Here is a 144179-nt window from a genome sequence, read left to right on the forward strand (position 1 = left end):
GGATTTTTAAATAAAGTGGGGCGGCGGGGCGGGGGGGGGGGGGCAGACTTACAATTCAGTCGACGGGAAATTAGAATACTATTCTAAGTCCTAACATTGTCTGTTTCAAAGCAGGATCTTCCCACCCCTAAAAAAAAAAAAAAAAAAAAAAAAAAAAGCACCAGGTAAGTACTTGGCATTGGAGTTGGCACTAGGGTGGTAGATAGCTAGCAGGCCAGAAAGCCTGTTTGTTGTAACCAAATGATTCATAAAAGGGCTGGCTTCAGGAATCTCGAAGGCAGTCCAGGTGTCTAGTGCAACTAGCTCTAGGGGAAATAGTTGAAAAGAGAAATACTAGTGTCTGTTGGCTGCTAGACACTGCTGAGGGGGAGTAATTGTGAAGAAGATTGTAGATCAGACAGGAACAAACAAGTCTTTTCAGGAGAACTCCGGGATTAAAGTAAGCTCAAAATTTGAGGTTTCACAGTTTGAAAATGCCGATAGCTTCCAAAAATCACTCCCTAAAACTTGAAATAAATAAAATCACAAAGGCTTTGGAGGGAAAAGTTCCACAAAAAGGTCGTTTAATTCTTTGCAATCAAATGAATCAGGATACTGTCCTCGAATTAACATTGCAATCAAATGAATGGAAATGTGGAGTCTTCATGGAGTTGGGAGAATTCACCCAGATAAGGAACCAAGGGACCACAGCATGTGTCAAATTGAGAATCATACCAGAGAGTGAAAATCATTGTTAGTTCCTCAAACTAGCTAGGCAGCCTACAACATGAAGTTCTGTGAGGTTTCTAAGAAACTATATTTTCAGATTTAAAAAAAAAAAGAAAAAGTCTATGAACTGGTTTAAAAAAAAAAAAAAAAACCACCTGCCCCTCCTCCTACCACCACCACCACCAAAAGAGAAAAGGGGGCAAAAATCACTGCTAACTATAAAGAAGCCCTAGTTCTGAAATTTAATAGACAGGAAACAGGTTGTCAGTGTGGGTCATACCCAAAGAATGCCTGTTTCACCTGAACTGAGAAAATAAAGATGTCAAGCCAAGGAAGAACACCTCAGGGGCAGATCAGGTGCTGTGGGAAAGGTTGAACAAGGCAGTCCCCCTCCCTGACCCACAAGATCAGATTAAGAACATCCTGGTCCTCACAAAGGATCATTAAGTACCTGTTCTGCTATTGCTTCACATCTATGAAGAACATTGTCTTGCAACTGGACTGCTTTTCAGTCAGGGATGTGTGCCTACCAGTGGGGGAGGGGAGCTTTGTTGTTTGTTTTTCCCTCATTAGTTAAACAGAACTGGAAATATGAGGCCCCATAGGTACCTAATGATGGTAAATATTACTTACTGGAGTGATTGAAGACAACCAATGTTGTTGTTAGTTTTTACAGTGGAGGAAAAGCTGAGTATGGTATCTAGATAAAAATAAATAATAACTACTAGCTGATGATCATTAACTTTTTTATTCCCCCATTAGGGTCTTATCTTAGATTGATTTAAAAGAAAAAGAACTAAGATCAATATTCAAGAGAAGACATTGTGAGTAGTTATGGGAACCAGCAAACCCACTTAGAGTAGGTAAATGTTTGTTTCTTTTTTTTTCCCTTAGTGTTTCGACTTTTTCTGTGTTAATAGATAGTCTACCTTGTGGCATTCACCCCAGAGAGAGTGAACAAAGGTGGCTGATATCCATCACTTCCACCCGTGAGTCTCGATAACCCCACTCACTTTCATCTAGGCTCATAGTCAACCCATAGAAACTGCTTGTGGGAAGTGTGCCTATATCTCTGGCTTGCACAGAGCCCCAGCCCTCACGCTCATACATGTCTATGGTTTGACACTGTATCCTTGGGGTTGAAACCAGCCAGTACTAGTATTTCCTTAGTGTGAGCATAGGGTCTAGCGTTACTCCAACTTCAAGTAAGTATTCTATTAGTTATCATGCCTTTGATAGATAAAAGCTTCCACTCCATGTAATGCCTATCAGGTAATAGCTGGGCAGCCTGCTTGTAAACTCAGAGGAGAACAATGAACATGAAGAAAACGTAGAAGAGAACACCACCCTTCACATATTCTCAGTTCGAACACCCATCATGGGCCTTTTCTTCAAGACTTCCTTTTTCTTTTCTTAGCTATGGGGACTTTCTTTGTGCATTTTATGTTTTATTACAGAACTGGGCAAATGATTTCCAATGGCAATCTGAAGACTGTGTGTATGTCACTGTTACCATTTCCTCAATGCTGAAGGAAGAACAGAAGCAAGAAAAGCTACCCCAGAGGAACTACAGGAGCACATATGAGAGGATGAGAGATTGGAGAGTCCTTGGAGCAATTAGAAAGGATCATTGCTATTCAAACCCTGAATAGAGGCCCCAAATCAAATGGCTTCAATTCCAACCAGATACAAGCAGAAGCAAAGCATGGTGGAGGAATTATCCCTGATGCAGTACAGAAATGTACAGTGATTGAGGATTCAGCTGCTGAAATAGCAAATATCCCAAGTATGGGGGCTGTTTGCGTCCCAAGTTTTTGACATTTAGCCCATCAGGCACAGGTAGACTTGGTGACAGTGAAGAGCCGTGCCTAGGTGGCTGCTGGCTGTAGGCACTAACTACAAATGGATTCACAAAGGCTTATCCCATTGCCACCTTAATGACCATGGACACAGAGTGGAAAAATAAATAAATAATCTCCAAAGTAGACAGAACTTGAAACAATGGTCAGATTAAGTCTCTCTATTGTCTACCATCCTGTAGTTCAAAAGCGTGGTGTATTTATGGAGAAGTACAGATTGTTATTATCCAAACACCATTTGTAGTTTCTTTTCTAAAAATAAATATGGCCAATTATGTGTTAGGGACATTTATTTTATTTTAATTTTGAACAAAAACATTTTGTTTTAGAGGTTTTGGAGATTCTAGGATCACATAAAACAAAATCTAACACTGAATATTTTTGATTTTTGAAAATATCTTCGATGGCCCACTAAAATAGTGCAACTTTCAAGTTCAGTTGTTTTCAGTCACTAGATATATGTCAAAAAATATGTGACCATCACCATTCCAGGTAAGGGAAACTAAAGACAACGAAAAGCTGGCAAGAAAGGAGCGAGACTGACCAGAGCTTATGACATGGACTAGAATGGAATACCCTGGCCCAAGCAGTTGGTACGCTTCAGTTCCACTTGACAAGCAACAAGCTAGCTGTCTTCATACCTCAACAAGGCAGCAATAACACCAACAATAATAGTGCTGAATACCTACTGAGCTACAGTCATCTGCCAGACAGACTCATAGAGGTATTATACAGATTATGTCATTTATTTTCAAACTTTCTGAGGGCAAGTGATATAAGGTTCATCTTAAATGAATATATAAGGTTGCCAGGGCTGTAAGAATTACCTGGAGAGAGAGAACTTCAACTGAAGAGTCATTTATATCAGATTAGCCTGTGACCCTTTCTACAAGAATTTGCCTTGATTGATGATTGATGTGGGAGGACTCAGGACACAGGGAGCACCATACCTAGGTAGGTGGGCATGGACTGTCTATGAAAGCTAGCTAGGAATGGGGACAGTGGTTAGGGAAGATAAGGGAAGGCGAGAAATGGTACAATTCTTTTTTAAGCTAGCTGGACTAGCCAGTGGGTGAGCCCATGAGCAATGATCCTCCGTGGTTTCTTCTTGACTGACTGTCTATCCTGGCATCTCTAAATAAAGAGCTGTGCCCTGGAATCCTAACCTAAATCAACTATTTTCTTTACTAACTTACTTTTGGTCAGTGTTTTATCACAGCAGCAGAAAAGTGACTAAAACAACCAAACCCAGTACTGTTAGGACGTAGACCTGGCTTTAAATCACACGGAAACAAGACAAACTGGAACATCTTCTCGAAGGCCATTTGAGTAAATGCTTCACGTTTTTGACATCTTACTGAACTGAGGCTTAATTATAACATTGACTTTAGAATCTCTCTTTTTGTAAGAACTGAACTATCCCAATAGCTTAGTCACTGTCTTCCCCACAGAAGCACCACTCCACAGATGCAGAGTTTTAAAGACTTGCTCCTATTGCATCTGGTGATTTTATTGTGGCAGGAACCAGCAAGAACTGAATCCAGAATCAGACCCCACAATTGCTTGAAAACAGACACAAAACTCCTATTTTCTACGGATGTATTTAATGTATAGAAAACAAAAAGCCAAGAAACATTTTACAGAGAACAGTGATTACCCTCCTGTCTTTAAGGAAGTCACAATGAGAACAGGAATTACCAACAACTACAACAGACACACCGTAAGTATATACAGAGTGGATGTTGGTACCAGGGGTGCCAAGGTACTGAGTACTACAAGAAATGGTGGGGTTATCTATCTGCAAATGCATTGCCCTAAGGTTCCACTGCGGGCTGCCATGAGTCACGCCAAAGGCACACTCTAAAGTGTCCCCTGACAAAGTCACCTTGTCCTCCTCTAATCAGCTGTGGACATTGATCATATAGATTCAGATTCAAGGCTGAAGAGGGCACAATGGTGAAAAGTCCCCACTCTGGACTTACAAAGGCAGAATTAAGCAATTAAAAAGAAGAATACATTAGATCAACATAAAAATGTGCCAAATTCAGAGGTTCTTTGTGTAGTTAATTAAGAGAGAGAAGCAGGAAACTCTCAAGGCTCTTTAGCCGCCATTTTAAACTCTTTTTAAATGAAACCCAAAGCAGACCCTTTAAAGGTCTGCTTTATTCCCTTTTCATAGCTGAGGAAACCACAACTTAGAAGGAAGAGACCTAGTCTCATATGGCTGTATATAGGAAACACTAAGAATCAAACCCACAACTGCCAAACACCACCCAACCCCAGTAATGCTGCATTCGGGTTGTTGCAAACAGTACACACTCACACAGGGTGGACATGGTGACTGACTCTAGTATGTTTTCTCAAATGCGACTGTCTTCCTATCTTCCAGGGGGTGTACAGGGTTTGGCATATTTTAATGAATAAATAGATACAAAGTTTGCGCTTTCTATTTTTTTCTCTATAAATTGTCTCTTCTAATTAATGAATAGCTGCACTTGTGCTTTGGTATTGGTAATTTCATAAAGACTCCCAGGGTGTTAGGCAGTTGAGTTGGGCTTAAGGAAACAATATTAGCTCCAGGCATGGAAATGAATGGATTTAGAGGCACTAAATCAGGAAACCAAATGGGCTCTCACAGCTCCATGCTGTAGAATTAGTTTCAAATATTCAACAGACAAATCAAGTATGAGCTTTATAAGCCCAGAGCTGAACACTACCTTTTTGCTGGTTTTAAAATCCACGCTGTGAATTTTAAACTCCTGATAGCATTTCTAATAATGGCATCTTTTAGAAGCTGAAGTTGTGAGAGATCATGGAGGGTCAAACCACAACCTCCTTATATAATATTCATATAGCATATAGACCTACAAATGATTTTAAATTAAGAATTTCAATCCCCCCCCCTTTGAATCCCCTGTGCTTTGGCCTGTGTCTACATCTCCTAATTGAATTTACATACTAGAATTTCCTGGGACTTCATAGATACCATGTCCCTGCAGATCAGTACTCAGCTATGTCTTTAGTGCTTTCAGGTGACTCCCTTCTTAAATCTCAATCAAGAGTGGAATTTTATTATTTCAATTGCAAATGACAAATCAGCTTTATCTTCCAGTAAGTGGGGACTGCTAGGATAACTGCATTATTATTTTAAAAATAAGACATAAAATATTTTTGTACGAATGAAGGCCATTACAGCATGCTGCCTACCGAGTGCATTCATCACTTCAGTAAACAAAGCAGAGTGTGTCTCTCTCCTTGTTTCCCTGGAACTGTTCGCTGCAATCAGGAGCACATAGAAAACTCTGTCGATCCCTCATCTCCAGTGAGATCAGTGAGGGGGATCACTTTCCCCAAGATTGAAAGCATAGGCATGTCTTTCAGATGCTCACCAAGGTGAAAGGGAAAACAGTGCTTTGATAGCCTGAAGGAATTGTTCCCCTTTCTTTTCCTTCTGATACCTGAGCTATCGCCAGTTGGTATCTGAGATGCTTTTTGCAAGGAGGAGGCCTGCTTTAGCAGGGATGCGGGAGGGCGCGGGGGTGGGGGAGCCCTCTCAGAAGAGAATGCAGAGCCCTCTGGGCCTCTTCTCTGCAGCTGCCAACCAGGATACAGCAGAAAAAGTCCAGGGTTACCAGTCCCCAGAGAGCACTGGATGGACAACAGTTTTCTCCCTTTCTAAGCTGCAATATCGCTGGAGCGTATCCACTTCCCACTCCATCACGTCTGAAGCTCAGTAACTTGGTTTCTTAAACAAAATTAAAGGAAGTGTCAATGTGAAATTGAAAGTGAAACTGGCAGCAAAGGGCAAATCTCCCGGGCCCTTAATGGATTGGAAAACCAAATGGCAATTTCCAACTAGGTCCCTTGCCTCAGGCTGCCTTAAAGCAAGGCAATCACATTGCAGTCTACTCTTTCGATAATTTTATCAATACATTAGGCCACCGCAAAGTTTGTGTGCAAACCCTCTTGCGCTTAGTTAGAACAAGTGGTCATGTGTGGGATGTTCAAAATGCTTCCAATCCTAAATAGATCATTCTTCATGGTCTCGGTGCTTCAAGCTCCAACCATTTCTCCAAAAACAAAGGTATGAAGATCACTATTAGAGATGAAACACAACCCCTTCTATACTTGATCTTAGCCAAAAGGCTGAGAAGCCTTAACACAGCCCCTTCTAAACAGTCACCTCAGATAAACACGGAGAGCAGACATTTCGCTATCTGCGATGTAAGTTTCCTGTGATTTTAGGTGAAAATGAAACAATAAGAAATATTGAAAAAAAGAAAAGAAAAAAAGCCAAACCCAAAGGGCTTCTTGATAAGTGTATACTCACTGACATAAGTGTTAGATGTTCTGTTTCCTTGCATCCAAGAAGACAGGCAAGAATGGTCACCCCCATGTCAGAGGTACCTTGCTAGAATGTGGGCAGGATCATAAAGTGAACTGAGGACCTCTGAGAACTGCATGCCCCCTCCCCTTACTTTATGCAAACAAAGAAATAGTGATAAGAAGCAAAGCTCAAGTTGTGACTCTTTCATTTCTGAATGGACGCACAATGTTAGAAAATAATAAAATAATAGTATGGTGTGACTGCCTACCAGTCTGTCTTTTTTTCCTGCAGAGACACCAGGCAGCCACTGGGCATCATGGGACTGTTTCTGCTTCACAGCCATATTCACTGCACTTGAAGAAATCTAATCCATTCTCCAAAACGGCCATGCTGCCTCCTCCTGCTTGCACAGACGAAGGAGCTCAAGGAAGATGATCCTAGAACTCAGGTTTCAGCAAGCTATGCATATTGAGAGTGAATTCCCCCCTCCCATCCTCTTTTTTGCAAAATACTCTGGACTTAAATTGCAAACCTTGGAGCCAATGCGTCTGGCTCTGGCTGCTTCATCATTCATAACCTTGTTATGCAAATAAAACAAATATAAATTAAAATTATAATTGAACTCTAATCCTGAAAAGTGGTTCCGCCAAAGCATTCTTAAATGACACCAAATTCCTGAGCGTCCCTGATTTTTGTTTGCTGTCAGTTTTTTAAAGGATCTGGGCAAAAATAGCTGAATAAACATTCTGCTTGGTGTTCTGATTTTCATGCACTTTCTGCTGTATGTTCTTTGTTAAAACATCAAGGAACAAGGGTTGGCCCTTCCATGATAAAAGAAGAATCAAAGGAGAGACAAGTGGAGATTACATGGCTCTGTCACACCCTTTGGAAACTTTGTTTATGTTATCTCCAGAGACTTGAGCAGTATCACCTGGCTATTTCAGAGAATAAGCTGTCACCTCCTCACATAAAGTCATACTATTCAACTGTCTTAATTCACACGAAGCCTCTATGAAAGGTAAATATTTATAACAGCAGCACATCTCTAATCCTGTACAATATTATTCGCCCTCAAAACACCAGGAATTTGTAAGGTGCACACCAGCTCCTCTCTGAAGAAAACTTCTGCTATTGGCTTCCAGCGGGCAAATGACTACCCTGAGTTTCCCTCAGGCAAAGAGCTTGTTATTGTAAAAAGTCTGTGAGAGACTTTGATTGCATTGACTTCTCCGACTGTTTTTTTAAATAAATAGAAAGTGGAAATGGGGAAGATAGAAAATTAAAAGGTACAATTTGAGTGACATGGAAATGTTTCTGTGGCCACATCATCTCTTCTGATGGCCTTCCCATGGTGAAGGAAGATGCAGGTTCCTTGCTGAGTTCCTGTGCCCATCAGAAACTGTCTAGGGAGAAGGCCAGAAAAGGCAGTGTTAAGTCACACTTCTACTTGGTTTTGGGCAATTTCATTTTATACAGGTAACGACGTTGTCTTAGTCAGGGTTTCTATTCCTGCACAAACATCATGACCAAGAAGCAAGTCGGGGAGGAAAGGGTTACACAGTCCACATTCCTGTTCATTACCAAAGGAAGTCAGGACTGGAACTCAAGCAGGTCAGAAAGCAGGAACTGATGCAGAGGCCATGGAGGGATGTTTCTTACTGGCTTGCTTCCCCTGGCTTGCTCAGCCTGCTCTCTTATAAAACCCAAGACCACCAGCCCAGGGATGGCACCACCCACAAGGGGTCCTCCCCTCTTTTCCACTAACTGAGAAAATGCCTCACAGTTGGATCTCATGGAGGTATTTACCCAACTGAAGCTGCTTGCTTGGTGATAACTCCAGCCTGTGTCAAATTGACATACAAAACCAGCCAGTACAAACATCTATGGCCTCAAGTCTAAGATGAATGGACACAGGTTTGTTCTATTTCCTGGCAAGGTATTTGTGGGGGATTCAGAGAAGTAACTAGTGTAAAATAATTTGAAAAATATTCCAGATATTAACAACTATAATCTAAGAAGTATTCTGCTAAGGATTCTACAAGACTCTTTGACAAGACAAGATCTCCATTTTGAGGAGATCTTCAAGTTAAACAATTCTGCTGCCTTCTGCTTTTGTATCGAGTTATAACATGTAATATACACCCCAGAGAGAAGGCTATGTGCTTGAACCTTTGTTCTTATTTCCTTTGTCCTTCCACATATCATTTAAAATAGCTTCTTGGACTATCAAGGTTTCAGAAGCCTGAATATATAACCGTAACACTACTCCTAAAGCAAAGAAACCTCAACCTACGTTTATTGTCACTGAACTCACAACAGCTGAAAAGTGGGACCAGCTTAGATGTCCATCAGAGAGGATTGAACTAAGAAAATGTTATGCATATACATTATGAAATTTTATTCAGCCATATAGGAAAATGAACTCATGACATTTGCAGGAAAGAATGAAGTGGAAATTTCTGATTTCATTAGAGAGTGTTGCATAATGTGATTTTTTTCTGGAAATTGTCTTATGAGAAGATGTTTTTGCTGAAGCAGACATATGGGAGGATATTTTGCTAAGGACAGACACAGGGGTTTTTGTTGTTGTTGTTGTTGTTGTTTGTTTCTGGAAGCCACCTAGAAAAAGGGCTAGATGTTTTGTTAGAATAGATCCTTGAGCGAACACATGATGTTTAGAAAGGATATAAATAGAACCCAACACACAATGGACACTGCTGTGTGGTATTTGTACGCCTTACCATTTTTTGTATCGGTCATTGTTAGTCTTTGCTAACACTAGTCTTTGATGAAGACACTGTGTGGAATTGGTTCGCCTTGCCATTCTTTGCTGGTCATCATTTGTCATGACTGCATAGAAAGAAATGTATCAAAGAACTTCTGGTGGTGTTCCCAGAGGCTTCTTGCTGCTTCCTCTGGCTCAGGCCAATTGGCAGAGCATCTCCATTTCTTCTGGATCAAACTACCATTGGCTGATTCATGAATGGTGTGCTGGAATGGATTCGGCTACCACTACTGATTCATGTGAGCTGAACTGCTGATATCCTCACAATGCAGACTGGATTCACTTAAAAAAACTATTTCTAGACAGGTCCACATCCTTCTTTGTCCTATTATCCTTTCCTTTCCACTACCCATGGTGTGTGGTAGGCTAGAGGGAGGTTACAGTATTTAAGTATCTTTATTAAAAGTAGATTTTGAAAAATCTAAGCCTTCATTTTCTCTCACATCTGGATTCTAATTCCTCTCTCTCTCTCTCTCTCTCTCTCTCTCTCTCTCTCTCTCTCTCTCTCCCCATGTGTGGGTGTCTTTGTATGTCTGTTTGTGTATTTATTTAGAGGGAGGATGTGTGTCCTAAAACTAGAAAGAAGATCATCAGAAGAGAAAACAAAATCTTAAAAGAGAATGTAAGCAGCACAGAACACTGGAGGTGTAGATGTTAAAGTGTTCTCACTAATCTTCACTATTGTCATATGATACCAATCAAAGTACCAGTCAATCAAATAATTATTGGTTCATGCCAAATTATGAAGAATACATCCTGTATTTCTACAGGATCATCAGGAAACTTTAAGCAGTCTATCCAAACCAAAATAGAAAAATATACTAGTCACGTACATCTGTGTCAATTTCAAAACCATAAATGTGTTGTGGTATCATATTATATTCAGAAATTTCTTTTAGCAGAATATATTAGTTAAAGAAATAAAATACATATTTAAAACAATAGAATTGAATATATGAATATATATTATTTAAAGTTTCCCCAAACCAGAAATGAAATATGAAACATCCTAGACTTTGACTGACAGTAAGAATCAACATACTAGACCTGACCTTTTGCATGTGTCATTGATGAGAACAGAAGAATTGTTCAGTAGATAAAGGAGGACTCTGCTTCTTATTTCTTACAACCATTTAAGTTATTGGACAAAGCCAAGTTCCCGATTCTATCATCAGTTGTGACCTGGCCAGAGACTAGAAATACCAAAACTACATAGGGTTTTTTTTATCTGTTTTCTTTTTTGTTTGTTTGTTTGTTTGTTTATTCATTTGTTTATTGTTGTTGTTGTTTAATCTTTCTTCTCCTTTTACATAGCACTGACAGCTCATAGAAAGTTATGCAGTATCAGACATAACATTGGCTCTTGAAGGTATGTCTGACACACTGGTCTGGAAAAGCATTGGACACCTTGTGTCAAGGTTAACTGTGCTCACTAGCTTACTCTTCATTTTTCAACCCAGTAAAGCCTTATTAGTCCTCAGTGATCACCGTTTCTTGGGACCCATTCATCTGTGCAGGGCTTCTACTCGTTTCCTTTCTGATAAGCCCTCACCTAAAATAAAACTCCTTTCTAAAACTCCTTGGTTTATGAACTATCATTCTTTAAGCTCATAAGACAAAAGACCTAGAACCCATTAACCTGGGTGGGGATTACTGCCTACTAATGATGTGGTACCCCATCCCCTTAAGTTATACTTAGGCCTCTGTTATCCTTAAGGACATTCCGAACCCCCAAACCCACTTTTCCCATTTCACTGTGGCAGATACCTGACTCTTCTCAGATTCATCTTCATGCCAGGCTTACTTTTCAAGTTCATTGGGAAAAAACACAATGCAAGATCCTTACCTTCATCCAACCATATGAAGCACCTCCTTTCAGATTGAGTGTCCTAAAAGGAATCATCATGCAATCAGAACAAAAGGTCTGAGTAAACAGTCAAAGCTTTCAGAACTTGAGGGACTGAGTTTCAAGAGGGAAATCAAAACATGTCACCACCAGGAGCCTCCTCATGCACATGAGAATTTGCAGTGTGGGGAATAACAAACAGAAGGATACCCAGGTAGAGAGTTGTTTCCCTGGAGTTTGCTAAAATGCCAAAGGGCAGGGAATAGTGCTAGCGTTCAGGACTCTCAGGCATCTGAGATTAAGGGCCAAGATCCAAAGCAAGTGAGCCCCAAAGTTAGTGTGCAGTTTATTTTAAAATAATTAACGAGTCCTAAACGACTGATGTTTGATTAAGACAACAAGAAACCAAGCAGAAAGGAATGGCTGAGCCATCAGAGTTCTGAGAAGAGGTTTCAGACATCCCATGCAGACAGATATCAGTAGGATTGCTGGTAAACACTACAGGAGTCCCACTGTGACTCCAGAAAGGTTCTCTTGCAATGGCAAGCAGGTTAGACCTGAGGAAGCCAGAAATTCAGCACCGAAAGAAGCTATGTTTCCACTTTCGACCCAATAAAAAAAGATTCTTACCAGAAGTAAACACTGTTATCTAGAATTTCTGTAATTTACACAGCATTTACTATTTGGTGGAAAATAACTAAATGTCACAAAGTGCATCAAAACAATAAAAAATGACAAAGATAACCAAGATCCTGACTCATTATACAGCCCAATGTTGCAATTATGAAACAGAGACTCTACATTATAACTCAAGTACAGTTGTTTCCTTATATCTTGTCATGGGGCATCCTAGCCATCTGCTAGCAAAAAAAATGACATCATCATAATATGATTCCTCAACCATGGACCAGAAGTCTGAATCAAAAGTAAAGATGACTGCTGGTTACTATGGTAACCAGTTCTTTACTTGTTTTCTCATACTGCGCAATTAACTGCATATCTAAGTCAGCCCCCAACACAAGAACCCATACAAGGTGCTTTTGCTAAGAGAGACAGCAATGTGGACCACTATGGCTGTCTATTTAAAAAAAAAAAAAGAAAGTGAGTACAGAGAATGCGGCTACCATTGAGCCTATTAAAAGATAGCTCCACCACCCAATCTGGAAGTTGGTAAATACTAGTACAAAACAATGGTGCTTACCTGCTCATTCCATACTGAGCGTGGACCTGTCTGTTATAGCAATTATGCTGTCATGGTTCAGCTGACCCAGATAAGTGTATCGACAGAGACAACAACAAGATGATCTGTTTCAAATGTGTTACAATTTCTCTCAGAACCCAGTTGGAAAGTGAAGAAACTATAATATTTTATACAGATTCTACAGAAATGCCCAATGATTTTGGAAACTGGAGGCTGCACCAAACTTTGTATATCAGACCACTGCTGCAGTAAACCATTTGGTCAAGAATATCAAATAGAATTTACCTGATTATAAAGAATCATTCATCAGTGAAGAAATATGATGACTATATATCATGTCCAATAGAGATCAGTGGAAACCATGTGAATTTTTTGCAGAGCTTAGTTATGAGCTTAGCTTTCGGCTACTGGACACCATCCCCTTTGATCAGAGTAAAGAGTGATTTTTCATGTCCCAGCAGGACACCTTTCTGTGCTGAAATAGGATGCTCAGCGCTTGGTGGAGAGGACCATCCTTCCCTGAACAAACCACTCTGTGGGGCTTAGAGCTAAGGATGGCTCAAATGTGTTTCTGGACAAAAACTTCAAAAGTGACCGAGGATAGTATGGGATAATCAGAGCCTGACCCCAGAAGGAGTTTCTTGCTGGTTAGTAGTGATCAACTATCTCTTCTTTTCATGATCTTTGGACATCCATCCTGTGCACTCCCCAGGAATGGTTTATCTTTAAAAATATTCAAATGAAAGAATAGAATTTCATTTTCTTGGTGAAAATTAAATTACAATAAAGCTATACTGGGGACTAGGTCAGTGTCTGTGATCCAAGCTGCCCCCAGAAACCATAGTGATATTCATGATCATGCTACTGCTAGCTGCTTTGGGCAAAGAAGATACTTTTGCAGTGGTGTTGATGAGTGCAGACTCACAACTGAGACGGAGAGACACTTAAAGCTTCCATAACAACCTCTCCCTAGCCTCCCCCCACACATACTAAAAGAAAGCAAAAGAGAAAAGAAAACAACAATCCAGACATGAAGATATTGAAGAGAGCTCTTAAAAATTGTGATAAAGTGAAAACATAGCTTTTCACAGTTGATGGCTTCTGGTGGAGGTGGGGTATGGAGAGAATGAGAAGTCAGTTGTTTAACAGGCTGGCCTCTGGGATATTCCCATGGTGCAATAAGTATATGGGCAACACAAATTGGTCTTGGGGAGTTTGGTTTAGTTTTGTGGGGGGAATGGAGGGAGATTAGAAGTGAGTTTGATTGAGGTGCATTGTATGACTTTCCCAAATAATTAATAAAATATTATGTTGGGAGGAATATAACGTAGGAGTAACTAATAAAATCAAGAAAATAATCAAGATACAGGAAATTTCATCAAAAAAGCATTTTTTGTCAAATGAAAATTCTGGAATGAAAAACAGAATAACTGAAATTGATTGAATTAATTTGGTGAATATTTAGTAGCCTGCTTCAATAGAACATTTGTCAGAAAGGGGGATAATTGATTATGCTTTATAAACAGGTTATTATCAAGTGGCTAGCAAAGTAAAGTGTTACACATCTGTAATCCAGGCACTTTAAAGGTGACAGCAGGCGAACCAAGAGTTCAGAGTCATCCCTGGCTACATAGCAAATTCAAGACCAGTTTAGACTACAGGAGACATAATCTCAACAAAATCTTAAAGGAGTAAAATATCCAGATGATAGCTTGCAGAGATCATAAAAAGTAAAAATTAAATAAATGAACATCAGTCATATAGAAAATATATGACTCCCAGGAGAATACAATTGAAAGCAATACAAAGCCATAGTTACTAAGAAACAGCCAAACATTTCCCAAATTAACCAAATCCAGAAAGCCACAGCTTCAAGTAGTTTAGACCAAGGGCCCCCGTAAAGCCACATCTAGGTTGTTATCATCCAAACACTGGGTAAGCAAAGCCAAGAGAAAGTATCCAAAGCACCTGGAACTGGGGGAATTGGAAATGTCGCTTTCAGAGGAACAGCAATCACATGACCGCCGCCGAAGCAACAAAACAGCCTCATCAATAAATAAATAACAAAACAGCCTCATCAATAAATAAATAAACAAACAAACAAACAAAAACATTAAAAGCTGAAATGAGTTTTTAAATAAACCTATGCCAACCTTGAACTCTATGCCAAAAGTAAAAGCAAACCGAGTTCAGGATGTAAAAGCACTTACTGAATGGCAGAGCCGAGTAAGAATATACCAGGGAAGGAGAGCAACTGGACGCTGACTTTTTTAAAACCTTCATTTAGAAAGAAAATGCGAGTGTAGATGGTTTCCATAAACTCCATGAGTTTTCGGGGAGCTTTGGTCTTATAAATAACCACAGACGAGAACACTGTTCTGTAGAACCAGCTTTCTACACTTACACAGAGGAGAACCAGGGACTAGGTGACAAAGAGGATGGCAATGAATTATAAAATCTAACATGCTTTTTACTCGGCTGATTTCTTACTTCGTGCTCCTCTCCCACTCATATTCTTTCCTCCACAGGTAGGAACTATAACTAATTCTCCAAACCAAACAGCCTACAATCATAACAAGAACTTCAGAGTACTCCGCTAGTGCTGATCAATGTTTTCAGAAGCGTTAACAACATTGCCTGGTACCTGACTCTCTCAGCACTTTTTCTTTTGATCCTCTGGGTTTTCTCAAGAGCTATAATGTAAATATCTAGATGACAATTACTAAGCATTTCTGTATATTATGGGAAGAGGAGACTGTAACTTAAATATCCTTGTAAATGCCTTATAAATATCTAGATTGTGTTCTAAAGAATTCAGCTAAGTTTACATTTTATTTTGGAGTCCATCCTATCCAGTAACATAGATATAAATTGAATTGAAAGTAATAAATTTCCTGAGATTTGAAATCTTAGAAATCTTAACATCAAAAGTAACTTAGTAAACAGAATAGGAAATAGACACACGTGCGCGCATGCACACACACACAAACTAATGTCACTCATGTTACTAATCACAGTCATATACTTGATACATTTACTAGATTGGTATATAGCAGGAATTTTGAGAATAAGGATTCTGAGAGGCCATTCATGTTTCCAGAGTAAAATAGACCATATAAACCTTTTGTAATAAAAGAGATTATCCTACATGTATAGTGTCTAATATGGTAGCTAATAACATATGTAGCTATTAATTACTCAAAATGTGTCTCATGTAAATGAGAAAATTATCTTTGTTGTTTTATGTGCTTGTTTCAAAAGGAGTATCACCACCTAGCACTGGCTAGCCTAAAACTCACTATGAAACTAAGCTGCCTTAAAAGTTGTAGGAATCCTCTCAGCTCTACATTCTAGTACAAGTACTAGAATGACAGATTTCTCAGAGCCTACTACAACTCATTTCTTTTAACTTAAGTAGCTAGTGACTGGTGTATTAGATAATGCATTTCTAAAACAGCTAGCTATGAATAAGAAAAGTATTATAATCTTTTAAAACTGTAAAGTTTAATGGCTTACCAAGAGGCATGTCAGCTTGAAGCTAGGCCTCAAACCTAACTTGTATCTGCAGGCAATTACCAAGACCATGTGTGTAATGGATTTTAGAAGAAACATACGAAAAGATCTTTAGGAATAGATCAAATATATTTATCCATAAGATACTATAAATTCTATGTTAAGCCAATCCCTTTGAAATAAAATATCTCTGGGTTCAAATAATTATCATAAAAGTTATTATTACTAATATAAAAATAATAAAGGAAGTTTTGAAAGATGTCCTCTTGTGACAGGCATTATAAAGAAACAAAGTGAGACTACTGATGTGGAAAGCAAATACATGGACTTCACTGAAGATAATTTTTCTCAAATTACTGAGCCCAAGGCTCAACAGGGAACTAAGCAGGGATGACTACAGAGAGGTGACCCTTGGCCATGACACTCAGAAGGCAGAAGCACTCTAGAAAGATGTCCTAGGTACAGGAAGATGGATCTATATTTTCCTGATGAAGTCAACCCTGTTGATTTTTTTATTGTCTAGTAAAACATCAAGTTAGGAGGCCTGTGTTCTAGACACAGCACGGATGAGACCAAGAAATATCATTTCTCTGCATCTCAGTTTGTTTACATACAAAAAGTTCAGTTCAGTGGTTTCTAAAGGCACTCCCAGCATATGCCTCCTTGGTCCGTCACATACTAATACATAAAATGTCTGCACACAGCAAATTACCAAGGAAATAACCAATTATATAATATATAAGCCTAAATTGTCTTGAGTTTGTATAGAAACACTGATTCACATCCATTCTGTGTAAACTGCGGAAAAAGCCTCAAAACCTGTTTTGAAGGCAATTCATTATGGAGTATATGCTGTCAAATGTCTGGGTTGGGCTTCAAATCCCTGTGTGGCATGGAGTGGTAGTAGAGGCAATGTGTGTGCACATGCAGTTAGCTTATAGTCATGTGACCAAACATGAAAGGAAGTGGTCCCCAGAGTCACTTCTTTCCACATTAAGGCAGTTTTATCTGTTAAGAACCTAGAGTTGAAACAACAAAGTCACAATGTTTTACATTAGTGATACTCAATTTTCCTAACACTGTGACCTTTTAATACAGTTCCCCATGTTGTAGTGATACCCCAATCATAAAGTTGTTTTATTTCTACTGCATAACATAATTTTGCTGCCGTTATAAATTGTAATGTAAATATCTGATATATAGGATATGTGATATGTGACCCATGTGAAAGGGTCATTTGATCCCCCAAGGGGTTGTGACCCACAGGCTGAGAACCACTGGCTTACATGGTTTCTTATTTCCCCCAAATTCAGTAAGTTGTTCAGCAAGTTTTGAAGTTCACTTTGCTCATAAATGGTAAGATCTGCAGAATCTGGACTTCTCCCTCCTCATCCCATACACAGATAAAAACTGAACCATTTGTGGCGGTTGGGACAGACATGAAACAACCATTTCACTTGTATGATAGCCATTCTTTGAAAGCCTTCACCTGCTAACAGCTCTCTTACAGTGGAACAGGGATTAGAGAACTATTTTCATTTAGAATACTAAATCTCAGAATACCATACTGAAAGTGCAGCAATAATGCTAACTGATAAATATTTTTTTAAAAAAAATGTTTCTGAATTGATTCAAATATGTATGTTCATTTGTATCCACTCACAGCATTACAGCAGACCTGTCCTCAAGTGGCTTTGTTTGGGAATAGAAAAAACTTGGAATAATTAGTGACAAAGTCAGCTTCCATGGACCTGATTCTTTGGCATTGCTAGGAAACTTGAGACTGTCTAAAATGCTGCCAAGAACTGTTGGCTACAGAGTTATATATGTAAAAAAAAAAAATCCACTGTAGTCATGTAAATTCCTACTGCCTCAAACTCCACAATGACTAACAATTCTTTTATAATTGACAAGATTTTCAGAACAGCGTGTTGGAATGGACCTTTATTTGTTGAGGTCTTGATCTCTTTATAAGTAATTGGGAATTCTGCCAGATAACAGACTACAGTCATTATTGCTAGACTCCAGATAGAAGTATAGAGGTATATTTGTCTAATACTTGGTACCATGAAGTAACTATTACACAGAAGTGGATGGTACAACTGAGCATTTTCTTTCACACTATTCATTATAAATTGGAAAAAAAAAAAACTGAGGAGAGATCAACTAAAGCCAAATTAGCCCAGATAAAGTACATGACAATTTCCTCAAGAAAGTTGTGGCTAAAAAGGTTCTGCAACAAAAGAGTGTCATGGTAATTTGGGACCAGGGAATACTTCAAAATTCACTCCATGCAACAGACCAAGAGATGCATTGGGGAGGGTGGGGGGTGGGAGGAGCATTCACAAAATGGCTGCCCTTGAGCAGGGGTGAAGACAACAACAGACCAGGCTGGGTTGGTGGGCTTTATAGGAAGAACGGAGCTTATACACAGAGAAAATAGAGTAGTGGAAACCTGCTCTACTGGCCTTTAATGATGACTGCACGTTGATGCTGAATCATGGAAGGCAGGAAGGAACCAAATTCTGGAATGTGGGCAAAGAAATTTTGGCAGTTCTCAGTATGCACAACAGTGGCAATTTGAAAAATGTCAATAATCCCAAAGGGGAAGAAATTAAATAATGAAAGATTTTTTAATTACTCAATGTCAGGACTAATTTTTAAATAACATGAATTTCTTATTCCTACTCTTCCTTTTGATTTCGTTTTTGTTTTGTTTTTTGCTGTTGTTGTTTGTTTGTTTATTTATTTCTTCAACACAGAATCTCACTGTGTAGCTCTGGCTATCTTAGAACCCACTATGTAGATCAGGTTGGCCTGGAACTCACGGAGACCTTCTGCCTCTCTCCTGAGTACTGGGATTAAAAGTGCATACCACTCTTTCTGCCTTATCCTCCCCAGTCTTATATCAACAGTTTTCTTCTGTTAAAACAGGAAGGTGCCAAATGCTTTCTTATTGTGGTTTTGTTAACACCTTATATTCTCTAGCAAGATTTCTAATTGGTTTACAATACAACTCTTTGTTGTGTTTCTTCCACATTTATATTTCTTTTTGCTTTATATTTCTCCAGATTCCATAACCAACCATCTATCACATACTTAGGGAATAATACACCTTTGTGTTGTGAGTTCAGTTCCTATATAATTCTCACAGACCACAATTAAGGTTTTTTCCCCCCTCATCTTAAATAAGAAGACAATAGTCAGAAATGGAGATTCTGGACAGATCAGCAAGTGCCTCAAGAGGCTGCTGACTAGAGCATTATTCATAATTTATGATACTTCAAATGTTTAATAATGTCTACTAACTAAAAATTAAGCCATACTAAATGATTTCTGCATGATAATGAGTTATGTTTGATTCTAAATTAAACATAGGTATTAACGTGGGTAGCTTCTAAAGATATCATTTGCATCTGTCTAACAATTTCAAAAATGGAAAATTACACACACACCAGAGGCCAAAAATTATCTCCCAATCATATAATATCTGATTTTCAAAACAAAATGTAGTAACTAACTACACTCATATCTACCTCTTTACTTATTCAAAGCATCTTTCACCTCTACCATCTATCATGATGCAGATAACTTTAATACGCACAACACATTGCCATATATCCCTTTAATTTAGAAAATCCCTGCTCTTTTCTCAGAATCCCTTTGTCTACTACTTTGTGGTAGGGGAGGGGGAATCTTATGTCTTTAGAAACTTGTGAATCATACCACAGTAAAAATCCTATTGAGCAAGTAGATAAGTAAATTTAATAAATAGATCAGTTTAGAGGAAAAAAATGTGATAAAGATGTGCTGAGCCTTTCATTGCCATATAGAAGACACAGTGGGATATGACTTCCTGCACCTGGAACAGAACAAGCAGGGTGTGAGCCTCCCTGGACATTGATGGTGGCTGTGGGCACAGGGCTTGTTTGCATGGTAGTGTGCATGATTAACTTCATGTTCCTCCTTTAGAGATGCTCTCCCTGCTAGGAGATGCCCTCTCTCCATGATAATTAGAAACAGTATGAGTCCAGGAATTGAGGGTGTGTCTATGTCCATATCAAGAATGTTAAATGCTGTGGTCTTCAGGATAGTCCTTAAGGCTATGGAAAAGAACTCTGAAAACATGAGTTTAAAAATATGATTTATCAACTATGAAAATATAAATATTCAATATAAATTATATGAAGGACTTCAAGGACCTGAAAGAATAGAGACAGATACACTATCAGCTAACCTGTCAGAAAGATACAAAGGCAAGCAGATACAAAGACCAGCAGATTCCAATGTTAGCCTGGAACTGAGCAGGTGTGATTGGAATGGTAATCTCAGGATGGGATCCCACCCAGCTAAGTATATTGTTTGTGCTTACAAAGACAGGCAGATCTCTGAATTCATTTGCAATGTTAAAAAATGTACTTGCTGTCTTTTCCTAGGAATCATTGGGCTGGGGTCATGGAATGCTGATTTGCAGGATAATCAAAAGAAAACTTGATATTTAAATGAAAGATTGAGCCTTGGCCTGGTAAGAGTTATCTGGATGAGCCATCTGGAGACCTCCAGAGAGAGCTGAACACAGGCTGTCAACTTGTACCCCATAATTGACTTTGAGCCATTTTTTTTTGCTGCAGTCAAATATCCTTTCTCTCATGAACCCCTCTCAAAGCTGAAGAAGATCCTGGGCAAATATGTATGCCAGTCTAAAATAAAAATAAAAATAAGAATAAAAATAAAAATAAAAATAAAAATAAACCTTATTTCTCTTTCTCATAAACTTAACTCTATTCTTGCCCCCACGTGAAGAAAATTTAATTGTGTCAAGTAAAATAATACTGAAAAACGTAGTGAGCATTGGGATCCATTTCTGAAGATGAATTTTCTAGAAATCTTGAACCTAATGCGGAAAAAAAGTAATTTAGATTTCTGTTAATCCCAAAGTAGAGAATAAGATTGTGTGTGTGTGTCTGTGTGTGTGTGTGTGTGTGTGTGCGCGTGCGTGTGTGTGTGATTGCATGTATATTGGAAAAGCTACTCCAAAACTCATCATTTGCTCAGCAGCTAAAACACAGTGTAATGTTTTATTTTACTATGACTCTATGGAGTGAAGCACATGATGACAGAAGCTCCCCACTGGAGGTTGCAACAACCTAAGGAAGGTTGAGTAAAAATATGTAGTGTTGATTGATACCAGTGTGTACTGTTTATGCTTCTCATCCTATAAGACTTTACTTGAAATTTTTATTCATAACAAAATTCAAAGAATAATGTCATTTAAATTTGTAAGAGTCCTCATGAGATTACAATAATTGCCAAAATACAATGGAAGCAGTTCACAAATGAAGTGGATTAATTCGACACATGCATTTCAAAGTGAGAATTCTAAATAAATGCGAGCAGACAGACTTCAGTGTACATTAAAACCATGTCATTAAACATATTATAATGCTAATAAATTTGTTGTGGTGGTAATATTTAAATAATATACTAAGAATGCAAGGATGGTTTAATATTTATGTACTTTTGCTTACAGTTGGTATGTATATGCATAGAAAGTTCCATACTCCCTCAAATATTTATATCAGACTTTGCTGCAATAAATCAAAGTAAGTGCTAAAAAATAACAAAAATTAATTGGGGGATAGGGGAAGCAAGTTAAGTTCCTTAAAAGATAGTAAGAATGAATCATACATTAAATGGGTTTTTTTTTTTGAGAATTTCGTATACTCATTTATGGAATTTTTACCTCTCTCTCCAATCTTTGATTCTTTGTATGCTCCAATGCTCAAGATCATGACTTCTTTTGTAATCATTATTATTGCAAAGATACCCTACTGAATCCATTTGGTATTGTTTGTATATACATGTGCCCAGGGCTAATAACTAGGGATTATATCCCTAGGAGTTTATCCCTGGAGGAAAATGGTTCTCCCTCTCTGAGCAGCCTTTGACTGCCTTAGCTTTACATCTAGGGTTGGGTCCTCTTCAGATTTCCGCTCTTTGTGTTTGCTTCTGAACTAGTGTCATTATGTAGGTTTTGCTTGGGTAACCACATTGCTGAGATTTCATGGGTAAGATACATCTTCCCTGTCGTGTTTAGAAGGCTCAGTGTCACTACAGGTGTTTTGATCCTCTGGTTCTTACAGCCGTTCTGCTCCACCCCTATTCTGCAATTGTCTCTTAGCTTAGATGTAGGGATTGCATTTTAGATGGACCATTTGAGAAAGGGTACTCCACGGTTAACTTATCCTTCGCATTTTGACAAGTTATGGATCTCTGTAATAGTCTCCATCAACTGCGGGGGGGGGGGGGGGAAAGCTTCTTGGATTAGATGAAACTTCGGCCTTTTGTACCAGGTAGAGAAGAAATAAGGTGCTGGGAATTGTGGTGGATAGCCTGGTGCTGTTTATATTTTGATGCTAATTTTGCTCCTCCCCACCCCCCAGAGTAGCTACCTGGGACTAGGAGTGAATCACATGCTCAGGACTTCATGTGACCCTTCTAATGAATAAAGATTTTAAGGAAATCTGAGCAAATAGGCAGGACTTCCAGGTTGGTCAGAGGGACAGCGGAGGCAGAAGAATACAGGTTTTTGGACCAGAAGGACAATGGAGCCAAAATGTACCAGAGACCTCTGGTTCAGATAGCTACCGGAAGATTTAACTTAGAACAGCTTACTATTAGGATGCTAGCTGCTGCACCCAGAAATTGTGCTGCCTTTTGATTCTAAACTGAGATTCTGTGACGTTTTCCTTCACATGGCGACTCAACTGAGTTCCAGAGAAAAGGTACGATGGTGGGGAACCCCAGCCAGCCACAGGAATTTGGAAGTGTAGGGCTGGCATGGCAACTACCCACTAGGGGAACTTAGAGAGCTGGGTGGAGAGATTTTGGAACTTTGGGTCAGAGAGTCTCCATGAGATGAGAACAAGGCTTGCCAGTACCTGGCCAGCGATAGCGTGGATTGCATTTTTAATATTTCATGCTACAAGGGATTAAATAAGGGCTATCTACATGCTAGGCAAGCACCTTAGCAACTGAGTTACAACACGAGCATGGGAGAGGGCTTTGATATGCATGCAATAAGACATAGATGACAGCTAAGTATACATTGCTAAATTTTATATATATATATATATATATATATATATATATATATATTTCTTCATATCAATTAATATAATAAAGTCAAGGCACACAAAAACTTAGAAAGGCATTTAAAACACCCAACAATGGGCAATTTCCTTTAATGCAGAATTGTTTCTTAAAAACTAATGCAAAGACCAGCAAACCCACAAAAATGTTTATAGAAGACATGAACAAATAGTTAATGGGGAAAAAACTGGCGAACTTAGTTAAAGATGTTCAGTAAAAATTAAATTCACAAGTCCAATCAAAGTGAAATCTGTGGCAAATTTGACACCTGTAGAATTTATTTCTCAACTGACCAATTTTCACCATCTCTTCATTTTCTGGGTGGATCTCATCACATCTTGGACTTCAGCTAACACTTACGTGCTAGCTGAACATTCATCCAAGAGTCTCCCCGCTTTCAGACCCTAACTCTCCCTCACCGGATAACCTAACAGTCTACTCCAGATCTCTTCACATCAGTGCAAAGAGAGAAAACAGCATACTTTATTGGTTATGGAGTCAATTATCAATGTGTGAATTGTATTTTTAATATGAAATATTGGTAAGGAAAAGAAGCCAATCTGTAAAGACGATGGTTCTCTATGGCTGTATGATCTAGAAAAGCTGAAATTATGTATATAGTTAAAAAAAAAAAAAAAGGCAAGTGCTTGCCAGAGGTTTGGATATAGAAAGGAACAACTAACTATAACATAAGAATTGTGGGCCAATGCAACTTTTCTACCTGATGCTATGAACGTAGACACATATATTTATATATTTTTTTAAATCTACAGAATATACACTGTAATGTTTTTGATAGAGGACAGTATGCTATGGGTTGTTATTTGTCCTCAATAAATGTAGGCATTGGAAAGCAAAATCCCCAGGGCCTCTAGATGTGATTTCATTCAAAGGCAGCCCTTTCAGAGAAAGTGAAGTCATGGATATTGGAGAAGAATCTACAACCACCCGTTTACTAAACAACCATCTATAAACATGTGTCCTTATACCCATATATGTGAAGCCTTCACTCCTCACTGAGGACACATCTCTTTGTAACAAAGACCACTACAGCAAAACTAAAACCAATCAAAATGTAGAATTGTGGAACCCAGACTCAATGGGATCCTACACCTAAGGCCCAGGAAACACTGAAGAAGAGGGCATGGAAATACTGTAAGGGCCAGAGGGTCAAGCTGTGAGGTTGCACCTCTCACTATGTCAGAAGCTACACACAGAAAGTCTCACTAACATGACCGTCCAAACATGAGCTAAGCAATGACACCATGCCAAACAGGACAGAGAAAAGTCCACAAGGCCTCACGCAAGCAAAGAAGTATAGTCAACTGTGGAAAACTGCCAGTAGAATGAGAAAGGTGCTCTTGTCCCAGGAAGAACATGCCAACTTATTGTTCAGTGTTGAATGTTCTGTCAAGAAAAATACAAACAAATATAACAGTATATGGACTGGGTGGTCTATAGTTAGGAATCTTTATGAATTCCTAACTATAGATGTGTATACATTAACAATTATTTTTAAAAAAGAGGAACTTGAAGGAGAGCTTAGAGCAGTAGTTCTCCATCTTCTTAATGCTTAATGCTTTAATACAGGTGCTCATATTGTGGTGACCCCAAACTATAACATTGTTTTGTTGCTACTTCATAACTGTAAGTTTGCTACTGTTATGAATCATAATGTACATACCAGAAATGCAGTCTATCTGATATGCAGCCCCAGTATAGTTTAAAACTGCTAGTTTAGAGGGAAGAAGGGAGAGGAATAAATGTTGTAATTAAATTACAATCTCAAGAAATAATTCAATAAGGCACTTAGGGTAAAGTGCACTCATATGGGTGATAATCTGGTATGACTTACAAATATGACTAGGCATATGGACACACGCAGGGTAAGAACATGAGAAGAACTAGGAAAAGGACAACCACTAGCCCAGGGGAAGATGCTCTAATAACAGACATAATACTTTACACATAATAAAAATACATCATTTTATTCTCTATAAATAATGTTTTCATTCAGACCTTTGTTGTCTCTTATGGAATTATCTCAAATAATCCATATACCATCTCATTTACTTCTTTATTCAACAGATGTCTACTGAGGAACTCCCATCTGGAGATACTTTTCATGGCATCTCTATGACTTTGAATATACAGCTAAACTCCCGGCTGTCATTCACTCATTATCTAATTCCTTCAGTGCCGTTTGTGGACTCTCTGTTCATTGACTACAATCCTGGAAAGAATCCAGCTAAAGCACATTTGAGTACTCCGGTCTGTTCAGGGGGTACCTGCCACATCCTCGCACAGATCCAAGGGTTGAACCTCACTGAGGCAGCAAGAGAATGAAGAAAAGAGGGACACACAGACACACAGACACACAGACAGACAGAGATAGACAGACAGACAGACAGAGACAGACAGTCAGATATACTGGGATCAGGTGAACTGTGGTCTGATGGAGAAGCCACACAACTCCTTGACATTTATAATGTTTGTTTTATACATTTGAATAGGAAGGGAGAGTTATTATATCCAGTTGAAGCAAGGAGGCAGAATTTATGATATACAGTTAAACAAGGAGACAGGTTTAACTAATCCTAGTAAAAGTGGTCTCTGTAAGGGAGTCATCTTCAAATGTAATATCCACAGGAGAAAACTATGATGGACATTTTCTGTGTATTCTTTTACATGCATACAGAGAGGGGGAGGGAAGGCTTTGCTACACTCATGGAACTGAAACTCTGGGGTCCTTGACCTGGTCATGGATATGTCAATAGCACACAGTTACCCAGGCTTTCTCTGCTCCACACAAGTGCACATCAGTGACTTGCCAATGAAATGTATAATGGTGTGAACTCTTCCAAATCACAAAAGGGTATAGGACTTTCCTGCATTTCTGAACTTACCTATACCTTACTTTGTGTGTGTGTGTGTACATCTTCTTATATAATGTAAACTGTCACACTTTTGTTCCTTTCTATGATATTGGCTATCTTCTTTTGCCTTTTCCAATTAATAACTGTTACTTATATTTTAAAGTCCAATCCAGCTGCAGTTTTCCATCCCTTGTGAGAAAAACAAAAAACAAAAAACAAAAAACAAAAAAAAAAAAAAAACAAAACAAAAGGCGGTGGTGGCAGTGGGTCCTGCATAGGAGAATTCTAGCAGGCGGAGCTCACCTAGTGGGGTAGCGGAACACTGGCAGGACCGCACACTGCACACCGCACACCGCACACCGCACACCGCACACCGCACACCGCACATCGCACCGCAATAGGGACAGCAGGTGCCCAAGTACCTGTAGAGCACGAGACTGCCTGGTGGTGCCCTGGCATGGACCTCCCGTGTACCTGTGGAAGAAGCTTGGCTAAGAGGAGGCTGGATCTTTCCTGGTGGCTGGAAACTCTGAGACCTGCTCCATGTTCTTACACGGTGGGTTTAGGTAAGAAGAGGCAGTTTATAGTTTCAATGCCTTATTATAAAAGAGTAGAAAGAGGAAAGGAGATCGAGAAGTAAAGAGAGAAAGAGAGGATACAGAGATGAGGGATAGCCGTGACCATGTGGAAAAGAGGGAAAGACAGAGAGGGGGAACAGAGAGGGGCGGAGAGGGCAGAGAGGGGCGAGAGAGGCAAGAAGAATTCTTTTATAGTAGGCTGGGTTACCTGGCAATAGCCAGGTAACCAAGGGGCAGGGAAAGCCTGGCTGTAGCCAGGTAACTGTAGGGGTGGAGTCCAGCACTAGGGGCCTGGAACATAGCCACCAGCCACAAGATTATGGAGTTGAGGAGTCAGCAGTCTGGGAGCACAGCTCACAGGTTCCGTCCCTTGTAGGATGTTCTATTGATCTCCAGAGTGAGCCTTGCTCAACCAGGCTACAGACTGCCCTATAAGGTCCCACAATCCCCCTCAACTCCTGTTTCCTACCTTCAACCTCTTCTTTATCTTCAAAATGCTTTTCCACTCACCTGGTCTAAGTTAGCAGTCTGACCACATTACATTGATGGTTTACCCACCAGTTTTATTAGATTCGCAACATTACAGAAGATGATTATTTAATTGGTTTTCTACCTTGTTCTATGTTAGCATCATTCTTGGTAAATAACTCACTGGATGAATAGATGCTGGATGATTACACATCTATTTATGTGAGAATCCTTGAAATCATTAAAATTATTTGATAAACTTTTTGAGAACTTTTTGAAAGATGAACAAAAATGTAGTAAAACTCTGCTTGATTGATGAAATGAAGGAAGAGATGAAAATCAGGTTATAGCAAAGAGATGCAATTATAAGAATTAGACTTAATATGTCTGTGGCATAGGGCATAGGTGACAACTGTGCAAGGTGAGCCCAGAAATACTGGCAGGTATCATACCATAAAGCCCTTTGTTAAGTGATGAGTCTTGGCATTTTTCATAAAACTCTCTGGTGTACCCTGACTAAACATATAAGTGTGTTCAAAACTTGTATAATAATAATACCTGAAATAACTTATGTAAAAAGTTTAATGAGGCTTACTCTGCAAAATCGTGAAATGTTTTTCTAAAAATCCTATTAATAATAATTGAAATTGATTTAAATATTCTAATGATTTGTGGGAGTGACTCAGATTACTCTCCATATCACACAAAACATTGATATATGGTTTTCCTTAGGATGGTTTGCCCAATTGCCTTAACATCCTGTGATTGTTTAAATATAGCAAATTAATGAGTAATGTGAATAATGAAGAAAAATAAATTCTGACTTGGAAAAGAGCACATGTGCATCCCTTATTGTACTATGGTATTAACAATAAAGTATAATATACCTATGCAAGGCATACTTAAATTTATTCCCTTCATATTTTATGTGTATGCTGTTTTGAATGTACTATACATATTGCCCACAAAGGTCTAAAGTGAGTTCAGATCCCCAAGACCTGGAATTATGGACAGCTGTGAGCTGCCATGTGGGTATTGGCAATTGAATCCAGGTCGTCTCAGAGGACAGTGCTGTTAACCACTGAGGCATCTTTTTAGGCCCTGAGAAAAGCAGGTTTTATACAGCACACACAAACCTCTATATAAGTATTTTCAGTACTGGTGAGATTAGAGTCCAGCTCATTAACGTTTTTTTATAATTTGAATATGAGTCTATATTTTTTAACCTGAGTAGTTATCCAACATTACACTAAGTATAATTTCTAGAAAGAGGCATAGACAAAAGTTGAGTGATTCAAATATTTGAAAACAGTAGTCTTCTACCACCAGTATTCTCTTCAACTGAAATACCACCTCTACTCTCGTAATACAGTGCCTAGATTAGTTCATTTGTTCTGGACATCTTCATCTGGACTTAAACCTATCTTCTGAATCACTCCCAAACTGATGGTTATTCTGGACACAGTCATATCTATGTGATATTCAAGGATACTAAGTCCTTGCATGTTCAAGGTATGACAGAAGCTAAAGATTGTGTTAAATGTCTCATCAACCTTGAGTCATTATAAGGTCATATTGAACATGCTATAAAGTGAAGCCTCTAAGATTGTTTTCTACATGACTATCAATAATCCCACACTCATATATTAGTGGGGTTCATACTTTTAAAACTCTAATTATATGCATTCTTTTGAACTTTCTAGAAACTTTCAAGTCTTTATCAAAATTTCATCAATAAAATATACTTCTATGTGTACATTTCATAATCAGTTACAGATATGAAAAAAGATCCTTCTATAACTCTTTGAGCAACTGGTGATAAACTAGCCAAGAGCTCAGTCATTGAACTGACTTCTAATAAGGTAATTTCAAGATAATATTGATCCGCTAATCAATACACCATAGGTATAGTTGTTTAACAAGCTACAAAAAGTTTAATGGCAGGATTATTTAGTTATGATATTTTCATGTTTTTCATTAAGATACACCAAGTACTTATAAAATTCTTTACTGAAATTCAGTTGGCATAAATTTCATATTGCCTAGTAAAGTAATATTCCATGACCAGTAGGGAAAATAATCAGGTTAGTTTGTCACAATTGATTGCATCACAATATGGCTTATTTAGTGTCTCTAAAATGGCTGATAAATAGTTATCTGGATTCATGATGAGTGAAATCAGAACTCTCAGAGGTTTCTGAAACCATACTTCTTCATAAAATACATATGTTTCTATATTTGTATTATTTTAGCATGTCATTAATTTTATAAACCAATGTAGCTTAAGAATGTCCAGTTAGTTGGTAAAATATTATCTCTGAAGGGGTTTCTGGGAAAGAATAATATTAAATCAGTAGGTTATATAATGAAAAACTCATTTAAATTCTCTTCTGACTGCTCAGACTATAATTCCTCTTTGCAAACTCCCAGAAATTTCTCCACGATTTTTCATAACTATGTTTTTAAAATGGATTGTTCAACTATGCCCTTCACACCAGGTTGTTTGAAGAAGGTTCATACTTCTCACTGCAGTGTTGCATTCCTAAATGTCTGTTCATTAAATCTCAGTGATACCTGGTAGTTTATGCTTACCGCTAAAATTAAATGTTCAAGTGTATTTTGTCACTGGCTAACCGAGATCAGAATTTCCAGCTCTGATTATCTTCCTTATTATTGGCACACCCTCTGTCATTGTTCCTCTACCTACAGACATCTGTTGTATCCCATAATAGTCTGAACATACAGCTCCTAATTATTCCAGGAATTTATTCTGACTCCCTACAGGTTTTACTTTAATTGAGTACATCATTGCCATTTCTGATAACCAGCCTTCCTGATTTTTGTAGTATGCACTTCATCTTTCCTCAGTTAGGGTCCCTGAAAAATTCATTCTTTGGGAAAGATATGTTTGAGATAGAATGAAAATCAATCAAAGTCATAAAAATCATAATACAAACTGGCTGAAATGTTTAAAATAACACCCAAGTTTTATGTGACTGTAGCTTCCTATTTGCAGACTTCAGGAACAGGATGTGGAAACAGCTTGTGTCTTTGGTTATATAATTTGCCCCCACAGAATTTAAAAGTTATTAGCAATTAGTAGGCTTTTCTATGCCAACTTTTTACAATCATATCTTAGATAATTTCTTAGAAATTGTCTACCAACTAAGTATATTACAGCTTCCTACCAGGAAAACATTTTCAAACTGTGTCATTCCCTTCTAAACTTTGAGACAGAATTTCATGTCTCTGCTGGTACCTGGGAGCATCACTTGTTGTTTCAGAGATGTTAAGATCTAATCCACAAAATCTGGTTTCATACTCAAACACTATAAATTACTTAGCTTAAGAGGTTGGCAGATTGTTTTCTTTTATTTTATTTCAAACATGTCCCTCCAACACACACACACAAACACACACACACACACACACAGAGAGAGAGAGAGAGAGAGAGAGAGAGAGAGAGATTTGGTGAATTTAAACTTCCAATACCTACCCTTGACTCCCATTGTTCTTGAAATACCTTATTGATTGTTTTATAAAATTTTATTTACCTTAATAAGAAAACATAGGCAGGCATTCTCCACGTCCCTACCTACAGCTTTGAAAACCATATGCATTTGAGCTCCTGAAATCAGTTTGTTTCACGAAGAAAAACTAAGCTTTTTGCTCTCAGCAATTATTTCCTTTATCAGTTCCCTATGGCTAGCTAAGTATTCCAAAACTCTGGAGTAGCCTCAAATTATTTCTGATGTTTCTCTGAGTTGACTTTGCCTGTCTGCTTGCTCTACCAACATCATTTCCAGAGTCACAGGCAATGGGACACTGAGTGACAACAAACAGAAACCTATCTGGGTAAGGCCAAAGGAAATAGGCAACACATTTATATTGAATTAAACTTCCAATAGCTACACTTTTCTCTCCTTCATTGTGACCCATTTATTTTTATATGATTGTATTATTTGTAAATATATTTTGTATCATTCTTGACTCATTTATTTTCTATACAATCTCATCTACTTTAAAAAGTAACAGACTTATTAAGGCCTTATAAAACTATCTAGGGGGTGGATTACTGACAGCATGAACTGTAGAACTGGAAAGCAATAATTAAAATAAGTTTTCCCTTTTGACTACCATCATGAGCCAATAAATTTCCTGTCAATAACAAACAGTTCTTCCATAAATAAATTAATGAAGAACATTTTATTGAATTGGTTCCTGTTTTGTACTGTGTTTTGTCTTGTCTTGTTTTGTCTTAAAAATGGAGTCTCACAATTCATCCCTAGTTAGCCTAGAACAGAGATCTTTCTGCATCTGCTACCCAGGAGCTGGAGTTAAAGTTATGTATAATCATGCCTAGCTTATTGGTCTGGTTTCTAAATAACTACTAGAGTTCTTGAATTTCAATAATATCTTAATAGGCTCTACATTTGCAAATTGTATTGCTTATCTTTTAATAAAAGTTGTAGTTAACAGGGAAAGTAATTTTTAAAAGCCACTTATAACCACTCCCCACCCCAGTGCATACAGGGTAGCTTAAGAGTGTTTTGAGAATATGATTCATAATGATTGAGAAAAGTTTGAGCTTTGCCTGTGCTGTGTTTAAGTAGCAGATTTGATGTTAACCATGACAGATTGACAGTTAAAAATCATCCATGGCTCAAGATCCAGGGCTTCCTATGTCTTCTGTTCTTCTCAAGCACCAGGCACATACACGGTAGACAGATGAACATACAGACTAAATACTCATACATATAAAATTAGCTTAAAGTAAATAAATAAATCAAATATTGTATTCAACTTGATTATTTTAAAGCACATTTCCTCATTATTTTGCTTGTTATTTATTTTTTTATAAAGAATCTCAAATCTGCTATATAGTTGAAGATGACCAGGCCCTTTGGACTTTGTCTTCAAATGTTGGGATTATAAACATGAACCAACACATCTATTTTTATGTTGTTCTGAGATTGAACCCATGCTAGACATTACAAACTAAGCTAAGCTATACCCCCAGTTATTGCCAATTATTTTTATAAAATAATGTGTACTTCCAATTATTTTTAAATAAAATAATATATCAATGTATTACAAAATTATTATTCATTATCATAGAGTTTAATTTTAACCAATAGGAAATATTGGAATGATTCAAAACTGAGTTCAAAACCTAAGATGCACAGACTCAAATATCTGGAATACTGTGAACCTCAACAGAAAATTTTCGAAAGAATAAAGAAAACTAACTAAGAAATGTCATTAAAAGTGAGAAGCATCCTTAACAAATATGTAAATGTAGTTGAAATAAACCTTGTATTTTCCACATAGTATATTGAGTAGATCAGTAGAAATGAATTGTAATAAATACCTACTGATCAACTAAATGGATGGACAGAAAGTTTCTAGTGTTCTGATGTTCATGATATACCAAGAATTTCAAAATGGATACAACCTTCACCAACTGTTCCAGAGAGGTTGATATCATCATGGAAGATCAACCAACCACGGATGATTGTAATTATATTTGTGGACTTGGATTCTATATTGGGCTGGTTTTTCATAGACTTCATTTTATCATCCTGTGCCAAAGAAAACTATTAATCCAAGTTTCTTGAGGCATAAAGGAGAAAATACATTCATTTCCTGAAATCTATGATGGAAACATCAGCACAGCAGCTCAAATACTGCTTCCCCATAATTACTGCTAGACCACAGCATACATTTTTTTTCTCTAAGTCTCTTCATTTCCTCAAGTCCCTTATCTGCTCCCTAGAGAATAAGTATTATCTTAAACAATAAAGGATCATCAGGAGGAAAAGAGGTTCAATCAAAAAAAAATTTTTTTTGATGAATCTATGTAATCATTATATGTAAAAGAGGTTTAAATGCTGGAATGCTTGGCATGTTTGAGAACATAAAAAAAAAAAAAACCCAAGCATCCAAACCTGCATCAATCTGTACAAAATTTGAGTTCAGTTGATATTGACCTCACTTGATCATTAGTAGCTTCCCTTGTTACTGTTCTTTAAAGGTGATGTTTTCATGGTAAAACTAACATCAGCATCACATCAAGGACTTGTTCAAATTCAGATTACTGGTACCCACTTCCAGAATTTATATTCAGGCTTGTGGTAGGGTCAAAAAGGTTGTGGTTTTGATGATTAGAAGTTAGTCATCAGGGAAATGCAAATCAAAACAACCCTGAGATTTCACCTTACACCAGTCAGAATGGCTAAGATTAAAAACTCAGGAGACAGCAGGTGTTGGCGAGGAGGTGGAGAAAGAGGAACACTCCTCCACTGCTGGTGGGATTGCAAATTGGTACAACCACTCTGGAAATCAGTCTGGCGGTTACTCAGAAAACTGGGCACATCACTTCCGAAAGATCCTGCTATACCACTCCTGGGCATATACCCAGAGGATTCCCCAGCATGTAATAAGGATATATGCTCCACTATGTTCATAGCAGCCCTATTTATAATAGCCAGAAGATGGAAAGAACCCAGGTATCCCTCAACAGAAGAATGGATGTAAAAAATGTGGTATATATACACAATGGAGTACTATTCAGCCATTAGAAACAATGAATTCATGAAATTCTTAGGCAAATGGATGGAGCTAGAGAACATCATACTAAGTGAGGTAACCCAGTCTCAAAAGATCAATCATGGTATGCACTCACTAATAAGTAGATATTAGCCTGGAAAACTGGAATACCCAAAACATAATCCACACATCAAATGAGGTACAAGAAGAACGGAGGAGTGGCCCCTGGTTCTGGAAAGACTCAGTTAAGCAGTATAAGGCAAAACCAGAACAAGGAAGTGGGAAGGGGTGGGTGGGAGAATAGGGGGAGGGAAAAGGGCTTATGTGACTTTCGGGGAGCGGGGAACCAGAAAAGGGGAAATCATTTGAAATGTAAATAAAAAATATATAGAATGAAATAAAAAAATAAAAAATAAAAATAAATAAAATAAAAGAAGTTTATGCTTATGTTTCAGATACAAAGGCTTAACTGTGAGACTGTCTTAAACTAACTATCCCTATACACATGACCCCACCCACCAGCCTATAGTCCTAACTCTAACCTCTTCTAGGATTATCTCATATAATTCTGCATAATTCATCACCAGGAAAACCCTTAATATTATAATTGCTTTTAGCTGATCTGCATCTATCATTAATAAGTACACAATTACAGATGTTAAGAACAATCTAATTGGTAATGCCGCATGAAATAAATTGTAAACTTTTCTCAAGGCCATAAGCCATTTTACTAAATTGTGTCTAAGTGTTGTTAAATATAAAATTAATACAAATTCAATTTATGTCAATAAATAGAAATAATTACGCCCCTTTAGCTCAATGAAATGATTTATAATAGGATATATCTGCAGTGGATTCACTTTGCGGGTAGGGACAGAAAAGTCGCCAGGATCTCTGGAAGTAGAATACTTAGGCCAGAGGTTTTTTTTTTTATTTGATATATTCTTTATTTACATTTCAAATGATTTCCCCTTTCCTTGCTCCCCACTGCCTGAAAGTCCCATAAGCCCTCTTCTCTCCCCCTGTTCCCCCATCTACCCCTTCCCACTTCCCTGTCCTGGTATTCCCCTACACTGCTGCAGAACCAGAGGCCTCTCCTTCCTTCTTCTTGGGCATATTTGATATTTGAATTGTGTCTTGGGTATTCCAAGTTTCTAGGCTAATATCCGCTTATCAGTGAGTGCATATCATGATTGATCTTTTGAGACTGGGTTACCTCACTTAGAATGATGTTCTCCAGCTCCATCCATTTGTCTAAGAATTTCATGAACTCATTGTTTCTAATGGCTGAATAGTACTCCATTGTGTATATATACCACATTTTTTGTATCCATTCCTCCGTTGAGGGAAATCTGGGTTCTTTCCATCTTCTGGCTATTATAAATAGGGCTGCTATGAACATAGTGTTGCATGTATCCTTATTACATGCTGGGGAATCCTCTGGGTATATGCCCAGGAGTGGTATAGCAGGGTCCTCCGGAAGTGTCGTGATAAACAAGGACAACAGACAAAAAATGAGGGAGAATAAAAAAAATAACCGTAAATTGCCTGAGTGTCTTAGCTTCTTTTATATTGTTGTAACAAAACACCATGACCAAGGCAACTTATAAAAGAAAACATTTAGTTTTGCACTCATGGTTGCAGAAGGTTAGAATCCATGACTATCATGGCAGCGGGTATGGCAGCAGGTAAGCAGGCATGGCGTTGGAGCAGGAGAGGGGAGGCTTTATCTCATTCTACAAGCATGAAAGAGAAAGCTAACTGGAAAGGGCATGATTTTGTGAAACTCAAAATCTACCCCAGTGATAAATCTCTAACAAGGCAACACTGCCTAATCCTTCCCAAGCAGTTCTACCAGCTGGGTTCTAAGTATTAAAATATATGAGCCTATGGGGTTCATTTTCATTCAACTACCACATGGAGTAAGGCTTTGTCATTTTAAAGAGAGGTTTCTCAAAAGGATGCCAAGGACCAAGGAACAAGAGGGGAGGCGAAATTGTACTATAAGTTAGAAAGTAATACCTTTCCACATCAATGTCCTCAAAGCTTCATTTGCACTTTCTGCTTCTGTAGTTCCCAAATTAGAAACATACCTGATTTTCCCCTAGTCTTCATGCATCACTATTGGTTGTATTACAGATAATTGTCATAGAACATACAGTCCCTGAACTAAGGCTTATTGGATGAATAAATAATAAAAAATAAAGATTGGAAACCCAGAAAATGGAGGACAGCTCTTTCTTATTCTTGAGTAGAACTAATGATCTTTGGACTGAGGATATTATTCTCATGTGTGTAGCATTTGAAAAAGGTAAACCCCAGATAGAGCTGCTGTATATAGAGGAACACGGGTACACACCACATGGTTTCAAGACTCTATTCATGCAGACCACATTGGAAATGTCATCTCCAAACGTGTGACGTGTCCATCTGCCTGGCTGTACACAGAGGGTCTCTGAATTATCTAAGAACAGGAAATTAAAGGGAGACTCTAAAAGTTAAGTCTAGGCTGCAAAGGAGCCATCCAGTCTAGGGAGTAGGAGTTAGAATATTGGAAGGCAAATTTAGGCTAAGTCTTACCTGTGTAGTATATATAACTAAGGTAATGTCTTAAATGCCAGTTTTTCTCTTTTATGAGAGCCTCTACTCTATACAATGTCTCAAATATACCTTTCTGTTGGGAACAGAGGCCAGTTTACATTTAGACAACATGGCACTGATATGAATTTCCAGATTATGCCAAGATGGCTAATATAGAACATAGGTGAGGGATACTATGAGTCAGCGCCAAAATGGCTGACCCCAGATGTCCAAAGGACCCTAAAGTAATCTGTTATATAGTTATTTTTCACAAATTGCCACTTTTATATGATTCTATATAAATTTGACCTTGGGATCAAAGGTGAACCTCCTTCATCTTTGCCAGACCACTCACCGAAGCATTTGTATATAGGCCTATGTGCCTACATCTGTGTGGTCTAATTGCTTGTGCCAGGCTATGTGCAGTACATGCCTAGGTGCCTGCCAGCACCTACCTCTTACCTAGCAGTCTGTGTGCTGACCTTTGCACAGAGTACATAAACTGTATCTTACCTGCCTGAAGCTCCTCAAAATCTCTCTAACCTCCTGGCTTTGTAAGATCTTCCTCCTCTCCTGGCACTGGAGATTGAACCTCATACTTTCTCAACTAGATTAACCTCTCTGAGACCTTGGCCTACTTCTGATTTCAGTAACCCATGGGACTATGGATTCCAGTTTGTTATCTGGAATTAGCCCTTACCCAACTAACCTAGCCTCTTTCAAATTCTCTCCTGCAGGGATACCCTTAACAGGTAAGGTCTTATGTATCACGAAGAAACATGTAAAGACACAGTCCACAAGTAAACATCTAACAGACATCTTTCTAGAAGACAAAAACCAAAACAGCACCAGCATGTAGTGTCTGACCCTAACCCTAACCCTAACCCTAACCCTAACCCTAACCCCTAACCCTAACCCTAACCCTAACCCTAACCCTAACCCCTAACCCTAACCCTAACCCTAACCCTAACCCTAACCCCTAACCCTAACCCTAACCCTAACCCTAACCCTAACCCTAACCCTAACCCTAACCTAACCCTAACCCTAACCCTAACCCTAACCCTAACCCTAACCCTAACCCTAACCCTAACCCTTCTGTGGTATGAAGACTCCTGCCAGACTAGTTTCAAACTAGGGGTATGAAATCTCTGAGTAGGACTGCAGAGAACACGGGGATCCGCTTTGACACATCTGTCAATGTGGCACTCGGTAAAGAACCCCCACGTGATGGGCAACCCTCACTCCTACCATCTCCACCCGACCTACCTCACTGCCTTCTGTTTTTTCTTCCTTTTATGACCACATCTCACACCTTTCTCCCTTTCTTTTTATTGGCTAATTCTCGAGAGTAATCAATTATCATTCAAAACAAACAACAACAACAAAAAACCTAAAAATTGTACCAGCTCTACTTAGCCCTGATGCACACCTCAAATTCTAAGAGTCTGTTCTCTATTCAAATGACACACACAACCAAGAGAGTACACAACTACTGTCACTGAGTAAGTGTCAAGAGCTCATGTAGGCCTCAGAAGAAACTTGCTAGAAGTTAAAACGTAACAAAGCAGGATATTAGATTTCTACTTAGAACGAGTGAATAGTTGTCATTTTTGTGTCTTCTGCTTTTTACCAAAGAGACCACAAAACTTTCAGGAAGTCACTAAAGCCTAAGTAAACAGAGATAAGGCGCCACTGCAGATTCATATCTGCAAGCTCAAGGCTGCCGTGGAATTTTCCTTGTAAAGTTTCCATGGACATTTTTTCCCTTCCACTACAGATGAAGTTCATATGTTCCCATGGACAGGATTATTTCCAGAACAAGTATGAGGCAAAGTTATACCTGCAAAGTTTCCTCTCCTACCTGTTCTAGAGTTTCTTCCTCATTCTTTCCAATACCATTAACTCAGAATCTCCCATCCCCAAAGCATCCTCAGCCCAAGGCCCTGCTATTAAGGACATAACACAGAAATATCTCAGGTTAAAGGGTAGGCATGACCACTGGGAGCCACACCACACAGAGCATATTGTGGGCTGAGGTCTAATTCAAAGCCTCCTTTCAACTGCTTGAGAATTAACAGTTAGCTACATCCAGGAGGGAACAGAGTGCTCAGATCTGTAGACCAGTAATAACGTTCTTTTAGGAAGGTGCATTTATAAGTTTTCTGCCTAGTTTCAGAGACAGAGAAACTCGCTTATTATGGAACTCATCTTATTCTTAGGCATGAATTGTATAATTCAACTCTCAAAATCTACAGCAGAACAATGGTTTCACATTTGCGCGGCTCTGTTTTGTGCTCCGTGCTTTAAATGTACGCCTCACTGTTTGGGTGCTCTCAGCTCCTGATGAGAACACTTTGAAGAGATGGCATCATTGTGAAACAACCTTGGGTTTAAACTTCTGGGTGGAGGGTAAGTCAAGATGCAGTGCAATCTCTTTAAAAAGCCCTGGACTCTAAGGGAGGCCACAGAAAACGTTCTGCTTCAAATCAGTTTTTCTTTGAGTGATCCATACATCCCATTTTCTTAATCTAGCTTCTGTTGTTGAGTCCTTAACTCATGTACTTCATTCAAATCAGCCTATAGACATGCTGCCCTGTTTCAAAAATAATTAAAGATGATCATTTTGCAGGTGCTGCAGGATTTAAAAAATGTATGCAACAAAAAATACAAAGATAACTAAAAAGGAATTGTTTGCATAGAAATAGGCTAGTTCTATTATACAAGGGCTTCATATATTTAAAAAAAAGTACTGTGTTTTGATAGTGCAGGTCACATGTTATTTATTCCTAAAAACTGAAGACAAGGAAAAAGAGCCAGAGGAAGAAACAAAACTAAAGACATATGAAAGCTAAAAGGAAGTGCTGTCATGGAGACAATAATTGCAGCAGTTGACCCAAATACCAATAACAGCATCACTGATAAAATCTCTAGCAGCATTATTGCTGTGGGCACCTCTTTAGAGGATTTTAGCTCAGACTGCAAATGCAGTCAAACTTCTCCCAAGGGTCCTATAAGGGTAACTGAGCTAATCCAACTCCATCTTGCTTACAGAGAATATACTAGATAGAAATTGAAGTGCAAATTATATGTTCCTGGCTGGCACGCCAAAATCCCACCCTGCTAACATGAAAGTACATCCAGCCTTGAGCTGGGAGTCAAGAAAGGTAGGAGAAAGGCATCCCTGTGCCACATGGATTGGGAGCCAGACTTGCAAGTGGTCTGTAGAGTGGTTACATTCAGCCTCTGTTCAGGACCCTGTGAAAGTATGTGTGGGGAGCCCTAGGTACAGCCTGTTCTTTGGTTGGTACTTCAGTCTCTCTTGAGCCCCCAAGGGTCCAGATTAGTTGACTCTGTTGGACTTCCTATCCCCTTCAGGGCCTGCAATTCTTCCCCCTCCTCTTACATAAGAATCCTTATGCTCCATCCACTGTATGACTGTGGGTGTCTACATCTGTCTGAGTCAGCTTCTGGGTGGAGCCTCTCAGAGGGCAGCCATGCTAGACTCCTGCCTGCAATTATAACAGAATATCATTAATAGTGTCAGGGACTAGTGCTGGCCCATGGGATGGGAGCAAGAGCTATCCTAAAAGCTATTGTCTCTCTGTGGAATATGCTCTTCTAGCTGGGCTGCCTTGTCTGGCCTCAGTGGGAGAAGATGTGCCTAGCCCTGAGAGATTTGATATGCCAGGAGGAGGATTCCAAGAGGGCTCCCCTATGCTTAAAGGAGAAGGGGATGGGAAAAGGGGAAAGTATTGTGGGAGGGGCAATTGGAAGGAGGCAGTGAGTGGGATGTAAAGTGAATAAATAAAATAAAAATATAGAAAGAAAGAAAGAGCGAGAGAGAGAGAGAGAGAGAGAGAGAGAGAGTACAGCCACTGCCTCCCAACTATTTAAATTTAACTTCACCTCTCAATATCTGTGAACTTGTAGGAATTATTTAACTTATCTGAGCCTATTCCACTCTCTGAGGGGTGGGCATTTGTCACCTGCCTCTACAACATTGCATATTAAATTATACATGTGCTAGAACAAAATCTCTAAAGAGTGGGCTTTCAAATGTTAACTATTATAACTGAGCTATAGACTTGAGGCACAGTGGTGATAATAAAATTGATTCCCAGACAGGATGCATTCACTATGGCTAAATGTCTTCTGTTGACCCAAACAAAATTAAGATCTGATGCCTTCAGGGAAACACATGTGTGGGTGACTGGCTAAGAAGTGACCTGTGGCTTCTGAGCCACTATCAGTTCTAGTCAGAATGATCTGAAACTCTTAGGATCCCTTCTTTGAGTATTACAAGGTGTCTCAAGGGGGGTCAAAAAAGGCGTACTAAGATGAGCGCAACTTGAAACCATCTCTCGGATGTCTCTAAAAAGGTGAGGTAGCTATTTTGAATGAATGCCCTGAAGAGAAGTGGTTTCTTCCTCATGTTAGATCCAGACCTACATTATGCCAGAGCAGCAAAGATACTGCCAAGTTCATAACTATTCTACTGATATGCAAAAACATAGTCTACAGTATGATAACGTCAATTTAGATACTACTGTGGAACATATCTATTCCATATGGATTCCATATTCTATATATGAGATTCCATATTCCATATATAGAATTCATATGGAATATACATATATATGAGTAATATATAGTTATAGATATACATATATATATAAATACATACATACACATATACAAACATGCATACATATTCTGTATTCATATGCTGAAGCCCTAACCTTGGATGGTTATTTCCAAGCCTTGGAGTAGGAAATTAAGGCTTTATGGAATGGCTTTTACTGGGCATCCAGACTGGGATTTTTACATTCTGTCAAGATCTGAGTGTATGAACTCTCAGCATTGGCCATATCCTGACCTTGAAATCCCTAATTGGACCCAACAGTGTCTTGTTCGTGTTGCTGATTTTTGAACTTCTTTTCCCACATCCCATCTGGCAGAAGAGATTTCTTCAAGAATGAACAGAGTGGAATCAGAAGTAGCCTTGCTATTCCCACAGTGGGTGTCACCTGAACACATGAGTACCCCGCCCTGCTTTGTGCATATTACATATTACCTATGTGGCTTAGCATTCCCACAGATCCTGACGTTAGAAAACCACCCCTCAGAACTGTCCATGAGCCAGTTCTCTGACTTTCTTAATAACCTTCAGGAATGCAAGAAGTTCACACCCAAATAGGCAGTAGGTGATGGCCTTTGAGGACAAATTACAGCCCTGCAAGACACAGAATACTAAACATCAAATATTAACTAGAAAACTTACTATTAAGCTATGAGAAATATGCCTCTGTCTCTAGGACTCAAAAAGTAGGGGTGACCTAATATGCAAAATAAACAGGAACTCTGTTTAGAGAAAATAAAGATCTAATGACAGACGATGATTTTACAGGTTTAATCTCAGCATTCTTTCAGTACAAACTACCTCTCTGATTCTGCTCTAGTTCTTATATAAACCACGCTGTCCTAGCATGCCCGGGTTGAAAATCAATTACTCATGCTAATTCGGAGAAAGGAAATGGTGTATATAAGAAAAATATACAAACCCAGAAGATCAGTTCCCTCACATGTAGAGAACCATTGGATATACTGAAAGAAGCAGGTTCTATAGAGACCAGAACTGCAGGCAGTAAGTGCTTCTACATCAAGTAGCTAGGTGCCTGAAACAAGAAAAACGGTTTTCTTGTTTTGCTTTATATGGGGACAAAGTGTATTAGACAGGTACCATGACATAAACCCTGCTTAATACCATCTGTTATAATGTATTATGTGGCCCCACTAGAAGCTTTCTGTTTCAGCTAACTCTGTTATTTAGTGCTACCACATTCTGCATCCTGAAGAGGTTTCCAAAGCATGAGGAGAAGCACTAGGCCTATCAGCAAAGCCATAATGTCTCCAAGGAAATGACATGTTGAGCCTGAGGTAAGGCTAACACCATCCTAAAAATGGATCCGAGATGAGATAATAAATGCAAAAGAGCTCTGGAAGAATAAAGCAGGATACAACCTGTGTGTTGCTACTGTTAATGAGAAGGGGTGCCTTCAGACCACAGTGTCTCCTGGCTGGATCCAAGGTCACCCAATCAGATCTCAGACACAGCATAGACACTTCCTGCCCTGACTGATAAGCCAAAGCCTTCGTCATCCTTTCTTCCAATAGATCCTGAATGCTACTCAGAAAGCTGTGTCATTCTTCTTTCAAAGTCTCTGCTAGTTTTTAAATGAGATCTTTTATTTACATCCCCTTTAGAAGAACCTTCCTCCCAGTGGAGGAGTATCTCCAGTATCCTTGTCCCGGGTTTTTATTTTTTGTTTCTATCATATCTTTAAACCATCTAGGTTAATTGGACTAAGCATAAGAATAACTTTTCAATTAGGAATCAATTCAAGACACCAAGCAAGTGGGAGCTAGTGACTCTTCTGAACTTCAGTGAGATGATTTAAACTAAAACCACAGCAATGCCCACAGACACAAAAGGCTTTGCCAGTCTAACCTCATCTTTTCCCTGGAAGTCTTATCCTAGAAATCCTAGGACATGGAAACCTGTTCTCTAATCTACCAGTCTTTCACCCTTCCATGTGCCAAGCCAACACCCTTAAACCACAGCACTTAACTGAGAGCCCTACTCTAAAGACTCAAGACTATGTAAAAATCAAAATAATGTGCTTTAGGTAAATAAAGCACCAAGAATAATCTTAATGAGTTTTCCCCATATTTGTTTATATGAAAAGTACAGCAGCCAGATGATAGAAACATTTGATTAAAGAGAAGACTATAGCAGAGGTCTGTATGAATCTCTATTAAGTCTACTGATTAGCCATGACTACCAGAGCCAAATCATAAAGGTCTGTATTAAAAGTGCTATGGAATCCATAGGGTCTTTAAAGGTTATATTGCTCAACAACCACATCACAGATGAAGTATGCGAGAAGCAGGAGAAAGGATCTTTCACCTGTGACCACGCTACTGATATAAAACATGACTTTTCTAATATACTGTGCCTTTCATGATACCAAGAAGAACATTTTCATATCCACCATCCCAACCCTCCAAAGTAAACATTTGCCCTGACTCTGAGACATGATGTGTTTGCTCTTCAGATAGTCTCAAAAGAAAACTAGTGACAGTCATCAGTGTAATTTTTTTTAAATGTCATAAGAATTTTAAGGTTTCTCTTCAGAGAAGATATACCAGGGTTGCATGAATTAAAATATCTATTTAATTATGAAAATTATTCATAATTAATATTAGATCACAGAATGTAGCAAAGTAGCAAGGATTTGTAGAAAGGCTTGTTATCACCACCTTCTCCCACCCTCCCACCCCCCACCACTCAGTCACAGCATGGCAAATAGCTATTCGGAAACGAAAACTCTCATAAATATATATATATGCCACCCTGAGTACCCCTCCATTTCAATAACACTAATTGCCCTTTTTTTTCCCTTGCTGCTCCTAGCCATATTTCTTGGAAAACAACAGCTGTGTTTATTCAAATAGCAGCATACTGATGACTTGATGACAGGGTAATCTGCTGGAATTCCAAGTGTGACGGTCCCAGAGACAACTTCTCGGCACACCAGAAAAGTATCCTTTGCACAGTACAAAGCTTCGGAAAGGAATCCCCACTTCGTTAGCACGTGGGATTGGGTGTTCCTTATTTCAGTTGCTTCCAGTGCGAAGTATCATATTTTCTAGTCCTAGCAGAATTCTCTTCCCATGCACCATTGTCAAAAAGGAAATCTGCAACATGAACATTTTCACTCCAAGAGCTTCAAAGCAAAGGATTAAATGGTGTCTTGAATCACAATGAAAACAGCCGCAAGATTTAGTTCAAAATCAAAGCAGTAAACTCCACTTGTTATTTTCTCTAAATCAATGGGCACTGGAGGGGATAATAATAGAGTAGGAAGTCATTTACTGGAAAAACAAAATGAAGCAAAACAAATGAACAAACAAAAAAAAGCTAAATACCCATGGGAATGTAATTAATTAGCAAAGATTACATTCTCAGGGCAGCAAGGGTTAAATTATCACAAGACCTTAGTCATCTTCCCTGATGACTTGCAACATGTTATTGCCAAGTGTAACAACTATAAAGCATGCTTAGAAATAAACTAAGTTCCAAATATTCTGGTAAACATTTAAAAATAATGAAGCAGTTGGCCTCGTTTTGGTAAAGATAACCTGTAGAACTTGGGACATTCTAGATTTTTCCTCAGATGATATTTATTAAGAGCTGAATTCTTGGCTGCAGGAGGAATTATATCAACTTAAATGACAGACTTCTCAGCCAAGCGGTGGTGGTGCACGCCTTTAGTCCCAGCACTTGGGAGGCAGAGGCAGGTGAATTTCTGAGTTCAAGGCAAGTCTGGTCTACAGAGTGAGTTCCAGGACAGCCAGGGCTACACAGAGAATCCCTGTCTCAATAAAACAAACAACCAAACAATAGGACAGACTTCTTATATTGATGATTTTATTTAAAGTGGCAATAACAGAAGTGCATCTGGCACAAAGTGTTTTTGGTATCCTCTTGGGTGCTTTAATGTACATAAACTCCTTCAATGAAAAGATCCTTTATTTCTTTCAGATAGAAAATTTGAAGCATGCACATTACCTTTTGCCCAAGGCCACCCAGATAATGAGGGGAAGAAATAGGCTTCCTCTAAACCTCTGACTCTGTGGCTCATGTTCTTCAGCAAGATGCCAAGCCGATCCTAAACAAATAATGTACACGGGCAGGAAAAAGAGCCCATCAAGTATCAAGAACACAAGCAATCACAGGAAGTAATAACCACTTATGCTTAAAGAGGATTTACATAAGAGCGTCGTGTAAGAAGGGGACGACAAATAGGTTTGAGGGGTCTAAGTGCAAACGTTTTGATGGACAGATATACCTGAATCATAAGAGATTCAAAATTAACTGAGGAAGCTGATCTTCAGCAAGGAACTTGGAACTTTTTCAAAAACACTATTCTCTGTGTTTCCTGGAGAGAAAAAAAAAAAACAGGAAATGGGCTTCTAAAAAAGTCTGTTCAGGTTGAGTTGGACTTTCAAAAGACTTCCTTGCCAAATGAGTTTCTAAAAGGATTTATGGAAATTGTTCTTTTAGATACATTTGCATTTTGCTTGGTTTCATTTGATTTTTAATACCAGACTAGACTAGTTTAGCGAATTCCGGTAAGAGACGAAACCCAGCTCCAGGAGGGGATTTTGGTCGTTGGAACAAAGAAGAGGAGTACCTAATTCTGCAGACAATGAAGTCACACTTCATATCTTCTCTCCTTCGAGAATATTCTTAACCTCACTAAACAGATTCTGAAACTCTTCTGCGTAGATTTTATCTGCTGCAGATTCAAAGTAGAAGCCTCTATCCAGCCAGGAACTGACTCAGGCAGATGCAGACACCCACATCCAAACACTGGATGGAATTTGTGAACTCTTATGGAAAGAACAGGAGGAAGAATTAGGGCCCTGAAGGGCATAGGAACTCCACAGGAAAACCAACAGTCAACTAACCTGGATCCTTGGGGTTCTCAGAAATTGATCCACCAACCAAAGAACATACATGGGCTGCACCTAGGCCTCCCTGCACATATGTAGCAGATGTGCAGCTTGATCTTCATGTAGGTCCTAAACAACTCGAGGGGGCCGTGCTGTCCCAAAAGCTGTTACCTGTACATGGGATACTTTTGTCTAGCTGGGCTGCCTTGTCTGGTCTTAGTAGGAGGGGCTGTGCCTAACCTCACAAAGACTTGATGAACCAAGGTTGGAGTATACCCGGGGAGCCCCACCCTCTCAGAGAAGGGGAGAGGGTAGGGGGCAAGGATTTGAGGAGGGCATTACCAGGAGGGAGACAGTGAGTGGGATATAAAAAAATAGTAATATAAATAAGAAAATTATAACCAAAAAGTAGAAGCCTCTAAGAAGAATAGCAGTTTCAGTGCAAAATGGCAATTAGCTGTCATACATGAGACTATCTCTTAAATTTTTATGACAATTCCTAGAAGTTAGGAAAATAATATTAGTTTCTTCTCCTTCCTTACACATAGGTACACAAACTACATAAACCACTGTGTCTTTGCACATTATATGTATTTCTACATAAATCTGTGCCTATTACATTTATATGTTTGTAGAAATACATGTCCACGAATACTACTTTTCTTCTCTCTCTCCGTGTGTATGTGTGTATGTGTGTGTGTGTGTATGTGTGTTAATCAGCTTTCCATAAAACCTCTACAAAAAGAAAATCTCTGATAAATCACTTTGTAAAGAAAACAAGTGTATAGTAGCTCAGAATCTTGGAAGTTTTTGTCTATTAGGAATTGGCCCAACTGCTCTTGGCAACCTGGCATGCCTCAGTCGGAAACATCTTGAGGATCAAGGCTCTTTACCTTATGGTGACTAGGAAGAGAAAAGAGAAAAAGACAAATGTCCCTCAACCATAGCAAAAGAACACCTCCAATTATGAAAACCCTTCTAATTGGCCACACTTCTTAAGGGTTTCTGCCACATTGCAATGGCACCAAAGTGGTCACCAAGTCTTTAACACATTGGCCTTTAGGACCTAGTCCATAAAGTTTCCTATTTATTATTAATAATCTTTAACAACCCTGTACATTATATATCAGACATATATTAAAAAAAAAACTCGACAATTTAGAAAGCAGAAGACAGTCTGTACCATGCTTAGCATGACAGTGCTTTATGCTTCATGCATCGCAGACTTACACCTAAAGAAACTGACAAATGCAAAGATATAATTAAAAAAAAAAAAAAAAAAAAAAAAAAAAGTTCTCGACAGATCGGCGGCGGCGGCGGCGGCGGCAGCAGCGGCAGCAGTGGCTGCTCCAGCTGAAGGGCCATCAGCAGTGGAACCAAGGCGTCACAGGGACCAGTTAGGCCCTGCGTCCACGACCACTGACCTTCGCTGACCAGCCGGACAGCAAGCAGCTGCAGTTGTGCGGCGCCTTTCCTGCACGGAGGCCACTTCAGAACTCGGCCTCCCACCAGTCAGGAGAGGAGGATCCATCTTGGTTCCGTACTCCAGGAATCGGACAGACTGAGGTACACAAACATAATCCGAGGCCAACACCGCGGTGGTCTGAGCCCGACGGGCGTTGGCCTGCACCCAGGCCCTGGGCGGGTCGGGGGGCCATCGGGGTGCCAACCCAACCAGGAGGTTTTTTGCCCAGGCCTGCGAGCGCGCCGCCGCCATTTTGCCTGCAGGACGACAGAGAGCTCAGGCGGGCAGACCTGTAACAGGCATAGCCTAAGGCTAACAAAGCGGGGGTCCAGGCCCCAAAAGGCACAGGACTGACCCCAAGAACTGGGCGGCTTGGTGGGCCATCTGTGAGTCAACCCGCCCAGGTGATTGTTAGCAAAGCAGACTCTCCCAGCGCTTTCAGGGAGCGCGGGCGCACACGCCCGCCATCCTAGTCACCTGGCAAACCCAATTAACAGTCAAAGCCGTAGGGGAACTTTGCTCGGACCTTGGCCTCCCAGGCTTTTGCCTGGACTCAGGGACTGGGCGGCCAGGCTAACCTTGTGTGCGATAGCCCGGTTGGCAGATCGGCTGCCCAGCGGAGTGAGCGGAACTCAGGGGAGGTCACAGTAGCATACACCGTCGGCACTCCCTGGGAGTGCACACGGGCTCCATCTGCTCCACAGACACAATCTGGGGCAAGGCCTCAGGCAGAAGCCCTTAGCTCTACTCTCTCCGCTTCCGGATCCAGATCAGTCTGGGCGGCAGCATTATATCTCCAAGTCCTGCAAGTGGCTAGCTGGGCTTCCGGGCGGCCAGCTGGGAGAAGTCAGTGTGCTCCAGTGAATCCAGCGGGCCCCAGCGGGAGCCTTCGGGTGCCTGCTTTGGGATCTGAACAGCCTGGGCAGCAGCACACTATCTACAAGCAGGGCAGGAGGTAAGCTGTGCACCAGAGGCCAACTGGGAAGGGGCAGCTTGCACTGGTGAGTCCAGCACTGACAAGATAAACTAACACCAGTGAGATCTAGATGGCAAAAGGAAAACGCAGGAACGTCACTAACAGAAATCAAGGCAATATGGCAACATCTGAACCCAATTCTCCTCTACCAACATGTCCTGGATACCCCATCACACCAGTAAAACAAGATTTGGATTTAAAATCACTGGTCATGATGCTGGTACAGGAACACATGAAGGTCATACATAAAGAAATTCAGGAGACAATGGATCAAAAGGTAGAAGCCCTTGCAAGGGAAACACAAAAATCATTGAAAGAAATCCAGGAGAATACAAAAGCCAACAAGGAAGAAATGCAAAAAACACTTAAAGAAATACAGGAGAACTTTGCTCAACAGGCTGAGGTCATGAAAGATGAAACACAAAAATCTCTTAAAGAAATACAGGAGAACTTTGGTCAACAGGCTGAGCTCATGAAAGAGAAAACACAAAAATCTCTTAAAGAATTACAGGAAAACACAAACATGCAAGTGAAGGAGCTAAGCAAAACCATCCAGGATCTAAAATCAGAAGTAGAAACAACTAAGAAAACTCAAAGGGAGACAACTTTGGAGATAGAAAGCCTTGGGAAGAAATCAGGGGACAGAGATACAAATATCAACAACAGAATACAAGAGATAGAAGAAAGAATCTCAGATGCTGAAGATTCCATAGAAACCATGGACTCAACAGTTAAAGAAAATGCAAAATGCAAAAAGCTTGTAACCCAAAATATCCAGGAAATCCAGGACACAATGAGAAGACCAAACCTAAGGATTATAGGCATAGAGGAGAGTGAAGATTTACAACTTAAAGGGCCAGCAAATATCTTCAATAAAATTATGGAAGAAAACTTCCCTAACCTAAAGAGAGAGATGCCCATGAATATACAAGAAGCCTACAGAACTCCAAACAGACTGGACCAGAACAGAAATACTTCCCGTCACATAATAATCAAAACACCAAATGTTCTAAACAAAGAAAGAATACTAAAGGCAGTAAGAGAAAAAGGCCAAGTAACATATAAAGGAAGACCTATCAGAATCACAGCAGACTTTTCACCTGAGACTATGAAGGCTAGAAGGTCCTGGGCAGATCTCATGCAGACTCTAAGAGAACACAAATGCCAACCAAAACTACTATATCCAGCAAAACTCTCAATCACCATAGATGGAGAAACTAAGATATTTCATGACAAAACCAAGTTTACCCAATATCTATCCACAAACCCGGCCCTAAAAAGGATAATAGGAGGACAACACCAATACAAGGAGGGAAACTTCACCCTGGAAAAAGCAAGATAGTAACCTTTCATCAAACCCAAAAGAAGTTAAGCATTCAAATTTAAAAAATAACGTCAAAAATGATAGGAAGTAACAATCACTATTCCTTAATATCTCTTAACATCAATGGACTTAATGCCCCAATAAAAAGACACAGACTAACTGAATGGATACGTAAACAGGACCCTACATTTTGCTGCTTACAGGAAACACACCTCAGGGTCAAAGACAAACACTACCTTAGAGTAAAAGGCTGGAAGACAATTTTACAAGCAAATGGTCTCAGGAAACAAGCTGGAGTAGCCATTTTAATATCAGATAAAATTGACTTTCAACCCAAAGTCATCAAAAGAGACCCTGAGGGACACTTCTTGCTGGTCAAAGGAAAAATACAAAAAGAAGAACTGACAATCCTGAACATCTATGCCCCAAATGTAAGGGCACCCTCTTTTGTAAAAGAAACTTTATTAAAACTAAAAGCACACATTGCACCTAACACAATAATTGTGGGTGACTTCAACACTGCACTTTCCTCAATGGACCGATCAGGAAAACAGAAACTAAACAGGGACACAATGAAACTAATTGAAGCTTTGGACCAATTAGATTTAACAGATATATATAGAACATTCTATCCTAAAACAAAAGAATATACCTTTTTCTCAGCACCTCATGGTACCTTCTCCAAAATCGACCATATAATTGGTCACAAGACAGACCTCAACAAATATAAGAAGATCGAACTAATCCCATGCCTCCTATCTGATCACTATGGAGTAAAAGTGGTATTCAATAGCAACAGAAACAACAGAAAGCCCACATACACGTGGAAACTGAACAATACTCTACTCAATGATACCTTGGTCAAGGAAGAAATAAAGAAAGAAATTAAAGACTTTTTAGAACACAATGAAAATGAAAACACAACATACCCAAATCTATGGGACACAATGAAAGCAGTGCTAAGAGGAAAACTCATAGCCCTGAGTGCCTCCAAAAAGAAAATGGAGAGAGCATACATTACCAGCTTAATGACACACCTGAAAGCCCTGGAACAAAAAGAAGCTATTTCGCCCAGGAGGAGTAGAAGGCAGGAAATCATCAAACTCAGGGCCGAAATCAATCAAGTAGAAACAAAGAGAACCATACAAAAAATCAACAAAACCAGAAGCTGGTTCTTTGAGAAAATCAACAAGATAGATAAACCCTTAGCCAGAATGACCAAAGGGCACAGAGAAAGTATCCAAATTAACAAACTTAGAAATGAAAAGGGAGATATAACAACGGAAACTGAGGAAATCCAAAAAATCATCAGATCCTACTACAAGAGCCTATACTCAACACAACTGGAGAATCTGGAGGAAATGGACAATTTCCTTGACAGATACCAAATACCAAAATTAAATCAGGACCAACTAGACCATCTAAACAGTCCCATAATGCCTAAAGAAATAGAAGGAGTCATAGAAAGTCTTCCAACCAAAAAAAGCACAGGACCAGATGGCTTCAGTGCAGAATTCTACCAGACCTTCAAAGAAGAGTTAACACCAATACTCTTCAAACTATTCCACAAAATAGAAACAGAAGGAACACTACCCAATTCCTTCTACGAAGCCACAATTACGCTGATACCAAAGCCACACAAAGATCCAACAAAGAAAGAGAACTTCAGACCAATTTCCCTTATGAACATCGATGCAAAAATACTCAATAAAATTCTTGCCAACCGAATCCAAGAACACATCAAAACGATCATCCACCATGATCAAGTAGGCTTTATCCCAGGAATGCAGGGTTGGTTCAATATACGGAAATCCATCAATACAATCCACTACATAAACAAACTCAAAGAACAAAACCACATGGTCATTTCATTGGATGCTGAAAAAGCATTTGACAAAATTCAGCATCCCTTCATGCTTAAAGTCTTGGAGAGAACAGGAATTCAAGGCCCATACCTAAACATAGTAAAAGCAATATACAGCAAACCGGTAGCCAGCATCAAACTAAATGGAGAGAAACTTGAAGCAATCCCACTGAAATCAGGGACCAGACAAGGCTGCCCCCTTTCTCCTTATCTTTTCAATATTGTACTTGAGGTACTAGCTCGGGCAATTCGACAACATAAGGAGGTCAAAGGGATACAAATTGGAAAGGAAGAAGTCAAACTATCATTATTTGCAGACGACATGATCGTCTACCTAAGTGACCCAAAGAACTCCACTAGAGAGCTCCTACAGCTGATAAACAACTTCAGCAAAGTGGCAGGTTATAAAGTCAACTCAAGCAAATCAGTGGCCTTCCTATACTCAAAGGATAAGCAGGCTGAGAAAGAAATTAGGGAAATGACCCCCTTCACAATAGCCACAAACAGTATAAAGTATCTTGGGGTGACTCTTACCAAACATGTGAAAGATCTGTATGACAAGAACTTCAAGACTCTGAAGAAGGAAATGGAAGAAGACCTCAAAAAATGGGAAAACCTCCCATGCTCATGGATCGGCAGAATCAATATAGTTAAAATGGCCATTTTGCCTAAAGCACTATACAGATTCAATGCAATACCCATCAAAATCCCAACTCAATTCTTCACAGAGCTAGAAAGAGCAATTATCAAATTCATCTGGAACAACAAAAAACCCAGGATAGCTAAAACTATTCTCAGCAACAAAAGGAAATCTGGGGGAATCAGTATCCCTGACCTCAAGCAATACTACAGAGCAATAGTGTTAAAAACTGCATGGTATTGGTACAGTGACAGACAGGAGGATCAATGGAACAGGATTGAAGATCCAGAAATGAACCCACACACCTATGGCCACTTGATCCTCGACAAAGAGGCTGAAAACATCCAATGGAAAAAAGATAGCCTTTTCAACAAATGGTGCTGGTTCAACTGGAGGTCAGCATGCAGAAGAATGCGAATTGATCCATCCTTGTCTCCTTGTACTAAGCTCAAATCCAAATGGATCAAGGACCTCCACATAAAGCCAGACACTCTGAAGCTAATAGAAAAAAAACTGGGGAAGACCCTTGAGGACATCGGTACAGGGAGAAAGTTTCTGAACAGAACACCAATAGCGTATGCTCTAAGAGCAAGAATTGACAAATGGGACCTCATAAAATTACAAAGTTTCTGTAAGGCAAAGGACACCATCAAGAGGACAAATCGGCAACCAACAAATTGGGAAAAGATCTTCACCAATCCTACATCAGATAGAGGGCTAATATCCAATATATATAAAGAACTCAAGAAGTTAGACTCCAGAAAACCAAACAACCCTATTAAAAAATGGGGTACAGAGTTAAACAAAGAATTCTCACCTGAAGAACTTCGGATGGCGGAGAAGCATCTTAAAAAATGCTCAACTTCATTAGTCATTAGGGAAATGCAAATCAAAACAACCCTAAGATTTCATCTTACACCAGTCAGAATGGCTAAGATTAAAAATTCAGGAGACAGCAGGTGTTGGAGAGGGTGTGGAGAAAGAGGAACACTCCTCCACTGCTGGTGGGGGTGCAAATTGGTACAACCACTCTGGAAATCAGTCTGGCGGTTCCTCCGAAAACTGGGCACCTTACTTCCAGAAGATCCTGCTATACCACTCCTGGGCATATACCCAGAAGACTCCCCACCATGTAATAAGGATACATGTTCTACTATGTTCATAGCAGCCCTACTTGTAATTGCCAGATGCTGGAAAGAACCCAGGTATCCCTCAACAGAAGAGTGGATGCAAAAAATGTGGTATATCTACACAATGGAGTACTATTCAGCCATTAGAAACAATGAATTCATGAAATTCTTAGGCAAATGGATGGAGCTAGAGAATATCATACTAAGTGAGGTAACCCAGACTCAAAAGGTGAATCATGGTATGCACTCACTAATAAGTGGATATTAACCTAGAAAACTGGAATACCCAAAACATAATCCACACATCAAATGAGGTACAAGAAGAAAGGAGGAGTGGCCCCTGGTTCTGGAAAGACTCAGTGAAACAGTATTCAGCAAAACCAGAACGGGGAAGTGGGAAGGGGTGGGTGGGAGGACAGGGGAAGAGAAGGGGGCTTGCGGGACTTTCGGGGAGTGGGGGGGCTAGAAAAGGGGAAATCATTTGAAATGTAAATAAATTATATCGAATAAAAAAAAAAAACAAAAAAACAAAAAAACAAAAAAACAAAAAAAAAAAAAAAAAAAAAAAAAAGTTCTCGAAGTTTGCAGTAGACAGAAGCCTACAGATCTAATAATCCAGCAAAGGCCAAACTCAATAAGCAGTGAGTAATTACAATAAGCACACTATAGTCAAATCTATGAAATCAAAGACAAAGAATGGACTTGTAGAACTAGTGAAATAGATACCTTCCTGGGCAGGAAAATCTATCTGAATGACAATGAATTCCTTATCAAAGTCCTTGGGCAAAAAAAAAAAAAAAAAGTGTCACATTTTTCAAACTGTGAAAATCAAAAAGTGGAACTGTCAACTAAAAATGCTCTATCCAGAAGACATATTCTTCAGAAATACAGAGGAGTACAAGGCACTCTTCAATAAAGTATAATCAAGAGAATGGTTATCTCAATGACCTATTCTGAAGTAATAGATAAGGAAGTTCTCTAATAGAAAGAAAGTGTGATCCTTGAAATGACATGAAGAACATATATGCAAAAGTATAGGTAAGCGTCACATTCCTGCCTTCTGTGGGTTTTCAAACAGTGCTTGGTGGCTATAGAAACATAATACTGGGCCGGGCAGTGGTGGCACAATCCCAGCACTTGGGCGGCAGAGGCAGGTGGATTTCTGAGTTCGAGGCCAGCCTGGTCTACAGAGTGAGTTCCAGGACAGCCACAGCCCTCAGGGCTATGCAGAGAAACCCTGTCTCGGGGGAAAAACAAAACAAACCCAAAAACATAATACTGTCTGACATGGCTGTAAACATTTGCAAGGAAACATTAAATATTATAAAGTATAGATAGTAAAATGGCATAGAAATAAGATCTCTATATTTAACTTAAATGATACCAATTAACAGTTATATAACAGAGTACTGTAGCAGTTACTAAAAATTATTCTATATGGCAAATGCTGTGGGTGCAGCTTAGTAGTAAAATGCTTGCCTAGCATTCAATACGCCAAGAAGCCCCTAGTTTAATTCCTAGCATACACACACACACACACACACACATACACACACATGCATGCATGCTCACATATATACACACACAAAAAATACAAATAAATTAAAATACATCTTAAAAATATGTTGATGTAATCCACAAGCAAACAGGGAAAAGAATTCAGAGAAAGGAAAACAAATGAAAAAGGGATAAATTTAAGCCCCCACACAGAAATAATTACATTAATTATATAAATAAAATGCACATTACCAGAAAAAATAAATAAACAAAAGAGGAAAACAATCGGCAGCAACGTTAAAAATACAATGCAGCTTTATTCATATATGTGTATATTCAATAAGACACTTCAAATACAAAATAGAGAGACTGAGTTGAAAATAAAAGGATAGAAAAGTTGTGCTGATCAAACAAAAAGAGAGGGGATTGTATTGGTATCAGATAAAGAAGACTGACTGACATCATATAAAAGAGACTACAGAACACAGAAGTCCACCAGGCCACTGAAGGACATTATATATTGAGGAAAGAATCTTGGCCCTGAAAGATATAGCAAAACTTTCTTACATGCATTGTGAGATAATCTTTTTTATATAATTTTATTTTAATTGAAAATAGATTTTTTATACAATATATTCTAATCAGGGTTTCTCCCCACAAGATCCTCCCCACCCACTCAAATCCACACTTTTTTTTAATCTCTTTAGAAAACAAATGGGTAAGATATTCTTGAACTGACAAAATTAAGGAAGCACCGAACAGATGCCTTTGGCAGTTGTTAGCGAGGTGGTAGAAAGAAGAGTCTTGGGGCTGTAAAAGTACACAGCAGATGTTGGTGGTGATGGAAATGTTCTTACCTTGAATGAGCCAAGGCTGGTTTTTGTAATTCTGCTTAGATTTAGGAAAGTCAACATTATAAAAAGCTGAACGTGGACAAAATAGTCCTTCTCTTCAAAGAGCACACAGCAATTGGTTATCCAACCTCAAATGGTAAGCCCGGAAAACATACATACAAGTAACAAAGCAGAGACCGAGAAGGTTGTATAAAAACTACTAAGAGCCTAAGGTCCATGCCACTCGTAGCCACTAATATAAATATAAAACCCTAGGTTCCAATGCTAATGAATCTAATCAAAGAACTTTGAAAGTAACTAGTTCTCATCTCAGCAGGGGTGTCTGCTAACTACAAAGAGTTTTGGGATACTTTTTAAATAAGATCATTCCATTAAAGCAATAAAATTTTACCATCATAATAGCTTTCTAAACAGGCATGCAATAAAATTGAAAATCCATTTTTTAAAAAAATAGAGAGCAAACTCTTGTTATCAATCATCAAATATGTGTAAGTATTTTTTTAATATTCTCAGACTCAGGAGTATAAGTAGCACTCATTAACTGAACATAGAAATAAATATTAAGGGTCATTAGGTTATCATAACATTCAACCCCATCCGGATGGCTACATACAGGAATGAAGGAGTGAATTTATAGCTAGTGAGGTTCAATTTTGGAAGCAGTCTCTTCTCTCAGTATTGGAAAAGAACCAGCAAGAGTATCACCTACACATACTTCAACATGAGTAAAAGATACAGAGACTTCAAGATGCACTTGCTATTGTAACAGATTTTTGTGTTACCCTCAGTAAAGTAACTCGAACATAACACCCCTGAATTGCCAATGATAAAGAATGTCTATTGTGTATGAAAGAACTTGAATCACATGCATGCTTTCCAAATTGAACACACACAAAATGATAGCTCCATGACCCTATAGACAGAGTAACTGATTTTCTCATTGGTGGCTTACATCACACATTCAGACAGTAAAGTCTTTGAGAAGTCCTTTGGGTAAAAACTTTTGTTCACCTCTGTTTTTTAAAAACTTACTTAAATAGATGGTTTTAGCTCCTTTGTCAAAGATCAAGTGACTATAGGTGTTTAGGCTCATTTCTGGGTCTTCGATTCTATTCCATTGATCTACCTGCTTGTCACTGTACCAATACCATGCAGGGTTTTTTAACATTATTGTTCTATAGTACTGTTTGAAGTCTGGGATACGCATTCCCCCAGAAGTTCTTTTCCTGTTGAGAATAGTTTTTAGCTATCCTGGATTTTTTGTTATTCCAGATGAGTTTGAGAGTTGCTTTTTCTAACTTTATGAAGAATTGAGTTGGAATTTTGATGGGGGATTGCATTGAATCTGTAGATTGCGTTTGGCAAGATGGCCATTTTTACTATATTAATATTGCCAGTCCACGAGCATGGGAGATATTTTCATCTTCTAAGGTCTTCTTCGATTTCTTTCTTCAGAGACTTGAAGTTCTTGTCATACAGATCTTTGACTTGCTCACAAACAAGATACTTTATCTTGTTTGTGACTATTGTGAAAGGAGGAACAACAATATGAGCCACCCAGTAATCCCAGAGTTCCCAGAGACAAAACCATCAACCAAAGAGTACGCAGGGAGTTACCCATGACTCCAGACGCATAGGCAGCAGAGGATGGCCTTGTTAGACATCAAAGGGAAGAGAGGCCCCTGGTCTGGGGAAGGCTCAACTTGATGCTGCAGTGTAGGGGAATATCAGGAGAGGGAAAGGGGAAACGGGGGAGGGTTGATTGGGGAACAAGGGGAGGGGAGATGGGTTATGAGACTGTGGGGGAGAGACCAGGAAAGGGGACAACATTTGAAATGTAAATAAAGAATATATCTAATAAAAATAAATACATTCTAGGATACAATTAAAAAAAAAACTTACTTAAAGGCAGCAAATTCCTTAGTTGGCAGAACATTCATTCACCCACTTGAGCATTCTGTAGAAAACTGGAAGAAACAAGGCATGAAATATATTCCATAAGATTCAGAATGTAGATCAAATAAAGTGGTTTTGCTGTATTAAGACTAAATTCTAGCCAGGCAGTGGTGGGTGGTACACACCTTTAATCCCAGCACTTAGGAGGCAGAGGCAGGCAGATTTCTGAGTTCAAGGACAGTCTGGTCTACAGAGTGAGTTCCAGGACAGCCAGGGCTACACAGAGAAACCCTGTCTCAGAAAAAATAAATAAATAAAATAAAATAACTAAATTCTACAGGTTTACAAGGAAATTAAAGTTTATATTTTTTAAATTTTTTTAAATTTTTTTTAACATTTTTATTTTCTATATTCTTTGTTTACATTCCAAATGATTTCCCCTTTCCCGGATCCCCCCTCCCCATATGTCCCATAAACCTTCTTCTCTCCATCCCTTCTCCAATCACCTCCCTCCTTTTTCTCTGTCCTTATATTCCCTTCCCATGCTAGATCAATCCTTTCCAGGATCAGGACCCTCTCCATATTTCTTCATGGGAGTCATTTGTTATGCAATTTGTGCCTTGGGTATTCAGAGCTTCTGGGCTAATTAATATCCACTTATCAGAGATTGCATTCCATGTGTATTCTTTTGTGACTGGGTTACCTCAATTAGGATGATATTTTCCAGATCAAACCATTTGCCTAAAAATTTTGTGAATTCATTGTTTCTAATTGCTGAGTAGTATTCCATTGTGTAAATATACCACATTTTCTGTATCCATTCCTCCTTTGAGGGGCATCCGGGTTCTTTCCAGCTTCTGGCTATTATAAATAAGGCTGCTATGAACATAATGGAGCATGTGTCTTTATTGCATGCCGGGGAATCCTTTGGGTATATGCCCAGGAGAGGTATAGCAGGGTCCTCCGGAAGTGCCAGACTGATTTCCAAAGTGGTTGTACCATCTTACAGCCCCACCAGCAGTGGAGGAGTGTTCTGGATACACTTACTTAACATTTTAAGAAGCAAAATCATTTGCCATAACACTGAAGATAAGATTTAGTTATAAATGTTCCTATATGACCTAAGTGTATGTAAAAGTTTTATATTAGAAACAACAAAATACTGATAAATCAAATAAAACTTAACTAGATAAGTAAAATATGCAAACAGATAGAGGGAGCTGGCAAAATGGCTTATCCTACAAACCTGAGTTTAATCCACAGAATCCACATAGAGGTGGAAGGAGAGAACTGACGCCTCAACATAGTCCTCTGACAGCCACACATGCACACACATCATACACGTATGTACAAATGCACACTAGTAGAATTTAAAAACTTTTAAAGGAACTAAAATGCAAAGGTTTTATCACAACATTATTTACTGTATAAAATAAGCAACAGGTAAGGACACACATGTGGTTTCCTGTCCCAGCCACCATCGGAGAACAGCAGCCATGGCCCTGAGCTACACCATGACCTCGGGCCAGAACAAGGGCCACAAGGTGATGAAGGATGTCAGTAAGCCAAGACACAGCCGGCACAGCAGGGCGCCTCAACAAGCACACCAAGTTCATGACAGGCATGATCCAGGAGGTGTGAGCACCAGACCACAGTGTCCAAGGGCAAGTGCACACTCAAGTTCATCAAGAAGAGGGTGGGCATGCCCATCCACGCCAAGAGAAAGCGGGAGGAGCTGAGCCAAGTGCTGACAGCCATGAGGAGGACGGCGGCCAAGAAGGATTGATGAGCCCTCCCCCAATAAAAGCTCATTCCTACAAAAAAAAAGCACACATATGAGTGGAGAATTATTTGATTAATAATTGTATATGCAATAAATATAAAAATTAATATTTTCACATAGTATGGAATACCTAGAAAACTCATACATTGCTAAATATAAAGTGAGTATAAAACTATATATATATGCATACATATATATATATATATATATATGACACAGTTATTAAGTAAACATAAGAAAACATGACAAATATTAACGGCACTTACCTCCAGAAGCTGTGATCAGACAATCTGTCAATCTTTGTACTTTGTAATATTTTAATCAAAATAATAAGCATCATTTTCAGAAGATCCATGCAATGGAAGAGCAGAACAGTTTCTTCCTTCTAAGAATTCTACTCTGTCCTTCAGGTAGCACATCATTATTCATAATAATGCTTATTGAGCAGGAATAATCTCTTTTCAGCATGAAACATTTTGTATTCAAGCAAAAATAATTGTAATACCTATTATTCTTAACAAGAAACTGTGCGCAGGTTGAATAATTTTACCAAATACCTAATGTTAGTATGTAAAGGAGAGTATGTCTTTGATAAAAAGCTGTGAAAGGCACCAAAATGTTAAGATCATTAATTAGCTAGAGAGACTGGAGGCTGGAAGCAAAGAGTTTGTACCAAAGCGTCAGTGTCCATCAAATTAATGCAGCCAAGATGTGGGTCTACATGTAAGCAATCCAGTAGATCCTAGCATCACCAGCATGCTGACACAGTCTCAGACTCCATCATGCAAGTCATGCAAGTGTATTCCAAGTGCCTCTCTGCTTCCTGTCTGTCTTAGTTGGGATTTCATTGCTGTCAAGAGACACCATGAGCATGACAATTCTTATAAAGGAAAATATTTAAAGCATGGCAGCCTGAAGGTAGACATGGTACTGGAGAAGGAGGTGAGAGGTCTACATCCTGATCAGCAGGCAGGAGCAAAAAAAAAAACAAAATGGTTTGAGTTTCTGAGACCTAAAAGCCCTTTCTCTAGTGACACTCCTCCACCAAAGCTATACCCACTCAAACTAGGCCACACCTATTCAAACGAGGCCACACCTCCTAAAAGTGTCGCTCCCTATGGGCCAAGAATTCAAATTAAATCAGTTCTATGGAGCTGGAGCCATTCCTATTCAAACCAGCACACTGTCCCCTGAGTCCCTTAAGTCCTGCAGTTGCCCAGTTTTTCCTCACAGTATCTTCTACTCAAAAGCTGTCTCCAGGTAAAAACATGGCTAAGGACATTTTTCACTACATTATTTCCAACACAGATAAGTAAGTGGCAACCCATAGCTTTGCTAAGAGTTAATTATTTCATCTGTTTGTTGTAACTTTAGAGTATACAGCAATACAGAAAGCCACTGGACAGAGAGGCAGTTTTTCTTTAAGGAACACGTCTGCCATAGCCTGCAGCTTATTGATTGTGCTTCCTCTCTGTGATATTCAAATGTATCTTTTCATCTGAACCTTGCAGCTCTAATATATGCTGTCATAAATTGCTTTGTAATATATATTGTGTCTGAGACTATAAACAATAAACTTGCATCTCTTCCCAGAACAGGACAGCACAACAGAATGAGCCCAGGCCATTCTGATGTCTGTTGTTCCTTTTCACATATATTCAAGTTTCAAACAGCTGCAAAATGGTCTTTTTGGATGTAATATTGTCTCCTTCTTTAACTATCCTTTCAGTTCAGCTTCTAAAGAAAAGAAAAATGGACCCCTCCGAGCATATACTTGCATTTGAAACTCTTTTTGTAAAGGTTTTCTCCCATAAATATATGAGGAGCAGTCATTATCATTATCAATTTATTGGATCACAGACTAATGCAGAGGGGGAAATAGTCTTTCAATCACAATGAGGTTCCTGTCTCAGATCCACAGAGTATGTTTAATGACTCTGTGACATCATTTACCCTCTCTTATGTCTCCATTTACTTTGATGCAATGAAAGTGTAAAACTGCCTTTCTCGTGGGATACAATGATGAACAAATGACATTAATTAACCATGTTCTGTAGCTGTTAAAGTTTTTCACAATTATTTTTATTCTACTTTGATCTATTATCACTAAAAATTACTATCCCCATTGTTCCTGACAGAGGCCAAGAGATACTCACATAAGTCTTATCAACAAAGAGCAAAACAACACCTCTTCCATGGGCAAGCTCTAAAAAAAATATAATTGGCTTTAAATTTTAAATTGTCCATTGACCTTTCTCAGTCCTAGGTTGGAGGCAATCACTTTCCATTTCACAAAGGTCACTTATGACATAACCAGCATAAGGTTGGCTAAATATTTTCTTAATTCACTTCAAATGACTTTCACAACAGAATTAGCTAGAAACACAAACTGATGATTAAATATATACACTATATATATACACTATATAATGTATTTATATATAATAGATGTCATTTTATGTCTATCAATATGGATATGTATATGGAAGATACAGACATAGCTATAGAGACATCTATGATATTCTATGTGTATTCTAGTCTATGAATGTGTGAGCACATATAGGCATTTGTGTGTAGATGGATAGATGGCTGAATTAAGCATCACAGAGTCTTTCCTCTCTGACTATTAACTTATCACACTATTTTACTTGCTGGAATAGATATGCTTGGGCTAATACTCCATAGATTAGTAACAAATTGACCAACAGGAAGTCATTCCCCTTATATCTAACTTTGATTAGGAACTAAATACAGATTAAAAAATCTAAAATCTGCCCCCCAAAGAGAAGTACTTACAAAACAAATCATGAAAATTTATGTAGATCTGCACCTAGAGCTGATCTTGTGCCACAGCGCTCCATACCCAAATACTGAGCTGCTCTTCCAGGAGTACGGACACACCTGTGAGCACAAGTAAGACCCCCACTTCTGCTTAGAGGGACCCACCTAGAACCCTCAGGACATAGGAACCAAGGAGCAGGTTGGGACAGGATCCTTCAAACCGTTTCCCTCTGGGCCCCGAAACTAATCCTGTGCCACAGCTCTCCATACCCTAATTCCTCCCAGAGAGAACTGGTCTCCCAGGAGTTAGTACACATAGGCTTCAAGGAGGAATGAGATAGTAAGAGACAGCAAAACCATCTAAGGCCAGAGATAAACAGATGGCAAAAGCAAAGGCAAGAACATAAGCAACAGAAACTAAGCCTACTTGGCATCATCAGAACCCAATTCTCCCAACACAGTGAACCCTGGATACCCCAACACACCAGAAAAGCAAAACTCTGATTTAAAATCATATCTCATAATGATGATAGAGAACTTTAAGAAGGACATCAATAGTTCCCTTAAAGAAATACAGGAGAACATAGGTAAACCGGTAGAAGTCCTTAAAGAGGAAACACAAAAAACCCTTAAAGAACTGCAGGAAAACACAACCAAACAGGTGAAGGAATTGAAGAAACCCATCCAGGATCTAAAAATGGAAATAGAAACAATAAAGAAAACACAAAGGGAGATGACCCTGGAGATAGAAAAACTAGGAAAGAGATCAAGAGTCATAGATGCAAGCATCACCAACAGAATACAAGAGATAGAAGAGAGAATCTCAGGTACAGAACATACCAAAGAAAACATTGACACAACAGTCACAGAAAATGCAAAATGCCAAAAAGCTCCTAACCCAAAAGACCCAAGAAATACAGACCACAATGAGAAGAACGAACCTAAGAATAATAGGTATAGAAGAGAGTGAAGATTTACAACTTAAAGGGCCAGTAAACATCTTCAACAAAATTATGGAAGAAAATTTCCTTAACCTAAAGAAAGAGATGCTCATAGACATACAAGAGGCCTACAAAACTCCAAATAGATTGGACCAGAAAAGGAATTCCTCCTATCATATAATAGTCAAGACACCAAATTCACAAAACAAAGAATGAATATTAAGAGCAATAAGGGAAAAAGGTCAAGTAACATATAAAGTCAGACCTTTCAGAATTACACAAGATTTCTCACCAGAGACTATGAAAGCTCGAAAATCCTGGGCAGATGTTATACAGACCCTAAGAGAACACAAATGCCAGCCCAGGTTAATATACCCAGCAAAACTCTCAATTAACATAGATGGAGAAACCAAGATATTCCATGACAAAACCAAATTTACACAATATTGTTCCACAAATCCAACCATACAAAGGATAATAGATGAAACTCAAAAGAAGATAGCCTCACAAACATAAAAATAACATAAAAAATAACAGACAGCAACAATCACTATTCCTTAATATCTCTTAACCTCTATAAACTCAATTCCCCAATAAAAAGACATAGAATAATAGACTGGATATGTAAACAGGACCCAACATTTTGCTGCATACAGGAAATGCTCCTCAGTATCAAAGAAAGATACTACCTCAGAGCAAAGGGCTGGAAAACAATTTTCCAAGCAAATGGTCCCAAGAAACCAGCTGGAGTAACCATTCTAATAGTGAATAAAAGCAACTTTTACCCAAAAGTTATCAAAAGAATAAGGAAGAACACTTCACATTCATCAAAGGAAAAATCTACCAAGAACTCTCAATTCTGAACATCTATACTCCAAATGCAAGGGCACCCACATTCATAAAAGAAACTCTATTAAAGCTCAAAACACACATTGCCCCTCACACAATAATAGTGGGAGACTTCAACACCCCACTCTTATCAATGGACAGATCATGGAAACAGAAACTAAACAGAGAAACAGTGAAATTAACAGAAATTATGGACCAAATGGATTTAACAGATATCTATAGAACATTTCATCCTTCAACAAAAGAATGTACCTTCTTCTCAGCACCTCATGATACCTTCTCCAAAATTGATCATATAATCGATCACAAAACAGACCTCAACAGATACAAGAAAACTGAAATAATCCCATGCATCCTATCAGATCATCACAACTAAGGCTGGTCTTCAATAGCAACAAAAACAACAGAAAGCCCACATACACGTGGAAGCTGAACAATACTCTACTCAATGATAACTTGGTCAAGGAAGAAATAAAGAAATTAAAGACTTTTAAAATTTAATAAAAAATGAAGGCACAGCATACCCAAACTTGTGGGACACAATGAAAGCAGTGCTAAGAGGAAAACTCAGCTCTGTGTGCCTCCAAAAAGAAACTGGAGAGAGCATACACTAGCAGCTTAACAGCACATCTGAAGGCTCTAGAACAAAAAGAAGCAAATGCACCCAAGAGGAGTAGATGGCAGGAAATAATCAAACTCAGAGCTGAAATCAACCAAGTAAAAAGAAAAAGAACTATACAAAGAATCGACCAAACCAGGAGCTGGTTCTTTGAGAAAATCAACAAGATAGATAAACTCTTAGCCAGACTAAGCAGAGGTCACAGAGACAGTATCCAAACTAACAAAAGCAGAAAGGAAAAAGGAGACATGACAACAGAAACTGAGGAAATAAAAAAAAATCAGATCCTACTACAAAAGCCTATATTCAACAAAACTGGAAAATCTGGATTAAATGGACAATTTTCTAGACAGATACCAGGTACCAAAGTTAAATCAGGATCAGATAAACAATCTAAACATTCCCATAACCCCTAAAGAAATAGAAGCAGTCATTAAAAGTCTCCCAACCAAAAAAAACCTAGGACCAGTGCTTTTAGTGCAGAATTCTTTCAGACCTTCAAAGAAGATCTAATACCAATACTCTTCAAACTATTCCACAAATAGAAACAAAAGAAACACTACTCAATTTGTTTTATGAAGCCCTAGTTGCGTTGAGTATTCTTCCATGGAGATGGAACGGTTTCTGTCCAATCAGAACTTTTCACAATTTCCTTTCATAGAGGACTTCATAAGAGATTTTTTTCTACTTCTATCATGTTTAATGTTCCAAATAGATTTTAAAAACTGGTTGAATGCATATTACTTTTAGGTTCAGAAGATCTCATGTATATTTAAGAGGCATTTAACTATTATAAATTATTTTGATGACTTAAAAAATGACAATACTGGGTTATATATTTTAAAATAAATTTTATTAGTTCAACAAAAACATTATTGTAAAAGCATCAAATTTAACACACACATTATCCTCAAGTATACAGTATATAAATGTATAGCATATATTACATATATTCCTGTTAGGTATCACTCTTTTAAAGAAATGAATTGATAGTTTTCTGGACACTGATGTTCCAGTTTTCTCTATCAAGCTTTTGTGGTGTCCATCTCAACTGACTATTATTTTAGCAACATGTGACCTCTACTTAGACATTAAGAGATACCAACAGGCCTGGAGTAAGATGTGCCTTCAGCATGCTCACAACACTGCCTGTTTTAAATATTGTTGGAGGAAAAGTATGGAGTGAGTTGAGTACACAGCTCAAAGTCACGGACATACTACTGAGACAAAACTCTAGTTTGATCTTCTTTCTCATTCTACTACTCCAGTGAGTGAGTTCTCAGGATCACAATGAGTCAGATTTCGTTTTCATCCTCAGAAACATCTACAGTTTGTAACACTTGGCAATAACACAACCCAAGGTGCAAACTCAAAATGAGTGAAGGATTTGATGAAGATATTCTAATAACCTAGGTAAGGGAGATGAAGGTGTTATCCTGGGTTCATGTTCTAAAGGAACCTGAAATGGCCTCAGGACCAACGATGTCTTTGTAGATTGATCAAATGAAGATATGCTACCAAACTAGACAAATGTCAATGAAAAATACTAAAAAGCCACTCTGAAAAGGTGATAAGCCATAGATTCTGTGTTCTGAGTAGAGTTATAGCAAAAATCAATGAGCAGGATCACCCACATATCCTGAAGATGAGATGGGGCTCCAGGGAGAGCTTCATGGAGATTCCATATTGATCTACTTGGTTCAACCTACCATCATCTGCTGTTGAACAGTTGAACTACTAGCATTCTAGCTGATCATCATATATACATGCCTTTCTACAATTCTGCACACAAACAAACAGGGAAATGCATTTAAAGCATGAATAATGTACAGATGTTACTCTTCAACCTACAATTTGTGGAAGACTTTCTATGATCATATGAAGTAAAATCCTGATTATGTGTTGTGGCAAATAAGGCATCACTTGCTATGAACTTCTGTAGATCACAGCTTTCCTTCAGCTTCTCAACAGCTTCCTCCACCCCACCCACCCTCATCTCATTGTCCATCAGCAGACTCTACAGGCCCCTCAAGACTCCAAAAGAAGGGGGACTTGCTAATCTCTCTGCATAAAATTTTCTTCTGCCAATTTGATAAATGATTGCTTTAGTTCTGAATAGAAAAGTCAATCTTCAGAGTTTCAGAGAGGCTTCTTGTGAACAGTATATATATATATATATATATATATATATATATATGTATATATGTATGCATATATATATACACACACATATATATCCTCGTTTCCTTCCCTTAGATGTCAGCAATGTAATGTTCTTAGCATCAGACACATCTTTGTGTTTGTTTATTTTCTTTACTTCCTGACTACAGCATGAGCTTTTTGAAAATATATTCTGCTTATTATCATTACTACGACAGGTCTAAAATTCAACACAGCACCAACACATACAAAATGCACCACGCATGTTGTGAATGAATGAACATATCAATATAATTCCTGTTTTCAATGAACAATCAGCCAGTAGGGGCAATCCATACATGCATAGCTAGCTTATAATGCAAGCCAAGGGGATTTAACAAATTACAGGGTAGCACAATGAAGATAAAATTAAATCTAGCTAGGGTTAGAGAAGGGTCAGATCTTTCTCACACATACAGACACTTGGACACACACCTGGGAGTTTGAATTAGGCTGAAACAGATAGATGAGATTTCAAAAGGAAGAGACACAGGAACCAGTCTGGGCCGAGCACAAAAACCTGATTGCGTAGTGCTCAGTGTGTTCCAGGAAGAGCAAACAGTCCTGGGAGCGTGCCATCTGTGAGCTGAATACAGGGAGCAGGAAATGGAGCCTAGGAAAAAGGGAGACAGATTTTAAGAGCTCTCAACTTCAAGAAGTGATGCTGCTTTATGAGTTCAAAAAACAGACCAAACATGGCCTGATATGTTGCAGGGCAGACTCTGCTCAGTGCTAGAGGTATAGACATGGAATTCCCTTTGCCCATACCCAGGAAGTGTGCATCAGAGCACAGGTTATACAAACGAAAGAGCAATTTCACCTCTCCATTGCAAATCTCCATCCTAATTTGCATACTGTTTCTAAAACTTGGACAGACCATTTATTCTCCAGAATAGTCCTTAGCTTGTGTCCTTGCCCATAAAATCTTTCTGGGAAAATCCCTTCTACTCCCTAAACTCCTCACTAGTGTAGGGATGTCACTTTTAGCATTTGATGTAAGTTATATAAATTAGGGTCAATGAAAGGGGGAAAATACTGGAGGAAAAAAAGGCAATTTTCTTCAGAGTAAAGAGGTTTTTTTTTTTTTTTTAAGTCTAATCAAATTAGGAAAGATATAAGAAGAAAGATATCTCAATCCTATCTCCTATCCTGACAAATATTAATTTCCTAATGTTAAGCTAATTGAATACAAGTGAAAGAAAATGCAAAAAGAAGCTCACACCTGAAAATTTATCACACAGTTTTTTTAAGTTAAAACACGTAAGAAATCATTGTACAATCTGTGTAAAACTTCTTAAAACAAGCGTAGGGGCTCAACGGTATAATGCAGTATTCCATATGTAATAAGATACAGCGTGGTATTGTGTAGAACAGTATTTATAGGTGTGTAGTTCTATCATGGGTACAAGCATTTGTGGTGTGCATTACATGTATATTCTCATCAGTTTAATACTAGCCAAATGGAAAGGAATTTGTAGCATGTTCTGCTCCCAGCCTTTTGCAAGCCCTCTCCAAGATGTCAAGATGTTAGTTCTGACAAGTTCAAATCATAATCATGATAATTAGTATTTGACACTTTACAGCCTCTTCAGCAACAGTGCATGTTGTTCATTTGTCAACATATAGCTGCAGTATAGAAAATATTTATCACATGAACCACATTTTGAATCGTTTAGGAATGTTTTGATAAACTAAGCACACTGAAGGGTACTTCCATCACTGATTGTAGTTTTATTTTTTTTCCCTCTAAGCTATTTCTATTTCATTAAGATGTGATTTTATAATCTAAATTCATTTAAAACTCCTTTTGCTTATTGAGTTGAGTCCTTCCAAATTCTTCTCTTATATGTAGGCAGGGTGTCACAAAATTGACTTGCTAACCTTCAAAGATTAAATGTAAATTGATATAATTCTCACCACAATATTTTGCCAGGTGTCCATTTTCTAGTCACTTCATGGAAAATGTATATATAATTGTTCTGTAAAAGATGTGTTGTTCTTTTATATAAAAACTGCATAGACCTGTGATACCACTCAACCATCAGTAAATTCTTATGGTATATTTATCTAAACCTATTTTCTTGTAGGAGTTCAAAGCTTATGTACCTCTCTGCTTTTTTTTATGTAACCATTTTGCCTTAGAATAATTTAATAAAATTTCTTTTCCAGACAAACATGGGGTTCAAGTTTAAGAACCAATGGTTCTTAAACCATTGGCTTGTTAGCCTGTGTTTGTTAGCCAGTTGAGGAAAACAAAATAAAACAAAACAAAAAACCTGGTGCAATATACAGTAATGAAGGCTTTCATAGCACCAAGTTAAAAGCAGCTATTTGTATACAAGAGTTTGATATTCGACTTTTAAAAACTTCATCATGATAAGAGGTTTCAGTGACTAGATAAGCCTGTTTTTTGGAGCCGTGAACCTCACTCAGTTTACCTTCTCTTGTGGAGAAAAAAAAAAAGGTTGGGGAAGGATTGCGGGAGTTGGTAACCAGGAGAGGCAGTAAGTGGGATGTAAAGTGAATAAGTTATAAAAAAAAAAAAATAACCAGTACCCCAGTACCTAAAAAACTGTCCCTCTCTCTGACTTTAATAGTTCCTAGTTCGTATTTGTAACCATGGTTGACCTGGTCTTATGTAGATGCCAATAAGTACCTGCTTAGAGACACCTGGTATTTCCCCACAATGCTCAGCTAGAGATTACATAGTATGTTCACCTGGTCCCGGGGTCCTGAAATGTACTGAAGCTTGTATAGAGAGCAAAACAAAATAATCAGTGAAAGTGTGCGTGATAAGCACCCTTGGAGAAATGACATCACAGCATGTTCTTCATGGCAATTCTCCTCCAATCTGATTTCCAAGATAGTGGGCCTCAGAATTCTGGATGGTTCTTACAGTCTGCAGGAATGAGCATTTGTGGATTAAAAATGCTAAGAATGTCACAAGCTTATGAAAAAGTTTAACCGAATTGAAATACACGGAGGGATTGGATCACAGAAACATAAATGTATCTTTCACAGTCCCTCTTCTGACTAAACAACCTTAAAGAAACTTGCCAAAGTGTTGTAGTTACATATCTGTAATGGAAATGGATTGAATTCTCTACCTGTTTTTATATACAGTCCTCCATTGTAAATGATGAAGGAAAGGAGAGAAAGGTCAGAAGGAGGAACATGAGAAGGGGCAGGAAGAAGAAAACCAGGAACAGGAGAAGGAGCAGGAGGAACAGGAAATGGAGCAGGAAGATGAGCAGGAGGAGGAACAGGAAGAAGAAGAAAATGAACAGGAGAAGGAGCAGGAGGAGGAACAGGAAGAGGAACAGTCAGAGGAGAAGCAGAAGAAGGAGAAAACAGTAATAACAATCGTCACTTTTACAAGCATCATTTCTTGTGATCCTCACAAATAAAAAGTGATATAGGTAGGTTATGGCTTTTATTTCAGGGAAGCAAATCTGTAGACCTGCTTGAAGGGTAGTGTTCCTGACTCCACTCACCTGTTAGCAGTAGAATAGAGTTGGAAAAGATACATCATCAGGACTGAAAGGACTGTAACTAGTGTTTGTCAACCTCTCTAATGCTGAAATCCTTAAATACAGTTTGTGTTGACTCCCCCAAGCATAAAATTATTTTCATTGTTATTTCATAACTATTTTGCTATGGTCATGAATTGTAATGTAAACAGCTGCTTTTCTGGTCTTAGACAGTTCCTTTGAAAAACTCATTCAACCCAAAAAATGGTTTCAACCCACAGCTTGAAAACTACTTTTCTAAAACAAACTCAAGAAAAATTCCAAGTATTTTTTACAAACTAGACACATTTGCATATTTACAATATTACTTATTTACATATTTACAATACATAAGGACATATATCTAATCCTTCTTCTGTTAGCCAGTGTAAAATCTAGGCATACAACGACCCTAATCTGGCATGAAAGATGGAAGAAGGTGTAAAGAAACAGAATACAGTTCATCTTTCAGTTGGTGGGGGAAACACATAGTCACCAACTGCATTGCAGCTCCCTGAATTTTGAGAAGCTCCTCAATGTTCTATTTTTTGTGAAACTCTTTTCTAAGGTCACGATTTTGTTTAAAAGTACTCAGGTATTAAAGTCTGTATTTCTCTCGCATTTATAAGCTATTATTCTCCAGTGGAGATCATTAAAAAACAGAAAGTTGTCTTCCTAAAGCTCTTTAAGCATATCTGTGTTTTCCTCTAGACACCTCTAGTTGAGCATCCTTGCCAGCATCTACTTACCAGTCTTGCTACACTTGTTTCATTATCTTCTTCCTATATTCAAGATCTACACAGCCCATCTCTTGAAAAAAATGGCACAGCCATGTCCACCCTAGCCAAGAGACTACCCTACTCCCTCCTGCTTAGCTTTTTCCCCCTTTCTCATCTGTACCCTACTTAGTTCCATTGATATTACTTCCATCACACACATACACACACACACACACACACACACACACACACTTCTTTGCACTAGTTCCACTGCTGTTTTGCCAGTTGCTACAGGTAATAAGACCTGGATATTTTAGGGGACTCTTCAGGAGACCCCAAGGATTCCTAGCTGTCAGCTCTTAAATATTACATACTTAGCAGTTGCTCCTCCGTGTGTTGTCCCGCAACCTTATCCAAGCCACAACAGCTCTGCTAGGTGCCCACATCCCACATAGCCTTTTCTCCTTTGAACATTCTACAATGAAGAACACTTTCCCTAACGCATCCCCCTCTGTTCTGCTTTCTCATCCACTCAGGGGTCCTTCCTCAGACACCTGACTCCACTTCTGTGCCCATGTTCCCTTTGTCAAGGTTACTTCCACTGCTATTACCTGGGATTATTTCAGTCACAATGTCCATCCCCTGTTTTCCATGTCTTCTCTTTAAAATGTATTTTCTATTATGTCACTGCTACAGTTGCAACATTTAACCATGAAGTCTAAAATTACTCCATCCTTTAGTTCTTTACATAAACAACATAAAAACTCTGAGCACGTTTAAATGTCGTTCTATTTAAGTTCTAGATCCCATACTTGATCAATATCTAATCGCTGTCATAAAAGTGAATGAAAACATTGAAAGAGAACTTTTAAAGCAGAAAAAAGTGTATGTAACCATAAGTAGAAATGTGTTTTGTTGCTGCTTGGAGCAAGCTAGACACTTTTACACTTACTATCTCATTTAAGCATTAGGCTGTCTCTTGTGGTACATGGATATCGGAGGGGAAACTTAGGGGAAAATTACAAAGTCCTTTAGTAGATGTGATGTTAATCTAAAGCAAAGAGGACAAAAACATCACACAAATATTACTAATGACTTCTGAAACATTAAAAAGTTACTATAAAGAACATTCACACTCCCAGTGCCAGTGATGGACCCAAACTAGAGAATACTGTCAATATTAAAGATGAAAATGTTTGGATTTAGGGAAAGGAATCCCTCAGCTTTTTTAAGGTATAACACTCTATGTGCAAGGATATGCAACCTTCAGAGATGACATGGAAACTACTTCTTAAAACTTTGCATTCAGTTGTGTGCAGGAAGAAGGATACACTATGTCCTCTCTGTTGTGTATTTCCAGTTCTGTGAGATAATGAGGTTATCGTATATCATACATTTACATGATCTCCTAAAAAGCACAGCATGTTCTATGCTTACTTAACATTCTCAAGTTCTCCCTTAAAGTAAATTATCCCAGCAAATTCAAGCTTTCCAGTGGAATGTTTAACATCTTTTACCACTTTTGTGTCTGCAGCTAAACCCTCCTCAAATTCTTTGCAACTTCTAATAAATAGCATTAAAAAAAACACACACATTTCTCCAATAAGGACTCAGGCAATGCCAAGTCAAAATAAGCAGATTACTCCATGGCTTCTGCATGTCATGCATCTATTAATACATCTTAGGATCATGTTCGCACTTTTAATAATAGCACCAGGCTGCTGACTCACACACAGGCAAGTTTCTACTTCCTTCTTACCTACATAATTATTCCCTTTCTTGTGTCAGCTTGGTTTGTTTTTATCTCTAATCCCATCCTGTTTAGCTTAGCCACTTCTTCAGATTTTTCAAAGGTCCACTGAATTTTTTCCCTGACGTGCATGCATCAATAATACTATCTAAATGTACATTTTCTTTTCTAAGTTCCAAACAATCAAAGAATACCTAAGAGTTAGAAACTTGTGTGATTATTCACAGCTACATGGGAAGCTCTCCGTTAGGTGTGGGGGATAAACAAACTTGGCTTAGCTACTAATGCATTACACTTTCTCAAAGACGTGGATAAGAAGATAGAAAACCACAGGTAGTCATCAGCAGTCAAAAGGGAGATTTGAGCATAGAGTCATGGATCAACATTTTGGGCTACCATGACACAATATCACTTGAACTCCAAAGAGACAGATACAGAGGAGAGAAAAGATAAAAGAGCAAGAATTAGTATAAATATATAAAAGAGACCTTTACTCCTTATAGCAACCATTCAAGGTTGTTATAGATGAATAAATTCAGCATTTACTAGGAAAGGCAAACCCATCTAAGGTTGCATATCTCTAGTTAATAAGTAACAGAATTAGATTCCAGTTCAGATCTATATGACTCCAAAGTCCATACTTCAGACCTTGCTTTGAAATACGTCCTGTGCTTCTGATATGCTGACAGAAATGCCACATGGAAAGAAATCTACATTTTAGAAGTAAAAATATGCCTGATTCCTCCTTCAGGTACCATTGGGTCAAAGCTTGGCATCAAACTGACCAGAAGCATATCCCTGACTGTTCTGGTAATTTTCTGAGACCCTGGATTTAGGCTAATGGCTTACTACTTACACATTCAGTTCTTAAATCTGTAACAATTCATCTATAATTTCTGGCCTTAAAATATGTCCACTTTTTTTTTTTAATTTAAAGGAATTTTGTCTTTGGTAAAAAGAAAATCTACAGTTCATATTGCAAAGCACTCAATACTTTCAGAAGTAATTTAAGTGTCTATTTTAATAGTTTACTGATAATATTTGCTGTCAAAATAAAGTAATATTTAATATGCATCCAGGTAGAAAGAGGAAATAATCCATGAAAATCAATGTACTGCATAAAAATAACAGATGATATCTAAAATTGTATATTTGACTTGTGTCACTTTCAATCATCCACAGACCTAATGTTTAACTAGTTCTTGTAGTTTGACACTCTGAGAAAGTTCCCAAAGTGAGGAAACACCAAAAGCAATGACATCTCAATTGGACATCAATTTTTCTCATTTCTTCAAGTTCTCTTAACTCCATGATTAATCAAGTCATTAATAGTAAAACACATTTGGTTCCTAGAATTGCCTTAGTAGATGATAGTCTGCTAGGGTCCTAAAAAAATCTGTTCTCAAATATACATGAATATAGAATTAGATTTTGTACAACTGCATTATTAAAACTTAATTCATATATCTACTATAAACTAGCAACAAAACACCTGCATGTATTCAATCAAAATGAGAATTTCCATGTGAGGACTATTTGTAAAATCCAAAGAGAAATAATGTAAATGTCCATCTACCACAGGGTAGATAAATAGTGCTCTCTTCATACAGTAGAGTAGTAGATAGTGGTGGGAAGGAGTACACGTAACCACAGTGTAACAACAGACATGGATTCCGTAAGTCTAGCGAGCAGGAAAAGGAGCCAGGTGCAAGAGTACATCACAAGGGATCCTCTGGAAAGCCCAAAAGGGGCAATATTAAATTTTACTATTCAAGACTGAGTAGGCCCCACCCTTAAAGAGTAGTGGAAACAAAATAGAAAGGGAGTTTCTAAAATGTTGCTAATATTCTATTTCTTAATCACAATATTGGTTGGATCTATTCTGTCTTGAGGGAAAATTAATTGACTTCATTTTCTATATGTATAATATGCTTCAATAAGAGTTTTAAAGCCCCAAAAGGCTTGAAATTTTAAATAGCTAATTTTGGGAGAGATTAAAATGGACTGTATAAAATGTCACATGTGGGCGAGAAAATTTTTGAGCAAGGATCTACATTCCAATCAATATGGACTAAAATGTCTGTTCCAAGATCCATGTGGGCTTCAGAGCTCATGAGATTTCATGCCTCCACACACCGGCGGGCCCTTAGCTTTCGTTGTGCCTGAATCTCTCCAATCCACTTCTGCTCATAATGCCCTAGTTCTGTTACAAGGGCTATTCTTACCTCCAAAAGGCATGCTTTTGACTGTAGCCTCTTACCAAGGCTCCTTCCGCCTGGTTTCCAAGCAGTATCTTACCTACCTACAAAGCATCCTCTGTGACCACATGGTCACTTTTGTCTTTCTCTCAGATGTTCTGACAAATGGTTTCTCTCTTTGACACCTTCAGTTTCCTGAACTCACATTCCTTGTGTCAGTTAAAGGGGGAGAACCAGCGCTGAGTGACACCTAGCTATCCACTTGGTGGAGGCAGCAGGAAAAGCTCAGTTCTGTCTTCACCTTCCCTGCTCTGCGCATTGCATTCACTGTGCAGAACTGAGTGACAGACTTGGATCCAGAAATGGCCAACTTTCAGCTGCTTCCCGTCAGCAGCCGTTTCCATACAGCCTTTCATTTTGGTCAATGATCATTTAGAAGCCTTCAGCACAGTATTTACTGAGAGTAATATATGTAGCAGGTCTTTGTTACCTTGTAGGTTCTTCTTTCCCACCCTTTACCCTCCCCACTCCCAAACCCCTGCTCCACAGTTTCAATTCCTAACACTAGATAGGAGAGAAACAAGGGCAGAGGGGAGAGAGGAGTTAGGAAAATCCCTGAATCTTATTGCTTTCCTTTTGTTTCTTCTTTGACCACAGTTACTATCAAATCACAACCAATGCCCCTAAAGAACCAACAACTACCCTCACCCCCGACTCACTGATTCCAGCATGTATGTACCCTCTGAAAAGTTCCAAGAATTCCAATCATACAATTGTAAAACTGATATGCAGCTGACAAAGTCATGTGATTGGGATGTGTGTGTGTGTGTGTGTGTGTATGCTAATTTGTATACAGCAAATAAGTTATAGCATAGCATCCTGGCCTTCTAGCCCCAAAGCCCAATATAAAAATAGTTTCAGTGCATCAACTCCAACTGACAAAAGGAAACATGAATGTGACATATAATGAGTGCCTGTTAATGTCAGAACAGGCTGCTAAGTAGCTTTTTGTAGCAGATCTTGGTCAGTCTTTACAAAGCCTTGTCACATGGATGTTATAATTATAAAGAACCAGAGTTAATATAGTATCCTAAATCACACATTATGGAGAAAGCAGGACAAGATCTCATAGTTTTTGTATAACCAACTCATGTTTTTGTATAACCAGCAAATACTTTGAACTTTACAAATCACATGAGGACTATCATGTATATTTCTGTTTCTTCATTTCAGTTAGCCAATTGGATTTTACCACCCTTGAAAAATGCAACATTTGCTCTGACCTTCATGATTGGATCTGACCCGAAGATAGTGACTTACAGATTATTCAAAGCCCCCTCTCTTTTGAGACTAGAAGGAAATAGATAATAAGGTACAGGCAGAAGACTTGATTTCAATTTAAATCTGACTTCTATCACTTATTAGCTAATATTTAATTAAAAGTTTACAAAATGACATCCAATGCTGCAGATGTCTCACATATATTTACTTAGTCCTCATGGAAACCCTGACCGATAGTTCTGTCTGTGTCCAATCACCAGGTAAGAAAACTGAGGCTCAGAGTACTTATATAACTTTCTCAAATTTCACAGAGCAAGAAATCAATACAGCCAAGGCCACTGAGCTATAAAACCTATGGTTTTAAATATATGCTAATAATTATTAAAATTAATAGCAGGCTGTCTGATGCATTTGCACATCAAAGGGAATTGTATTAATTATTATCAATAAAATAATTCATTTATCCTTTCAGCTTCCCAACAGGTTGCTATAATAGGACTAAAGCATCTACATTACAATATGTTCAGTCTACTCTTCCCTTAGTTCATCGGTGTGCAAGATAGACAGGGTGGCCATGCACTGACAGAAGAAAACACTGTTGGGTTCATGAAAAGAGAAAGAGGTTTTAGAGTATGGTGTATGGCTGTTGGGGGAAGGGGCTGCCTCAGCAGGCCCACGACCCAGGCATCCCTTCACCCGAGGGATCAGACTCACACAGCCATGGTTAGAGTAGAGTTTATTCAGGTCAGAGGATGGCAGTTAATGGGGTAGTGGAGGCAGAGAAAGGCAGAAAGAGGGAGAGAGTAGAGAAGTGGAGGCCAGCCATGACCATGTGGAGAGAGGGGGGAGGAGAGGGGAACCCAAGGGGGCAGAGAGGAGAGAGATGAGAATGCCAAGAGATAAGAGAGGTAAGGGAGAAAGGAGGGGGCCCAGCACCCTCTTTTATAGGGGCCAGGCCTACCTGGCTGTTGCCAGGCAACTGTGGGGAGGGGCATACCTGGCTGTTGCCAGGTAATTGTGGGTTGGAGCTTAGACAGAGTACTAACAAACACTAGATCCAATAACAATTATTCCCAGTCAAGGGAGCTAAGAGTCTCAATTGAGACCCAAACTATAAACAAGTAAAGAACTAAGCAGAAATAACTAGTAGGCATCTATGAGAGCAGGTGACTGGTGCTGAGAACCAAAATTAAAATTCACACATGCAGGAAACTTGATGTCCTACATCTATCTGCCCTGGGTAAACAAGAGGACTGAGGGCTGTGCTGCAGTCATTGCCTGAGTAAGAGTTATTCTTTGCCCTCAGTGTGCACCAGCTGAAAGGCAGGCTCATCTTCAAGGTAGAGGGAGTAAAGTTCATGACAGGCTTATAGAGACAAAAAAACAAAAAGAAAACCAAACAAACAGACACAAAATAACCCTTAGATCTTTTAATTATATGAACCTTACACAAAATTCTTTAAAATTGGGCTGTTGGATGGTAGAGTGCTTAGCTAGTATGCATGAAGCCCTTAGCTTATGTTGGTATCAGGACCTCTGGAACCAGTGACATCACATAGGCGACAGCAAGACAGGCACACCTGTCACCAAGGCAACAGCCACCACATTCCCAGAATCCACTTGGCTCACCTCCCACCTTTACCTGTAGCTACATCACCTTCCATATATAAGAGGAAGGGCCCTCTGATCTCTCTCCTCCCTCCCCTTCTCTTGCTGCCACCACCTTGTCCTTTTCTCCCTCAATAAACCTCATGTGGAACTGTTTGGCCTGGTGCAGTCTTTCTGGAGCCCCTCTTTGATCACAACAGCTAGTACACATAAAACCGAGGTGGTTGGTAGCGTGCTTAGCTAGTATGCATGAAGTCCTGGGTTTGATCCGCAGCATCATATAAATAGGGCATGATGGTAAACCTAGCAGTGGGTAGAGGCAGGAGATCTACAGTTTAAGATCATCCTTGACCAAATGAGATTTGCCTCAAAAAAAAAAAAGAAATCTTTACTTTCCAAAAGTGCCAAATTAGCATTAATGTTCTTATATAGTCCTGTTACTAAGGCAGATGAAAAATATGAAAGTTTAAAAGTGTCTATTCTGAGACCCTCTGTGAATGCCGTACTCTCGCCCTGGAATGCCCTTTCTGCTCCCCTATTCTCTGCAATCTTCATACGCTCAACTCTTCCATATTTTTCACCTTTGTCTCACTTAGACAATTTTTAGCTGGCCTTTTAGCCTGCCTGTTTATTGTTTGCTTCATTCACTAGACTGTAAGCTTCAACAAAGCAGGCACTAAATCTGTTTAGCTCATCACAGAATTTTCAGAGTCCTTAGCGTCGCTTCAGTGATTATCCTCTATGAATAAATTTTGAGATTTCGGGTATTAAAATACCTAAGTATTATTTTCCCGACCAGACTGGGCAAAATCTCTCTGAAGCTGAAAAATATGCACTTCCAGTTATCTGGCAGTCTTAGGTAACAATACCAGGAAAATCACAAGACATGGGATAAATAGAGTATCATCATGTTATTTATACCCAAATATGCCACAAGGCCTCCAGGACAGAAAAGGGACTATATAAATAACAAAAAAGGTTTTACTGGTAAACAAATAGCTAGAATTCTTCTGCATTTCACACAGTGAGCACTAGGCTTCCTCTATTTGCCTGCTGCTGATGAAGAAAAAAAAAACAAAAAACATACCGAAGTAATCAGTTCTGCTTTTCCCCTTCTGTTTTTTGACTGCAGATGACTATAATTTACTAAGTCACCGATCTGGTTGGCATCGCTGACGTGCTCAGTGTCCACACTGCCTGTCACTACTCAAAGAGCAAGGGCATCTGTAGCATTGGAAACACACAGAAAATAATCAATATAGAAAAAGAACAAATTAATCGAAAGTTATGTAATCTTATACCCTGAAAAGAACCTGATTAAATCGTCTTCCTTTACTAATCTAGGATAGTGCAGGTGTTTACAATCTTTTGTGACTTGACCTCCAGTGACCCAAGGATAAAATTTTAATTGCTTATCAAATGTAATTTTATAGACGATGTAGAGATACTGTGAATGCCTATAAACTCCTCTGAAATACAGTCTTTCAAAATGGGATTTTAGTTAGCTCACTACTCTTTCTTTAGAGTTAATTGATTTTCTTGACATCTTTTTAGCCTGGCAAACTGCCTGCCTAAGTACTTTATCTGACCTTCAGGCTGCTTGCCAGGTATCGATCCTGTACCTACAATGGCTGTGTCGTACCAGCTTCTCCAGCTATGATAAGGGCTAAAGTACTAGTGCAGGCGGACAGGAAGTCAATGGTCACAACATTTTTCTCATCCTCTTCTATCTTCTTTTCTTCTTACACAATAATTTCAGCTTTCTCAAAATCAGATCTTAAGCAAATCAGATAGACATTTGGACCTAATGTATCTTCTTGTAACTTTTTGCTATACATCTTAGAAGACTTCTCTAAGCAATAGTGAATAAAAATGCTCACAAATATTTGATTCCACAGTGAAGTTAATAGTCGTATTACCTGATAGATTTTTAAAGGGAAACTAATGTCGTGACTTATGGAGATGCTCAGGGAAGATTCAGAGAAAATACATTGTGTAGAAAGAAGAGATAAGGTTAGCAAAGGGTATTGAAATCACATCCTCAGTGAAATAGCCAAAAAATTAAAATTTTCATGTCCTCCTGCAGTATAGCTTACAAATAGAGGGGTTATAGATAGCTTACACACACACACACACACAAGGGGGGGGGTGACTCAAACCCAAAGGCAATAATTCATACTTTAACAAAGAATGCACATTCATCTGTGTATGGTACTGTAAGCCATCTACAAGATTATAGTATATTTGGGAGCAGAAACACACACGTTTGCTGGGATTAGTATGAGTAAGTTTAAGGTAACTGTGCTAAACTTTAGACTTATGTTTAACTGACAATAAAATTTAGGAATTTCATTTAGAGAAAATTGTTCTCTATGAAAGGATACCCTATTCCCCAGCCAAGGATGGAGCCTTTCTAGGTGAGGGAGGACCTAAAAGCAAAATCATTGAAACAAACTCTTTGAGAAACACAGAGCCTTGTTATAGGTGGAATGTTGTGGTTGTTGTTGTTGTTCTGAGGTTAATATGGTAGAAGACTAATTGGTGCTCTACTATAAAGCTGAAACTAATATGTTTTCACTGTAATGTCTAACTTTAAAAAAATAAAAATAAAAACAGAAGAAACTAAAGACTTTACAATTATATTATTGTAATTGTAAAGTGGAGCAAAATTATACTGAGTGGTATCTAGTTAGTATTCCTTTCTAAAGAACACACACATAGTGAGAGGAGAGACAGAGACTGATTTTAGATAGATAGATAGATAGATAGATAGATAGATGATAGATAGATAGATAGATGAGAGAAAGAGATTCCAACCCAATGGCAATAATTTACACTTTAACGAAGAATGCACTTTCAACATATTCATACAATTTACATCCAAGAAACTGGTTAGAGACAAATGGTTCCTTAAGACTGGTCAATGTAGAGGAAATATAGAAGGTTGTGCAGAGCTGGTTGTTGGAGGAAGACAAACTGAGGGGCCCCAAGATTAGTATACATAAGCCCACAGCAGCAGTGTTGAGGAAGAGAGTGCTTGGGTTATCTTAATATCATATTCGTTCTCATCAAAAGCTGTGAAACTGTAGGATAGTTAGATGATAAGTCAGGTGGGTTTGGCTTGCTCCTAAAACCATGGGAGCTGGGGGACACAATGTCAGCCAGTGGGGGGTGGGGGGATGAAGGGGCACATCTAAGAAAAGGAGCAGCAATAAAGCGAAAATCTAACAGATGTACACAGAAAATGTGTCCCAATGTAAGCAGTGCAAACTTTTGGACCAGGAAGCTTCCGTAAATCCATGACTTCTCAGAAGTTGCATTTTTGAATAGAAAAGGCCTGAGCAGGAGGAGATGACTGTGCCATATTGTTCTATTAATTATCAGCTAATCAGTCTTATGATTACAATGGTGTTTGTCTCCAGTTGCTGGAGGCAAAAAACTTCACAACAAAGGAGAGGAAATCAACTGAAATGTGGCACCAAAAAGGTTGAGCAAATATGCCTGGGGGCGGGGATAAAGATAATAGCATAGTAAAAATTCTGAAAACACATTTTTGCCAGGAGGACCAGGAAGGATGGCCAATAGCCCATGAATGTGTGAGTGTGGAAAAGGAACAATTGCTGTCCCAGCAAGCCATGTGGATCCTGTGGATGAGAAATACTTCCTTCCTTCCTTAAAAGGAATTTCCATAAAAGGTGGGGAAGACACAGTGTATAGTAATGTTGGTGGGTTTGAAACATTTGAAAACAGGAGATAAACATAGAAAGTAGTTCAGTGACTAGCAAAATTGATTGAAAAATTGATAACAGATCCTTCCTCATATCCCTTAGTAAGTCTTGTGTTCACACTAAGTGTGTGTTTGCCTTTTTGTACTGAGAAGGTAAAGATGGAAGAAAGCTGGCAGAAGTTATGAAGCCCTAGCTCTGAAGTCTGCCACTCAAACTCAGAATGATGCTTTCCTCTGAGAAGAGAGAGGCCAGATGTGCTATTCTGGAAGCATTGTTTGGCCCTACTGGTACCTGAATGACAAAAAAAGAAGGAGAGAGAGAGAGAGAGAGAGAGAGAGAGAGAGAGAGAGAGAGAGAGAGAGAGAGATAGAGAAAGAGAAAGAGAAAGAGAAAGAAAGAGAAAGAAAGAGGGGGGCTTTTCCTAGGTATGGTGGAAGAGAAGTTTTATTGTAGATATGTGGGAGAGCATGCACAGCCAGATGCAGGGATATCTGGGAAAGTACAGAATGGACATGATCACACTATGCCAGGCCATGTGAGGAGAGGGGAGGGGAACGGAGAGGGCAAAGAGGAGAACCAGGTGCATCAGGCAGGAGGCCCAAAAGACAAAGATGAAAAAAAATACTAGGTAGCCAGATGGTTGGATTATATAGAGAAGGGTAACCCAGACCCTAGGCTGGAGAATTTAGCTTAGGGAGCAAGATACGCCAGCTGGGAAGGTCCTGTGGCATGCAGGGAAAACCTGGCAGACAGGTCCACTTTGATGCGTCCACCTCATCCATCCGTCCCAGGCTTGAAACCTAAAAGCATCCAGTTCTAAGTTCCTTTATCAAGGCAAGGTCAATCGCATGGTAAAAGGCAAGGCATCACACTCAAATTCTCCATCTATATGAGCTACAAATAACACTAGAAGTGAAAGAGTTGGGTGATACAAAAGAAAATGTTAATACGATAGTAAAAGAGGAGAAACTTCTCAGTTAGATAGCTCAGTCCTTAGGAGAGACCAGTCTCCAGTAAACTCATGAATGGGAGCGCTCCTCCTAGAGGCACAAACTAGACAAAAAGGAAGCCAGAGAGAAGAGTCATCAACTGGCCACCCCACTGTCCTCCTAGAGCAAGCCACATAACTTTCTACAATTCTGAAGACAATGGCAGTCATCTCTGGCTCCTGGTAACCACTAGAGACACCATGTCCTCAGCCATGTTCCTGTTCTCTGTGTTCTTCATGCCATCCATGCAGCCTGCAGGCCAGGCCATTCTATACCCTAAACTCCTGCCAGGTGTCCGTCCTGTCAGGCAAAGATGGTTTATTCTAGGTCATGCTGGCAGCTGAGCCCAAGAGCCTGCCTGCAGCCTGTGCTGTTAACCTTGCCAAGTTGAGCTGCGTCTTTTTTTTTTCTTCAATCATTCCTAGAAATATCAATTCTGGAAAACTGTTTTCCCACATAAGGCTTTGGCAGCCAGTCCTCAGCAGTTACCTCATTCTTTCCTCCTCTTGCCATCTGAGAGACTATGCAGGAAAAACTGCACCTGTAGGCAGCACGGATGCACAGGGGGTGAAGGATTGGATACACTCTTTATCCTGACAGGCTTGCGGAGGGATGGTCTTCATGGAGTTAAGACTGTAAGTACTGCCAGACACCTGAGACTTCACCTAGCCCAAATCCATTACTCCACTTGCTGGGAAACTAGGCTGAAGGAAGTCTCCTCTGCAGGTCCTAGTTAAAACATATTTGCAAATGAATGAACTGAATGAACAGATAAATGAAATAGATGGGGAAGTGGGGAGAGGGAACATAAACACATTTGTGGGGCATAAAGTAGGACCAGAGAATAAAGACAAAGAAGAGGTAAGAGATCTTCAATGCTAGGTACCTCAACCTGTCCAAGAAGCAACAAGGTACCACAGACCAGGGAGTTTGTACCACAATAGAAACTAATCTCCCACAGATTTGGAAACAAGGATGTGAAAGATTCTGTGGCTATTACAAATCTGCTTCCTGATTCATGGACAGGTATTCCTGGTTGCATCCTCAAAAAATAGCAGGAAAAAAAGAATTCTCTGGCCTTTTTAATAAGGCACTAACCCCATTCCTGAAAACCCTTCCCTCTTGCTATAATCATTTATGCCAAAGATCCTCAGCTCCTAATAGTACCACAATGGGAACAGATTTCATCACATGAATCAGAGGTGGAAGCAAGAGATTCTGTAGACAGCACTGGGTAGATACACATCCATCTTCTGTTCTTCTTGGGGCAAACCATAGCCACTGGTCATCAGACTTTATTTTGAGTCCAGGCAGCATCTTTCTGAACATAGGCTGTTCACGACTGTTCTATATTATTGACAGTGAATCATAAAGGGAGAGCTGGAGCAAGTCTTGAGAAGCATATGGTCATATCCTCATATTTTAGACACGAGAGACTAAGATTTGAAAAAAAAAAAAAGTGAAAGAGCTTTCCCAGAATATCCAATCGGCATGGGATGGCCACAGAAGGAAAACGTAATAGACAGACCCTCGGCTAGCTCAGCTGTCCTTGACCATTCTTTTTTTTTTCCAACAGAAATGAATCCAAAACATGTGCACACACAATATACCCGTGTGTCCCTGCCGAGTGCAGGTATAAAGAGTTGCTAAATATACTACTTCAACAGCTGGGATTTTACAAGTTGACTTTTTACAAGGTGTTTATGAGTTTCTTAAAATGTGTTAGGCTCTCTCTTTTTTTTCTTGTTTTTTTTTTTAATTTTTAAGATAGAATTTATTCAGGCATAGTCATAATAGTAACTTCAGGATTACTTTACACCATGAACGTCAAACCCAGGACAGTAAATTCAAGCTTAGTTTAGTGTGCATTGAAATCACTTTGAAAAAACAAAGCATTCAGACAAAACCATCAAAAGTCACATCAGCTACATGGAAGGCCAGCTAAAGATGCCACAGAAGGCATCTACTGACACACTTGATTGGGGAATTGTCTTCACAGTAAGCAAGACCTAAGAATGAGAGTCTGGCCACAGTGAACTCCGGGAATTGATGGGCAGTAGATAGCACCTGTCTCATTGCTATCCAATGGGCCTTGATCTTATAGAAGTCACTGAATAAGTGATTTATCTCAGTGAATGAGCTCACCCAGGTAACCCCGAACCTTCTGAGACAGCGTTCAACCGGCTTCATGCTGGAGTCCTGTTCCTGCAATGCCTGGTTACCTTCCTCTTCTGTATCCTCGAAGCTTAGCAGCAGCACCAACACAGTCTGAAAAGGAATATGCTGGGAAATGAGTTGGATGCTGGCTGGAAATCTCCTCCAAGGCTTGACAGCCTAGAGAGCCAAACCAGTTGCACAAGAGGCTGAATAATTATACACCTGGCATAACCAAAGCATCATGGAAGTAGGTGAAGCAATAAACAATTATGGAGTTAATAGAATGACAGTGTGACGCATTTCAGTGAATTACAAGAGCCTTCCCTTTCTTGACAGAACCTAAAGCTTTTTCTATATCTGATTCTTATGCATCGTTACTTGGGGCAGTTTGGTTGTCTACTCTGATTACAGTGAAGAATGAGGGGTGAAAACAGAAAAATCTGGAATATCTAGTAGGAATCTGAATTCCCATGATGTTGTAAGTAGCGGGAGAGAAAAAGACCCAGGAAACATCACACACACAGACCAAGCAAAAGTCAAGATCTGGTCTTGGATGGATCACAGGAATGTCATATGGACACTTAAGTGGGGTCAAGTGGAACAATGCAGAAAGTTCAGAAGAACATAACAGAACCCCAGGAAACAGCCCGTAGCTTTCCAATAAGACATTTTAGATGTCAGGACTACATATCAGATAGGCAGAGAATGTAGACAACTATGAAGTCTGAGAGAGGATAAATGGGATTGTCAAGGGGCTGTTGTCTAGGAGTGTTATCCAAGGAAGTCACACAGGATAAAGAAGGATGTGAAAGATGCCAGTTGGGTGATGCAGGAACAGGAGGCGAAGTCTGCTCTTTCCCAGCCCAGATGCAAGCAGCCCAGCACTGGAGGAAGCTCCAGAGATGTTTCTTTTTTACCTGCATTTGCTCTCCCATATGGTTGGGACATCACCTCCTACATTCCTAAAGGAGAAAAAAAATGGTGTGGGAATCTTAGGAGTAAATGGCTAACAGCCTTGTCTTTCTGTGATCTACAGTTAAACCCGAGTACACGGTGGTCCACCTTGAAAGGATGCCGCTGATGAGGAGCAAAGGCCTAAGGTTACCGCTGGCATGACCCGAATACTTCTGAGAAACCAATCAAAATGGAATAATGACAAATGTAAAACCCTACATGGAAAAAGAGATTTAAAAAGAAAAGGAAATAACTACTTCTACAGTTCTTAGAAAAAGATTTAGCAATAACTGAGCAATGACTTGCTGAGCTAAAATAATATGTCTGTGGTTGGGACAGCTCAATCCCCATGAGCCTCAGCTAACCAAAATTGCTTGGCATGTATAGGAGATTCTATAAATAAATAAATAAATAAATACATACATACATACATACATACATACATACATACATACATACATACATATCTCTGGATTCTATAGTTTTTCAAAATGACTCTTCTATAAGCAAGATGAAAAGCCACTAAAATAACCACAGAAAACATGAGGATGGAAGATTTTCATGCCTTCTCTTCTCATCCTTATGGCTAAACTTCTTTCACGGAAAAGTGTGCTTTCCCAATGTTCAATGGAGCAAAATTCCTGTGGCCACCAGGCCCCTGTTTACACAGGCAGACCCTGGGGCAGCCTGGGAAAGGAAAGAAGCAGCTGTAGCTGACTGGGCAACACTCCAGCCCAGCCTCACTTGCTCACTAAGCTGTGATCATTAATAGTTGATAATTATTGAGTTAAGTACAATTATTGTCCCCATCTTATAGATTTAAAAAACTACATTGTAGGCTTTGGCAGCTTGGCCAAGATCACAGTAAGTGGTGAAGACAGGATTTGGTCTAATAACTATCATGTCTCTTAATCATCATGATATATGTCCCATTCTCTCTTGGAGTTAGTCTGTAGCCAAATTAGCTTATATAGGACCCAATCTCTCTTCCAGTAAATAGAAAGTATGCTATTTATTTTGTAAAACTGACAGGAAAACCAGATGATATACGACATGTTTAGACTGCAGCTGGTAATCAATCATTAAATAAACAGTAGCCATACTTGATAGGTACCTGTTTTGATGATGGTTAAGCAGTGACTGACAGTTCACTCCTTATGTCATAATGCTACCATTCTTTCAATAAGAAGAAAGATATCAATGCCAGATTTTCATTTGCAGGAGAATCACAATTCCAATTTAATTTCCTTTCCTATTTTGAGAGCAAAGTCAAAGTCAAGTTCTTGAAAGATAACCAATCAAGGTTTATCTTTGGTCTAGCACTATTTAAGAAAATGTTCAATGGATCTTGAATTCTACCTGATTACCTAAATAATCACAACATTAGCTTATGTTGACCGGAACCCAGTGCATTATTCACAAGGAGCTACCCACACATGTGAGGTGGCTAGATAGTGAACCACACTTCCAGTGAACATTATTGTTGACAGATCTAAAGTACTTGTCAAGCCCTGCAATGTGTACCTACCTCTTCTTTTCCCTTCTTGCTAAGAAACCAGGGTTTATTCAAAGGATCCAAAGCCAAGAGATTCACCGAGGGAATAAAGAACTCTTCCAAGCCTTAGGTATAAAATCATTTTTGATTTGAGCAAATGATGGTATTCACTTTCCTCTTGTTACATACTAGTTTAACACAGAAACTGTGAGGGGTCACTCTATAAGGGGCCTCAGGGAGGTGGAGGAGGAAGGCTATGGGAAGAGGCCAATTACTCTCAAACATAAACATTCCTTCCCTTCTCTTGTAACACTTGGACCCAAAGTATAGAACTAGAGACAGTGAGCTGCAGGATGGGAAGTTTGTGTGTCAGTAATCACAAACAATAGGTCAACACCAGCAAAGCTGGACCAGAGTGTCGCACACCTGCCACACCTGTGATCCCAGCCCTTAGAGGAGCTGAAGGAAGGGCCAGGAGCTCAAGGGGATTCTTTGCTTATAGGGAGGTTGAGGCCAGCCTGAACTACAAGAGACCCTGTCACAAACAAAAGGAATAAGGAAAGAAGCAAAAGAGGGAGGGAGGGAGGAAGAGAGGGAAGGAGGGAGGGAGGGAGAGAAAGAAGCCAAAGAGAAAAAAAAAGGAATCAACAGGGGCAAAGGAATGTGGAGAACAGTTTATAATGTGCCTCTAAAGGTAATAATTAACCGTAATGGACTCTAACAAGAAGTCCTGCAGCCTTGCCCGCCAACTACTGCATTTACTCACAGCTCAGGGTTGGCAGTTCTGCTAGACCCCGCCCAACAGCTACCCAGCAAGTGCTGCCTGCCAGGTGCAAGCCCACCTGGCACAGAAGGCCTGTGCAGCTCCTCTCTCCCTTCCCTGTCCCTTCTTCCTCTCCTTCCCTTCCCCTGCCCCTTCCCCTCCCCCTCCCTCTACTCCTCATCATCCCCTCCCCCTCCCTTTCTCCCCTGCGTTCCCAACAGACCTCTTCCTCTCTCTTCCCTCCTCTCTCCTCTCTCTTTCTGTCCTTTTCTGTCCCCCTCCTTTCTCTGCCTCTATGCTTTTTCCAGTTCCCCTTCCCTTTCCAACAATAAAACTTCTTCAGACTAGGTCTGTCCTAGGATTTGGCTGTTCAGGGGGATACTAGGCTCACTAAGGTATCTTCTACCCCACCTGCCACCCCACACACCTCCACATTATACCACATTTTATAAAACACAACATTCCTATCACTTGAAGTTCAATGGTGTATTCCCTATGGTTGAATGGATCTTTTTTTTCCTTAAATTTAATTTTTATTTATTTACTATTATTGTCATGAGAGGAAGTGCACATGTGTGTCTCATGTGGCAATTAGAGGGCAGTTTTCAGGAGTCAGTCCTTTCCTTCTATGATAAGTTCCAGGGATCAAGCCCAGGTCACCACACACTTTACTTCTAGAGGCTGAGCCCCTAGTATCTGGCCCCTATATCTTCAATGACACCCAAACCCAGAAATCTAGGTTTTGGCTTAAGTTTTAGGAACCCAAGGTAATAAAATCCAATATGCTATTTCTAGTACACTTAACCACAAAAATATAACTAAGGAGTCCCCAAGAAAGAAAAACAATGTAAGAGTCCTCATGAAAGACAAGAGCTCTTTAGAACTGCTATACGAAAATCATGGGAAAAGAGAGACGGACAGCAATGGCTTCTGTCTATCAGGGTAACAGGTCCATTGCTGTGAGCATGTACTTATATATACTTCTGAAAGGCAGTGGGATCATAGCAGGAAACAAACCTGCCAACAGTACAGTTTATGATATATAATACCTGCTATGGAAGGACATTATAGAAAATCTTCCCTGGATTCTTAAGTTTCTCATCAAACTGCATGTGTAAAAACCAAGATCTATTTACATATATAGACAGATAGATGGTGAAGGGATGGACAGATAAGACATACATAGAAATGGAAGGGCTAATCTTTACATTTATTCCTGCATGGGCATAAACAAGTTAGTCTCCCATCCTGTCATTCTACGATGTGCTGTATCGGATAGCCATATTCCACTCCACCTCATCAATGACTATTGTCACTGTGAGTTATTCTTGGGCTGATTAGTCAGCGCCTTTCTTCGTAGGCTTGACTAAAGAACTCCCCCTGCAATTTCACTTGCACTCCTTCCTTACCACGGCTTCTCCTTCTCCTACCCTCTTTGTTTCACTCGGTCTCCAGTTTCATCCTCTCCCCCTTCTCTTAATCCATCATTCTCTGAGAGACACTGTTGGCTGAGCACCTCACAATAGGCCTTGTCTCACCCTATTTACCATGCCCATTAAATCTATTAGTCTCAGTGCACCATCGGCTTTTAAAAGTGCCTCTCTCGAGGCCCCCTTCTTACCTGTTCTAATGACATTGTTCTCTCTCCCACTGCCCTTTGAACATTCATGTCATTAAGCTCCAATTTCACTTTGCTTCTGATAATGACAAGATGGCCGTCCTCTCTAATCTTACTCCGGAGCCTAACAGAGGGACCTTTACAACAGCAGCCACAGAGATACCTATTGATTGTTCTCCTGGCCTCTCCTTTCCTCAAGGTCCCTGAGCTGCTGTTTGTGTGATTCTTTTTCCCATCGTTGCACAGCCAGGTCCCCACGACAAGACTCAGGTCATTTGGGCAAGGCCTTAGCTAGCTCATACAAGCTGTGTTTAGTGAGTCATTCACATTGCAGAAGAGTTGGTGAGTGGCTTTCAGCTTTTCCCTTTTCCTCTTTCCTCCTACTAAACATTCTGTTCAGATGTTTAACTCCCTTTCGTTCCATCAAATATTTACTTTCTGAGTGTATTTTAACAGCCAGCCTCTGCACTAGGTGTTAGGGAGACAAGATAAATGAGATTTAGTCCCTTCATCAAGAATATTCCCATCTGGATACTGAGAGGAAAGACAGGGAAACAATAACTGTGGTTGAGATACAGTGGCCTAAGCTCTTTGCACAGGTCACAGGGAATCTTCTTGCACCAGCTTGTGTTTTATTAATGTACTAAAAGCAAGAAGTGTGTGAAGAGCAGAGACTGGACAGACTATGCCAAATAAGAAGAAAACAGTTTAAAATCTGACTCAGTCACGAATTAGAAAACCCTAAAAGAAGCCTGCTACATTGTCAACAGGGCCTCAAGGTGAGGACCTAGCTGGTCTCAGCTAGCAGTTACAAAGAGCAGCATTGCTTGCCAGGGGATATCCTGAGGATGAAGTAGAATAACATCTGGATTGCCTCACACCTGATATACATGATCATGGTCACTGCATTTCTAAGAAATCTTGATTTGTACAACCTAGTCCATGAAACAGTTATCCCTTGTAATGTAGTATAACTTGTATTTATTTTGTTTGATTTCCTAAGTGGATGTGTTGAATTATCACGTGTGCCAGAATAGCTTCCACTATTCTCCTCCTAGGTGAATGAATTCATCATCAGTGTCTGAGACATGGTGCCCATCAGATCTGAGGTGCAGAGAACTGGAAATTCTCATGGAAATTTACTCATGCTGTACAGTGGAGCTGGATTTATTACCATTGACAGTCGCTCTCTAGGGGGGTCAGGATTTGAACCACCAGAGTATTCCAGGTCAGGAGACTGCCACATTAATAGACTTTCTGTGGAGGTCTCCCTGCACAGCAAAGGCTTGAACCCACCTCCTGTCATATTTCACTGTGACAGAGAGCCCTACTCTCACCCAAGGGAAGAAGCTCTTACAAAAAATAAATAAATAAATGTCCTCCATATAGTGCCACCTTAATGACTTCTTAGCATCAATTGCAAGACAATGAAAAATGATTATTGAGCCATGCACAGCCCACCCTAGCATTTTCCTAGCATTTTTAATTATACATCACACACAAAAAATAGAATTTTTTCTTTTGTTTTGCCTGTATTAAAGATAATCTTATCAGGATTGTCAGAAAAAGAATAATACTATAGTCAAAAGAATATCCAATGCCCCTCCAGGCTCTTTTTTAGAATTCAGGGTGTCAGCACATATTTTTTAAACCAAAAATTGAGAGGGGGGAGAAAAACCCTGCATAGCTTAACTCGGGTGCTAATTTAGCAGACGCTGAGAGAAAGATTGAGTCAGGAAAATGACTCCCCAGAATGTAACTTAGCCTTTCACCCAAACTTTCCAAGCTCTTGTCAATGCACTGAATCTGGTGTTGATGTTAACATCATCTGACAGTGTGTAACTCAACTATACGCAGTTAAACATAAGCTACAAGTGTCTATTTTTACACACTTGCAGCAGTTTCCCCAGGAGCCTAGCCTGCCTTTCAGCAACTCCTCTGTCATCCTGAGAGCCATCCCCTACTATGGATGCTCTAGTCTCTTGCTGGACGCCTTTAGAAAGTTGCCTTCCAGTTTCTAATTACCTTAAGCAGCTGCCTAGCCCAGCTTCCAGGCTCAAACCTCTGAGGAGTATCCATTTTAATACTCAGCAGCATCACTGACTGATGTGGAGAGAGCAATCACCTCTGTGCCTGTCAGGAAAATGATAGTCCTGGTATTCACTGACCCTCCTAGGAAACGAGGCTGCCAGGCCACGGTACACAGTACTTTCCTGTGAATAAGGAACAGTACTCTAGCTGATGAGCCATCAGTCACAGAAAAAGGAGATGGCTTTATTCTGTGTTCTATTCTTGGCAGGAGTTACATCATTTGTTGAGGTGCCATTATCAACAGATCTGTATATTCAATGTTGAAGCACGTTATAAGCTAAAAGCAGCCATGGCCAATTGCACTGACACTAACAGCACAGTCTTATCATAACAGTAATTCAAAGCAACACAAATGCAATGTCCAGCTCCAGATTAAAGCTTCCTTATTTCAAGAAATATCCCAGTTATGAATTTCCTTCAAAAAATGGTTCCTGGAATCATTGGTTCTTTGATTTGTCTAGGAGAAGAAACCTATGGAATACTGTAAACGCTATGTGTTGATAAAAGTGGCTGGAGTTTTCACTCTGACGTCATTTGCTCACAGGATACTCAGTTTGCCCACATTGTGCAGAATGAAGGGGACCATCAATAAAATGTGCCTGATTTCCAGAAAGAACAGGGGGTCTGCTAAAAGCAAGAGGCAAAGGGAACACAGGGAAAGACAAAGAAAGAAATCATTCAGAGGAAAAGAGAAAGATAGCCTTACAGGAATGACCTTCATCATAAAAGAAAAGTTAATGTTTAACTTTGTTCATGATAAAGTTTATAGCAAAGTGTCATTCAGTTTGAGACTTATTTTCAAGCTTTTTTTTCAACCATTTCATCCTTTCTAATCACTAACAGTTTCAAAAAAATCTAGTTTCAGTAAAAAGCTTTGCAAGAATGAGATTCTTTAATAAGAATCAACATTTAAAAATGACTTTTTCTGATTTAAATCATAAGTAATCATTTCTCCCTTAACTTAACTATTAATACATGCCAACACTGAGTTCCCTCCCATTGAGTTCACTTACTTGGTAGTTTAGGAATAACTACCTCTTTATGGAGCTTTCCAGGTCTTATTAAAATATACCTTTCCATATATCACAGAACTGATGGACTTTTGTCAAAAAGGTTGTCATACCTTTAATGACCCAAAGCACATCTTTTGCTTGAATTTTAGATTATTTTTATGAAAAAGAATTTTCAATGGTGTGCTGACTTCTGTTATAATGGTGAAGTGGGAAGAGATGAATATATTGCTGAGTTGGGGGCCTATGTTCAAAGCAAGCATGCCACTTCAGTCTTCCTGAGATGCAGGGCTTGCATCATGAAGTCAACACCTTCCAGAACTCAGATCTGTCATCCTTCTATGGCCTTTCTTTATGATTCCTAACTAGGGTGCTACACTGTGTCTAGGGAAAAGAAAGAAGAGATGAGACTCCAGGCAAACATTGAGAACATTCGATCGAATCAAATTTCCCTGAAATCATTTTCACCAAGAAGGTGGAATGGTCCAGAAGAAAATACTGTGGGCCCATTCACTTGTCTGGGATTTTTTCTGAACAGAATCTTGCTACACGTATATCCCAAACTTGCTTCAAGTTCTGGATCTACCTTTCTGAACCTCCCAAGTGCTGGGATTTAAGGGAAATTGGACTCTAAACATTGTTAAAATATAGAATATTTGGACTGAGTATCCCATCTTTGTTTTCATAAGGCCCCTGACCATAAAGAATGGATCCAGACATACCTCTAAAATGCATGCTTTGGATATTTTTTCCCAGAACATTGATCGACTTCAGACATTTTTCCATGATAGGATATGCTCTAAGAACTATTTCCAGTGCCAGGACAGGCACAAATAAGACAGTACTGAATGTCTGGAACAGCAACATCTTCAGCTGAAGCCAAATGAGCATTGGGCATCTTATCTGATTCTCTCCCCAAGGCAGAGGATCATGCAAAATTATGTGGAAGAAACAGAAGGCCAAGAAAGACAGAAAGACACATAGGGGAGAAAGCAATGTAAAGACTTAATAAAAAGACCTCCCTTTATGTTTATCCATTAAATTATCTTTTTGCCTTTGTGTTTTCATTGTTGTACACACACACACACACACACACACACACACACACACGCACGCACTCATGCACAAACACACATATCTCTTCTTGTTCACTCAGTGATGAAATAGAAAGTGGTACCTGGGTTTTTGTTTCTTTTGCTCAGTAATTTCAAGTTTTTTCAAGTTTTTTAACAAAGACCAAGGTGAAATGGGACTTCCTGCCCCTTGTAATTGGATTAAGGTATGCATTTTATTTGACCAATGGAATGTAAGCAAAGATAGCATCCATTGCTTTGGGGCAATATACATTGAGAGGCAATTTTTTAAAAAGACTTCCTTTTCCCTATAATTGTGACTTTAAAAATCTGCAAACACAGATTTCATCATCCTGACTCCAAACAGAAAACCTGAAGCAGACCCACCACAGTGAACCAGACATAACAGACTTGTTTGGGGACACTAAGACTTAGGGGACCCTTATTGCAGCATAATACAACCTTAAACCTATCTGACACATGAGTTTTTATTAGTTATGGTTAGTTTAAGGAGTTCCAGATAATGTCCTTTATTATTAATTTTCCAAAATTTCTAATGTTAAACAAATAAATGAGCTTCTCAGAGACCTGTTAGAAGGACACATGATAGCCTCATAGTAGCATAGGTTATCTATCTATTACAGCATCAACTCAACAGACTTTTCTCCATATTAATACACTTGTAGCATGTTTCTATAAAGAAAAATATTTTTGTCCTCAACATAGACATCTTAAAAGATTACTGTTAGTGAATAACTTTTACAAGTATATAGCAGCTGTATGTTTGCCAGAAATAGACATCAGCAAAACAGAATTATTATTGTCATGATTATTTTATCATCTTCAATATCCTGCAGTTGAGTGACTCATGACATTTAGCAACAAATAAAATTAAGCCAGTTCAAAGCAAGTGTATAAATCTAACACTCCCATGAAGTTGAATCTGTAGAAATACATTGATCTAGTAGTATTTTTATATCCATTTTTTGAGCTGAGGAAAAGAACTAAATATACATGATTTCTATATTTAAATAAAAAAAAATGTTGCCTAGCCTTTCCAGAACAAAGTCTCATCCAGCTGTTGGCATCTTCCAAGTAATAACATAATCACCAGTTCCAACTCCCCTCCATCCCTTGTGTTCTGGAAATATCCTGGCAAAGGTTTAATATGTTGTTTCTTAATCTGGCAAAAATTCTCTCCTAAACTTGACATTCAGCCCACTTGAAGAAAAGTCAAAAACAAAAGTGTTTTCATTCTTCAATCCAGTTGAGTGGACAACAGTGAACCTGGATGAGAAATACTGCTCAGTTTCCACTTATGGAAAGGAGAGAAAATAACAAGGACAGATCCAAGCAGAGGAACCATTGTAGGGTTCTGGGAATTGACCATATCCAGCCATATAATAAGCACATGAACTTCAAATGGATTTAGAAGTTATGACAGCTTATTATCATCACATATTAATACCAGAATAAAGCACACATTTCTGTGTACAATAAGAGTCATTTCCATTGTTTCTTGAACATTAGTTTTCCTTTATTTGTGATAAAGACTAAAAGGACCCCTCTTTTCATCATTTCTATTTCTCCAATGTGCCTTTTGTTTATAAGTCATTTGTCATAAAAGGCAGCTGTCCCCATAAGATTCCTCTTCATTCCATCATCATTACTTGAATCAAAATATCTTCAGTTAACAGGCATACACAGCAATGTTATTTATACCACTGTGCACCCCCAAATAGAGCACTGCACATGCCGTTCACAGATTAGTAAATCGTTAGAAGGTGGTTTAGCTTTGCTTCTTTTTCTACCCTTAAATAATTAATCTTCAATTGACTGGAAGATGAATTATATAAAAGCGAGAGAGAGAGAGATGAGAGACAGGGAAAGAGAGACAGAGAGAGAGAGAGAGAGAGAGAGAGAGAGAGAGAGAGAGAGAGAGAGAGAGAGAGAGGAAGATTGTTTTTTTCTTTGAAACAGAACAACACAACCATGGGATTTAGCCCTATCTAACCTGGAACTCACTATATCAACCAGGCTGACTTCAAACTCAGTGATCCTCTTGCCTCAGTCTCCCTAATACTAGGATTGCAGACATACATCACCATGCCCAACTTCAAGATAAAAATACTTTTGTTGTTTTTCTTTAAAGCTACTTACTTCCTTTTTTTTCTTTTTCTTTTCTTTTTTTTTTTTGGGGGGGGGGTTGTTTAGCTTTGAGATAGTGTCTCACTATGTGCCAAGTAGTGTCCTTGAACTGATGATTATCCTGCCTCAGAAAACCAAGTGTTGGGATTTCCAGATGAGTACCACCATGCCTATCTCTGCAGTGATTTGCAAGCTTCCAGTTGTTTTCAGCCTTCTGATGAAGCAATTTTACAGTTGGCACTGTTTTTGTGACAAATTTTATAAAGAGAATTAAAATCTGCTAGTATAGCAAGTGCATATCCTTATAAATAGTTGACCCTCCCTTTTAAGTGAGAAGCCTCTCTGTGCTTCAGGACAGGGTATTCTGTATCAATATAGATGACAGAGAAATGACATGGATTAAGGTTTGGTATGTAAAAGTTTCTTGGAAGATACTCCTTCAAACTATATATGTATATCTTCATTTGAGATTTCAGAATACTCTGTGGTCTGAAGAAATTTCTCTCACGATTTCAAGATTCTATGCTTTAGTAGATTGGATAACTCCCTTAATGTGTTTTTTTCCATTTTTTTATTTTATTGAAAATAATCTTTTTTCCCCTCTCACCTAATATATCCTGATATCTGTTTTCTATCCTCTCCCAGCCAGATCCACCCCCTTTTTTGTCTCTACTTAGAAAACAAGCAGACTTCTAATGGATAATAATAAAATAAAGTAAAACAAAATGAAAACCAATTCATCAGAAAAGAATAAAACAAGCATAAGGAAAAGAGCACAAGAAATGGCACATAAAACAGTTATAGCTTCAGAGACCCACTTGCTCGTACATTGAACTGGAGGCTATGATATATGTGCAAAGTACATGTAGGGTAAATAAAGAGAAAGACTCTGTGTGTGTTTGTGTGTGTGTGTGTGTGTGTTAAAAGGAAAAAAAGACAAAATCAAAACAAGAAAAACAGCCCTGACACCCACTTTGCTACAAGGAATCCCAGTGATACCACTGAGGTCCTTTTCTGTTGGCCATTTCCTGCAGGTCATACAGTCTACCCTTAAGAGGAGTTTGTTTCCCCCAGCAAGTCTGCCTTCGAAAAAACAAACTTTTCATTTGCAAGCTGTTAACAATTGGAGTTACCTTCTGGACTAGGGAATGGAGCAATGTGCCCACTTCCCCTTTCACCTCTAGGGCCCCCATCCCAAACCAACATGTGCAGGACCTACACACACTGCTCCAGATTTTTGAGTTTGTCTGTGCATCGGCTTATCAAGCCTGTTGATTTCTAGGACCTTGCTGGCATTCTCCATTCCCTCTGCCTCTTCAATTTTTTTCAACATCCCCTTCTATAGGGTTCCCTGATCCCTGACGTGGGGGGGGGGGAGGATTTGATGGAGATGCCACATTTAAGGATGAGTGTTCCAAGGTCTCTCACCCTCTGCATAAAGTCTAGCTGTGAGTCTCTGTATGTGCGGTAGGTAAACCTTCTCTAATGATGGCAGAATAAGCTCATCACTTGTAAGTGTGAGCATAACAGAATGTCATTGCTTTTTTTTTTTTGTTTTTAGGACACTAGTATTTGGTTTTATCATAGGGCCCTGGGTCTCAGGTTACTGTTCACCCAAGCACTGTCAGGTCGCAGTGGGACTTAAGTCAAATCAAATATTAGTTGGCTATTCATATAGGCTTTGTGTCACCATTGCTACAGGGTATCATGCAGCCAGGACACTATAGGAAACCAAAGGCTTTGTGGCTGATAGGGATGAAGACACACAGGGGTGAAGCTTCTTTGTAGACACGGGTTTGACTTCTCCATGTGCAATGAATTGTTCAGGTGTTGTCTTCAGCAACGGGGCGGGGGGGGGGGGTCCTTGAATATGTTTGTTTTAACATTTGGACAAGGGATTATTTTCTCCTTTCTTCTAAAGATTATGTGAAGTGAGAAAACTCAAATTAATCTAGAGAGCCAATAGGCTGAATTTACCACCGCTAAAGCTCTAACAGCAGGGCGAGCCTGGTTTCTTTGTCTGTGGAGACAAACATGCCTGTTTTGTCTTTCATCGAATTGGAAGCATTTGCTTTGATAACTGGGCCTGTTGAGTTGCCTGTTTTCACCAAACACCTCTGTCCTGTGTATAACTGGCTTTGCCTATAGCCTGCCAGCATGCAACAGCGGCCGCTGGACCTTAGAAAACAGACCGGGAAGCGGCTCTATTCAAAGCAGAGAATAAAGCACCAGGCTTTGCAAACTAGGCTACAGCCCCAAACCACAAGATTATCTTGATGCATATGATTGGGAAGGACTAATTAGAAGAGAGGATGTCATTTTATTTTCTAACCAGCCTTCTCTGATCTGAAGCCATGCCGCCTCCTCACTTGTTACCTAGCAACCCTTCTTTGGATATGTAAGATTACTCTATTCCTGCATTGTTATTCAATTTATTTGCAATTTTAAGTGTCTGAATTTTCTGTAGGATTATCTCAGCCCTGTGTGTTGGCCTTAGACTCTAAAATACCGGGAGCAATCTAGTAAGTGGATAGCAAAGCCCTTCAGTAGCCATTGCCTCCTCTAGGCTGATACTAAACAAACGCTGAGGATTCATCTTGGTCCGGGTGATTAAACCAGAATCCTCCCCCTCTGCAGCCCCAGCCAACCACCCTCTGCCCAACCCAGAAATTGCTTTTATCTTGATGATGGAAAGAATATATGCAAGACTGGTTTCTTTTAACTCAGTGGAAAAATGACTATCAATTTAAACATTAACTGGTGTCCAATCTAATCACCAAGTTAAAAACAGAACTCGTTTCTGCACAGAGCAGAATTTCTCAGAAAATCATCCAGCTAAACTTCAAGATTTCACCTAAACCCTAGCAATATGTAAATAAGTAATCAGCTACATTTGGAAGCGTACCTTTTAATCAGGTAGTTGAGATGCATAATCACCTCCAAATCAAACCGCCATTAGAGGCCATTAACTCCTGAAGGTAGGAAACTCAGTTGGCAGCCAGAATTTTATCAGAGTCACCGGTGCTGCCTCAGCTCTTCCTTCTTGTAGAACATGGGCTTGCACTTAGCTTTGGCTCTCTGGTTTAGGAAGCTTTGATTGATTGGTTAGTTGATTTATGATTCGGGATGTTGTTGATGGTGGTGATGGGGTATTTTGTTGTTGTTCTTGTTGTCATGGTTTTGCTCTTTTATTTTCTCCTTAAAAGAGAATTGTAGTTCTCTCCTTGTACCAGATAAGAATTAGAAAGTTTAACAAGCAAGGAGCACACAGCACTTAAGTTATTTTTAGAAAGGTCTGCTGCTAGTTGTTTCTTGTAATTCTGCCTGGTAGGTCCCTGAAGAATTGCTTCTAACACTAAAAGTATAAAACTCCAGATGACCAACTCCCAGCACACTCAAATGGACCACGGTATCTGAAACACAATGTAATATGCCCTCTGATGAAATAACCAGCTCAAAGCCATCTCGCTAGATCCTTCCTTCTAACAGCCGCCCCCAACCTCCACCCCTGTTAAGGAATCCACATCCCCATTCATGGAAATACTCAAATAATCCCCAAATCTCCCTACCATTCTTTTGGGAGTTTATCCAGAAGAGGAATTTGAAAGCATTTGTTGTCCACCTCCTACTGTGCTGATTGGAGGAGGGGAGGTTATAAGGGCAACAGGTGAACCTAAGTCCTAGGATACTGAAACAGTGGGCTGCTTGGCCTGCCAAATTTAGATAACTCAATTACAACAGCCTCCATGCCCCCACCCCAAGTTTAAAAAAAAAAAGAAAAAGCTGGGAGCTGGGGATGGAGAAGGGTGGGCAGAGGTGACAGCAACTGCGGATTTTCTTTCCCGGGTCATTAGCCCTGTTTATATTTCTATAGCATAACTGCGGTACAAGCTAGCCTGGTTATTTTTACCTCTGCCTCATCGCTCAGTGCAGGGGGCAGAGGTGAACGACTATGAATTCACACAGCTGCAAGCTGCAAGAAGGCTTTTGGAAAATAGTTCAGTAGCACTGGCCTTCATTTCCCTAGAAGAATTACTCTTCCCCTGCTAAACCAAGCCTGCACCCAGACTCCTGCATAGCCTTCCCAGGTTTCAAGCAATTGCTAGTTCTCGTGCCAGCCGCCGGAGGTATGCAAAGATTTTTCTCAGCAGGAAGTCACTCATAGACATCACATGAATATTTAAACAATGGGAAGCCAGCAAAAAGATTCTTTCACGCTGCAGGACGATAGTGACTTCTGAAATTATCACAATTATCATTCCATTATTGCAAAACAAATGACCTGATTTATTATGCTCTGCCTGCTCATCTCTGGATCTCTTCCTGATATATTACACAACCGGTTACTTAGCCATTCCACACAAACAGCATTTGTATCGACTACTTCATTAATATTTTGATTATTATAAATCTCAGGAACTCAATCCACATCCTAGGCTAGAGTCAGCTCTCCCCCTGCATCATCTCTCCCTGAAGAAGACCCATCAGAGGCTTAGAGTGGTACATGATGAGGTAGTGTATGGGATGCTGGGAAGCCGGTTAGCTCACCTCCTAGCTCACCCTACAAGGCAGATGTTTCTCACATCTAGCCAACAGCAGAAAAGGTCTGCCAGGCCTGAATCAATAGGGGAAGGTGTTTTCATTTAAAAACTCCAGATACAAATGCTACTCCCAACAAGGATTGCAGAGACACAAATTTTCTTCCTGTTTTCTCTTTGAGTCTGACAGATGAAAAAGGAAAGTCCAGGAGGAATTACATATAGCAGGTAAGTCATCAGTAAAGTAAGAGATCAAACTGAAAGCCAGATCTTCCCATTGGCCCTTTTTTTATACATTCACGTCCCCTGTAAACCAACCCATTAAAAGAACAAATTTGTGTACCCTCCTAGAGAAACTCAGCAGAGTTCTCACATCTCACTGGTGACACAGCAGGGCAAGGGAGGAATTCTAGGGCAAAAAAGTAGAACAGCAGGCTTGGCAAAAGTGGATCATGATGACATGCATGCTGTAATGGGACAAGCCTTCCTCGCTGGACCATTACCACAGTTTAATGTGCTTGCAAAGAGAATGTCTGTGACACACTAATGACTGTAAATGGGCTCCTGTGTCAGGCTAGAGGTTGAAAACTGAAACTAAATTTCATATGTTGTGAAATGGCTTAGCAAATGATTTCAAGCGTTCCCTGTTCAGCAACATCTTTAACCATTTCCTCATTCCGGACTTAGTATTGATGGAGGGGTACAATGTTGTTGTCTATCTTCACAATGAATCTAAAAATTGGTTGCTCCAGTAAACCGCTAATGAAACCTCTAAGGTAAATTCACCTGACATGGCTTGCCAACCCTTTCTTGTACTCTACTGTGATGGTTTAAGCCCGAAAACACTCTCCCAGAGTTGGGGAGGGGAAACAAGCCAGAAGGGAGGGAAGGAGGGAGGAAAAGTAGGAGGGAGGAAAGGAGGCAGAGAAAGAACTTTGAAGTATCAGGATTCAAAAAGCAGCTGACCTTGCAGACCTTGTGTCCTTCCTGTTATAGTAAGTATTCATCAATGATACACAACATTACATATAAAAGAATAGGACAAAATCCCAGCCCTTAGGGAGAAATAAATACTGAAGACATAGAGATCAAGAGGAATGGAGAAAATGAATTTAAAAGCCACCACTATGTACTGCTAAGTCAATACTAGTTTCTTAGTTGCTTACTGGCACTGTACGAAGAAAAAAGCTAAGAATCCATTTCAACCCGAGTTTAGAGAATCAAAATCAGACCAAGACTCAAGAGCCCTTTAGATAGAGATTAGAAACTGTAATTCTTAGCTCTCTTCCAAATCCAACCCTACAAAGAAACATAAAAGAACTAACCAGAGAGTGAGAGAAATACAGCCACCTGGTGTACTCTTATATTAGCAGGCTAGAGGCTTAGGGAAGGATATTAAGGTGGGCGGGGGGGTGGGGGGGTGGGGAGGTTCCCAGACACAGGCTGGAAGGAAGACCATCTCAGGAATACAGCTAGCTCTGCTTAAAGCCAAGAGCTAGACTGGCCTGACCTGGAAATGAGACTACCATGCTTGTTTCTTTCTATCTTCTACAGGTAGAAGTGGTCATTTTTGTCCTACAAATGATGCAGAGAAATACTCTAATTAGCTACAGTTGTTTCTTTCATTCAAACTAAACTGAATAGAAATTCACTCAAAAAGGACATTTTTTTTTTCCATTTGCACTGGGAAAAGTATATCTTCCGTAGACAGAAAACAAGCCCAACTTTCTTTTGCAATTAAAATATTACTTGGTAAAATTAATTCCTGGGATAATTTTTCCATTTATTAAAATTTTAGAGTCAATATTTTTTCAATGTTTGATTTTTCCTATCAATCAGTGATTGTCAGCCAGACATGGGTCCATGTCTTTAATTCCAGCACTTAGGAGGCAGAAGCAGGTAGATGTCTGGGAGTTCACCTCCAATGTGATCAAGATAGTGTTCCAGTCTAGCCAGGTCTGCTACCTAGTGAAGCCCTGTCTCAAAAATTAAAAAATTAATAAGTAAATGTTAGAATTGTTAATATTTTTCACACCTAAACTAAGTGTGTGCTGGCGGGGCCGTGGCAGCAATGTATAAGCACACAAAGGTTTGAAAACTTTGAAGGAAAACACAGCGTCATATTACAAAACTCCTAAAAGATAAATATAATTTGTATTATAAAAATTCTTTGTGTGTTAGTATAATCATCTATTGTCTAATGCAGACTCATATCTTACCACAAAACAAGTTGTAATTGGCCTTTGGCACCACAGGTAGAATAAAGCAAGGCAAGCTTTTTGGCACTCATCCTTTAATATTCTCCTGCTATCTTTGTAAGGCGTTAGTTTTATATTCGTGTTTCTTTGGAACAAAAAAAAAAATATTTCTTTTAATTAAGTGTAAAGATATTTTCTTGTGCATTGTGACTCTTTCAGTCCATTTACTAGTCAATAGCAATGCTATGGAAGTGCTCCTGCTGTTTTGAAGTTAGGTCTCAACAACTTAAGAGACAAAAAGGGACACACCTCTGAATTGCTGTGAACCATATTCCCAGTCTCCTAAGCTCCAGCCTGAAAGCCAATAAACTTAATTATAAACACATTTCCTATTTGAAGTGACATTTTTATCTATTTTTGGAAAATATCATAGATTTATACAATGTATTTTTATTCATATGTAACCTGACCCTACATCCTACAATAATATTGGCATGCCAGGAAAGATGTTTAAAGGACAGTATGACAACATGATCATTTAGCAAAGCAACAAGAGGCTCCTCCCAGGGTTCATGATTTCCACAGATATGGATTTTTAACCAGGTATACAAGACTTAGCATGAAATCCCTTTTGTGGAACAAACCTCAACTCCACTGAACAGGTAGTTGTTCATCTCTATAACTATAATGCCACTATTGTAGGAGTGGATGTATCTTGCCTAGCATGTTGATAACATAGTATGTGGGATCTAATGCTAGGTAAGATCATTGATGTGTTTTCTTCTTCACAGGCTACAAATCACCCTCTAGCACTATGAAAGATAGCTAGCATGTAGAGAGTTTCCTGGTTGGTTCAAGAGCCATTTCTCTATGTTTTCTACATCAATGTTTTGGTGTCTTCAGCAATAGAATCTTAGTTACAGGGGGCAACTAAGAGCAATGGAACTAACCTGTCATATTCTGGGACCCCTGGGTACTCTGGATACTCAGACCAAAATCGCGTAGCTAGTGCTAAAATATTCATTTCATAACATTTAGTAACCCATGTTTTCTGAGAGCAACATTGTTCATTCATACAAGGTATAAACTCTCATTTTCATTACTGTGTTTGGAAACTGTATTACAAAATAATAGGTTTCCATAAGGCTTCTTTGTACATCTTTATACATTTTTCATCAAGGAGTTTGAAAAATCTAAAGAATGATAATCATGTAACCAAATATGTGAGAAATATCAGACTTACCAGTATTGCCAATGTATAGTATGGATTAATCACTGTTTCTTCCGTGTCTATACCAATAATTCTGAACATCCAGGAAGATTTTTAAAATAAAAATAAGAGTTCTGGTCTATGAAGAACTATTAAGTACTTATGAAAAATTTGAAACTCTTACAAAGGATTCTGATGCCCAAGTGAACCTGAAAAATCACAGAAAAACTCTGTCCTTAAGCAATCAGGTTTCAATGATATGAGACGCAAACAGATTTACATCTTTCCAAAGTTCTAAACAATGACTCGCTTAAGTTACCATAACAGAAGAATATCATTTCCAAGGGAAATCAGAGCAGAAATGCTATCAGCAATTTTTAGATATCTCCAAGCTGAATGCTTTGCCCACTTGATACTGTTTCAGCATGCCTCTGAATAGGTCCTTCCAGCGCCCTTTGCAACCTTGGCCATTTGTATGACTCAACAGAATATATACCCCACCGGTCCTATCATCTATTTTATAGAGCAGTACTTTGGGTAGACAATTTGTTCAAGAATTTCACCTTGCAAATAGGTTAACTGGCAGAGAATAGGAGAATAGGAGAATATAAAACTGTCAAATAGAATCATATTCAATTGATGAGTTCCCAGAACAGAAAGGCCATAGCACAGCTCACTATTTCCCAGTCATATTAAAGAAAATTTGAAGAATAAAAACCTAAAAAAAAAAAACAACAAAGAAATGTGATTTCTCCAAGTACATAACCATGAAATAACAGACAAGACACGAGAAATACTGCTACAAAAAAATAACATTTTCTGACACTACCAATGTAGGAAAATAACAGTTCTCTAGTTAATTTGACAAGATAGTACAAAATATCTGAGACAAAATGATCCACTTGGTTGTTTAAGAGCCATAAAAGTATATTTTCTTTGCGCTTGGCACCAGGCTAATTTGGCCAGCATTTCGCTTAATTAATGCTCAAAGAAACTATGAGCTGTTTAGTATTGTTAGCTATACTTTACAAATGATAAAAATGAAGCACCGGAAAGTAAAAAGCTTACAAAAGACTATATAAATTAGCAAGCAGGAGGGCAAAATTTCAAATCAAGGCACTTGGTCCCAGAGACAATGATGTTAACTATTGGGGTCTGCAGCCTGTCACCTACTACCAAAAAAAAAAAATCTGTCCAGCCATGGCCTCTTACAAGACCTCATTTCATTCTCTCTTCCCATCAAGCTAGAGTATTTTCTCACCTTTTTCTCTTATCGAAGATTATGTATCTGGTATTTCATTTTCTTGGTGTCCTGTATGTTTTCAAACGAAGAGGTCAATATATAAGACATGGATTAACCTGAAATGAAATAATACATTTCATTTAAATGAGAAACGTCCCGCACAGTCTCCCATATTTGAACACTTGGTCCTCGGTTGGTGTTGCTGTTTGGAAGGCTGTGGAACCTTTGGGAGGAAGTACATCGCTGAGAACAAGCTTGAAGTTCTATAGGCTGGCCCCATTTCCTGTTCACATCCTCTCTGCTTTCTTGGTGCAGAAGAAATGTGATCAGCCTGCTTCCTGACTGCCACACTGGCCTCATGTTCCTGCTCCATGCTCCTTCCACAATGCTGGACAGGTATCTTTCAGGAGCAGAAATCCATTTATAAGCCCCTTCTCCCCAAAGTTGCTTTTGTTGTTGTTGGTGGTGGTGGTGGTGGTGGTGGTAGTGGTGGTGGTGATGGTAGTGGTGATGGTGGTGGTGGTGGTGGTGGTGGTGGTGATGATGGTGGTGGTGATGGTGGTGGTGGTGGTGGTGTGGTGGTGGTGATGGTGGTGGTGATGGTGGTGGTGGTGGTGGTGGTGGTGGTAGTGGTGGTGGTGATGGTGGTGGTGGTGGTGGTGGTGGTGGTGATGGTGGTGGTGGTGGTGATGGTGGTGGTCAGAATACTCTATCCCAGCAACAGAAAAGGAACTGACACAATGCAGTTCTACTTAATCTCCGGATAGAAACTGCATAATTCCAGGCAGTGTCTTATGGGAATTCTGCCCACTGATGTCCATGGTGACAACCTTTAGTATGGAATACTTGTTTCATGCATATACATATTCTAAGCATCTAGTGCCACAATGTCTGCTTTAGAACTGGAGGCTAATGTAAATCTATCAAATTGTAAAAAAACCAAAAAACAACAACAAAAAACCAAAACAGGCTTTCCTGCGACTGTGGTACATAAGCCACCCTTATATGCATAAAGATTGGTGGTCCCCCAGAGCTTCCATACCTCTTTTAGGCTCAAACTATTAAAATCCCCCTAAAATGGGCCCTATTGGCTAAGAGGACCCTCTTTCTGCTCAGAAAAAGAAGCCTTGCCTGTTAAATGAGTGACTGACAAAAGGCAGTCCCTTTCCAGCCATTCATGTGTAAGAATCTACCTTCCACTCCATGTACCAGAAAGGTCAGTTTTGATGAGGTAATGCCTCCCATAGGGAAAAGAGCTTCTTCCTGGCTCATCCACTGCCTATGTACACCAAGCTGCAGGCCTAGACCAACATGGGATTCTGGCTTGCTGGGAGAACCTACAATTCAGGAGCTAAAGCTTGTTGAAAGAAAACTGGCAACCAAACTGGGAAATCACTTTGTAGTTTCACAGATTTGTCTAGGGGTATTTCTACCAAAAGAGAGAGAGAGAGAGAGAGAGAGAGAGAGAGAGAGAGAGAGAGAGAGAGAGCCCTCTAGTTAGACCGCTTGTATTTGTGAAGACACTGAAGCATGACTACCTGTCTCACATGTTCTTACAATATGACCTTATCAACTTTCTTGAAAGATACTCCTTCCCCTCAACTCTGGATAGGCCTCAGACTGCAAGGCAAGTAACACTTCAGAGTTCTTTACTTTTAAGTTTAGTGTGTTTACATGTATACACGCAAGCACCCTGAAGGCAGAAAGAAAGCATTTGATGCCACCCCCCAATCTGGAGCTACAGCCCAACGTGCACAGCAGGAACCAAACTGTCCTCTGAAAGAACAATAAGCAGTCTTAACCACCAGGTCCTCTCTCCATCTCCAACACTGTGACTTCCAGGGCTAGGCCAAAGAGATTTGAAATCAGCCTCAAACTGCCCTCCCCGGGATAGCTGAACTTAGTACCAGAAAGGCGGTGGATACAGCATGTGTAGGTTTTGCAGCCACCAGCCCTCAGCTGAGGTGCCAGCCTGCCTCAATGATACTGTCTCACATAAATGCCTTCAGATTGCTTCATCTCCAGCTGCACTGTGACTCTAGTCATAAGGTGTCTCAAGGAAGAGCCATCTAGATGAACATTATCAGCCCTCAGAAACACAAAAGATAATGCATTTTTTTTTCTTACTATTTTTGGTCATGGTATCTGAAGGTAATTTGTTATACAGTATCAGTAACCGAAACACCCAAGTCTGGAGCCAAGCTCAGGAGTTATCTGCTACATAGGCAAGTTTGGGACTACGGCGATACAGTCTGAGGGGGGGTGGGCTGAGTCCCACCATCAAAAGACCACCTTCCCTGTTCTGCACATACCGAAGCTTTAGACTTCCTGGAGAGCACCCTGAGCCTGCCCAGAGAAAAGCCACCTCAGAGATGATTAGAATGTAAGTGGATAACGAGCCATTTGAATTATCTGCTCTAGTTCAAACACATGCTGTTGCCAATATGCTGTGGCAGCCAGCTAACATCTGAGCATCTTTAATTTAAATTGCATATACTTAACTTGAAATGGCATCTATACTCCGAAACTAAGAATTTACTGTACCATCATCAGAACATGGGAGAAATCATCTTTTCAGGAATTTCTTAAATTTGCCTTTTTACTGCACTCTAATGTCTGATGGCTCCCAAGTCAAATGTTTGAGAGTATGAGATGTAACTCCTATTCCAATCAGTTTGTTAATACACACTCTGCTTCCCGTCTGCATATGTGAATGGAATGATTCTCCGCAGCTTGGATCTCATTCCCTTACAAACACCACATTTGTATCCATGACCTAACAATAGACACATTCATGAAGCGAACACATAACCTATCTGACTTTACAAAAGGCAAGCTTTTCAAAGAAAAAGAAAAGGAAAGAAAAATTCCAAGAAAGCCAAAAGAAAAGTAAGCTTGTGAAATAAAATGAAAATAGTGCTCAAAATAAAAAGACTAAAAATTTTTTATAGCATTAGTAGATTTCGAATTCTAGTCTCCAGATAAAAACAATATATGCCAGGTATGGTAGCAGGTCCTGGAATACCAGCTCTCAGGAGACCGAGTCCACTAAGCCAGAACTGCCTGGGCTAAATAAGTTTGAGGGGAGGAACTTGCCGCAAAAGAACAAAAGCAAAGGCAAATCTACAAAAACATGTATTATCTATTTAATACTTTAAAACAGTGGGAAATTGTCATGAAAAATAACTCATTTCAGCCATCATCCTATTTCTCCTTCCTGTATCTGACATTAAAAGCTACTAACATCCCCTTTCCTCATCACCAAAATAATTCCCCTTGTAATTCCCCTTGGAATTCTTTTTTTTGTTTTTTTGTTTTTTTTTTTGTTTTTGTTTTTTGTTTTTTTGGATTGGTTTATTTCGAGACAGGGTTTCTCTGTGTAGCCCTGGCTGTCCTGGAACTCACTTTGTAAACCAGGCTGGCCTCGAACTCAGAAATCCACCTGCCTCTGCCTCCCAAGTGCTGGCATTACAGGGGTGCGCCACCACCTCCTGGCTCCCATTGGAATTCTACCGTTTCACCCCCTTCACCTTTTCTTGCCTTCTAGGAAGCAATGTCTAGAACTCAGATGACCTCAATCAGCTAGCTCTGACACATCACCTTATGGATCAACTTGCCTCATCTTACTTTCTTTAGAAATAATGACTATTGCCCATAAAAACACAAAGATGAGCTGATAAAATGACCAGACACAAAGTAAGTACTTGATAAAAATTAATATTTCCCTTGCCTTTTCTCAGTTTTTTGGGCGACAATTTTCTTCCCAATTCAAACTTCAGTGTGTTGAGCTTATAGGCAGACACCACTCCACCCTCCTAACAAATACTTTATACTTCAGGGATCTAAATGCCTTTTGCTGCTTTTTTTTTTTTTTAATTAACCTTGTCCTGAAAAGCTAGATTTCTACAGAGGTTCCACCTCCTGTTCTCTTTCTCTCTATCTCTGTCTCTGTCTCTCTCCATCTCTCTGTCTCTGTTTCTCTCTCTCTCTCTCTCTCTCTCTCTCTCTCTCTCTCTCTCTCTCTCTCTCTCTCTCTCACCTGCTAATCCCCTCTAAGCACTACTTTCTTCCGAATGTATGACTTACCAATGACTATTCAATCCTAACCTTTCTCAAGATTTTATATCTGAACCATGCTATTCTACTGGATCTAAGCCATACTATCTACATACTCAGTTCTAGATATTAGAGATCCTAAACTATACAGGTGAGTTTGCCAATGGGCTATGAATCTTGAGGCTCTGGGACAAAAAGACATTAGAACTGTGAACTTAGAGAAAATGAGGTCGAAATGCCAGGCGGCTTTGATCTACTCATCCTAACCCAGCCTACGCCTTTCCACTCAGCTCTCTATCCCACAGGATCCTCATGGGTTACATTAAAAGTTCTCCGGCGTTCTGTCTTCTGGCATGGTTTGACTAATGGAGATCATTGGGAGAACACAGGAGAGAAGGAAAGGGGCAGTGAAATGTGATTCTTTTGGGCTCCTCTGTTGTGGTAAATCTCCCACCACAATAAGCCCATGCAAAGAACACACAACTCAGCTATGATATTTATGAATGCACACCCAGACTGAGCAGATATACCACTGCACTATTCTATTCCCCAGCTATGAAATCACTTGCTTCTTGGGGTTGTTCCAAGCCACGTGCTTCTGCTTCATCTTCCTTCCGCCTCTTTCTTCCTCTGTCTTCTTCTCCCTCCGTCCTCTGTCTCTTCTCCTCTGTCCTTCCTCTCCTTCTCTAAAACTTACAGCCCTGCCTGCTTTTTCCCTTCCACTGCTCAATCACAGGCCCTCACCTTTATTTTAAGTTAAATTGGGGAGCAGGTTCACATCAAAATACAAAGAGCACCAAAGCAACCCACATCAGCTCCTCCCTGTGATGTCAGCTTCTGTGTGATAACTCTATTTCTCATCTAAGTATCATCCCTTCCGTTAGAGCGGTTTTCTCCAAAGCACAGTTCCAGGTTCTGGGTCACTAGTCCCAGGGCACTACACTAAAATAGTCTCACTACTGGTCTCCTCACTAAAGACGTCTCATTTGACCCTAACTTTAGCAAGTCATCTGTCTTCTGTGAGAACTCTGATTTGCAGCATGTCTTACCTCCTTTTCTATTACCATGTGCTTTTCAGACCCCAAAGCCCACTGGCAATGACATACTTCTGCCAACAAAGCCACAACTTCTAATCCTTTTCAAATAGTTCCACCAACTTAGGACCAAGCATTCAAATTCGTGAGTCTATGAGCGTCATTCTTATCCAAATTACCACACAGTAGTTCTGATTCCTGCTTAGTTCACCTATAACTAAAATAGTTGATAGTAATTTATGTATTTTTCATTTATTCTTATAAAAATCAGCATTTTCCATTTTGCTATGTAACCTTCTAAACATTATTTTTATTTTTATTTTATTTTATCCCCCTTCCCTTCTCCCTCTTCCTCCAGCCCCACTCCCTCCACCCCCTCTTGCTCTGGAAACATTCATTTTAAATGCTTCATAATATTATATTACAGTATTTTACAGCATGCTGCAATTTCTTGATTTTCTCATATTACTGAACATTTGGCATACTTTTTTCAACTGACCTTCTCATGCATACATTCTCACATACCATTACACATATGTTGATTTCTTTTCCATTTCTCAACCAGTTTTGTTAAAAGGCAATTTTTATAAATCTACACATGTTCTGGAATTTCTGGAATTTAACTATTATCTTTATCATAATAGTTATATAATATATAATAAATAATAACTGTCATTGCAACCTTATAATTGTCAAGTCCTCCTGACCATGCTTTCCTAACAGATAATTTTAATGATTTTCAGCCATGACTGAATAGAAAATTGTTGATAGAAGCTCACAAAGAATCCTTATATAATCAGAAGTGAATGAAGATTACCACACAGGTTTTTTTTCAAGTGCCATTAAAACCCAAATCATGGAGCAAGTATTTGAGGTCAAAAGATGAGCAGTTAAATTACACAAGTAGATCATCATCAGCAAGCTGATAATTATGCAAGCCATTCTGATTTTTGTAACACCGTCTTGTTTTCTTCTTGGAACAATCATTTGAGCCCTCACAGTAGAACTTCCCTCCCAAGGAAAAAAATGAAACCTAGAGCCAAGATGGCCCCCTCTGAACCACGTTTTACAGTATAAGACATAGTAGTTGAAAATAGAGATTAGGCATACAGAAGTCAGACCAGCTCCTTTACATGGTTTTGACTTCAGAACACCCCTGGTAGCTATCTGGAGGCCCTCATCAATTGGAACTTAAAGACCGTTACTAAGGAAGAGACACCTTGGTATGATACTTTCTAGTTTCCTTGGCTGTCAGGATATCAGTAAAATACAAGGGATTCAGTCTCCTAGGAATATAAGCAGAAACATGGGCCCAATTGCATCTCTGTAGCCTGTCTTTCAGCGGGGCATTATTCTCGCCATTTGACAAGGGGAGAGACTGAGGTTCAGAGAAGATGGGTGACTTCTTTGTACCACATATCCAGAAGGTGGTTAATCAAGGTTTGAACTCAAAGTCATGGGGCTCATGACTCAACCCCCTAGCTGTCCAACCACACTAGGTTCAAGCTTTATCCCATGACTGGTAGATCACAAATCAATATTTGTGGCAACAAGGACCCAGCAAAATGAGAAGGCAGGGAGTACTTGGAGCCTCTTCAATCTCAGGTTCTGCCCTTTGCATCTTCCCTGCTTCTGTCTCCTTATTTCCCAAAACCCACAAAAGCCTTTCAATTCCTATGCAGGTAAACCAAGCTTCCAGATCATTTTAAACCATAATCATTCTTTGCCTGAAACCGTGGTTAGGTGCTTTTGCTCTTTGTGTTTAGGACATCTTCTCAATAGCATGTCTAATATTTGCAGTATCTAAACAATTGGACCTGTTGAGGTTTTTACCTTGTTTCATTTGAATTGCAAGCATCTGAATCTCTAGCTTCCTATGTAGATGTGGAAGATATCACCTGGTGACATCACCTGGTCCTCCTCCCACCTCCTAAGTGCTAGGCATATAGGTATGCATTGCCATACGTGGTTTATTGGTGCTGGGGATCAAAAGCAGGAGTTTGTGCAAGCCAAGCAAACCCTCTAGTAAGCAAATACTGAACTGCATCCTCAGCCCAAGTTTGGTTTCTTGCCTGTTGTTGTTTTGAGATAGGATGACACATAGCTCAGGCTGTCCTATCTCAGTCTCCTATGCATTGTGTCTTTAGGCATGCACTGTCATCCCCAGATCTGTTGAATTTTTAAGTAGCACAAACAGAAAATTTCTTTTCCTCACTAGGTGTCTTCACTTGGGAAAGGCTTGTGTAAATACGGTGTTCTTACCTAGAGGTTAGTCTTGTGCAAACAGAGCTTTGTCACGGTTGAGAAACAGTTGTTCAAGTCATATCTCAAAACAGTAATCTGAATAGAGGCCTAAATCCAAATCTAGGAAGGTATACTAAATGTTTCTTTTCTTATAACACAGTTGCCTGATTTCAAGTTTCTATTAAAACATTTTATGAGATATGGACCACTTTATACCACTAACAACGGGGACATGTATGCATTTTTTTAAATCACCTTTTAGAAGACCAGATTTTTGGGAGCAAAGCCTATTGTTTTAACTTGACAAACATCACCGATATCCATACAGAATGCTTTTGCTGTTTATTTAAATTGGAGAGGCATCATTCTACCCCTCCATTCAAGTTCACCATATACCATGTGACAGGACCCCCAGAGTCCAGAATAAAAGGAGAGAGATTTTCCAAATATTCACAATTCCTAAGTCTGATATTAAGGTCAAATTTCACTCATTTAAAAAGCCTTAAATGCAGATCCAACTGTTTGAGGGCTCAAGTTTTACAGCCCCATTCCAAAGACAGTCATTGAGAGTTGGTTTCAGATTTAGATTCCTTTGCTAATCTGCAATTTTGGAGTTAGGGCAGAGTTGTTTGACCCTCCTACAGTAAACCAGCTGTCCCTCTGTGTATCGCCTCCTTCGCCTCACCCTCCCCACCCAGCTCCATAGGGTTCACCTTCCTGGGCTTTGTCCAAGCTGCCTCGAACTTCTCCTCCACCAGGTGCCTTCCTACTCATTTGCCTTCTCCACCACTGGCCCTGCCTTGCCCTTATGTAGTCAGATGCCTGCTTCTCATAGAAGGACAGCTATAATGGTACTAGGTCTCCCAGGAGATACTCAGTCCCCTTGAACCCCTGGTTGAAGCTCTTCTGATTCCTCCACTCATCAGTGCCTGTGTTTTTTTTTTTTCTCCTCAGATCCTTAAGGACAAATGATAAACACCTCTGTGTTAAGGTTGTTTTGTCTTCCTCCAGAAAAAAACTGGTGTCCAAGTCTTCCGCATCCTGTCACAGTATGTAACCTTCTAAAGGTAAAGAAGAGAGCTTCAGTCTGCACTGGGAGCTGTTTTGCCAAGTATGAGGCACAGTTGCTCCAAGCTCCCCGGCTAGTCATACAATGTGATGATGCCTTAGAATGCAAATGTTATAAAGTTATGAAATGTTATCTACTCGTGGCCTTGAGCAAGACTATGTAAGTCTGAGCCCTAACGTGTGAATGAACAAACCCATCTTAGAAAATACCTTCTTTCATAGTAAGATTGAAGAGATGTCAGTTCAATTTATATTCACTCATTCATTCATTCATTCGTTCATTTTAAATATTGAGGGGGGTATGTGTGCCACAGCAGGCCCATGGAGATCAGAGGACAAGCTGCAGGAGTTGCTCTCTCCTGCTACCTTGTCTGTACAAAGAATTGAAATTATGTCAACAAGCTGGGCCACAAACAAGCTTCTCAGATGAGCTGACAAGGGTGACCAGCCCAAGTTGGCCCTTCGAAAAAAATCAGAACTAGCTAATCCTGAGAATGTATTACCTATCTCGTGTCAAGCTGAGAGAGGATAAAGAGAGAGGTGAGAATATTTCTGATCCTAAGTGATCACAAATTATTCAAGGAGTGAACGAATCTCTAAGGAATATGTAAAATGAGAAGAAATACACAGGACTTCAACCATTTGTGCCTTGCACCTCTATTGCTAAGTTGTAGCAAATGCCACGGTGCTTCTGGGTCCAGTCCCCTTCCTTATCTTACTCCCCCAGCCCTACCCCACCCCACTTTATTGAAGGTTTGTGAGAAAGCCAGTGATGTCCAGTTTGCTCCTTAGGCAGAACTGCTGACCCTATCTGAAAGCCAGTTAGTACCCACCGTGGGCAGCCCAAATGCTGGTGCCAACGACTTATGTGTTTGATATGAACATGTTTTTATTAATCAAATAAACTAGAGACTTTTCAGTTCCCACAATGCATCTAGCATCTCAAATACATACACACACATACACACTGGATAAATGAAAAAAAATCACAGGAAGAATGATATTGCAGTTTTCAATTGGCAAGGTAACTTGTATATTATGCAGTTCTTGCTAGACTTTTCTTATTGTGTGCATTTTTCAGAATCCGTGGACAGCATTTGCCTTTTCCACAGGAAACTGTTAACTCTAGTTATCTCTAAGTAGAAAAATCCCTTGCTTGTCTGCCCTAATCCTCCTTTCATTTGGAACATCATAAACAAAATTAAATGAAGTTATACATAAACAACAACAAAGACTCCTGCTGTGACAGATGGACCTATCCTGCCATCCCAGTAGATATTATCTCATGAATGATTCATTGTCTCTGCTTTAATGTAAAACCTTTTGTATTTTGCACATTGAAATGAATAACCATTAGTAAGCTTTATGCATTGCACTGTGTGAGTTACCGTGAATCTGCTATAACACAGCAAGTCCAATGATACGTGGGGGGTAGGGTAGAAGCTACTCTAGCCATGTTTATGCTGTGTCTTCCATCTTCATAAAAGCTATAGGTAATCAAGCAGGAGTAAATCCAGCTCTAAGCTGAAGTAGGCTTTTCCCCTTTCATGTTTAAAAACGGAGTACGTGCCTTAAAGATATTAGACCTCTTTTCCTATAGGCTTAGTAAATATTTTATATACTTAGCAGGAGAATTAATCATGAAAACAAGTGAAATATCAGTCCTAAGGAGATAACCAAGCTTCCAGATACAGCCCGCTGTGCCCTTAGAACTGCACCTTGACTGACATCCTATTTACCTGGGGACATACCATACCCTATTTGTAGGGGGACAAAACCAAACCAAGACTTCCACACATCAGCAGCTGAACATGACGTAATTGGTTCTGAACAATTGCTGGCCATTTTTTAATCAACCGCCTAACATAAACTTTTTTCCAGTGCAGATTCTTTTCCCCCACAACTGCTTTGTGAAGCAAGGTATTAAATTCTAAGCATGTCACAGTGATGAAGTCACAGAGACAGACATAGCTGTAGAGACTGCCACAGCTACCGCCCACTCTTGGCCGAGAGCAGAGGTCAGGTGGGAAGTCCTGGGCTCCCCTTCTCTGTTTCTCCAGTCCTCCCATGTGCTTAAGCTATCAAGCATTGTCAGAAACTGCTGGGAAAGACAACGTTGCCCCCACCCTCCCTCCCGTGTTCCATTTCCTGCAGGGCAGCTAGGCCGGTCCTGGAGAATCATTAACCAGCACAAGCTGCAGTGAATGGTTGCTGATTGTTCTGGAATCAGGCCTCAGCGGTGATGTTGCCTCTAGGGTCTCCCCTCACTGTTGGGAATGAGGAACACATGGAAGACATGTTTTAGGATCTCCCCAGAAATTTAACATAGTAAATTAATCTGGCCATTTCAGCCAGCACCACACATTGTAATATTGCATATGTTAATGTCTTGGGTAAAAGCTGTGAGCAGTGAACTGAATGGAACCTAATCAGTAGCGTATCCCCTTAGGTGCATGAGGACAAAATATATGCAAATGTTATGTAGAAAAGGTACCTGTGGCTAAGCTAGACAAGGAATTCATGAGGACCAAAGAAATGATTTCCAAAAATATAAGGACAAGAAGCAACAGTGTGGGTTACCCCAGAGCAAACGCATAAAGGTTTTAAATTGCAACACCAAGAGAAGAAAACACAAACATTTTAAAGTGAGTTGACTTTTGCCCCAGTTCTGAACCACGCTGATAAATAAAATAAAGCGGCTAATTAACATGACTTGGGCTTCAGCCCTGTACCGCCCTATGAGTCATTTTATGGTGTTTTTTAACAAGCAAGGTCATTAATCCAAGATAGCACAAACCAAATAAATAATTTAGACAGCAGCCTACTGCACGTGTTTCAGGGTTCCTTGCTTGACCTTTGAAAGACACGGCTCCTTCACGTGACAGACTGCTGGCTGGCCAGGGAGAATGAAGTCAGAGCAGAGGCCAAGGTTACAAGAGGAAGAAAGTTGCCAGTCAGTACCAGGTCCCCTCTGTCCTCTTGTTCCCCTGGCTTAACCACAGGTGGCAGAACTCACAACCTCCTTACCCCAGCTGTGTACTCCTCAATCAGGACACTGGCTGAAAGGGAAGAAGAACCCGTTCACCCATACAAGCATACTGCAAGCATTTACCTGGATAGAGCAGAACATACTCATCTACGTGACTTGAGCTCTGAAAATTTAGCTGATGGGTAAGAGTTCTAAATGAGCTAGTTTTGACTTATTGTCTGGCAGCTAAGCCACACTCTGGAGTTAGAATTATATTCAAATCTAATAGACATCCATTAGAAAAATACGGGCCTCAGTCTTCTCCTCTGTAAAATGGGCTGAAAAATAGATCCCCGAGAAAATGCTCAGCAGGTAAAAGTACTTGCTGCCCTTGCAGAGGACCAGAGTTCAATTCCCAGCGTCCACACTGTTGTCTTACAATTGCCTATGGCTCCAGTCCCAGAGGACCCAAACCCCTCTTCTGGCCTTCACAGACATCAGGCATGCACATGATATGCATGCATGCATTTAGGCAAAATGCTCACACACATAAAATAATCAACACAGAATTAATAAATCTTTTCAAAATGAAAATGAAAGGTAAGAGTGTTGTTCTCACATACTTAAATGGGCCTGGTTTGACATAGATTATGTTCAATAAATCCTGGTTGTTACTATTAATAATAGTACCACAAAACACCAGATTACCATGAGAACAGGGACTGTCAACGTGACGGCTGTCTTCATTTTGACAACTGTAAGTACCGGAACCAAGGCTGTTCAGGGAAAAGGCAAGTGTGTGCAATGGTCAGTAAAGCAGGCTAAGGAATGTGACCCTGAGTCAAACAAGGGCCAGACCCCACCTCACTTGAGCCTGCTAAAGAAATGGAGCTCCCTGCGACTGATGTCACCAATTTGTCATCTAGCAAGCACAGCTTGTGGTTAAAAAACTGCTCAGTTAGCAAAACTACAAAGGTGTTTGTTATTCAAAGTACATGATGTTCATGGAATCTCTATATTCTGTACTATTTCTTGTAATTGCATATACATGTATATATGTATGTATGTATATATGCATATATGGATATGTGTATGTGTATATTATTTATATTTGTGTATATATATATGTATATATAATCATATATATATATGAATTATAGTTACTTCAAAAGGAAAACTGTACAACTTACAACTTGATTCAAAAGGCATCTGAACATACCTGGCCTGGAACTTTCTTTCACACTAAAATCTGAGAACAAGAAATGTGCAGGTTTATAGCTGGTCAATAAATTCAAAGCAAGATATAACCCTATGTGTCATTTCCCAAGTTCATCCTTACTATTTCTTTATCCCTTGCCAGATGCTAGGAGGCCTTGTGTCTCTTTTCCTATGTCATACAAAATTATAGTAATAAGTTCTCTTTTAAAAAAATACTTATTTATGTATGTGAGTACACTGTTGCTCTCTTCAGACATACCAGAAGAGGAAATCAGATCCCATTACAGATGGTTGCGAACCACCATATGGTTGCTGGGAATTAACGTCAGGCGCTCTGGAAGAGCAGTGAGTGCTCTTAACCACCGAGCCATCTCTTCAGCCCTGGTCGTAAGTTCTTAATGTTGGCCCCTGTCTACTACTAGCTTATGGAATGCCACACAAAAATCTCATCAAGTGAAATGAAGGGGTTGAGACAAAAGAACTGAGTCATCTCCAGCTTTGGCTTCCGGGAGCTCAAAGCAAGTTACCAGTAGGGCCATCTGACTCTGGCTGGGAAAGTCTCCCTGATTTTATCCCCAAGTAGCCCAGGCCACCTTGGCTTGTAGGTGTATCACACAGCCTTGTGTGATGTTGTCATATTCTCTGGAGATCTTTACACCATCTTCCCACTCTATGTGTCTCTGCATCCAACATCTGCTTTCATAAAATCTATGGTTACCAGGGGCTAGGACCCATCCATACAAACACATCTTAAATTGATTGCCTTTGTTAAGATCGTATTTTAAATAAGGTCATATACTGAAGCATCAGAAATGAAGACTTCAGCATGTCTTTGGAATACGCAGCTCAACTTTTAACCCAGCATAGTATTCAAGCAATATAAGTTTTTTCACTAACAGGTGAGCTATATGAATAGTAACTAGTGTTGTGTTATCAGATATTTTGGAAGGTCCTACCGGAGATACTACATGTTATTGGGGGAAACTTAGTTTTTACTTGTATTAATGCAGCATTTAAGAACAGATTCAGAAGAAACCTCGAGAATAATTTTATTAGTGTTCAAAGGAAAAAAACTGCAAGGCAGGCAAGCTGAAAATCTGAGCAGTTTCTAGAAGAGCAATGCAACAAATATATTAACACATTGTTAAATTTACTCTCCATATCAAGGGAAGGAATCTAAACTTGGAGAGTTATAGACCTAGGAAAAGGCAAGGCTGAGACTTGAACCTAGAGCCACAGCATTCTTAGGTAAGATCCCTCTATCACGCTGATAGTAAAGTTGGTAAGTTTTCTTATTATCTTCTGTTTGAGCTTTAGTCAAGAGTTTACAGTTAGGGTTTTTTGTTTGTTTGTGTTTTCTTTAAGTATTTGCGTGGTAGGAGGGAAGACATATAAAAGTGCTGATTGTAAAATTCAAGAGTAACTTGCTTGTCAATGGCTATTAATCAATCTATAATCAATTTATAAACCCTCTGCTAAACAATTAACTTGTTAGAAAATGTATAAGACAATTCCAGTTAGGACAGATATTTGCCAATAGTTAGGATATAGACAATATGACATTTGTGTTCAAAGGACTAGCTCGTAGCTCTCTAATGATTTTTGTAACATGACTATTTTATATGTAATGAACTTCCCTAGAAATCAGCCCCCTGGGATTCTCAGGTAATTGAGAATCGGCCCTTTCTGCCTGATTCAAAAAACAATCAGTCTCACTGATAATTAATGGAAAATCTAATAGGGGAGTGTGATTGTAAGACAGCAGGTTACAAATAAACAATCAATAAAATTGCTGTGGGTTCAATTATGTACTTGTTCTTGATGCTATGGCAATTTTGGAAGGGGGAAAATGATGGGGTCTTATGGCGAACCATCCTTTACCAGTTTGCCTAAGTACGGAAATCATAGCATTTTGGGAGGTCTGTTCCCATAGGCAGGTTGAAAGCCAAGCCCTGAATCAGGCAAATACACAAAGGGAAGGCACAGAGATGCCAATACGGCTGCACCATGGCATGCAGATATGAGACATGTAGAATTAAGAATTGCCAATCTGCAGGTCCAACTCCTACATCAAAAATTCAATAAACTCTGGGGCTGACAACATGGACAAGGCTCACAAGTACTTGCAAAGATCATCTTCTACAGGACCTGAACAACCCCAGGCTACTCTGCCCTGTAGTGTGATGCCTTCAATAGCTCTCAAAAGTAAACATCCCACTTTAAGCCATATATTTGAAGGTAAATGCTTACACCCTAAGGGAATTTAAAACAAATCCATTCTTCAAATGCTCTAGTGGTATTATACTTACACAAGAAGTAAAAGTGACTTCCCTGCCCTCCCTCTCTCCCCCCCCCCTCCCCTCCTCCCCTGCTGCCCTGATTGGCCACATTCCACAGCAGCAATAATGCAATCCCCATCCCTCCCAAGGAACCTGCTGCTATTTTGAATGTAATTGCCAGCACCCTGCAGAGAATGCCATCTTAAAAGTAGAAGCAAGGCTTTCCCATAGAGACCAGGCAGAGTATACCGAAAACTGATCTGGAGCTGTAAAGACCTGTTCAAATAATGAACTTTGTTTCTTCAAATGAAAATAGAAACCCTTCAAATTAAGGTCTTGATTCTCAGTTCCAATCTTCTCCCAGGACTAGAGTTAAATTTCTCAGACTGGCTTGTGTAACTGTGGGATTCACAAGACCTAAATGTGATCCACTGAGAATGTTCCTAAACCATAGCTGAAGCTTCTAATTCCCACACAACCTACAGTGCAGCCTCCAGACAGATCCACTCCCAATATTGCTAACTCCCTAAATCGATCAGTGCCCCATCCCCACCAGCATACCTTTCCTTGGATAGATGGACTAAAATAACCTATAATCAGCCAATATCCATGTCTATGGGCCTCTTTTATCTGCTGGGGCTTTGTTTCCTTATACAATGTCATGGGTTTTATAGATCTACAAGGCTGCGGAAACTTGATTGAAATAAACTAGACTATAGAGAGGTGCACATTTGCTTTCAGAGGAGTCAAACACCTATACTTATGCCTTCAATGCTACAGATGGCCACAAGGATGTTCTGCATGTTTGTATTTTAAGTGATAAGGAAATATATGTGCTGTGAGCTGCCATGACAGAAGGGAACTTTGATGACATAAATGTCTCCAGAAAGATGATCAAATTGGCCCTTTCAAAGAGCAAAGCTGCCAAGGAAACGAATGAGTGGGGGTGGTGTCAGCTTTAGGGAAACACAGTCTGCCCTATAAATTAGGCAAATCACTTTCTCTTATAACTGTACTTTAGAAATTGATTTTTATATTAAAATGGACAGATGGATAGGGCATTCAATTAACATGCATCACCTTTATCTGCTCTGGTTCAAATTAGCCCCCCGTTTAAAAGCTCTGGGCACCACAGAAAATGAATTTTACAAGTCATTTGAACATCTCTAATGCCTGATTAGAATAAAAAATCATTGTGCTTTTTCTTCTACAAGCCCCAGAATGATTTCTAAATGGTTTTTTGTTGTTGTTGTTGTTGTTGTTTTCCTTCTCTTTCTTCCATTGTTTATTTCTGACACACAGAAGACTGAAGGGAACTCAGAATCTTCTATCCTCCGGGCAGTTTTCATAAACAATCTGAGAAGGACCCACTTTCTAAGAGACCATCTACTTATTCGTAAGTGTATATTTAGCATTTGCACAATGCCCTACAGTGTAGAAAATGAGCAGATAGCAACCCGCTCTCTGAGATCATACAACAGAGAGAACACACACAGATGAACTTGATTTTAGTGCTCTGTGTGTGTGTGTGTGTGTGTGTGTGTGTTGCTCTAACTATAAAGAAAGCAGGCTAGAGACCTAGACAAAGACAGCTGCACAGTTACCATGGAACCAAGACAGTCAGTCCTCCATGAAGAAGCAACATTGGAGCAGAGGCCAATATGAATGAAACACAGAAAATCGTCAACCCCCAGGAAGAGCATCTCAGGCAAGAGAGACAGCCAGGGCAAAGATGCTGGGAATCAGTACAGTTCCTTAGGAGAAGGCTGGCCTGGCTGAGTAGTGGGGACCTTGAATGGGAGGAAATCAGAAAGGAAACCAGAGCCTGGTGTAGCTTTTTGAAGGGCACCATAAAAGTGTATTTCACTGTTTACCAAACCCTGACACTACGACAACAAGAAGTGCATACCAAACGGAGCATGCCATGGCTGTCTCCCGAGGGGTCCTGCCAGAGCCTTACAAATACAGAGGCAGATGCTAGCAGCCAACCATTGGACTGGATGTGGGGTCCCCAGTGGAGGAGCTGGAGGATGGTCCAGAGGAGCTCATGGAGTTTACAGCCTCATGGGAAGAACAACAATTTCAGCCACCCAAACACCCCAGGACTCCCAAGGGACTAAACCATCAACCAAGGGGTACACATGGTTCCAGCCAAAAATGTGGCAGAGGAAGGCCTTGTTGGGCATCAGTGGGAGGAGTGGTCCTTGGCCAGGTGAAGGCTCAATAGATGCCCCAATAAAGGGAAATGGAGGGTGGGTTGGAGTGTGTCGGTTGGAGGGGTATATACGTACAGGCAGGGGGTGGGAGGAGGGGTTGGAGGGGGGTCTTTGCAGAGGGGGGAAATCAGGAAAGGTTTTACCACTGGAAATGTAAATGAAGATGATATTCAATAAATAAAAATGTTTTAAAAAGTGTATTTGAACAATTAAATGATGTTTACAAAAATATCAGCAGAAGCTACCTGAAGAGTTTTGAAAAGAGAAACAGTTTACATGACCTGCTTTTCCTTCTAAAATAACGTTCCACCTAACAGCAATTTCAATCTCCTTAGATTTTTTTTGGTTTCTTTGTGTTGTTATTTTTGTTTGTTTTTGTTTGTTTGTCTATGTGTTTGTGAGATAAGGTCTTGCTAAGTAGCTCAGTCTGCACTGAAGTTTCATGCTCCTGCCTCTACTTCTCAGTTGAAGGTTATAGGCTCAATTCCCTCCTATTACCAAGCATACCTTCAGCTCACAAATGCAGCCAACTCTTACTTAAGCCACCAGCCCATTTCCAGTCCCGTCCAATAGTCCAGTCTGTCTATGAGAAATTTGTCTGTCTACCAGTCCAGGATATTTTTCTTACTTTGGGAAAGACTTTTGTTCCCTTACTGCACAGGATAAAGTTCAAATCTGTCAAACTGCAGTTAAAATTTTTCCAATATAGTCACAATAGTATCAAATTAAAAAAATTAAAAATTAAGCTAAAATAAGTGCTTTGCTATATTTACTTACTATATATGCTTCATTCTTGATTTATACTCCTCCCTTCTTAGAATGAGTTTTCCTTTAACATCAGCATGCAATATAAATAGAATGCTTATCTTTTGCCATGTAAATTAAGCACCTCCTTCCTTGAGGCCTCTTTCATTGACACCAGCTCAGAATGTCCAAAATAAACATAAGCACCACAAACTTAGTATAGTTTTTGAGCTATCATTTGCCTACTTTATCCAGTTATGGGGTGTTCTCAAACAAATGCACCCATGGGCATTGATACTTACATAGCCAATTCAATAACTTGTATACATGGCACTTATAGTTATTTCAACTAAGGAAAATAGAAGGCTTTGCCAATCCTGGGTCCCTATTACATGTGTAAGAAAATCAGCCTCTATGAGTATGAAGGGCTTTCGTTTGAGGTTGCTTATTGGTAGAAAACGAATTCCAACCTAGGTCTTCTGGCTCTTTCCAAAGCATGTTGAGTGGATCAAACAAAAACTTGCCATCTCTTGTCTGTCACAGCATTCCAGGTATTAGAGCTAAACATTTCCATTATGTCCAGTCATTTCTCCTTAGAGCACAATATTTCTGTCAATTGAGCAGGTGACCACCAATTATACATACAATTGCAATTCTCAATTACGAATGAGAGACACCTGATCTGGATGGTGATATCAATAGGGAAAGAAGTAGAGGGTGAATCCCTCCCAGTGTTGACTGGGGCTAGAGAGTGGATGGAGCACTGTGTAGCAGGCTTAGGAGTCGGGTTTTATAGTTATGAGGTCAGCATGGAATAATTCAAAGCAATACAGTTCTGCTCAACCACACACCACAGCTGCTGTCTCCACCCAGAGCCAGCCTGGGTAGATTTGAAGATGCCACCAGCCACAGTGATAGACTGGTTAAAATGGGCACCAAGATATGGGGAAAGGAAATGTGTAGACCTTCTGATTTCCCTAGTAGCTATACTACTTAGGAAGACAGCTTTAATAATTTCCAGCAGTAGACTGTCATGAAAAAGAGATAAGAAGTCAAGGAAATGCCATGCTTCCTTCCACTAACCTTAATGAGAATGGATCAAACTGTCTCCCCCGACCCAACATCTGCTTAGAAGGCTGGAATGAGGGAGAAAAGGAATATATTTGTGAGGGAATGAGACAGTGCTTGAGTGTGGCTGCTTGGAAGGCGTTCACCACTGATTCCACATGGGTCAGGCTCACGTCATCTCTAAGGCCATGCATGAGGAGGCACGGTGCAATTCCTGCCAACTCCCTTTGGCTTTCAGAGGGGAACTGGTTCTGAGTACTAAACACACACAAAGGCAGCTTAGAATTAGAATCCTCTCAAGAACTACATGGAGCGTGGCTCTAGACAACATACGTTCCCTGAGTGCTCTGAGCTCAATTATTATCAGTAATGATACGGAAAAACTATTTTTCTCTACTGTACACTGCAGTTTTCCAGGGACTTTGTTTATAAGGTCTCATTTATTCAATGAAAGAAAATGATTTTTTTTCTTTCCATGTTTTAGTAGAAAAGGTTGAGGAGTTCAGAGAAGGTGAACATTTGAATGGACATTTGACAAGGACAGTAGACCCAGAGTCAAAATAAAAAAGAAAGCCCTGACTCCAGCACGCCTAGGTCCACAGCTTTCAGAAAACCATGGTAATATGTCTGTGCCTTAGTGACTTCATCTGGAATATGGGGGATTGACGGTTACTGCTTGTTTTACCTCATAAGGAGGAATACCTGGGAAAGAATCTTAGAAAATGTAGCTATGAGTCTACAACAAACTATTCAAATATATCTTAGTGGTTATTGTAATGATGATACAGAAGACAGATAACTGAAGATAAGCAGAGTACAGACTCGAGCACAAAACCATGACTGTACACGGGATGCTGTGGGCTAGGCAAAGAGATTCTAGAACGCAGCTTTGTCCTGATTTGGGCTATAGCTGTGTGTGGGTATGAGAAGTGTATTGAGGGACTGTATCCAATAGGATCTGAAATGTAAGGTATAATGTCAGAGCTGCCTTACAGTTACAGGGATGAATGAAATAAAAATCATTGAATTTAAAGTCAATCCCATTGCTCGTGATGGATTGGCTGCCTGACAACATTTTGAAACCGCCAGAGGAAGCAAAGTTACATTTATATAACTTTAAAACTGTCAGAAAAGTGAAGAGTAAAATTAAGTTTGTTCCTTTTTACAACTACAGGTGGAGGTAAATTGCGCTGCTGGGTGAACGAGAGGCATGTGACAGCTCTAATATTATAGACGAGCAGCTTTATGAATACTGAAAGTTTGTGTACAGAAAATGATTTTTTTTCTCCTCCTTGGTAGGATTATAGAAAGCTGATGGATTACAGGTCAGAACCAAAAGAGAAAAATGGAACCAGCAGCAATATAATAACCACTCAGCAGAAGTACAGATGCAAGAAAAGATACGTTTGTTTCAATTTCCAGACATTACTATTTGAAAGAGATGTGGAAATAGGAGCATCAGAGCTGATGTTTACATAGAATTACTTCCAATTTACATAGCTCAAGTTTTCTTTCATGATAAGAGTTTATGAATCATACAGCATGAACATTTATTTATATAGTACAATACACTTTTAAATATTCCTCTTAAGCATCAAAAGTTCTGTCCGCATCTACACTCTCTCTTCTCTTAAATACAAAAACCATGTTTTACACATGGAGGCTGGATCCCGAGCCCTTTAACCCTCCAGTCGCTCTTTGGTAGCATCAGTTCTCAAGATTTTCTCCCTCAACTTTCCCCCAGCATTTGGTGCCTGTAATTCTTTGCTCCTCTCTTTTCTTATAGCATGCTTGTCCGAGTTTTTGGCTTTGCCTTAACCCACTTTGAAGCTGATCCTCTTCCATCTACTATTAACTATTCCAGATACTCCTCCTCACATTACATTCTCTCTGTAGGCAATCTACTTACAAAGTGTGCTCATTTGTAATCCTCTGTTTGAAATATCATGAAAACATCACCTTCCAGCCCCAGCTCTTCTTTAAGGCCTTAGAACTGCACAGTCAACTAACTTCTTGGTGTATTCCCCTGATGCCCAACGGTTTTGTTTGTGTTTTTAATATTTCAAAATCAATTGCTACTCTCCCCACCAACGGTGACTTATATACATACCCAACATCAAGTCTACAGGCTCTAGAGTATAACTCACTCCAATCAAAAACTCCTGCCACTCAAGCTGAAATCAATAGAACCCTTTATCTGGGCAGCTACAGTGGCCTCCAAGCTGATTTTCTCCTTGCGTTCCCAGTGCTTTCTATACATAACAGGAGGGGTGAATTTTAATGTATTACTAATCATGGCACCCCTTATTTAAACACTTTTCAATGCTAAGTACCCCACAGGACAAAGTCTTCAGCACCAAGAGTTTGTATATACACATGTTGTGATTGCTGTTGTCCTGTTTGCCCTCACAGTTAGCCAGTCTCAACTCTCTTAGCATGGCCTATGACCTTCCACTTGTTCATCCATGACTTCTATGTTCGAAATTCTGAAATGCTTCTCACCCTTTCAGTTATGTTGCAAATCAACAGTTATGTCCATAGACAAGAATTTTCTGAGCCTGCCCTCAGTCTAGGCTACAGCCTCTCCCCCATACATTTCTATAACATTTCTTTCATGAAACTCAACTGTTCGTCGCCACGCAAAAGGGCAAAATGTTCATTCACAGCTTTCTTGCACTTTTATTTCATGTGGGCACCAGTCATGCCATATTCCTGACCAGTCTTTGTTGCCAATGCAAAATGCCCCAGGAGATAGTCAATTAGGATTTGTTAGACCAACAAATATAGCAAGAAGGATTTTCCCAGGAATTGTTCTCTTATACGTTTTAACAGTGGAAATGGAAAGTCTGATATCTAGCAGCTTTTAAAGACATAAAAATGCAGAGATCCTAGAAGAAAAGTTATTGATTCAAAAGTAAGTAATAAGATAAATTGCAGGTGGAAATCAATATGCTCAATTACATTTTGATAAAACACAACAGTTGACTGGAGTTACATGAATCTAGTATACAGTTATATATAAATGTCTAATTTATAAAAATGAGTGAATTTTGATGCATAGGGTACAGCTTCAAAGATTAAGAGTATCCTGTTGTCCTCAGGATACTCTTTTAAATGACCCTAGAATCTCTACACCACTGAATAAAACGTAAATGATTAAAAGAAAACATCCATGTTATTAGGTTACATCAAATAAATTGATAATTCCTTGAAAGTATTTCAGACTCAACACTTCACTTCTCTTTTAAATGTTAATAGGCTATATTGATGAAGCCTAATTCTGAAATAATCCCAAATATAAAATAATTGAGTTACATGTACACAATCAGATAGATTCTGACAAATATATTCCAGTTTAATAAAGTACCAAAAGATATTGTTGAACAACCAAGTTTTAGAAAAATCTAATTTAAAATATATTAAAAATTTAAAACAATTACTTATGCTATTTTATTTTCAATATTACATTTTTGATGAACAGAATGCATTCTAGCTTGAAACAAACTTTTTTCTACATTTTTGAATTTAAAATGTGATTTCTTAAATGTGTTTGACATGGCTTGGTATTGGTTAGATGGACTTGTGACAGCAATTACTTCACAACTAGAATTGTTAGCTATAAGTTATAAACCATGTGGACCCTAAGGACAACAGAAATAATATTCTTAGTATAGGTAAGGCTTAATGAAAATCATGTTGTCATTGAAACCATATGCCAGAATTAACTTGAACCTATGAATGTGAGATTTAGACCAAGAAAGCAAGTGGCAGAGTTAGTATTTGAAAGCAAGAGTTATGATCCTGGAAGCCATGCTGTTAAGCCTTTTATGGCACTGTCTCTGGAAGTATACTAGTTGAGCATTAGAGATTCTGTACTCAGACCCCTCACAAAGCCCTTATGATGGCATTACCAGAATAAACATGACTTTCTTCGTGGACTCTGTGAACGTGTGACACACACAATGTGTGGGAATCCTATTTCTCCAGATGCTCTCATTATCATCATTTTACAACAACTAACCCATGGGTGTGCAGGTGCTGCCATGGCCTTTGGATGTTGCTATGTAGAGATAGTACCAAGAAGTTACAACAAGCAGGTCCCTAAAAGAACCAACCTGAGACAGCTCTGTCTTCAGTGTGCTTGGTAGAACAAATGTTCTTGTGATTAAGATTAATATCAATTGGTTAAATTGGCAATTACATTTTAAAGAGAAAATTATTTTATTAACATATTCTTTTACCTACTATCACTCCTGTCTTCTAAGCCATGACTCCAAATTATAGTAAATTAGCATCAGTTTTTGCGAATTTCTTTAAAGATAAAAAAATTAAAAATGGAATTATTCTCTTATTCAGTACCCAACAACAATTTTGCCATTTAAAATACAATATGTGTAAGGACACAAAATATAGATTTTATATTCATATTACTATAACCTTCCATATACTATAGAAGTATTTGTCATTTTATGGTGTACATTTCACATGAATATAAGCATTTCTTTTCTTATCTTTAGGACTACTTATATAAGAAAGCAATATAGCTACATATTTCTAATTTGGATTATTTTCTGAAGGCCCACCAAAATGATGCCAAATGTTAATTCTTAAAAATCCATCCCACCTATAATCTGTCTGTAATAATTAGCTCCCCACAATGAGTGAGTGGGTAGCAAGGGTGACATCATGCACAGTTTTCTGAACTCTAGAATGATTTTTTTTAAGATTACATTTGCCATGTTAATAACTGTATAAATGCAAATTTGTGATGGCTCACAAATTATTTGCTGTCATTATTACCCTCCTTTTCTTTGCTGTGTCACAGACTGAAGTAAAATTTCTCTACTTCTCATCTCCACCACACACAATCACACTAAGTTGAACGGGTCAAGCCAGCCAGACAAAAAGAAATGGAGGTTCGAAGTTTTCAAAGCAAAGTGTGAAGCCAGCACTCTGCCTGTGATCCTGCTTTAGATGCCAGAGTACTTCCAGTACACACTGGAACCCCACCCCAAATCTCCCCACATTTAGAGCCTGTCAAAGCTTGTCCACTAAAGTTCCTGTGGAGGAACACAAGAAGTACCCAGTTATCTAAGTCCCATTCTCATGATGAATTAAGACATTAAAACAAAAGTCCCTGGACTATTACTACCGCTTCCTCAAGTGCAGTTTGCTATAATGAAAATTTTTTGTTCAATATGTTGGATAAACCTTTCCCAAAACTGTAGTTGAATGTATTATCTACTGTGTCTTAGAGGAAAATCAAGGAACTCTTGAGATTAGCATCAAGAAAATTTCTCCATTTTTAAGCAAATGGGACTAGATTCAGTGTGTGAGCTAAAGAGAATTGCCTCAGTTGTCATAAGAGATCTGTGCCTTAGCAGCTAGGAATCAAAGACTTTGCAGTTCAGTTCTCATGGCTAGGTTTCTCACAACCCCCTCTCTCTAAATCAATTTTTCCATCTTCTCTGCCACACTAATGGATACAGAACAAGCTCATAAGTGACACTGACTCACTACCCCGTGAGGTCATTGATCTAGAGGTGATGAAAAATGTCCCTTCAAAAAGGCCCTTGTGCTGAGCATGTTTAAGAGAATAGCAGTTTCCCACTAATAACTGGCTCGCTTTAGAAATGAGGATCTTCACCCAGCTTCTTACCTTAGCATGCGTTCCCATCCATTTGTGCCTTCTCTCAGATGACTTCAGTTAATAGTCATTGCTCTAAACCAAGGGTTGGAAAATAATCTACAGAGCCAGATAGTACGTATTAAAGACTTGGGGCTTTGTAGATCATAAAATCTCCACTGCTGCTATTCAGTTCTACCATTGCAATATGGGAAGTGAACATAGACAAATGTATAAACTAATGAATGTTCCAGTAAAACCTTATTTACAAACACATGCTAGAAGCTAAATTTAGACATGTATGTATCTCAGGGCTCTGGCTAATAATGGATATAAATTTGACAGAATATAGACTCAGCTAAGGAAGAGTCTTTTGAAGGTCTTGAGGGAATTTATAGATTGAGTTGATTATGGTAAGAATCACCTAAATGTAGGCAGCATTATTCCATGGTCTGCCATCTGCGACTTAACAGGAGGAGATAGCCAGCTAAGCATCAGCCCTCATGACTCTTCTGATTGTTAATGCAATGTGAGCAGGGAGCCTGTTCCACTGCTGTGCCTTCCTGTCTTGTTGGGGATTGTCGCCTCAAACCATGAGCCAAAATAAACCCTTCATTCCTCAGTTTTCCTTTGTCTGATATTCCAGCACAGCAATGAGAAAGAAAAAAAATGGATACACTGATTTCTGATTCAAATGGTTTTAAAAACGTGCTTTTAACATTTAGTCTAGGGCTGGAGAGATGGCTCAGTGGTTAAGAATACTGACTGTTCCTCCCAGCGGTCCTGAGTTCAATTCCCAGCAACCACATGGTGGCTCACAGCTATCAATAATGGGATCCTATGCCCTCTCCTGGTGTGCCTGAAGAGAGCAATTGTGTACTCGTACACATAAAATAAATTAATTAATTAAAAAAAACCATTTAGTCTAATATTTTATTGAGTTAGGTTCGGCACAGCAAACTACTTTAAAACATTTTATTCAGGAAGAATAAAGTATAACTCCACAATGAAACAAAGGGTGATCTCTGTTACAAACATGCAAGGTATAATTTATTAATGCTTGGAAATGTATTAACATTGGAAATGCTGTCCAGAAATGAATACTCTATCCAGGGGAAAATAACAAATAGATGTAACACAAACGTGGATGTTCACAAGCAAAGGGCTCTTCAAATACCAGGAGAAAGAAGACATTTTGTTGTAACTGATCCTATAGTTCAGGATTACACAGGGAGAGGTAGAGGGAAGCAGCGTTCAGAAGAGAGGCGCGGTGTGGGTCAAGCAGAGACGGAGCAGCCTGCAGTGCGGCCGAGATACTCTGCAGTTTGGCTACAAAGGGCATAAGTAGAACATAAAGTAAGCAGGGAAGGCGTCAAAGGTCTTGATATTAGGGACAATATCAGAGATGCAAGTTAAGCAGTTAGAGTTTCCAGGCAGTCACAGAGAGAACAATTGAATGTACTGGATGTTAGTATTCTGTCTAACAATTCTCTCTCTGTCTCTCTGTCTCTCTGTCTCTCTCTCTGTCTCTCTCTCTCTCTCTCTCTCTCTCTCTCTCTCTCTCTCTCCCTCTCTCTCTCTCCTTGCTCTTGCCTCTTTGCCTCTTAGCACTCTCACCTCCCTGCCCCTCTTGGGCTCTCCTCCCCTCCCCGCTTTCTCCAAGTGGTTATGGCCAGCCTCCACTTCTCCACTTCTCTACTCTCTCTCTCTCTCTCTCTCTCTCTCTCTCTCTCTCTCTCTCTGCCTTTCTCTCTGCATCCACTACCTCATTAACTCCCATCCTCTGCTCTGAATAAACTCTATTCTATACCATGTTTGTGTGTGTGTGTGTCTGGTCCCTCAGGGGGAAAGAGGTGCCTGGGCAATCCTTTCCCCCCTTCCCACCCCCCGTCCCTGGCCTGCCATATACCATTCTCTAAACCTCTTTCTCTCTTTATGAACCCAACATTTAGTGCCGAAACCTGGGAACAACACTGGAGAAGGGAAAATTGTTGCTGGATCTTCACTGAGGATCAACGTGAATCTATCAGAACTCATAGGAAAGAAGAAAATCTGACAAATCTGAAGGCAAAGCCTTCAGCAGAATGATGCTCAAGGCAGAGGGAGGAGGAGAGAAACATTCTCCCTTGGGGATATACCCAAATTACCTATAGGGCTTTCCAAATTGCACACTCTGACCCCAGAGATTCTGATATGGCTTACTGTTCACGGAGAATCACTGTCTTTGTAAACCATCATCATAGCTATCTGTGTGTACCATGGTGGTTAAGGTGGGAAATAAAAATATGTAAAACCCTGATAAGAACGGTAGCGTGGGTATTATCTTGACAAAATGTGTCCTAAGGAGACATGAACAAATATGGCATTACCCCTAGACAGAGTATCAATAACAGACCAAAGAAACAATTCCACACAAATCTAGTTTGACTCACCAATGAGATTAATTGGGGTTGTTTACAGGAGCCTGGGCTACTGTAAGAATGGGCATGTGGATGGCTTTTCACTTATGAAAAGTCTATCTCTGTGATGCTGTTAATTGCCAATATATCACTGAGGAAGGGATGTACCTTAGCATCTCATCCTCCACCTGATAAGACAGTCTCATGCTGTCTCTTGGTTGCTCATCTAGGAATTACAGCTACTCAGAACTATCTGAGAGCTAGTGCTGGGTTGGTACAGTCAAGGCAAAGTGAGTTCCCAAAGGGTATGATCTGAGGGTCAAGCCAGTCATGCCGGAGAACAGGCAAAGGATGAAGCTTATGAGTCTGAAGCTTGAAGATTTGAGACTCCAAGTAGAGACGGTGGACTCTGTCCAAAAAGAGGTGACCTCACGGCTGCCATGCTGTGTCATTCTGAACTGATCATCAGAAAGAAGCTCACACTTCAGAGCTGCTCATATTTTGGAAGAAAAACAAAGAAGAAATAGTTCACAAAGAGAGAAAAAGAAAAAGGCACTGTCCAGATGTCAGGACACCAAGCTAAGGGGTACCAACAGGGATGAATTAGCCAAACTACCAAGGACTGAAAAACAGACGTTGGACTGAGGAACGATGTAGCCATTCACTCCTGGGAAAAGAGCAGATGGGCTAAAGCAGAACACCGGCTGCAGGGGGTGGAGGCAGAAGCTGGGTGAGGAATTGCAAGTAGCAACTGTAAATCCTCTTGAGAAATTTGGGAGTGGTTTGTTCCTGGGCTACTATAAATAACAGGAATGCAGGAAGCAGGAAGTCAGAAGATGAAAGGAACATCTTAGTAACAGGAGAAGAGTGTGCAAAGGACAACATTTGGGATTAAACAGCCCCAAGGTTACAACCACCCATGGTATGATGTGAGGCCCTTGAGATGTTTGCCACCCAAAGGTTGGAGGGCGCTGGCTTTAATAGCGGGACAGCTGGCGAGCAATCAGCATCGAAAGTAGTTCGAGAGCCCCTGGGTGCAAGTCACGTGAGAAGGACATGACATGAAATAGCTTAAAAGGATGAGGCTTACGTTATTCAGAACCTAAAGCTGTGAGAGAGAACACCAACTCTGATTGACATACTTATGAAAAGGGGGCCGGGATAAAGCAGTGTGCTAATTGAAATAATGACTACATATTATGAACAAACAATGGAGACAATGCTCCTCCTCCTCCTCCTCCTCCTCCTCCTCCTCCTCCTCCTCCTCCTCCTCCTCCTCCTCCTCCTCCTCTTCTTCTTCTTCTTCTTCTTCTTCTTCTTCTTCTTCTTCTTCTTCTTCTTCTTCTTCTTCTTCTTCTTCTCCTTCGTGTGAAGGCAAAGCTGTATCAGGTCTGTGACTCAGCAGTTACTGGAGGTGGCTCCTGTTCCATCAGGGAGCCCAAGAAGTGTCATCACCACTATACCCTAGTTAGCCACAGGGACTCACAGACCAGCTTGTCTCTGTAGCTGTGTCAGGTTTCTGTGTGTCCCAGCCATCCCTGGATTTGTTTCAGCCAATTCAGGCTTCTGTTAATTTTTCTAAAGGCTCAAAGCAACAAAACAAAATTATAAAATGTCACCAAACCATCACCTATGGACAGCCAGCTTTCTCTTTACACAAAGTCCCAATGCTTTGGGGACTTTCTGTGATCAGAACCCAGCCCAGCAGAGCTATCATCCATGTCAAGTAATATAATGGTGAGGAACAGAGACTCACCTAAAGTTCTTTCTTCTCCACTTCCATCTCTCTGTTCAAAAGCCACTGGCCTTGAACTATATGAAATAGGGACTGCTTGAGACCAAGAATTCTGTCCTGCCCCAGACCCAGATCAGAGAACAGTTGCCCCTCTGGCAAGGTCGTTTCTTATGTGACACAAGCTGTTACCCAGTGTTACGATGAAAGCAAGTGCCTGAGGTGCTTTAGGAGGCTTCTTGTCTGCGTTGCTGCCTGGTGTATGACTGAGCATCCCAGGGAATCCTGGCTGCAGATTTGACTTTGCAGGCTTCTTGCTTCTGGGGCTGAAAAGGCTTCTCTTCATCATTCTTCAGAGTGAACCTCCAATAAGTAATGTTTTTGGATCTTCTCACTTCACCAGGCCAGACCTAGGGGACACCGCCATGTCCTGAAACAACTGGGCAGAACTCAATTGCATAATAAGGCAGACTATGCTAGGTGGTACAATGGGATATTTCAAAATGGTCACATTGGCCTCCTGGTGCAGCATAAATCCTCTGGTCACTGAAAAACTTCCAGTGGGATGGCCCAAGGAGCATAGCTACAATCTTGATTATCTTTTGCAATTTCTAGGAACTGTTATTTTTCCTATGACTAAAAATGATATCTTACTACTGACCTCATCCTTACTGGACCTAGTCACATATCCTCAGTGATTCTTCTAGGAGAGTCAACAGTCTTACAGTGGTCTGCCATGGGTCATTTTATAGTCTTTGGCAGAGTGGGAAAAAATAGTAATAAAATGACCATCCAATAACCATGCAAGGACCACCCGACCAGTGGCTTAGAAAAAGAGCTCATTACAGACAACCTTTGACAGGCTCAGAGTACACTTTCCCATCCGATGTGGGAGAGAATTCCATCTGTGGAACCATTAGTACATGGCCCACATACAGCTCTGTCTCTTGGCTTCTGGTTCTCTCTGATCTGATTTGGTACCTAAATAAAGCAGAACTTGAAGCCCAATATACCACCCAGTATCGTTCAAATCCATCATTTTATGGAAAAATTTTAAGCTTCTGCAGAGCAAAAAATAGCATAATTTCATAAAAAAAGAAAACAACAGATTGTCATCCATATTTGCTGAAAATATTTTCCCCAAAGAGTTAATATTTATATTACTTAAAAACTCATATAAAGTGATAAGACAAAAATGTCTACTTCCAGTTATCAGAAATTTCACACACAAATTTCAGTTTGTGTGTGAAGTTGTCTTTCTTCTTGCCTCTGTCTTTTTTTTTTAATGGATGCAGGTCAGAATGTCAGCACACGAGACGATTAAAGAAGTTATAGCAAAAGCAGGAACACTACTTTCCAATACTCTAACATCAAAATGAGGAAACACAACAAACAATTTTATATTAAAAGAAAATAGGGGGTAGGGGATATGGTAATAGTCAATCCTACTAGCTACCCTACAAACACTGACTAAAAGATACCCTTTATCTGTTGTAGAAGACAGTGAAAAGCACAGTGCCTTATCACAGTCAGTAAGGTGTCAGGAAGACCATGCATTATTGGTCCATTTACTACATATGCAATACAAACTGGGACATTCTTGGGAAGGCCACTGAGCCATATCTCTAAAATACAAAATATTTATCTCCTTTGACCAAGTATGTCTATGCTAGACATTTTTCTTATATAAACAGACTGAAAAATTGTCAAACTAAACAAATGTTTTCTCTGCTACAAGGTTCATTATAATAATAAAAAAGATCTAAAAGCAATGTAGTGTACACTAGCAAGCAAAAGATTAATTTAATTACATAAGGTAAAAAAGCAGAGTCGGCAAAATCACATGTGAATTGGGCTTACATTGTTATGTGTGCTTATAAACAAGTCAAGAACCAAAACAAATTTGAAATAACTATTGGGTTTCTGGGTCCCAGTTGTATTGGGACATCTTTACTTTGCACTGACTGTGCATTTTTCTTTTAAGATGTCATGTGGCACCCAGCTCATGGTTTCCACCTCAGATGTCTCTTCACTACTCAGCTAGAGAAGAGACTCACTTGCTAATGATCTTTTCAAGTGTTTTTCCTCCAAGATTGCAGGCACCAATACTATCCATCATTTACCAGGGATCCCACATTTGACCTAGATAAAATGGATGGCCTTTTGGATAAAATGTTAAGAGGCCTGAAAACATTCCAAGTACTATACTTGGAATTTTTATATTGGGTAATCTTTGCAGCCACCCACAAGGAAGGTATAACAATTGCCTTCTTTGTCCACTGAGAATCACAACACTTAATACCCCATTCCTAACCCTCCAGCCATGCTAATGTTCCAGTATCTGAATTAGAGCCTGGTCCAGAGAGATGGAGGAGCAGGAAATGGCACTTTGTGTAGTCTATTAACCTAAGATCCCTAGAACCCACAAAGTGACAGGAGAAAACCAATTCCTTTCCATTGTTTTCTTTTTTTTTTAATTTTTTTTATTCGATATAATTTATTTACATTTCAAATGATTTCCCCTTTTCTAGCCCCCCCACTCCCCGAAAGTTCCGTAAGCCCCCTTCTCTTCCCCTGTCCTCCCACCCACCCCTTCCCACTTCCCCGTTCTGGTTTTGCTGAATACTGTTTCACTGAGTCTTTCCAGAACCAGGGGCCACTCCTCCTTTCTTCTTGTACCTCATTTGATGTGTGGATTATGTTTTGGGTATTCCAGTTTTCTAGGTTAATATCCACTTATTAGTGAGTGCATACCATGATTCACCTTTTGAGTCTGGGTTACCTCACAGAGTATGATATTCTCTAGCTCCATCCATTTGCCTAAGAATTTCATGAATTCGTTGTTTCTAATGGCTGAATAGTACTCCATTGTGTAGATATACCACATTTTTTGCATCCACTCTTCTGTTGAGGGATACCTGGGTTCTTTCCAACATCTGGCAATTATAAATAGGGCTGCTATGAACATAGTAGAACATGTATCCTTATTACATGGTGGGGAGTCTTCTGGGTATATGCCCAGGAGTGGTATAGCAGGATCTTCTGGAAGTGAGGTGCCCAGTTTTCGGAGGAACCGCCAGACTGACTTCCACATGCACACCATGACACACAGGTAACCATGAATGTGGGGTTTGCTTTAACTAGAAGAAAAAAAATGAAATTATCCTCTCATTTCTAAGGAGGTATACCAGAAGGCCAAGGCTGTAAGATCCACTCCAGCAAACTCAAAGCAATTAAGTTCCCATGTACAACTCTTACTCCCAGAATCTCTGTAACTTTCTCTCCTACAAAGTCCATCCAGCAGGAAATGACAGGTGATGCTGGATATTAGGGTATAGGGTAAAATGTTTTAAAATATGCACCAAGAAAATTACTTTTTAAATCTGCTCAATGCTGAGACAAGAGGTGAAAGTTGGTTTTCAAAGTCCCCAGGCCTCTCCTCTGTGTTCCTCAGTTCTCAGCTCAGACCTTTTTACAACTTTCATCCCAACATCTTAACCCATTATCAGTATTCTTTGTCTTTTCCCCAAAGAATTTACTAAAACAAAAGAATATGTTAAGATCCAAATGTCTATTATGTTACTTTCCTTGAGGTCACTAAAAGCTGAGAAGTTAAAGAAACTAAAACCTGGTGTGAAACTTGAGATTTCCAAATAGCCACTGGGCAGAGAAACTGCTAAAGAGAGGCAGCTGTCAAGCAGTCCCTAAGATGAAAGTTGAAAGGCTGAAGGCCACCACCCAGTCCGTTGACAAAAGGCAGACACACAGAAGGTTTGCCTATCATTGCACACACGTGTGCACACGTGTGCTCAACCACTTTCTTCAAACCATAAATAAATACAATCTAACTACACTTAGGTAACTTAAAATATAAATGGTTGCAGGTTTTACCAATCCCTCTATGTACTTTCAATCTTGACTTTAAAGAAATCAATACACTAGGAAACATTCCCGTTTTTTGTAAGGTATAGTTAAATAAAGGTAACAGCTGAAAAAAAAGTGCCTTGGTTGCACAGTTTCTATAAAGGATAAGGACATCTTTGCAACACAAAGTGAAGCAACAGCTAAAGACAGTATAAAGATCTAAAAAAAAAAAAAAAAAGGACATTTGCCAAGGTTCTTAAGGTGGCCAGATTGATTAAACTTGACATCTGTCTAACTTAATAGGACTGATGCAAGGGATTTGGCTCTTCTTGTCTTGCCCAGTGTTGCTGCAGTTGAGCCTTGTTAACAGCTCTATTAAAGTCAAACCAAATAAGAGGGACTGGCCATTTCACCTGCATCCCTGGTATATAGATTCAGGTAGTATCCTCATGTAGATTCAAGTAGTCAAAGACCCAATCCATTTAGATCATCTTATCTCTGAAGGTTTTCTTAAAACCAACCAGTGGCCTTAATTATTAATAGTTCCCCTTTTTGTTTGACCGTCTAACTTGGCCGAGCAACATATATTTTCTGATTAAAGAGCTTCACCTGATCAGGGTGACACCCAAGATTCTCTCAGACTCCAGTTACACTTCAATTATCTTGAGACAACAGTCTGCTTAACAGGACAGGCAGTAATTGACCACTGAGTTCTTCTAACAGAACAATCCATACAAACGGATTGAGCCAGCTCTCCTCCCAGGGGGTCATCTTGTGGCACAGACACCCTAATTATCCACATCCAACAGAAGCCATACATGTGGGCCTTTTCTGGTAGCTTCTTGGCAGGGAGAGATGAACACATACTCAATACATCCACGTAGGTATTTGATCTGCAGTGCCAGTGGCAGGATTCTGAACATTACGTGAAGCAGAGGACAGATCCAGTAGTAGTTGAATCCATGCCAAGATTCCCCCTAGGCCTCCTCAAACCTTTAATCTTGGAGGTGAATCTTGTAATAATGAATACTGAGTAGTGTCAAATACTAAAATTGAAAACTGCCACTAATTCTCTCCTATCAAATATATTAGCAAATTGTTAGTACTCAATCTTCCCTCTCTCCTTCCCTTCCATATCTCTTTTGGAATTGGGGATGATTGAACTATATATTGAGTTTCATACACATACACGCACATACACACACACACACACACACACACACCATATATATATATAAGTCAGACTAATAAGCAGTCATGTGCTCCTCTTGAAATAGAGCATAAGAATGCATTTGCTAACAAATCCAGATAGTCAGACATCACCATTCACTGAACCTAAACAGGACTAAATCTTGCAATATATATTGTTGCCTAATACTTACAAGGAGAATCTATTGTGCAGTCTGAAATTTCCCTTCCTGTGCACAAAGGCTAAAGGCCAACAGTAAGCCTATGCAGAACCTGTTTTCCTCTCCAGCCTCACCACCCCCTCATCTCCCCTGGCTAGAATACTGGTCCCACAATGCCTGACAAATACTCCAGTAAAATCCCATGGAGACAGATGTAGCAAGAATATAATAAGCATTCAACTCGAGCACTGCAGAGCCCTTGTTCCAGGAAGCCCTTTTGCTACCCCTTGTAGGTTGAACTTCTATGCATTCTCATTGCACCTCATGCATATTTGTAGTATCCTTATCACGGTTTTGATGAAAATAAGGTTAAATTGATTGCGCATCCATCAGATTATGTCTGAGAAAAATATTTCTATTGCAAACAATCACTCCTATGCCTGACTCATATTAATATGGGGACTCACTAGCTGCTAAATGAATAAATGAATGAGGCAAAGAATGACCCTCAGTCTGTTGCCTAGATCCTTTTGCTCTCTTCTTTTTTCCAGTTATCTAAACCAAGGTCTGAGCTCTTAGCCAAGCAGATAAAGCACATATTAAAAAAATGTGCAATGTAAGTGTGAATGCGATTTTTAAATTGGATGGTGGTGATGGATGAAAAGTCTATGAATTTGTTTTAAAATACTAATGTGCTGCTGAATTCATAACATGTACTTACATTTCATTGTATCTATTAGAAATGTGAGCAGAAAATAAAATGTTTACCTTATGGGGTGGCTGCAGTGAGTGAGAGCATCTCAGAGCTCTAATGGTTTAGAAAGTTTCCTGAAAGGTAGGAGCTAACTCTGGAACTCCATGCCCCTCCTCATTATTTTCTGTGAGTGAAACTGTTTGTACCTTCTGAAAAAGACATTAACTAGGTCCCATGCAGTAGATGTGTTTAATGAGAGCATGAGAGTCCACATAACAAAACTGACCTTCTTTCAAATTGGTGTAAAGGAACTAACCTAATTTCAGAGTTTGATTCATGGTTTGAAAGAACAACAAATTTGTTTCATTTATCCTACATAATTGAATTAATGAGTTAAGTTCAAATGAAACAATTTAACTCTAAAATTGTGTTGACAATAAGTTAAAAGCAATAAATTGTTGCAATGAATTTTTATTGGTTTAATTTTTCTAGTTTCTTATTTCTCATTAAATTATTATGCTACCTGTTTTTAATTGGTTCTACTCTATCACATGCTTCCTTAAATATTTTCCTTAGAGTCTCTTGGGTCTTCACAGTATGGCTGACACTGTGCTGAACTCTTATATAATTCCAATTTCTTGGGTCCACATTATATAAAAGTAGCTCTGTATTTCCTTTTCAATTTTTAATCATTGACTTGAGGATGTATCGATTTTAAACAAATCTTTTATAAATAATAATGGATGCTTTCATCTCTCTATCAATCAAACATCAGCATTTTTCTATCTCTAACTTTGCTAATAGAATTTATTGCTAAAGAGGGAAATCCCAACCTAATAAGAACTTCAGTCCTTTCTTCTTTGTAGAGATAGCCTGAGGTATTCAGCTGGCAAATAATTCTTTTCATTGCCGACCTGTTAAAACACAGGAGAAGAGTTAAAGACAATGAATTCCTGTTAGAAACATCAAAGTCAAATATACACCTTGAGAGACATTTAATAAAATCAGATATGAAGAACAGGAAGGGTAAGTTGTTATAAACATCAGTTGGCATGCCTCTGAGCTCTTGGTGGTCTGAGATCACCGCCTTTTATTTCAAAGTCTCTGAATAAAGGCTGCCTCACAGTTGCTCTCAAGTCTTCCTATTTGAAAGAATCCTTGTGCAGTTCTAAAATGGACTTATTTGATATTTATTACAGAGTCTTCATGGTCTAGAAAGAAATTGGTGATTTACATTTGTGACCATAATTCCAAAGAAAATAACTTTTTTATGAGGTGACGGGAATGTGACGGGCACACAGATTACCGGCAGCTGTCCGTGTGAAGCAGTTGTTTTTCTGTCCATTTCTGGATTTGATGCTTCACTGGCATTTCAAGACCCGATATTAAGTTCTTTTGTTGTTGTTGTTATTGTTACTTTTCTACTTTAAAGCAGGTGTTAGATCCCTTTTCTAACTTATATTTTATTTTGTTGTGATTATTATTTCTGACAATGAACAAAAAAGCTTTGAAATAGTTGTCCTCTGTCCTTTGGCATAAACCAGTTACAAAGATTTAAGCTTATCTGTCAAAATCTATAGCAACAGATTTAAGAACAGAGTAGTCAGTTTTAGATCTTTGAAGTTCCTTGGGTTTTGTTGTTATTGGTGGTGGTGGTGGTGGTTTGGTTTGGCTTGGTTTGGTTTGGTTTTTGTTTTGTAGCTACATGTTTGCAAGTACCATCTTTCCTCATTTCCTTAACAAGTCATGTTTTCTAGACCCACTTACTCCCAAGTGGTGATCAGTGGGTTTGCATCAGTCCCATGACTCTCATCCAATTATACTATCCTTGAAATTAATATGCAAACTTCAGAATGAAGATTGAGTCCTAAAGATAGACCTTCTTTCCTAAAGAAACATTAGCAACTTTTTAAAATATAAAATTCTGTTCTTCAATTGGAAAGGGCATCCAAAAGGCACATACACTGGGTTTAGAATGTGATGTTCCAGGTTTCCCTGAAGAAATCTTATGTTCCACTGGCTGTGAATAATTATCAATGTACTCATGAAAGAATCTTTAAGGTTCTATTTAGTAGCAATAGAATATATAAAAATACCAGGGAAATTTACCCCTGAACAATTTGATAATAAAAATAGACAAACAAATTCTTTTCCCACCACATATTGTCTAAAACTTCAACATTTTTCCAGAGCAAGAAAGACTTGAAACAATAAAAGATGTGTGTGACTAATAGAGTATAAATTAAAATAGTGAAAATCACTTTTCTTTGGTTATTTTCAAACAGGCCATAAATATTTACATCCATTATAAAAACAGCTTAACAGTTCAGTCAGATTGAATGCAGTAGCACTTAATGCAATATAATTCCAAACACTTTACAATTCCAGTGGACTTTATATTATATCTGAAAGAGCTTAGCACACATGAAGGCCCACAAATTGACTGGTTAATGTTCTTTGTTTCAAAAAAACATGCAAAATAAACAAAATTTACTGAAGTAACATCTATGTTTATATAGTTTAACCCAAAGTGTCATATAAGAACGCAAAAATAATCAGACAAAACTCAAAAAGCTCAGTGCTTAAGTGTTGGTGCACCAATTTTTCACACATCTTGTGAAAAGAAAAACTCATGTGCTTAACACAAACATTCAGCACGTCATGAACTTGAGATTTAGTGTGCTTCCTTATTCGTAAAGTATTTTTTAAATTTTATTCCTTGATTATCAAAACTATCTTCTATAATAAGTAAAGAAAGAAAGGTATCTGGGAGAGAAGAATGTACGCTTGCCGGAGAGCCTGCAATGTACTGAAGAAGAGAGAAATGTGCCATGAATATAGCTTTTATAGATAATACAAAGAAAAACTAAGCGTCTTGACCAGTACCATATAACAAATAATAGCAGAGCTAGAATTGAATTCCCAGTTATAGTCTCCAAAGAAAAAATGTCCCCCCTCAGATAAAACAATTAACAGCATGGACTTTTGAATCATTTTGAGTTCATGTTCCTCTAAAATCCTGTTGTTATAATAATGTCTTTGTTACAGAAATACTGAACAGTTTTAAAGTCCCACTCTACCCCATAAGCCTCTATCTTTATCTCCTCTTCACATTATGCACACTCATGTGTGCTCGCGTGTGAACCTACATGTGAAAACCAAAGGGCAACCTTGGGTCCACTTCAGGGATGTCTGTCCACCTTGTGGTAGTATTGTTTTGTTTTGAGCAGAATCTTACACTAGGGCTTAAGGATTGCTAATTACACTAGACTGACTGGGATCTGCCTGTGTCTACCTCTTCAGTATTGGGATTACAAATTCAACTCACTGTGCTCAGCTGTTTACATGGGTGCCTGAATTTACCAAATGAGCTATCTCCCTATACCCCCAAATATTTTCAGCAACAGAGTGATTCCTCTTTAAAGCATTCTTTCAAAAAATGCGATATTTGTCATTTTTTGAGATTTTCATATATGTATATAATTATGATATTCAACCACAAATCAAAGTATCCTTTCCCATGACAAGACATGAGAGCCCCCAGATTACTCTCTCACATTTCTTTGTAATTCCATACATAGGTCTAAGAGATACCACACTCTGCAGGACAGTGTTCGCTTCTCCAAAAGAGTGACATATCTTGGGGTGATCAAGAGGATCCAGTCTTGGCATCCTTAAGAGGGTGAGTAATGAGAAAGTCACAAAGTCTCTAGTTCAAAAGTGCCATGGATGTTTACAAATAGATCAAAGGAAGTTCTATTGTTCAACACATTTACTATTATCTGCTACTTTGTTCAGGTATGATGAGGACTAAGGGTACTGGACCAAGGAGTTCCCTGAAGGGACTTCATTACCTTATTACTTGACAGCCCAGTGGACCAAAAGTCTAGTCATTAGCCCTCAGGAGTTCACTTGAGGCATCTAGGGGACACTAAGTAGCAAGAGCAGAAAGCAAAGTGTTAGTACACTGCAGTCTAACAACTGATACTTTTAATTATTGCATTTTACATAGTTTTATATGTATGGTATGTGGGGAGATAGATAGATAGATAGAGAGATAGATAGATAGATAGATAGATAGATAGATAGATAGAGATATATGGTGTATATGTGGGCTTGTGTGTGTTTGCACTCGCACATGTATATCTGTACACAGTTATAGGAGATAGGGAATAACCTTGAGTGTCTTCTTCAATGACTTGTTCACTTTATTTTCTGAGACAAGGTCACACTGGAGTGGAGCTCAATTCTGCTAGGCTGGCTGGCAATTAGCTTTAGCTATCTGCCCTTTCTATCTACCCAGTGCTGGACTTACACTGAGCTTTTCTGTGGGTGCTGGGGGTCTGAACTGCTCCTCCTGTTTGTGTAGCAAGCACTTTCCCAACTGAACCATCTTCCCACTCCATTACTATTAGGTATTGTACATATAAAAATGTAATTTCATGATTGTGAGCTGGGGACAAAGCAGACCAGGCATGTGTGTGTGGGTTCACATGCATTTCTGTACATACACATATGGAGGCCAGTGTGCTGTTCCTCCTGTCATTCACCTGGCTTGCTG

Source organism: Apodemus sylvaticus, chromosome 5 (genome assembly GCF_947179515.1).
Source record: "Apodemus sylvaticus chromosome 5, mApoSyl1.1, whole genome shotgun sequence".
NCBI classification, from domain to species: domain Eukaryota; kingdom Metazoa; phylum Chordata; class Mammalia; order Rodentia; family Muridae; genus Apodemus; species Apodemus sylvaticus.